Source organism: Ictidomys tridecemlineatus, chromosome 3 (assembly GCF_052094955.1).
Source record: "Ictidomys tridecemlineatus isolate mIctTri1 chromosome 3, mIctTri1.hap1, whole genome shotgun sequence".
Lineage (NCBI taxonomy): Eukaryota > Metazoa > Chordata > Mammalia > Rodentia > Sciuridae > Ictidomys > Ictidomys tridecemlineatus.
In genome coordinates this window covers 214,731,386-214,851,176 of record NC_135479.1, presented here as the reverse complement: position 1 = coordinate 214,851,176, position 119,791 = coordinate 214,731,386, and the positions used below count along the sequence as shown (strand labels likewise).

Here is a 119,791-nt window from a genome sequence, read left to right as displayed (position 1 = left end):
GAGGAGCCGTCCTGGAGCTGGTTAAAGGTCATGAGAGTCTGTCTCTTTGATTTAACTCACTAGCAGTTTCTCAGGATTCCAACCTTCTCTCATGAAGCCAGCGCGGGTCGCGGGCTAAAAGGAGGACCCTGGCAGGACGTGGAGGCGCCCCACAGTGTCCCCACCCCAGCCAGGCCCTCTGCAGCCCCGGCACCCTGGACCTGCACATCCCTGCTATGGCCACCCTGCGGCCTGGCCCTGGGCCTAGCTCCCTTCCACGTGGGCCACTCCCCATGCTGCTTCGGCTGTACCAAGAGTGGTCATCGGAAATCCAATGTCATTGTCAGACAGCCCTGCTGCCCGACAGGGGTGGAGGGCAAGCCACACCTCTTTGGGTCGGCCTGGGGTTTCTGATTTTAACTGGGCCTCAGGCAGGCCTGGATGGCCAACAGTGTTGAGAGCCACAGCCACGTCAGGATGGCGCCTGGCATTTTGCCAAAAGGGGTGGTTGAGGGGTAGCGCCAGCGAGCCATTAGGTTGATGATAATTAAGTTAAGCTGTGTCTAATTATTGGGATGGTGGCTGATTGCTGTGACTGGGTGATGCTGGATTGGGGCAAGCCGTGTATTCAGTTGTGTATGTGGACCTCTGCTGTCCGGCAGTGGGGCTCCTGCTGCCTCGGGTGCCCCCTACTTTTGAGTTCTCGCGGAGTTCCCGTTGAGTGCCCATGGAGTTCCCATTGTAACTTCTCCCCTGATAGCCCTTCCTTCTCTAAACTTTCTTCCCTGTCTAACTCGAGAGACTCCCTCTTTTACTTGATATAGGATGTCTTCTCCTAGACTAAGCAAACAAGATTGTACCAACGTCCACAATGGTAATGTGCCAGCTGGCAGAGTTCCTGGGCTTTCCTTTTCTACCCTTTTTAAATCTTCACCATGACGGTCCATTGTGATATATTTAACAGTCCTCTTTAATGAACCATGGGCTACACTTTGTACCGTCTTATCGTCTGCCCTGACTGTTCTTGACTTTACTGAGATGCCTCCTTCCTCTAGCAATTTACTTAACACCCTTTCGGTTTGGTTTCACTAATTTTTAGTTCCATATTTCTGCTATAAAGATAACGAAACCCAACAAGATAACACAAAACAAACCGAAACAAAACGAAACAAAAACGGAACAAAAATTCCTTGTATCAGTTTTCCTATTTTCTTGACGTGTGTGTCCGTGGTCTATCTCTGTCTCTTCCTCAGGGCCCAACAACTTCAAACCCTGAGCCAACCACTTTCCCCAGTTTGCCCGAGGAAGTTCTAGGGACAGGCAGCTTGAAACTAAAACAAGAACACACTGTTTTCTGAAATGGTCACCCATTCTCTCGCCTTCCCTCAGGGGCAAGCAATTTCACTTCCCCAAGCTTCAGGCGTTACCCTGCAGGGACCACCAAATGCCGCAGTCTGGCTGGGCACGAATAACCAGGAGGTCACGGGCCACTTGTAGATTCAAGCAGGAACGAACTTTATTCCAGAACCCACAGGAATTCCACGGGAACTCAGGGAACTCTGCGGGAACTCCGCGAGAACTCAAAAGTAGTGGGCACCGAGGCAGCAGGAGCCGCCTTATTGCTGGACAGCAGAGGTTTATATACTCAACTGAATACACAGCTTGCCCCAATCCAGCATCACCCAGTCACAGCAATCAGTCACCATCCCAGTAATTAGACACAGCTTAACGTAACCATCATCACCCCAATGGCTCGCTGGCGCTACCCCTCAACCACTCCTGGCAAAATGCCAGGCGCCATCCTGACGTGGCTGTGGCTCTCAACACAACAGGAGAGGGACAAGAGGAGGAAGAGCAGAGGAGGTGGGGCTGTGAGGCAGGCGGGCTTGGGGCAGGGAGCAGACTGAAGGGCAGGGGTCAGTCCTCTTGGGGCTGAAACTCAGAAATGCCTTCAGAGGTGGGGCTGCCACACAGAGAGCAGGGGAGTTCCCCAGCACCCCCAGAACCTACCTCCACACCTGTGATGGTGGATTCATGTGCCACTTGGAGGGTACTGGTGAGTACGGTTAATTTGTAAATCTGTGCACTTTGTAAGTAGATGGGTGGGCCTCGCCCAATCAGCTGAAGGCTTGACTGGAACAAGAAGGGGGTTCTCCAGCCAACAGCCTCCGCACATCTGTGCCGTCCCCTCTCCTGGTCTCCTGCTGCCAGTCCACACGACAGTTGGCTCCCAGCGGCCTCCATGACCACGAGGGCCGATTGCTTGATAAATCTCTCCACATAGCCAGTGGCTGTTCCTTGAGAGTTCGGCTGTGATGGGTTCAAGACCCAAACAGGCAAAAGTGCCCGGGCTGGAATCAGGACGGTGGCGTCCAGCTCCACCTGCCACTTCCCGACCCGAGCCTGTGCCATCGTGACCTCTGCCCTGTCACCCTGTGCTGAGCCAAGTGGCACTGGAAGGGCACCACAGCCTGCCGCGCCCTGGACCAGGCTGGCGCCCACAGCTGCCCAGCCGGCCACCGTGCTGCAGCGGCTCCCAGGAGGGCCCTCCTCCCGGGGCGCCCACGGCTGAGCCAGCACACGGGGCACAGGCTTCAACGGGAACCGGGGACACAATCCAGTCCGTGGCGGTGCCCGAGGAGGGGCTTGCTCAGAGAAGGTGGCTCAGCCTCAGGAGAACCCTGCAGCCACCAGGCAGGGCTGGGGGGAGCCCCCATCGGCGGCTAGGCCCTCGGGCTGCGATCCTGTGATCTCAAGTTCATTTCTGGTTTTCCCAGGCCCTTTTCTTTGCACCTTCGATCTTATTGACTTATGAACAGGATTCTGTACTGCGCGGCTCTTAGGTGTGCACAGCCAGCACGGTCCCCAGGCGAGGTGCCCTGTGTCCCACCCCCTGGCACCCACTCCTGCCAGTCCCCCCACCCCGCCGCTCCAACCTGGCCTCCGACTCCCGCAGGCTGCAGCCGGGCAGGTGTCTGCAGGCGGACCTCTCCTTGCTGTGGACTGTCACAAACACCCGGTTTGTCCCCACCCTCCTGCTTCCTGGGCAGCTGGAGTGTGCTGAGACGTTTCTGTGCGGACGCAGGTTTCCTTTCCTGGTGACCATCTCCGGCAGGAGAGCTGGCCGCAGGCGGGCGCTCAGCCTGGTTGGGAGCCGCAGGCCGCGGAGCCAGGGCCACCTCACAGTCAGCTCTCAAAACGAAGGTCCAGCCATTGCTGCCCTGGGCTGCTCCAGGGGGCAACAGGAGCAGCTCTGGGGGTCACAGGAAGGGTGAAGGGGGGAGCAGAGTGAGGGGGCTGAAGGCCCGGCCGTCGGGAGGAGCCAGCGCCCTCGGGGCATTACCCAGGCCTGCTCGGCCCGCCTGCTCTCCGTGAGGACCACAGGCCACAGGCAGCAGGCGTCCAGCCTTGGTGGCAACCCCTGCGGTGCTGCAGCTGAGGGCCACACAGCCGTGCCACCTGAGAGCTCCGGAGGGCAGCACGGGGCCAAATCCCCTGTCCTCGGCTGTCCCTTCTCCAGGGAGACCGTCCCTGCCCCCTCTGGCTTCTGGGGCCACCGTCAGGGTCAGGCCGTTCACCACGCTGCACGTCCCTGGCCCACCCCTGCCTCCCTCCTCCCTGGGCATCGGCCTGGCCATGGCGCTGGGCTTCCGGATGCCCAGGACACCCCATGCCCCAGTCAGTCACGGGCCATGTGAGGAGACACTGTGCAGGTTCTGGGTGTCCGAATGTGGACGTCTTTGGGGTCCACCATCCTGCTGATGCACCCAGGGCTCTGGGCGCCTTCCCCCCCCTTCACGTGGGACAGCCGAGCCCCTTGTCACATCCCCAACTCGAGTCGACACCCAGGCCCAGCGGGACGCAGTTGGAGGCGCACCTTAAGGAGGCGAGTCAGGCTCAGGGGTCATGGGACGGGCCCTGACCCAGCACAGGTGTCTTCCAAGAGGAGGAAGAGACCCAGATCCCCTCCCTACGTCCAGTTCCTGTGACTTCCAGACCAGCTGGCTCTGAGTCACAGTGACGGCCCAGGCACCCCGAGGGCAGGACCTGGATTGCGTACCATCCTGAGCAGCGGGTCCAGCCCCCTGGCCCGTGGCCGCAGTGAGACCCACGAGCACCAGGGAGCCTGCAGAAGCTGTCTGGCTGACCAGAGAGCCATCCTCTGGCCAGCACCTGGCCCTGGACAGCCTGACCCACGTGCCCTGGAGTGTGGACGCCCTGGGGCTGGAGCCGCCCCCACAGCTGAGCATGCGCGTGGGGTGCCAAGGGCTCCAGGTGCGAGAGGGAGAGCTCCTGTCCCCGGGGGGCCGGTCCAGCTTTCCCTGGCAGAGAGGGGAGCCCTGGTGGGGGTGGCTGTGCACAGACCACAGGGCCCCTGGGGCGGGTCCAGTAAGAAGGTGAGCCCTGCCCAGAGACAGGGGCCAGGCCCCTCACCAGCCACCTCCAAGTCTGAGTGTGAAAGTGGCCTGCAGGTGGGGCAGCCACCCCGCCTCGGGGCTGCCCGGGGCCGTGCTCAGCCTCCCTCCATCAGGGTTGGCCGCCCACGTGGCCTCCGGATCAGAGTCCCTCCCTGGCTGGCCCGTGGGCACCACCAGCCACGCTGTCCCATCCTGGCTGCTTCTCTGTCCCCTGCCTTGGTGGCCCTTCCCTCGAATGCCCGGCCTCTCCACGGGCAGCTGGCTCTGGGTGGGCTTCTGGCTCCAGCACTTCTGCGCAGAATCCAGGGAGGGGGCCTCAGCCTGCGGACCTCAGCTGGGCCCTGAAGCCTCACATGTACAGTCCAGTGGCCAGCAGCACCCAGCAGTGCCCAGGTGTCCACTCCCTTTCCAGCTAGCATCGTTGCCATGGTTACAGATGCAGACACCGGCACTGGACTGTGAATGTGAGGCAGCCCTGCCTCTGGCCCTTGTGGTCTGGATGGGCGGAGGCCCTGGTCTGCTGGGCCTGGGAGCCGGCCTCGGGCTGTTCCTCCATCTGGTTCCTTTTTGTTTTGACAACACCCCAAGGCCCAGGCCCCCGAGTGAGAAAGTCCAGGCCCAGTGTCAGAGACGCGGACTCCAGCCCAGCGCTGCCCTAAACAGGCTGCCTCCTGAGCCGGTCATTCCTCGGTGCAGGCCCCAGAACCCTGGTGTGCTCTGGAGATAGGTGGTGGCCGCTGGTGCCAGCTCCCCAGCAAGCCGACCAAGACGCCCTGGAGAGCAGGCCGGTCCACGGGACCCGCGGGGGCTGCGAGTCCCAACAGGGCTGCGAGGGTTTGCCTGCACCTTCCAGAGAAGCTCAGCGTCCTGCCAACGCTAGCCAGCTCTGCCCTGGGCTCCCACCCAGAGGCCTTCCCCAAGGTGCCAGCCTGGCCCTCAGGGAGCCTCAGGCCCAGACGACGTCTCCCACCTGTGCTGGGCACCGCAGGGGGGCCCAGAGAAGCTCGGAGCACCAGCACCGGCCGCAGGCAGCCCCGGAAGTCAGACAGGCAGGAAGCCGATTCTGAGGGCAGGGCAGGGGTCCAGACTGGGCAGCGGCCTGAGGGACGGAGGAAGCTCTGCGGTGGCAGCTGCTGGGCGTTCAGGGAAGGGAGCAGAGCACACGCCATGGAGGGTGTGCTGTGCGGGGACAGTCAGGGTCCACGTGAGTGTGCGTGTGAGCACGTGTGCACATGCGTGCAGAGTGTCACGTGTGACCACGCGTGTAGAGTGCTATGTGTGACCACATGTCGGTGTGCTTGTTTGGAGCACATATAGGGGAAGTGCATGTGTGTGTCTGGTGGCTGAAGATCCTGGAAGCCACGGGCCCTGCTCCTCCCACACCACGGACCTCGGGGGTCAGTCTGGCTGACGGCAGTGACACGAACCCCCAAAGTCAGAGGGACATGCATTCCCTGGCGCTGACCCCAAGAGCTGAGCTTCAGCTGCAGTGTCCAGGCGGCTGCAGAGCAGCGTGGGTCCAAGCCGGCCGCGCGGGCAGAGCCCCCAGGCGGAGGCTGCGGTGGCCTGCTGTGCTGCCCAGCAATGCCCCACCAGCTCAGTGGCCCAGGCCAGGCAGATTCGGTGTCTTAGAGCCCCGGGGTCAGGGCCAGGCCCACCTCCCCCACTCAGCACCAAGGCCTCAGCAGGGCTGGCTCCTGGCGGCTCCAGGGAGAATCTGCCTGCCGTCCCAGGGTCCAGGGGCAGGCAGAGCTGGCTGACGGCCTGGGCTCCATCTCCAAGGACAGCCACGGCTGCGCCCATGTCAGGGTAAGGAGAGTCACCCTGCACTGGTGTCTGGTGGCCCCATGGCCCTGTCCTGCTCTGGGTCACTGCAGCCTGGTGGCTCCATGGCCCTGCCCCAACCCTGCTCTTGACTACTGCCCAAGGGCCTGAGCGGTGGTGATGCAGGAGACGCTCGACCCAGACTGGGAGGTGGCCACACAGACAGGCCCCGCAGCCTGGGTGGCGAACACGGCCAACCTCCCGGGCAGGAGGGTTTACAGCATCTGACGGTCTCCATGGTCAGCATCCAAATACCCGATGAGGTCAACTGGCTCACAGAATTCCTACAAGTTTGACGATGGTGGTCAGGAGCCATATTTAACAATCAGCTGTCACGAGCTGGTTGGAGGTGACACCAGCCTGCTCTGCCCCAGGTCTGCCAGCTCCCGGTGCCGCAGTGACCGAGAGGCCCGGCACGGGGCAGAGCCCAGACAGCAGGACCCACACCAGCCGCCGTGAGCAGAGGGCCTTCTGAGGGTCCCTAGGAAGCCCGCAGCCAGGACCCCACTTTAGACTTAGCTCCAGGAGCCACCCAGACCCCGCCTGGCCAGGACACCCCACCTCCGCCTCCGTCGGCACCCTGACCCCTCCCAGGTAGCCCTCAGTGTCCGGCAGGGCCAGCCAAGGGCAGGACAGAAAGCGGCGAGGGCCCAGCTGAGGGGCCTGGGAGGTGGCTTACCCTGCCAGCCCTGCGCCACATGGGCAGAGCCGCCCACTGCCTCCAGCCAGGTGTGCACCCAGAGCACACCTGTGCCCGTGGTGGGCCTCCCTGACCTCGCTGGGCAGGAGAAGTCAGAGAGGGTGGGGAGGAAGCGCTGCTCACGCAGTGAGTGGACGAACCCCTGTGGCCTGTCACCTCAAGGGCACCCATGTCCCCCCAAGTCTGCGCCACAGACTCTAGGCCCCACAGGTGAGAGGGTCCCAGGAGGGGAGGGGGCAGGGGAGGCAGAGAGAAGCGTGGGGGCTGTGGTGAGCAGGGGGTCTTCTGTGCAGGACCGCTGGGGTCTTCCTCCGAGAAGCCTTGCTCTCTGGGCCCGTGAGAGGGGGGAACCCACAGGCCAGGAAGGTGGGACTCTGTAGGGACCCGGCTCTGGGCTCCTGCACAGAGGAGGGGCCTGCGCCCAGCTGCCTTGCGCTGGGGCTTGCAGGAGCTCGGCCCTGCAGCAAGGGGAACAGGCCCTAGACGGGTGCCCGGCAGTCGGGCAGGGAGAGAAGGAGCCCCGCCGTGCACCTCCTGGAGGGCAAGAAGGCGCTGGGCAGGGAGGAGCAGAGACGAGCAGTCCTGCAGGACCCTGGCTCCGCCGGCCGCCTGGGGCCACACCTACCCCGGCCACGGCCATGCCTGTGGGGCAGCAAGCCCTGGCCCAGTGGCCTCTCCCACTGTGTGTGCCCTGGAGGGGGAAGTGGGGGCTGCTGCCCGCAGGCTGCCCAGCACTGCCACGCAGGCCCCGCTACAGACAGCCGCGTTCACTGCCCAGCCCTGACGGCTTCACTCTGCACCCCACAGGTGGCTGCCACGATGCCCCACCCCTCACCCACCCTCCCTGGTGCTCTCCAGCCCTGTTTCCCGGGACAGAGGCTCCCAGGCCCAGGTCCCTCTGCCACAGAGCAGATGACAGGTCACACGGCTGGGCACACCGCGGCTCCAAAACAAGGTGGCTGAGCTGCGTGGACGCGGTGGCGCGGATCCCAGGCCACCTCAGAGGCTCATGCCCCACTGCGGGCCACAGGGTGCCTGCCAAATAAAGTCCCCCCAACTTGTCGTTGCTTCTAAACTTTTTCTTGATGAGACCTCTACACTTGAAAGAATAATGAATTCACACTTATTTGCTCAACCCTGAAGTAGCTTAAAATCCAAACACTCATACAAAAAGGCGATAAAAAGTAAACTGTAATTAGAGTCATAGGTGGAGGAAACACGGACCCTGAACGTGAAACCGTGTCAGTAAGAAAACTGAGAAATCACTGAGCTCCAAGACCCCTGGCAGCAAAGGTGAAAAGAGAAAGTTCCCATTTCAGGGAAAAAGAAGTGTCCCACTGACGGGCCTCCAACACGGAACTTCCCTCTGCGTCCCTGGAAAACTGTTTAGACATCAGTGACTAGAAAAGCAAGGCACAGTAGTGACCTGAGTTGACAGGCCCCTGCCAACCCGGCACAGGCGGAGAGGCAGGAAGCAGGGTAGGGCCGTGTGGGTTGGCTGCCCCTTGAGAATCTAGGCTGGGCCTTTCTCAGGCTTCCCTCTGCGTCTGCCCCTCGGGATGGGTGGGAATTCTGGCACAAGAGTTCTCCGACCCTCTGAGCACAAGTTAGTGTGAGCTGTGCATCCCACTGACCTGCCTACAACAGCCTGGCCTCCAGGACGGGGCTCTGCTGGAACGTGCCCAGGGCCCTAGTTCAACAGAGGCAACTGGCCGGGCAGTGGGGACCTGGGCGCCCTGGTACCCTCGAGAGCTGAACTGCACCCCCTCCCAGCCAGAACCGCCCTCCCCTGTGGACCCACGTGTGCCTCCTGAGCCCACGTGAGAAAGGCTGGCGGAGTGGAAGGAATGTGGAATGTCACCTCGGGCAGCTGGGGCTCGGGTCCCAAGGGAGCAAGCCTGGCCGTGTGGCCACAGGAAGTCATTCACACCAAACCTCAGTGTCCTTGCCATCAAGTGGTCCACTGCTGACCCAAGGCTCTGCGATGACAGGTACACACAGACGCTCTCTCCAGACGGATGCACTGCACGCGAGTGCCGTGACACCCCCTCACTGGGGACACCAGAAGCACACGTGGTCTCCACCTGCTACAAAAACCACTGAGGGTGGGCCTGCCTAGGGTGGGCGCTAGGGGGCAGAGCCAACGGGGTCCTTGGAAACGGGGGCACTGGGCAGGGACTTGAGGTACTCGAGGTGCCTCCGGGCGTCCTCCTGGTTGTGACGCACGTAGTACACAATGTACGTGATCACCATGGCAAACCAGCCAAACATGGTGACCAGCATGGCCACGTCGGTGGTCTTGTGGTGGGTGCTGCAGAAGCTGACGCCCGAGTCCAGCACCTGGATGAGAGGCCTCCCCACGAACTCGTCCTGAGCGGAGGTGTGGCAGGAGATCTCATCCACCGAGTCGGGGTCCAGCTTCAGCTCCCACAGGGCCTCCTGCAGAGCACACTCACAGTGCAGGGGGTTGTGAGACAGGCGGATCTTGGCGCTCAGCTTGCCCAGGGCATCCTTCGGAATCCTCCGGATGCCATTGTGGGACAGGTCCAGCAGCCGCAGGCCCCCGGCCAGGCCAGAGAAGGCCGTGGGGCCGATGGTCTCGATGGCATTGTGGGACAGGTCCAGCTCTCTCAGCTGCTGCAAGTGCTGGAAGGCTCCGTTGGGGATTCGCGAGATTTTGTTGGCATCCAGCTTCAGGAGCACGGCCTCGGTTGGGATGTCCCTGGGGATCTCCTGCAGGCCCCTGGCACTGCAGTGGACAGCCACAGCCCCTGCATGGTCAGGGCACTGGCAGGCTGGTGGGCAGGAGGCACCCAAGTGCAGGCAGAAGAGGAGGAAGAGGCAGGACCCAGGGGAGGGGGCCAGCAGACACCAGGGGCTCCATCTGCTCCTAGGGCCCATCCTGCCACAGCCTGGGACAAGTAGCTCCTCTGCTTTTGGCCTGAGGACCCCTGCCCTTTCCACTGTGCCAGAATCACCAGCGCACAAACTCTTCTTCCTCTCCAGGAAGAGCAGTGGCACCAGGAATTCTGAAAAATAACAAGAGAAATGGGTGAGAGAAGGGACAGCCATCAGCCCTGTCCACTAGGGACCAGCTGGGAATGGGCCACACCCTGAGGGAGAGACTGGCCCAGAAAAAGGAGGCAACTGGGGCCCACCACACCCCCTTAAACACACCTGGTCTATAATTTTCTTCTGAAGTCTTCCAGTACCACCCAGAGGGGCGTCTCAGGCCAAGAAGGTGGCTAGTGCTGACCATTGGCTGACAGCAGACCCCAGGGCCAAGTGGTCAGAGAACCCTGCGGGCATGCAGCCCTGGCCACCCGCCCACTGCTGGGGACCTGAGCTGGGGCAGTCACCCGGAATCCACACCGCCTTCCCCTGCCGGCTGGTCACCTCGAGCTGGGCGAGCTGGACGAGCTGGACGAGCTGGGCGGAGGGCTTCCTTCCGGATCAGCAGCACCAGGTCAGGCCCGGTGGATGGCGGCGGGTGAGCGCGCCTGGCAGAGGGGGCCAACGCCTGTCGCCGACACCTGCTGTGACACCTTAAAGGCGGCGATCCCGGAGCTTCTCCCGCCAGCCCTGAAGGGGCGGCTGCCCGCTCCCGCGCAGGGGAGAGGAGGGGAAGCCGCCCGGCCGCGCGGCGGGAGTGGCGGGCGGCGGCGGGCGGCGGGCGCGGGCGCGGACCCGGCGGGACGCAGGACGGGGCCGTGCGGGGCGGCGGGCTTTACCTGGGGGCCGCGGGCAGCCGCGCTGTCACGCCGCTGCGGCCGCTCGAGCCGACCAGGCGCCACGCCCCGCGCCGCGGCGACCCCACTCGGGTGCCCACGCCGCCCGCGGCTGGCAGGGGAGGCGGGGCCTGCGCGGGGCGGGGCGGGGCCTGCGCGGGGCGGGGCGGGGCCTGATGGCAGGGGCGGGGCCGGGGAGGGCTGGGTGACGGAAGGGCGGGGCTGGGCGGGGTCTGGCCATGAGGGCGGGGCCTGCGAGGCACCGCGTTAGTGGGCGGGTGGGGGCGGGGCCTGGGCTATGGGCGTGGCTCTGGGCTGTCCTGGGGCGGGGCTTCCGACAAAGCGGGCCAGCAGTTCAGGGACCAAGCCTCTGCAGGTGGGGGCGTGGCCTGTCGGTAGGGCGGGGCTTCAGAGGTTAGGCCCCGCCCCTAAGCAGGTCCACCAGGCTGGGCTCTGGTGGGTCTCCCCCTGGCTGACCCTGCTCCCGCTGGATCCGGGCGAGCCTCCCGCAGTGTCCCTGTCCTGCGTGGACATCGGAGGGTTAGATCTTTGCCCATTTAGGTCCCGCAGACCCCAGGGCCCGGCTCCCTTCCCAGGGCTTAGGAGGAGGGCCTGGAGGTGGGGGAGCGCCAGCTCAGGGCCTGGGCCACCAGGGTTTTAAGGCATCTTCATTGGGGCGTCAGTGACACACAGCGAACAGCGTACTAAGATGTGATTCGTCATCTCTGCACACCCGTGAACCATCACCCCGCCACGCAGACACCCTAAAGTTTCTGTCACTCTCCAGCTGTGCCCCGCCACCAGGCCAGCACCATCTGCTTTCCCTGCAGAGGAGCCTGCGTGCGCCACGACTCTCCTCAGTGCCATCAGGGGGCCTGCACCTCTGCCGGGCTTTCCTCCCTCCGTAATTGTGATCTGTGCCGTGGGGCTTACCAATCCACATTCCTCCCAGGCGACGGTCCTACCCCATCCGTGGCCCGAACGTGCATGTCAACTTCCTTGGCCAGCCCTTGGGGTGTGTCTGCTTTGGGGCTCTTAGAGAAAAGTGCTGTGAGCGTTGAGTCCGCGTCTTCGGACAGATGCTTGTGTTTCTCTTGGGTGAAGCCTAGGAGCGAGTGGCCTGGTCATGTGTACGCTTAACTCTTTAAGACACTGCCAAAGCCACCTGTGGTTTGCAGTCCCACAACAGCGTCTGTCCCCATCCTCCCCAACACTCGGTAGAGACGGTCTATTTTCTGCACTCTAACAGGGGCCTGGGGAATTATCCAGTTGTGGTTTTGATTTGTATTCCCCGTGGCTAGCGATATGCATGGTTAAATCTGTCTTTTTCTTTTTGTCCATCTTCTTTAGGGAATTGAGCTGCTCAAGTTGTTGACCCGCTTTTCACTGGGCTGTTTGGTTCCTTACTGTTGAGTCACCAGGGTTCTTTACCCTTCTAGGATAAAGGCATTTTCAATATGGTCTCTAAACATTTTTCCTAAGTCTATGTGCATATTTAAATACTTTTAACAGTTTTCCAAAGAGCACACTTTTTAATTTTGATTTAGCAATGGTTTTTCTTTTGTGGATTATGTTTCCAGTGTCATACATGAGAAACTTTGCCTAACCCAAAGTCACAGGATTGTTTAGTTCTCCTGCTTGGCATCTGGTCTGTTACCCATATCCAGTCAACTTGGATACATGGCAAGAGGGTGACTTCAGTCTATTTTTGTGTGCATGAGTAATCAGTTTTTTATGACTGTTTTCTGGATCTTGGCTTTTTTTTCCCCCATCAGTTAAGACTTTCCTTTTTCAGTCTGTTGACACGATGAATATATTGATTGATTTTCAAGTGTTGAATCAGCCTATGTTCTTGGGGCAGGCAGATCCTACCTAGTCACGACGTACTATCACTTTTGTTTGTGGTTGAATTGTTTAATAAAATGACAGCAGTCCATTTTTCTTGAACAAATGTTTACAGTTCATGTTATTTGAGGAATTGCCTGTTTCCTCTAAGTTGTTGAATTCACCAGCATAGAGTGAAGGAAGTGCCTTTGTGATCTTTCTGTGTCTATGAGCAGGGGTAAAGCCACTTCTTCTTCCTGACCTTGGCAGGTGCCAGTGGCCAGGCTGCTGCTTCCTCCCCCTCCCCTTCTGCCCCCTCCTCCTCCCCTCCCTCTCTGTAAGTCAGGATAGAAAATTATGAATGTTGTTAATTTTTTCAAAGAACGAATTTTTTAATTGTTGTTTTACTCTTTCATTGATCTCCATTCTGATCTGTGTTCTTTTTTTGCTTACATTAGTTTAACTCTCTCTTCTTTCTCTGTTTCGGAAGCTAGGCTCCAAGGCCACCCATTTGCAACACTTTTCTTTTCTACTGAAGGCATCTAGTGCTATGAATTTCCCTCTGAGTGCTGCCTTGGCTGCTCCCAGGAATTTGGACATTTGTTATCAGTAAGTTCACAACACTCTGTAATCACCTTTTGATTCCTTTATCTGCCCCTGAGTTTAGAAGTGTTGACTTCCCACACCTTTGGGGACTTCCCACATCTTTCTGTTACTGATTATTAATTTAAATCCATGTTGTCAAAGAACATTGTCTGGATGTTTGGGGTCCTTTAGATTTGGTGGAGGCTCGTCTGGAGGCCCAGAGGAGGCTGGGCGTGCCCTGGGTGCTTGTTCCCAGGCACAGGACAAGGTCGAGGCTGCTGGTCGCCTGCTGTCACGGACTTCTTGTCACTGAGGTGTTGGGATCAGACCCATCCGTCTTTGGTACCTCTGAAAGGCTGCTGTCATTCAGCTCTTGATTGTTGACCCCGTTGTCATTGTGAAATGCTGCTCTAGGCCCTTTCTTCCCGTGAAGCCTGCTTGGCTTGTGTTGGTGCCACCCAGCCTCCTTCCCCTGGGTCCGGGAGGGGTAGCTTCCAGCCCTGCGCTCTGACCTCATGGGTCTTGAGGCCTAAAGTAGTTTCCCTCAGGGTTTCCATGGTGTCAAGGGACCTCCCTCGAAATATTTATAACTCCAAAGGGAAAGTGTCACTTCTCAGTGGGAAAATGCTATATTTATGTGACGAGGATGGGGTCGTCAGTGACCAGGCAGGTTGACGCAGGGACCCTCCATGGAAGGAGCTGCCAAGGGTGCAGCCTCGCCCTGTGGCACCCGCCCTGTGTCCCCTCATTCCAGCCCAAAGCTGGCATCATACGCACCGAACCGTGGGACAGTGCACAGCGGCCTGGTCCTTCAAAAGCAAAGGGGCCACTGAAGGCAGGAGACCAAGTGGCCGTCTCAGACTGGGAAGGCTGTGGGGTACCAGCTCAGGGCCATGCAGGTCCTGGAGCTGACAAAGGACACTCCTGGGAAATCGGCAGGACTGAGCGCAGCCCGTAGTCCGGCTGTCGCCCGGGCAGTGTCCTGGCCCGGGCACCTGGCACTCCGAGGGGCAAGTGCTCACTGGCCTGTCTCCTTACTGTTCTTTCCTGCTTGTCTCACCTGACCTCTGTCCTGTGTCCTTTCCTCCTTTGTTTGGACAGGTCTTTGTTGGGTACATAATCTGAATGTCCCCCGGGTTCCACTCAGCCTGAGGGTGACACTAGTGGAGGGAGTGGAACCTTCCGGAGCCGGCCCAGTGCAGGTCTGGAGGTCTTTGGGGCCGTGTCTGTGTGGGGACTGAGGAGCGCTGGCCCCCACGCTCCCTGCCACTGGGGCCTCCCGTGAAGCGAGGCCGAGGCCCCTCACCAAGCCTGCGCCTCCCCGGACTCTGAAGCTCCAACGCTGCGGGCCCAGTGAGCCGTTTCTCTGTGGCCTGAGTGGCCTCGGGGACATGGTGCCGTGCGGAAGCTGATACACTGCTCTGCACCCTTCCACCTCCCCCTCTGCCCCCTGTGCATGTGACCTCGGTGGCTGCTGTGCGATTCAGGGCGCAGCAGGGGCCTGCCAGTCCTCCCTCAAGTCTGGCCAGAGCACTGCTGCCTGTCACATCGCCACCCACCTGTTTGCCGTTGTCACATGCTTTACTTCCACATTGTGACAAGGCTGCGGTACGTTGTTATTACTGTTTTTAAAATATTTTTTAGTTGTCCATGGACCTTTATTTTATTCATCTCTATGCAGTGCTGAGGATCGAAGCCAGTGCCTCACACATGCCAGGCAAGTGCTCCACCACGGAGCCCCAGCCCCGGCCCCATTGTTATTACTTTTAAAGAGACTAAAAGCATCCAAGCTGTGAGGCTGACGTGTCAGATTTTGGAGACGTGGGGTGAGCCCATGTCATGGAAGACTTTTAGTATTTAAATTCAGCAAGTTAATGCAGTTACCTCCAAGGCCCGCAAGGCAGAGCCGGATGATCCACAGACATCACGGGCGTCAGAGGTGCCAGACACACACAGCACACTCCGTGTGGCCCCATCTGGGACGTCCTAGGACCCCTGCCTGGGAGGGCGGGTGGCAGGGAGCTAGAGTCTTGACCGGGATGCTATTGGTCAACACCCGCTGCTACACTCAGGTTCCTGGCGTGCAGAACCACGGGGGTCAGGACAAACCATGGTGGGCTGGTGGGCTGGTGGGCGCGGGGGCTGGGGAGTTGGGCAGGGCAGGTGCACACCCTCGGGGAACCCTTCCCTCTGGGTCCTCCTGCCTCCGTGGGATGACATCCAGGCCCCCAAGGACCCTGTGGAGGCTGCGCCTGAGCTTTCAGAACAGCAGAAATCCTCTAATGAGATCCTGGCCACGTGGTCTGGCCGCTGGAACCTCCCTCGTGACTGTAAGTGGGCTCAGGGCTGACCATCTGCCCACTCTCTGCCCGGAATCCAGGCCTTGTGGTCTCGGGGACGAAACGCAGCACCAGTTAATTGCTGTCCGCGTCAGCAGGCGCGGGCTGAAGGCCTGTCCCCCGGGATCAGTGCAGGAGCCAGGCTACGGCGTCCAGAAGGGCTGCGATGGAGTCGGACAGCTGAATTAGACTCCATGAGGCCAGCACTGCCCTCCCGCACTGGGAAGACCACACAGTGGCCTTGCATGGCCCCTTCCCAGGCCGCGGCCCAGCCGCCCCTCCCCGGCTGCCGGCTCCTTCCTCGCAGGGCCTGCGCAGCAAGCCCCCTGCGCCCAGCCCATCCGCGCCCCGCAGAGCTGCCAGCAGAAGAGGCCGAGGGACCCCCACCCCCACCCTGGCTCCAGCTCCTTACCCCCACCCAGGGACCCAGGCTGCCCCTGCCGGCCCAGTCCCTCCCTGGTGTCAGCACAGTGGTCTCTGGAGTTGTCCCACCACCACTTTCTTTGGCTCCAGCCAGGCCAAGGGGCGGGCTGGGTCTTCCAGGGCTGATTCTGAGAAGGTTTGCTCCCAGCTCTCAGGGCTGGTGGGCCCTGCCTCAGCCTCTGGCCATTCTGCAGCTCTGAGCCTCCCGAGTCATAGGCTCAACCCTCTGTTTCCGCCTCTTTGTTTTCAGATGCCTGCACTGAAGGCTCCAAATGCCCCTTGGGAGACTCCAGCCATCCCCGCTCCTCCTGGTCTTCTCCTTCTAGCACATTCCACGGACAAGACGGTGCCTGGCTTGGCTGCTGGGGCTGCAGCCGGGGCCCTTCCAGGGGGAGCCTGGTTCCTTGTGGGCAGCCTCCGCCCCCCTCAGTGCCCTCGCTGCCTCCCCAGGGCGGGTGGCTGAGTGCTGGACAGGGTCCAGGGATGGTGTCTCCTCCCGACAGAGGCCCAGCCTCCCCATCGTCTCCCTGCCTGGGGAACAGGAGGCCACACCTGTGCCCCGTGGAGGACGGAGAGCCGAGAGGGTAGCCCTGGAGCAGACCTCACACAGCAGTGGACGCTGTCGGCCAGGGCCGCGGCGGAAGAAGACGTGGGGCCATGGCTCCCCGTGTGTCCTAGTGTGGCGCTGTGGCACAGTGGCCCACAGGGTGGGGGTGCCCCAGGACACCCTGAGACCCCTCCATGGAGTGACGCCGTCAATGGCGAGGACAGTGTCCTCAGGAGGGCCTGTGGGCGGGTCTCCAGGGGAGGCAGAGCCAACCCCCGGCACAGCGATTGTCCTGCTGCTCGCACACGCAACGTGCGCTCACACGTGCTGGCATGTTAGAAGACACGTAACTCGTGTGTGACGTGTGATGACCCAGTGAGCATGGGATAGCGCCTGCAGGCACACTCACACCCGCCGCTCGCTCACCCACGGCTCGCTCACACCCGTGGCTCGCTCACACCCATGGCTCGCTCACACCCATGGCTTGCTCACACCCATGGCTCGCTCACACCCATGGTTCATTCACACCTGTGGCTCGCTCACACCCATGGCTCGCTCACACCCGTGGTTCATTCACACCCGTGGCTCGCTCACACCCATGGCTCGCTCACACCCATGTCTCGCTCACACCCATGGTTCATTCACACCCGTGGCTCGCTCACACCCACGGCTTGCTCACACCCATGGCTCGCTCACACCCATGGTTCATTCACACCCGTGGCTCGCTCACACCCACGGCTCGCTCACACCCGTGGTTCATTCACACCCGTGGCTCGCTCACACCCATGGCTCGCTCACACCCATGGTTCATTCACACCCGTGGCTCGCTCACACCCACGGCTCGCTCACACCTGTGGTTCATTCACACCCGTGGCTCGCTCACACCCATGGCTCGCTCACCCACGGCTCGCTCACACCCGTGGCTCATTCACACCCGTGGCTCGCTCACACCCACGGCTCGCTCACACCCACGGCTCGCTCACACCCGTGGTTCACTCACACCCATGGCTCGCTCACACCCACGGCTCGCTCACACCCACGGCTCGCTCACACCCGTGGTTCATTCACACCTGTGGCTCGCTCACACCCACGGCTCGCTCACACCCACGGCTCGCTCACACCCACGGCTCGCTCACACCCGTGGTTCATTCACACCTGTGGCTCGCTCACACCCACGGCTCGCTCACACCCACGGCTCGCTCACACCCACGGCTCGCTCACACCCGTGGTTCATTCACACCCGTGGCTCGCTCACACCCATGGCTCGCTCACACCCACGGCTCGCTCACACCCACGGCTCGCTCACACCCATGGTTCATTCACACCTGTGGCTCGCTCACACCCACGGCTCGCTCACACCCGTGGTTCATTCACACCCGTGGCTCACTCACACCCATGGCTCGCTCACACCCACGGCTCGCTCACACCTGCGGCTCGCTCACACCCGTGGTTCATTCACACCCATGTCTCGCTCACACCCACGGCTTGCTCACACCCGTGATTCATTCACACCTGTGGCTTGCTCACACCTGCAGCTCGCTCACACCCATCTCTCGCTCACACCCGTGGCTCGCTCACACCCACGGCTTGCTCACACCCGTGATTCATTCACACCTGTGGCTTGCTCACACCTGCAGCTCGCTCACACCCATCTCTCGCTCACACCCGTGGCTCGCTCACACCCATGGCTTGCTCACACCCGTGTGCTCAGCCGCCTGCTCTGCTGTGCCATGCAGGTTCTGCCCGGCTCTGCCCCTGCTCCTGGCTCTCAGCCTCGGGCGGTGGGACCCGGAGCTCGGCCCAGCCCCCCTTGCACCCCCACCATCTCCCGTCACCCACTCGTAGGCTCTGGGTCCTGTCGGGTGGCCTCCAGGAAGGAGGCCACGTCCCTCCACCTGGGCCCCGTCCTCTGGCTCCGGCTGAGCCTGGGGTCTCCTTCACACCCTCTTCCGGGGAACGCTGCCTGGGTCACAGGTCACCACGTCACACCCTGCCTGTGCCTTGCAGTTCAGAGTCTCGTCCCGTGCTCCGGGGGTGGCCTGTGCCCCAGGAGGACAGCTCTGCTGGCCTCCCATCCTGCCCCGCAGGGGGCCAGGGCCTGGCTTTGGTGGTTTTCTGTGTTACCTTTTAAGGTTTTCTTGGCCCTTGCTCTGAACCTCGTGAGGACGTGTCTGGGTCCCACCTCATCGGCCCGCACAGGAGCCGCCCCTCGGTGGTCCTGGAGGGCTGTCCTGAGACAGGAACCCGGGCAGGCGGCCCCCGTCTCTTCCCTCTCAGCAACGCTCTTCTCCAGGACCTAGGGGCCCCGGGGCCTCTGGCCTCCCGTCTCGGGCTGCCCAGGGTTTTCTGCTGTGCACAGAGAAGACCGTGGGGTCTCCAAATTCACCTACGAGGACACAACAAAGCCCTCCCGCGAGGCAGCGCTGCCTGGGCCTCTGGCGCCGACGGCTCTGGGCTCTGCCCCCGCCCCCCACTGAGCGCGTCCCCACTTCTGGACGTCCGTGTGTCTCCTGTGCCCGGCTCTGCGGCCTCCTGACTGCGTCCTCTCCAACACGGTGGCAGCTTCTCCACAGAGAGCCGCCCACTCTGCTCCCTCAAGGCCAGTTCCGTTTTCTGACTTTGATGCTTCTTTTCGTTAATCTTGGTTTTCTTCAAATACCTTATGGTTCTAGATCGCCAGTGATTCAGTTAGAATTGGTTGGCTGCGTGTTTAACTGATTTTAGGTTAAAATCAGTAGCTTTAACACAGCCATGTTTTCCTTCCCAGAGGTGAGACTCAAGAGGGCCCTGTGACCATCCCTGATGTCCCTCTTGCCTCCCCTCCACCACACCAGGCGTGTTCCTCATCTTTGTGGCTTCACATGGCTGCTGGGGCTCCAGCCATCTGGTCTGCATTCAGTCAGCTTCCTCCTGCCCTCTCATCAGCCCTCCCCCAGATTCAGCTTGCTGTGAGTTCTGCCCTGGAGGAAACTGTCCCTACTCGTGACACTCTCACTTCCCTTGATGCCACACAGTACCCTGGGTGCTACTCACTGCCCACAACAGGTTTGTCCACATCTGCCTGTCTCCTGTTCACTATCTGCTCTGACCTTCAAGTCCCAAGCCTTGTGTCACCTCATCCCGGGAGCCTCCTGATGACTACACTCAAATGCCCTTTCATCTCCCAGCGCTGACCCTGCTCTGACCCTGCTCTCAGCTGGCCGACTGCTGTGGGTGTACTTCTCTGTCCCCCTTCCCGGACCCAGGGAGACAGCATTCAGCTGCTCCTCGCTGAGATTGAGTGAATAAGCAGACTCATGGCCGGCCCTCAAGGACACGCCGTCCGTCCGTAAGGAACACGGCGTCCCCAAGGAACACCACGTCCCGTGCAGCTCTGCGGCAGCTCACCTGGGTGCCCGGGGCCGCCCAGCAGACAAGGGCGGGCTCCAGGCTTGGCTCCTCCAGCTGCTGCCGAGGGGCCCAAGCCCCCGCCCCAGCAGGACCAGCTTCCTTGTGCAGGGGGGCTGCTGGCCGACAGTGGGCAGAGCAATGCCTGAGGTGGGCTCAGTCCTGCGGCCCAACCCAGCGCCCCGCCCACAGTCCCGCCCAGCGCCCAGCCTGCTGCCTGCCCAGGGGAGCAGCCCCTTGGTCCAGAGCTGCGTCTGCAGGAGCGCAGGGTGGGCAGGGTGGACAGGGCGGGCGCGCGGCGGCCTCCAGCTGTGCGTTTAAAACCATCGCCCGGGAGTGCAGTGGGCAGAGTGGGCGTCTCTGGTCACCACCCTCTGGCTGAATTCCCAGCACGGCCCCTGCCGGTCCCTGGACGCCTCCGCCAGCACGGATGTCTCTGGGCCCCACGGACTGGAGGGGTGCCCGCCCCTGGCCAGCAGGAGCCAGAGCGCAGGGTGCCCGGCACCCAGCAATGGCAGGGCTCAGACCCAGAAGCCGCGGACGGGGCAGCGCGACCAGAGAGTGGGCTGAGCAGGCCCCTCCCACTGACACACGAGGACCCTGGGGCAGGGCACATGGGGACAAGCTTGGGACCAAGGCACAGGCCTGTCTCAGATGCTGCTCAGAGCCCTGGGCTGATGGCAGACAAGCCCCAGGCCCGTGCTGCCCCTGATGGGAGGCAGGCCTGGAGGTGGAGTGTGTCAGGGCCTGTGACGGGTGTGACAGGCGGGATCCCGTGGCTCTGGGAGTGGGGATGGGCGGACGCGGCTGGAAAGTCCCGCCCAGGTGGAGGACAGAGGCCTGGCCCAGGTGGAGGACAGAGGCCTGGCCCAGGTGGAGGACAGAGGACTGGCCCAGGTGGAGGACAGAGGCCTGGCCCAGGTGGAGGACAGAGGACTGGCCCAGGTGGAGGACAGAGGCCTGGCCCAGGTGGAGGACAGAGGACTGGCCCAGGTGGAGGACAGAGGCCTGGCCCAGGGTGTCTGGGCACCACCTGCGGGCAGGCGGGGAGACCAGGCCAGACCTGGGCTCTGAAGCCAGGGCGGGCGCTGCCCAGAGACCCTGCATGATCAGCCCCGGCAGGGGCCTGGGCTCCTACGAGGGGAAGCCGGTGGGAGGCGTGGGGTGCTGGCCCCGGCTGGGGCTCAGGGAGACGCTGCACCGGGGCCTGGGAATGAAAGAGGGAGGAGGAGTCAGCAGAGAAAGCCAGGTGTGGGCCCCGGGGCCTGTGGGCCTCTATGGAGGGGCCAGGGGAGACCTGTGGACAGCAGGAAGCGCTCTGTGAGCCAGGAGAGAGGTTCCCCAGCCACGGCCCCACCACGGGAGGTGTCGGGGACTTTATTGGGAAAGGCGCTGGCCAGGCCGCCCGCGGCGCCACAGGACTGAATGCCCGGGTTCCACACCGCTCCCCTCCGAGGGCGCCTGACGATTTCTTATTCAGTGACCAAACCAGGGCCCACAGCTCCTTCCTGCCAGAGCCGGTCCTCGGCTCCCAGGGGGGTGGACGCAGTTCTGGGTCTTCTGTGCTTCTGCGGGCCCCGGGCTCCACGTGTCCACATCCCGGAGGACTCCTGGCTTGTCGGCTCACACGCGGTCCCTGCCTCTGTCCAGCTGGGGGTCTGGGTCAGGGCCGTCTCAGCATGAGAGGCCATCTGGGGCTGGCTGCCCTCCCTGAGTCCTCACAGGCATTGGCAGGAGGAGGCTCAGGGACCCCACATCTTCAGGAAGCTCAGCTGGGCTGATGCCCTGCAGGGTGGACGTGCCCTCGTGGTGATGTGGCCAGGGAGGGCCTGTGTCCCAGCTGCCGGCAGCCCAGGAGAGGCAACCATGGCCGACAGGGTGCAGGGGCTCCTGGACCCCGAGTCCACCTCGCTGCTCTCGGGCCTGGGGCCGCCAGCTCAGGAGCTCCCCTGGCTGCCACTCACAGTGGCCTCGGGGGGTCGACCCCACTGGAGCCCTGCCCCCCACCCTGAGGTCCAGGGCTGTGTGTGCCTCAGACAGCAGGTGTTGACCCGCACAGGCCACCAAGAGACGGGCCATCCACGGACCAGCCCCGCCTGCGGCCGGTCAGTAGTGAGCTCCAAACAGAGCGGCCGCCTTCTGGAGGATGGTCTTGTGGTTCGCATACAGCGGGATGCGCCTGTCCACCACCTGCCAGCGGATGGACACCCCGGGGTCGCGGGCGTGCAGGTACTGGAAAGACAGACACGCCGTCAGTCCCTCCCCAGCTGGCCAGGGGCACCAGCACCCCACACCCGGCTGCAGGGTCTCTCGACCATCGCGTGGCCACTCGCTTTGCAAAGAGGGAGTGGGAACACCTGCCACAGGTGGGCGGCCCCTGCCAGGCCTGGGGACTCTGCGTGAGGGGTCACCACGCCGCCCACGGGCAGGAATCTCATCCTGTCAGGCATATGCAGGACTAGGCCAAGTGCAGGGGACAGTGACCCCACAGGAGGGCTCTTCGCCAGCCTCACCCCAGACACGATCCTCAAGCGTCACTGGGCTCCTGCCACCAAAAGACTCAGGTCCCAAGATGGGACTCTGTGGCCACCTGTCCAGCCCCTCAGCTCTGGCCATCTGCTGAGGCTCTCTGGCCTCCCTGGTGCCCCTTGGTTCCTTCCAGACAAGACTCTGACCCCCGCAGCCTCCACTCTGGCCCTGGGCCTGGGCAGACCCCTCCCCTGGAAGTCCTGGGGGCACTCTGGGGCACACCCTGGCCAGGACCCCCCACGCTGCAGGAGCCCAGCCTCGTACAGAATTCAGCCTCTTCAGCTCTACGTCATTGTGGTCCTGGAAGTGGACGCTGATGGCCACTGTCTCGATCCAGGCGTTGTCCGTGTTCCTCGGGTCGTCCACGTACCCTTTGTACACCTGGGGCACGGCAGAGAAGCTGGGTGAGTGGACCCCAGGCACCCCAGCCCACCACTGTGGGGCTCAGATCTAGGGAGAGGGGCCTCCCGGGACAGGCGCTGGGCACCGCCGTCCACCCTGAGCAACCCCTGCCTGGCTGGCCTGCCCGTGCTGCCTACTCAGGGCCGCCCGCAGGGTTGCCCAGCACAGGTGTCCTCCTTGACCACCATCTTGGGGTTCACTGTTCCCTAGCCCACCCCCAGCCTCGAGCACTGAGGCCCCCGGACATCAGTCCCCTGCCTGAGCTGGGCCTCCAGAGGCCTAGGAAGAATTCAAGGCTGGAAAGTCAGGAAAACACTCTGCTCAGAGAGAGGCCAGACCCCAGGGCCACAGGCCGCAGCGCCCACCCATAACACATGTCCAGAGCAGGCAGCCAGAGGCAGAGGTGGCCGCAGTGGTCAGGGCTGGGCCCTGGGCTGCCAGCAAGAGGGCGTGGGGTTCCATTTGGGGTGGTGGACTGTTGTGGAACTAGATGATGGTGATGCCACCAGCACTGAGTGTGCTAAGTGCCAGGGCGTTGCATAGTTAGTGTTCCAACAGTCACGTGGATGTCACTTCAGTGACAATAAATTCTTTTTAAATAGTAAAAAAAATAAAGGAGGCAGGCCCCGCCTCCCAGGCACTGTGTGCAAAGCCACGCGGAGCTGCCAGTGTCCTCTGCCCAGGAGCACTGCTCTAGCGAGTGGCGACAGACAGAAAATGCTCCCGGGTGTCCCCTGCCCAGGAGCACTGCTCTAGCGAGTGGCGACAGACAGAAAATGCTCCCGGGTGCTCGAAGGGTGAGGTCGGGGCAGGACCGTCGCGGGTCACGGGGAGAGCGAGCCTTAGAGGCCACGGGCCGTGTTTTCAGAAGTGTGCACACATCTGCACACGGGGAGAGCCGGAGGGGGAAGAGGGACCGAGGCTTCTGAGGAATGGACACAGTGGCCTGCCATGGGATGGGAGTGGAGCCGCCTGTCACCCAGCAGGGCTGGGCAGGTCCCCAGCGTCCCGTGTGCCTCTTCTGCACCCTTGAAACCACATGGAGCACAGGGGCCAGCATGCACACAGGCGGCGGGCAGCAGGGCCAGCCTGACCTCCACCCCCTGCTGCAGCAGGTCCTCAACGGCCGGCCAGGACTCTCGCCGGAGAATCTGCTTCAGCTTCTGCGGCAGCTTCTCCCCTGGCTCCCGGGACCCCTGGGAGGGAGGGAGGCGAAGACTGGTCAGCAGGACATCCAAGCAGGATGCCAGGCCCTGGGGCCCATCTCCACTGGCCACCTGCCCAGTCTAGGCAGCCGGCCAGCCCCCCAGGAGCCAAAGCAGCCAAGTGCCTGGCGGTCTGGAGTCAGCTGTCTCCGGGATGAAGTGACACTGCCCAGAACCACCGTCCACGTCAGCACTGGAGCCCTGGTAGCCTGAGCAGGGCTGCGCTGGGCGGGGCCACAACCTCTGGGAGCAGGGACAGGCCTGGGGATCCTGTGCGTGGGCCTCTGGCTCCCCATGAGGGCAGCTGAATGCCATGGCCTCCCACATCCTGGCCACCAGAGCAGGGGCAGGCCAGCCGGTCCTTGGTATTCCCTAGAGTTCCCCAGTCCACCTCGCCCTGGGCTGCCACAGGCTGGGCTCTCGGCACTCAGAAAGCTCAGGTGCTGCCGCTGGGCCCTGGCCCGGGAGTGTATGTCCCAGCCTGAAGACCTGGGCAGCACCGCTGCCCTGGGCATGCGCCTGGACATGCCTCCTGCAAACAGCTGCTGGGCGGGGGATAAGATCAGGCTCAGAGAACTCAATGATTTCTTGCTCAGGTGGATCGATCACAGCCTCCCCAGGAAATGGGGCAGCGGGGGTCCTGCAGGACAGGGCTGCATCCCAGACACCATGTGCCTTGGCCAGGGCCTGAGCACGCTCAGTCCTCCCGGCAGGACGTGCCCCTCTGAGCCCTGCAATAACGAGGGACTTGGTGGAGGGCCGGTGGCTGGTCTGGGAGAGAACTGGAGCACTCTGGAGCCGCTTGGACAGGAAAGTCCTGGCCTCTGTTGGCCATCCCCACGAGGCCTCTGGGTGCCCTCCAGCCTTCAGCCCTACAACCAAGAACCGCCCCCGAGCTGGGAGGCCACGTCCCTCCTGCCCCTGCGCAGCACCGCCCTATCTCTGGGGCTCAGCTCAGGTGCTAGATGGTGAGGGCCGATCTTGCCTGTGACAGCCGTCTCCCCATGCCTTGAGCACTGCAAGGGGCCCCCAGCCAGCCAGGGACCTGGGCCTGGGACACCATGGCACTCAGAGGCCCAGCTGCAGAACGAGGCGGTGGGAGGCAGCCGAGAGCACAGGGGCTTTGCCACAGCCAGAGCCCGGCTGTCCCTGCTGGGGACCACGGGAGACTGGTGCTCCGTCAGGGGGACCAGTGACAAGACAGAAAGGCCACGGAGCAGCCGCTGCTGTGACCTGCCCAGCTTACCCCTGGCAAGGCCCAGAGCTCTGGGAGAGGACGCTTCACCACCAGCACCTCCAGCATCTTCTTGATGCTCTTCCTGCAGATGGCTCCGTCCTGGTTCCTCCGCCACCTGCAAGGGAGCTGGCTGGCACCTGTGGACGTGGGCGGCACCCACCCTCCTGCTGCGGGGGCAGCCTTCGGGGCTGGGGCAGCGTGCGGCCCCCCTCCTGTCTTCTTTCCTAAGCACCAGGTCCCAGGGGAAGCCCTGAGCCTGTAGCTACTGAGGGAATGTCCTCCCCCAGCTCCGTAAGCAATAAAGAGAGCCTGCCCAGCTCCCCAGCCCCACGACAGTCTGCAAATTCTGCCCAGAGCCCAGTGCAGCCTGGGCCAGGGTCCTGGGGGTCTCCGAGGTCACGGCCAGCCTGCACCTGCCCTGGAAGTTGGCCCAGGACCGGGGTCACCAGCAGCGGGCAGTTACAGGAGTCTGAGGCTGTGAGCCATCCAGGGTGTGTGTCCCTGCAGCTGAGTGGGGGTGGTCCTTCCAAGGTGTCGGCGCCAGCAGGAGCCGGTCATGTGCGTTTTCACTGTCTTTCCCCCAGTTTCTGTGACCTTTGCTCCTGGGTGGGGGTTCCTGACCGTGGTTTCTGCCTGCCTCCCAGGGGGGGGGGCTCTCTAAACAGGGGACTCCCAGAGTGAGGGCAGCCTCTAGGGGAGAAGGGGTCAGCTTGGGCTGGTGTGGAGGGTGGTGGCTGGGACGTTCCTGCCCCATTTCAGGTGTGTCCATGTTGAACCACGACCCCTCCCACACGCCCCAAGTGCCTGGTCCCAAGTGTCCTCCTGGCTCTGCAGTACACAGGGAGTGTCGTGTCGGCCCCTCCCATGGGCACGTGGGTGACCACGTCCCTGGGGTGCCAATGTCTGGCCAGGCCTGGTACTCACCGGGTGACCACGGGGTGCAGCGCATGGTTGGGTCCAAAGCAGCTGAGGCTCCCGCGTCCACGCAGCCCTGTGCGGCCCATGGGGTTCCTGGGTGGACGGGGGGGGGGGGGGGGGCTCAGCCTGCCACCCCCTGCTGGGAGAGTCAGCCGAGGCAGGGGCCAACTGGGCAGCTTGTGGGGGGGGCAGCTTACAGCGGGTGGAGCCAGCAGGGACCACGTGCCAGCTCCTGCCCCCACCTGCCTGGCCCAGAGAGATCCCACAGGCACCTCCAAGGGGTGAGGCAGGGACTTCCCATTCACAGGTGGCCACTTGGCAAGGGGGGATCTGACCACAGAGAGTGGGTCTCCCCACTTGGAGCCTCAAAAGCCACGGACATGGCTGGTCCTATGCTCTGAGCACAGGGCACCAACCTGGGCAGCAGAGGGCACCAGGCACTTCCCCTTCTGGCCAGGGTCCCTCTGCTCTCACACACCAGTTCCTATCCCAGGTAACTCCCCAGAAGGGCCACCTACCAGGAGGGACACATGCACCAGAGCCGCCAAGCCATGGCACCACCTCACATCTGCCACCCAGCCCTGGTCCCGCTCTCAAGCAGCCCACTGACCCCTCCCTGGCTGGCCTCCCCCCACACAGCCTGGCGCTGCAGCTGCTCACCTGGCTAAACTGCCCAGGGCCCAGCCCAGCCTCCTCGGAACAGGGTCACCCACGAGCTCCCAGCAGCCCCCCGCATTAGCCCCACCTCCCCACCCAGCCCTCAGCTGAGGTCCCCGAGCGCCCACCCCACCCACTGCCTGGCCCCTAACGCGGCACTGGTGGAGCCCAGGGGCTCTCGGGTCATGGGGTGAGCCCTGGACAGGCCAGAGGTCAGGCCCTTCCCCTCCCCCCTTCCCTGTCCCCGGAGAGCAGCTGAACTCACGCACACTGCCCCCTGGGCACTGCCTCGCACGGGCCCACGGCCGAGCGCCAGCCGGCATGGTGGACCCTCTGGCACCACCAGCCCCAACCAGCCTCCTCTTCCTAAGTGGACGGCCTCGGGGGCTGCTCATGGCCAGAGCTGATGGACACAGGCCAGCCCCCACTCCTGGGGAACCCCCCACCGCACCAAGGGCTCGGAGGAAGAAACTCATTGTAAAACTTATTAGAAGAAAATGGGCAGGTGTACCTTTACGGTTGGCACAATTTGAATATGTTTCCTTCCCTCCAAATACGCCAAGATTTAGTCCCATGTGGGATTTCAGGATTGGGACCAGGCAGGGCCGCTAAGAGGTGACGAGCGCCCATCCCTCTTGGTGGTTGGTGGGTGAGGGCTGACCGGCTGTCTTGAGAGTGGCCTGGCCTCTCTTGCTCCCTGCCTCTGGCCACCGGGTGTCCTGCACTGCCTCAGGAAGAAGCCCAACAGTGCGGGCCCTGACCTTGGGCCAGAACCTCAAGCTGAAATGAACCTCTTTTCTTTATAACCTCGCCTAGTCTGCTGTGTCCTATCACCACCAACACAAACGGACTGGAACACACCATCACAGAGAGAAGGCATCTCCGGGAAAGTATATGAACTACACTCCACAGTGAGCTGTGAACCGTGAACCGTGAGCCTGGGGTGCGAGTCTCATTGCCCGTGCTCTCCACATGGCCCTGTGCACAGCTGCCCGCCTCTGCTACCTCTGCTAGCCACCTACCTGCTCTCTCCTGTCACCTTCCCACAACAGCACCTGCTCCTTCCTGTCCCACTCTGCCCCGTCTCTGTGGCCTGTCCCCAGAGTGGAACACTGGTGTGGAAGCCCTGGCCACATCTCTGTTCTGTGCCCTCCTGTCCCCTGCCACCTCCCCTGGCTCCCAGTGCAAAAACCTGCCCTGTTCCAGAATGTCCCCCACGGTCTTGCCCTGCCTCCTGCTGTCCAGGGCCCCTGCTCCCCTGCTGCCCACCTCCCAGAGACCCTGTCCCTCCAGGTCTGCTCGTCCCTCGGGGTCTGCCCGCCCCTTGCCAGGGCAGAAAGAGCTCCCCGCCCTGGCCTGGCACGTGGTGTGCACAGACTACCGGGCACCTTCTGCTGGGCCCCCTCTGCTGCACAAGGGGACGTGCCAACCTCGGACACTGGGAAAGGCACCCTCCTGCACGTGAGTCCTCAGCCACCACCCTGGGGCACAGCGCTATCTTCTCACATGTGACATTTGTCATCCCCACTTTACCACCATAAATCCAAGTCCCCAGAGGTCACATCAGGGACCCAGGGACAAGCCCAGCTGGGCCCTCCCCATGGAACTTCCCCGGGAGGGCACCAAGGAGGTCTCCAGACTGCAGCTCAGGGGCTCTGAACGTCCAGGACTGTCTCCACCAGAAAGTGCCCCATCTGCCAATGGCAGGCCCTGCCCCAGACGTGGACCCCAAGGGCGGTGGACCGAGGGCAGCGGGGCAGGGCACACTCACAGGGGGAGCCCGTCCCGCACTGCGTAGGCCCCGTGGAAGCTGCGGCGGTCCCTTGGTCCATCCAGGGTGTTGAAACTGATCCTGGACAGAGGCTCCGGGGCACTGGGAGCAAAACAAGGGCCCACGTCCCCGTGAGAGGAGGGTGGGGGCAGAGGGCCTGGGCTCAGCCTCCACCTGAGCCCGCGGGGTGACCAGGCCCTGGGTGGCAGAGGGGCCTCTGGCCATAGGCCATGCCCCATGCCAAGAGGCGCTGGGGGGTGAGCAAGGAGACCCTCCAGGTGGCCCCGGGTGGATTCTTGGGGTCCTCTGTGGAGGTCCTCTAGGGAGGATGAGCAGGGGCCACTCACTCTCCCACGGGATCCACGAGGGCTGTGTCCTTCCTCTCGGCCGTGTAAAAGGGAGGGTCATAGATCGCAAACTCCACCTGCACAGAACAGGGAGATTCTCAGGGTTTCGCCTGAAAGAAGTGGGCCCCAGGCACCAGGGCAGGCCTGGGGGCGCCCACAGTGAGAACCAGGGTGGGCCTGGGGCACCCACAGCAAGGCTCAGGGTGGGCCTGGGGCACCCACAGCAAGGCTCAGGGTGGGCCTGGGGCACCCACAGCAAGAACCAGGGTGGGCCTGGGGCGCCCACAGCAAGAACCAGGGTGGGCCTGGGGGCACCCACAGCAAGACCCAGGGTGGGCCTGGGGCGCCCACAGCAAGAACCAGGGCAGGCCTGAGGGTGCCCACAGCAAGAACCAGGGTGGGCCTGGGGCACCCACAGCAAGAACCAGGGTGGGTCTGGGGCACCCACAGCAAGAACCAGGGCGGGCCTGGGCACCCACAGCAAGAACCAAGGTGGGACTGGGGGTGCCCACAGCAAGGTCCAGGGTGGGCCTGGGGCACCCACAGCAAGAACCAGGGTGGGCCTGGGGGGACCCACAGCAAGGCCAGGGTGGGCCTGGGGGCGCCCACAGCAAGAACCAGGGTGGGTCTGGGGCACCCACAGCAAGAACCAAGGTGGGACTGGGGGTGCCCACAGCAAGGTCCAGGGTGGGCCTGGGGCACCCACAGCAAGAACCAGGGTGGGCCTGGGGGCGCCCACAGCAAGGCCAGGGTGGGCCTGGGGGCACCCACAGCAAGGCCCAGGGTGGGCCTGGGACACCCACAGCAAGAACCAGGGTGGGCCTGGGGCACCCACAGCAAGAACCAGGGCGGGCCTGGGGTGCCCACAGCAAGGCCAGGGTGGGCCTGGGATGCCCACAGCAAGGCCCAGGGCAGGCCTGGGGGCGCCCACAGCAAGAACCAGGGTGGGCCTGGGGCACCCACAGCAAGAACCAGGGCGGGCCTGGGGTGCCCACAGCAAGGCCCAGGGTGGGCCTGGGGTGCCCACAGCAAGAACCAGGGTGGGCCTGGGGCACCCACAGCAAGAACCAGGGTGGGCCTGGGGTGCCCACAGCAAGGCCCAGGGTGGGCCTGGGGTGCCCACAGCAAGGCCGTGCCCAGGCAGGACCAATACCACCCTGTGTGCCCAGCAGGTATGATGTGTGGGGCTGGGGAGGGTCCCAGGGGACAGCGGCACTGGGGACCCCAGCACTGCCACTGACATGCCAGCCCAGGAGGGGTCTTCCCAGGGTGAGGCGTGGGCCCATCAGGACCCTGGGGGTGAGAGGGACTCCTCACAGCAGAATGGGGAGCAGGTAGCCGCCTGGAATGTTCCAGAAGGGCGAGGGCCTGTGGGAGAGGGCAGGGTGGCTCTCCAGTGCCAGGGTCACCTGTCTATTGCGTGTCTCTCTCTCATGCCTGACCCTGAGGAGGGGGAGCTGCTGCTCACTGGGGAGAGCGGGTCGGGGGAAGGGGAGGCGGGGGTCATGGGGACAGGACAGCTGGGGGTGATGACAAGCTGCAGCAGCACCTGGGCCACCGGCTCTGTGAGGGACCGGAGCACCTGTCAGGCCCTCTGTGCCCCACCTGACCTTCACGCCTCAGTCAGGGCCACCAGATGTCCAGAGCCCTTGAGGCCGCCTGCTGGGGAGGTGGCAGAGCAGGACACCTCCCCTTCCAGAGCCTGGCCCCTCCTGCCTTGGGCTCGCAGGCGGGCACTCACCTGCCAGGGCACCTTCTCGTTGGGCACAGGGAAGCGTGTGACGGGGGAGTTGGGGTAGAGGAGGTGCCGGGCATTCACGTGATAGCCATCTCCTGCTTCCTCTGCCTGCCTCCGGCTGCCCAGCTCAGCATCCGGCTCGTCGGTGGCCCTCTGGGGTGCTGGGAGCAGCACACAAGTCACAACAGAAAGCCCAGCTCAGGTTCAGACACCAGCGCCGTGGGCTCCCTCTCCTGGGCCCTGTGCTGGGAGGGCAGCCTGCTCATGGCCACGTCCCCAGCTGACACCTGTCTCCCTGCAGCTGCACAGAGCTCTCAGAGGTGCGCTGACCTCACAGCCCGCTACAAAGGCCTGTCCGGTCAGTGGTGACAAACTCGCTCTCTGAGGGCCAGCCACATCCAAGGAAAACCACTCACTCTTGTCCATTTTGGGGTCAGCTGCAAATTTAGGAAAACGATTTTGCTTTCTGTTACTTGGGCCATGGGACAGTCTGACATCCAGATAACTTGCCCGCTCTCACCCCAACTTTGTAGCCAGGTGTTAGGAGACGGTCAGAATCAGCTTGCCAGGCTGCCCCGTCCATTCATGAGGACAGGCTGGGCCTGGGTGCTTGTGTGGTGGACGGGCTCTGCTCCCATGGGGGCTGGCCTTGCAGGGCTCAGAGGCAGACCCCTGCAGCTGCCCCTCCTCCTGACGGATCCCAGATCCAGATGTACCCAGGCTGGCGCAGACCAGCTGTGAGCGTGGCCACGCACTCACACTCACCCAGAGTGGGCACACCTGCTTCTGAGCCAAAGCCGCTGTCCTTCAGGGTCGTCACGATCCACTGCAAGGCTCTGGTCGTCTGGGCCACCTGGAAGGCATGCCCCAAGCAAATCTGGTTGGCACCTGCTGCCACCAGCAGCACCCTCCTGCCCTCCACCCACCTTGGTGGTGAGGCTGGCGGCTGGCTCCTGGTCTCACTCCCCAGGCGGCTCCAGCACCCGCCAAAGCCCTGTCCCCTCAGCAGACTGAGCCTCTTAGCACCTTGAGCAGTTTGCAAGTTAAAAGCCCAGGGAGGTGTGCCAGGGTCCCGCGCCCAGGCAGCTGGCCAACCTCAGGTGTGCCAGGGCCTGGAGTCCCCGCTGCCCCGGGGGGCTGGCTGCTGACCCCAGCTCAGACCGCGCTGCTTGGCCAAGAGAGACAGTGACCACGGGACTGGACACACAGAGGCAAGGGGACCCACCTGCAGCCCCCAGAGGGACAAATCAGAACTAAGGGGGTGGGGAGGGGGCACCATGAACAGAAGTAAGAAGCAGACCCAGCGCTGCCCCAGGAACTTCTGTAGAGACCGGGCACAGGGGTCGCCATGCACTTTCTGTGAAACAGAGCATCCCCAGATCGGGGGTGTTGGCAAGGCCAGGACCCCTGGAGAGGCCTGGGAGTCAGCAGCCTGGTCAGGGCTGGCCAAAGTTGGACACCCAGCAGCATGTCCCTGGCTGGAGGGGAGCAGCAGCCTGAGCCTGGAGCAGGGCTCCACTGACTGGCGGGCAGCTGTGGCTGCAGGTCTCTGTCAGAAGCTCCAGCCTGGGGCCTGGCCTGCGGACATTGACCAGGGGTGGTGGAGGCTGAAGTACAGGAGGTGTCGGGGGGACAACGTGGGCCATGACCCTTTATGGTAAGGCAAGAACACACACAAAACTCTGGTGATGTCCATGCCAGGCGCCAAGTTGCTGTGGACCCCAGAACTGCCCTGCCGAGTCCCCTGGATCTCAGACAGAAACGAGGGAGCCAGGTCTCCCCACATAGCCCCCCTGCTTGTGCCCTGGGTGCCAGCACTGCCCAGGACGTCCCCTGCACTGCTTGGTCAGCAGGACCCTGACACACCTCCCTCACCCACTCCACGCTCACCACACCCCCAGGCCAGGACACATGGGGAGCAAGCACCCATCTCGTGGGTTGAAGTGCCCCCAAACACTCATGTCCCCCCAGAACCCAGAGTACCATTTAGTGTAGAAATAATCTTTGCAGATGCGATTAGTTAAGCACCCTAACCCACTGTGGATCAGGGTGGACCCTGCGTCCAGTGACTGGTGTCTCTGTAAGAACAGGAGCCCAGCATCCACCAGGAATGAGGCCGTGTGAGGCAGGATGCAGAGACTGGAGCGAGGGGACACAAGCCAAGGGACACCTGGGACCACCGGAAGCCAGAAGAGGCAGGGAGGACCCCTCTGGAGTCTCCAGAGGGGATGGAGCCAGGTCGAAGCTGCCCAGTCTGGGGTCATCTGTCACAGCAGCTCCAGGAGCTGGCACCACAGGCAGGAACAGGCCAGCCACCCCCCATGGCCCTGCTGCTCTTCCTCCCACTCTCCCGAGCACGCCCTCCAAGGCCGGGGCCCCACCCCAGCTAAGGGCACCTGTTCCTTCCCAACGCTGCTTTGCACCATCTCTGCACAGCCCCCAAGGCCCTCCCTCCCTCCCCAGCTTGGCCTCCGTGGGCTGGAGTCTTCAGGTCCTCCCGCTCAGGGAGCCTGCCGCGGCTGGAGCAGGGGACAAGCAGTCTGTTCCTGGGACCCAGCGGGAGCACGAGGCCCCCAGGGGAGCACCTCACCCACAGGCAGGGCTCGCCGCAGAGCGCAGAGCGTCTGGGCAGGAGGGGGCTCTTCCCTCCGCTCCCGATCTTCCCTGCCTCGTTTCCAGTCGCGATGACCCACCTGTTCCTCCAGGGAGGCCAGTCTCTGCTCCATGGAGCTCGATCTCTTCACACGGTCCATGTCCAGCAGCTCCACCATGGCGTCCACCCTGAAGGAAGACGCAGCTGAGCCACCGCCAGGTGCAGGGCCCTGGTACATGGGGGAGACACGGTGCCCCTTGCTGGGCCCCACCAGAGCCAGCAGCCCGGGCTCTCGCTGACCTGCTTGGCCACCGTCCTCTCCTGATTAGAGAGCATTTCTAACAGGTGTTTCTGTGTAGGATGAACTGCTAGAGCCCCGGAGGGGACGGCCTCTGCAGACGCATGGCCAGGGCCACAGGGCGGGTCTGAGAGCAGCAGGGAGCTGGGCAGATGCAGGTGAGGGGGTGCACACACCTGAGCTGGACACCTGGGTCTGCCCCCAGCGGCCCCCCTCTCTGAGCCCTGGGTCATGAGCGACTGGGAACAGCTGGGTTGGTTTTGGGGGGCAGGTAGTGCTGAGTTAGGGGATTGTTTGGGTTTTCCTACTTTGCTAAAACACAGGCCCCTCTGCCTACCTTGGCCTCCGTGTTCATAGTGAAAATGACCGCGGCCAGCCTATCCCCAGAGCTCTGCCTGGGCCTGGGGTGGCTTCTGCTGCCTGTGGTGACAGCGGCAAGCAATGTACTTTCTTAACATTTATCTTTTAGGTGTAGATGGACACTACACAATGCCTTTATTTTTATGTGGTGCTGAGGATGGAACCCGGGTCCTGCCCATGCTAGGGGAGCGCTACCGCTGAGCCACAGTCCCAGCCCCAGGCAATGTATTTTTGTAATAAAATGAGTAGCCATTTCAACCAGGGACCAGTGACACTGAGGTGTGGCCCACTTCCAGGCATCTGGGAAGGGGAGGAGGCTCTCTGCCTCTGGGGTGAGTCTGCTTTTGCCCACACAGTTGCTCTGCCTTAGGTGGGTGGCACCTTATCCCCTCCCCCTTCACTTAATGAGAAACCTGGGGCCAGCCAGGAGCAGGGCTTGGCCACAGAGACACACTGAAAGCCGAGCCCTGAGGCCAGGTCTCCCTGCAAGCTGCCGTGGGCACTCAGGACCCGCTGGCTGCTACAGGGCTGAGGGGCTGTGGCAGAAAGGTCTTTCACTGGTGTCGCACCCTGGAAAGAAGCAGGGAGGACGGAATTGGGAGAGGGTGACGGTGCAGTTGTACAAGTGTCCCCAGGTTGGGCTCCGGGCCCTGCAGAGCTGCAGCGAGGAGGTACACCAACAGTCTCCTCCCTGGCCTCCTCCTCCAGCCCACCAGGTCTTCCTTCCATCACCCAGCTGCCCTAGGACCCCCAGGGCCCGGGCAGCAAGGGTCCTGGTGATGTGAGCTGACGGCCAAAGCCCCTTCCACCTTCTGCGCTGGGCGAGCTGGGCACAGATGCCCCACTTGCTCGAGTCTGGGCACAGTGACACCCAGTTCTCCCTCCATGGCACGGGCCTGGGCCTGCCCAGGTGAGATGGCCCTTGGTCCCTGTGGATGGCAGTGGCTCCCCTGGCCACCAGGCCTCCGTACTTGCTGCTGATGTCCTGGATCCTCTGCTCCGGCTGCTGCTGGAGCTGGCACTGCCGGTTCTGCAGGTAGTTCTCCTTCAGGTACATCTCCCAGGACAGGAGGGCCGCCTCCTCGTTCTTCTCCAGCTTGTTCTCTGTCGGGACAGGGCTGGGTCAGACAGAGGGGACTTGAGCCCACCTGAGGCCCGGCCCTGGGGCCCTGGGTCTGTCACCCCCTCTGCCCCACTGCCCCCATGGGTCTGAGCGGTCAGTGTGCCTGCTGAGTCTCCGGTCTTCTTAGGAACCAGAAAATTGGAGCTGCCCCCCCCACCCCCAGGTCCCCGCCTGTGCCCAGGGTGGCTGCACGTGTGCCCGGCAGGAGGGCACTCACTGAGCTGCTTGTGCCTCTTGGCTGGGATCTTCAGCACCACCCTCTTGACCAGGAGCTGCAGGTGGCTGAGGAGGATGAAGGGGGGCGGCGCAGGTGGCCGGCCGTGGTACTCCTCTATCAGGTCATGGCGCTGGAACTTCCAGATCTGGTCCGTGTGCTCCTGGACCTGCTGGAACGTGTAGCTGGCAGGGAGGTGAGGGGGACGGGCAGGTCAGTATGTCTGCAGGAGACAGACGCAGGTGTCCTGTGGGTGCCCGTGGACAGCAGAAGCAGCCGGCACAGGGGGACAGCGTGGGACATGACAAGAGGTGGACCAGCCTCCTGAGAGCCCGGTGAGAAAGCAGACAAGCCACGGGGCTCTCAGATGCCAAAAGCCTTCTTACATGGCAGAAGGGGGCACAGACACCAATTGCCATCGACCTCTGGGAGGGATGATCTGTTGATCTGACACCAGCTGGTGTCACCCCGAGCTGTGTGGAGACACCGCCATCTAGGTGTCTCGGGCTGGCCTGGCAGAGGATGTCCCAGACAGACGACGGGCCCCCTGCCAGCCTGGCCTCTGGTTCTCAGTTCAAGTGGGGAGGACTCTTGACGTCAACACAGGGGGCCATCCCAGGACTCAGCTGATGACAGGGGAGATGGGCACCTGACGCGCTAGGAGGGGAAGGACTTCCAGAGGTGGGCAGGGCAGGGGGCCCAAAGGGCTTTCTGAATTTCGGGGAGTGCCACTGGTGGGCTGGGCTCTCCTTGGGGGGCTGGTCACTGTTAGGCCAGCAGTGGATCAGGGAGCCGAGACGCCCTGGGTTCTGGGACCCGGCCCCAGCACCAGGTTTTCATTCTTAGTGTCTCCTGCTTTCCGACTCCTCCTAAGCCATCCCAGCATTCCCTGAGCTCCAGGCTTAAGACCCGCAGAAGCCTGTGGGCCCCCACACCCGGGCTAGCAGCTGCTACACTGACCAGAGATCTACAGTAGAGGGAGGTCCTGGGGCCGAGATGAGGCGTCCACCCAGGTCCGCAGGACAGGTCACCTGTTTTGTATCTTTTGTTTCACCAACAAAACAGCAAAGTTCTAATAAGATGGAATGTTTCAAAACACCAAGTATTTTTTTTAACTCCTAGATATTTTCAAAGAGAAGGAAGAGCTACTGTATCGGCTTCCTATGGCTGCTGTAACAAGTCGCCACAAACTTGGTGTCTGGAAACAATCCCATAGTGCTCCTGGGCTTCCGGAGGGCAGAGACTCCCTAGCCCACTCCAGGCGACACAGGGCTGTTCCTCCTGCAGCTCCGGAGGTCTGTCCCTTGCCGTTCCCATGGTCCAGAGGCCCCTGGACCTGCTATGTTGGACCACCCAGGTGACCCGGGGTCATCTCTCATCTCAGAACCCTGGACGTCATCCCGTCTGTGAAGGCCCCACACCCATGGCCACAGCTTCTTCGGGTTAAATGGGGACACCCTGGGGTGGGGTTACTCAAGCCCCTCCCTAGGGAGCTGCAGGTCACCTCTGCTCTGTGGGTCCCGAGGATGCCACCCACAAGGAGCTGACCCATGACTGTGGGTGACACACAAGACCACTGTGAAATGGGGGATGTGTGGGGTCAGCTGCACAGGTGGACAGGCAGGCCGCACAGGGCCTCAGTGCCGGAACGGGTCTCAAGGAAGCCTCAGCACACACCATCAAAGGGGTCAGCAGGGCCCACAGGAGCACGCCCAGGAGGTGAGGACACAGCAGGACACTCAGGGGACAGGGGGCAGCCCTGAGCAGCCAGTGGCCACCACATGTTCCCAGGTGGAGCTACGGGCTTGAGTTGGCACGGTCAGCATGGTCAGCATCCCAGGATGAGCAGGACATGTGTGTGCTCTGGGTGCCCCAGGAGCAGCGACATGGACAGGCCAGTATTGCTGTGACCAGGGAGCTGTGGCCATGCGTGTGGCCCTGGGATGTTAGAGGTGCCTCCTTGGGACAGGCATCCTGGGTGGCCCTCTGGGAGGACACAGGCCGGTGTGGGGCCCAGCAGGGCCCTGGCACTCACTTGAACATGGCGATGAGGAGGTTGAGCAGCAGGATGTTGGTGAAGAGCAGGTAGAGGCACAGCAGGAGGACCGTCAGCCACTCGGGGAAGGCCGGCGCCTGCCCCGCTGCGTCGCTCTCGGGGCACTTGGGCTTGTAGGGGTCTGTGCCATTGGGGCTGCACTGGTCCATGTTGAAGTTCACGCCTGGCATTGGGAGGGGGTGGGAAAGCCAGGGACAACACAGAGTCACAGGTGTGGCTGGAAAGCACCCAGCAGCCAGGCGCGGCCAAGGACCCCAAGGCCCGGCACCGAACACCCAGGGAGCGCAGCGCCAGCTCAGGCCTGGACGAGTCCAATGAGCGCTCCACATGCAAGCATCGTCCTCAGGGAGGACACGTGAATGCCAAGGTTAGCCCAGGGCCAGAGACGCCCCAGGTTGGCAGGCGTCAGGATCCAGCCCCCCACCTGGCACTTCTGAGGCCACAGTCATGGTGAGACAGGGTCCCGGCCCTGGGGGAATTCAATTGGGTGGAAAAGGATTTTAAAAGAAAAAAATTAACAACAGCATGAGAAAATCAAATACTTAGAAATAAATTTAACAGAAGGAGCATAAGACTTGTACACTGAAACCGCAGATTGTTGTTGCAATCAACTAAAAATCTCAATAAGTGAAAAGACATCCTGTGTAACAAGCCAAATTCCAGATTTTTTTTTTAGAGAAATGGATGAGCTGGTCCAAAAATTCATGTGGACCCCAGGGGTCCAGAGGCCAAAGCAATCTGTAAAAGGAGGAACAAAGTTGGGGTACTGGCCCCCGATGTCAAACTTACTACAAAGCTACAGTAAGCAGGACAGTGAGGGGCTGCTGAGGGACTGGCGTGCTGACCAACAGGGCAGAGCCGAGCATCCAGAAGTCAGCTCTGGCCTTCAGTCGACAGGCCCTCACCAAGGATGCAGACAATTCGGTGAGAAAGGACAGCCTGTGAGCAGGCAATCCCTGACCGCTGAACACCCACACGCTAAAGAACGGCTCCACGCCACCCACCAAGGTCATTTAAATGGTCAAAGGACTGAAGAAGGAGCCAAAACTATAAAAGTCTTAGAAGAAAAGCAGACAAAAATCTCCGTGGCCGTGGGTCAGACAATGGTTTCATAGACGGGACCACAAAGCACAAATGGTTAAAAAAAAAGATTGCTCAGTTGATCTTCATCCAAATCAAAGATCTGCATGCTTCAAAGAGAGTGTTTTCCTAAAGAAAGTGAAAGACGCGGTGACAGAATGCAAATCCTCTATGAGCTGAGGGTCTGGTGTCACAATTCTCACTTCTCAACAAGAGAAAAACAATAAAGAACCAGGGAAAGTGGGCGAAGGGCGGGCCTAGCCATTCTCCAAGGAAGGGGTGCTCGCTCGGCACCCAGCCCAAGGGAAAGCCAGTCAAGACCCCCTGAGCTGCCACGGCCACCCACTGTGACCATGATGAGCAAGGACAGTCCTGGGTGCTGGCGAGAGATGGGGGCCTGGCCCCCTCAGACCTCGCGGGGGCACGTAGGAGTGCGGCCACAGGGACCCCCATCAGTGTTCACGGCCACATCGTTCATGGGAGCCAGGTGGCGGCAGCAACCCCGTGTTCACCAGGCTACGGGTGAGCAGCCACGTGTAAAGCCGTGTACAATGCACTACGATGAAAGGAAGCGCCACGCCGCGTCCCGCGGAGGGAGCCAGACGCCACATCCAGACCCACTTCCCTATTTACAGAAACCTCAGGGAGGCAGACGCAGGTCCACAGGAAGCAGACCACAGTGCCCCACGCTGCAGGGAGGGGAGGGGGGCCCTGCCGATGGGGAGGGGCGTCTCTGGGGTGACGTGAAGGCTCTAAAAACGCTCAGAGCCGTTGGCACGGACGCGGTGCAGGTGGCTGGCACGCGGCTCACGCGAAAGGACGCTGTCTAAAAAGAGCAGCCACTCTACAGACAGGCTCCCTGTCAGGTGGGAGGACTTCTGCCTGGGTGGGGGACAGAGCAGCAGGTGGCATTTAACACTGGGGCTGGGGCTGACGCCCACACCCTGGCTCCCTGGTGTCACCTTGTGCCTCTACTGGGCCATGGTGCTGCTGACGGAGCGGTGGCCCCAGCCCTCCCCGTCCCTCCCGGGTCCTGGCCCAGCCGCGCCCAGCGCCTACCGTCAATGTAGGCCGGGATCTGGCCGAAGATGGTGAGGTAGGAGTGGTAGACGACCCCTCGGAAGATCCAGTCCACCCGGCTCTCGTTGTGGATGAGGATGGCCTGCTTGGCCACCCCGAAGGACACCACCCACACGGCCAGCAGGAAGAGGAAGAAGAAGACGTCCTTCATCTGCAGAGACAGGCACCGGCTGCCATGCGCCCCGTGCTCCTCGACCTGCCCGGGAGCTTCCCGCAGTGCCCAGCCGTGGCGGGAGACCACCTCCACCACACGTGGACACGGGAGGCCAGGTTCCCCGGGCAGCAGCTCTGGGCCACCTTATCCCCATAGAGCTCACCACCCCCCCGGAGCCCCCGGGGCCAGGGGGGTCAACAACCCAGACGGGGGGATGCACCGCAGGGGAACAGGGTGGGAGCCAATGCAGAGGTGGGAAGAGCAGCCGAGACGAGGAGGTGGCGCAGGGGCAGATACGAGAGGTTTGGGAGCCCAGGGCGCAAGGCCAGGCCGGGCGGCCCCTCCCTTACCATCCGCTTCACGATGATGATCTTGGGCCCCAGAGTCTTGCTGACAGTAAAAATGTGCATCAGGCGGAGGCAGAACATGATGAAGGCCAGAGAGAGGACGATGCGTCCCGGGTACAGTGTGGACGGGATGAGCCTGGCAGCCGGGCAGGGCAGGGACACTGGCCTCAGGCTCTGCTCCCCAGACCCCTGTGCTCCAGAGCCTGCCCCTAGCCCCCGTCCAGCACTGGGGGCTCTGGGAGCCTCGAGGGCGAGGTCAAGACAGAGCCTTGGGACTCTCCAGAAGGGTCCAGACGCCCAGCCTCAGCAGGGCAGCCAGGGGGTCGTCCTGGGAAACAGGATGCTTGTCAGGACAGAGGGTGCCGCCGCCTCCCAGACCAGGGCCACAGGGGCTAAGGGTGACCCAGCAGGAGGGGTGGGGAGCAGAGGGTCTGGGAGGGGCACTCCTGGCTGCAGTTGGTGGCCCTGCCCGTGGGTGCCATCCAAGGTGGGCAGACACAGCAGGACCGTCACATCACCCAGGGACGATGGCAGTCTGGGGCTCAGAGCAGAGCCAAGCCCTGGGCGGAGGCTGAGCTGCCGGGGACGACGGCGCCACACAGGGAGGGGCAGAGGGCCTGGGGCGGCTCACCGGCAGGTCAGCCCCGCTATGAAGAGCAGGATGGCAGCCACGTCCAGCTTGTTCCAGAAGTCGCTGAAGTACAAGGAGGCCATCTTCCTCAGACCGCACTCGTCGGGGTCGTAGAAGAGCTACGGGAGACGGCGGCCAGGGGCCGAGAGGCCGTCACCACGTCACACGGGCACCTCACACTCCCTTCCTCAGGGGGCGGTGAGGGGGCGGGGAGCGGGTCAGGGCAGAGCGGGCAGCATGGGGCAGCGGGCTCTCACCAGGCTCTGCTGCCAGCAGAAGCCCTCCCTCCAACCCGTGACCTGCCCGGCGAGACGCGTGCCTGTGCACACGTGTGTGCGTGTGTGCGTGCGTGCCTGTGCACACGTGTGTGCGTGTGTGCGTGCGTGCCTGTGCACACGTGTGTGCGTGTGTGCGTGCGTGCCTGTGCACACGTGTGTGTGTGCATGTGTGCCTGTGCACACGTGTGTGTGTGCATGTGTGCGTGCCTGTGCACACGTGTGTGCGTGCGTGCCTGTGCACATGTGTTTGTGTGTGCGCATGCGTGCCTGTGCACACGTGTGTGCGTGTGTGTGTGTGTCGTGCCAGCAGCTCCCCGGGATCTGAGGCAGCCCAGAGTGGAGGGGGCCGGAAGGGACCTGGAGCCCTGTGGCTGCCCAGGAGGAGCATCCCCCCCTGCCCCCCGTGGCAGAGCCCTTCCGGGTCTGAGGGGAGCCTCGGGAGAAGAGCACGTTCCTCGTCTGAGGCTCCCCCTGCAAGGCTGGGCTGGGGGAGCACGGAGACCTCCGGCCCCTCGAGGAGAGATTCCGACTGCAGAGGAGGCACTGGGAGAAACCGCTGGCCAAGCAGGACCCGGCACTCTCCCGACCTGCCCAGTCCAGCCCTGTGCTTCCTTCCTGGGGCTGGCTCCCCCGCAGGGACCCCCAATAGGCAGGATGTCAACCCAGGGTGAGCAGGACTTCTCTCCAAGGCCTGCAAGGTCAGCAACCAGAGGCCACGCTGACCAGAACCTTCTCCCATAGGGCCTAGCCCAGCCCTGAGGGACACGTCAGCCTAGCCCGTCGACCTGCTGCCGCTAGGTGCTGGCATCTTGGATCTGCAGTGGGGGTCTCCACGCTGACCAGACCCAAGGCCCTCAGGAAGTCCTGGAAGGTGAGCCCAGAGCGCAGAGCTGGGCACGTGCTGCCCGGCAAGCACGTCTCCGTTTACCTGGGCTGGGGCCACTCCAGGTGGTCCCACAGTGAGACGGGGCGAGGGGCAGGTGGGCTGTGCAGGGTCACTTGACCTCTGGAGGGGCCAAGGTCAGCCAAAGGGTGCTCAACCAGTCTATGTGACAGGACCCAGTAAAGCCCGGGCACTGAGGCCCCAGGGAGGGTCCCTGGTGACACTGTCCCATGAGAATGAAGTGCTGCACAGCCGTACAGGGAGGACCCAGGAGGTCTGGTGCAGGACTTCCCTCCACGGGCTCAAATCTGCACTGAGGCTGGGAAGAAGGGGGGTGGGGACTCAGCCAGCCCAGCTCCCGCAGCCTGAGTGGCCCAGGACCCCACGCCCGGCCACGCCCTTCTCAGGGCTGAGAGCCAAACACCCACCCAAAGCCCCTCTGGTGCCAGGAAGGAGGCTGACTGTGGGGTGCCCCCTGCCAGGCCCCCTGGGCAACCAGGGTGCCTCCTCTGCCCAGGGCCCCACTGGCTCCTCAGGGATGGGCCAAGGGTCCACTGTGAGAAAGCGGCCAGGCTGGCTCTCCCAGGCAGGGAGTGCCACCGTGGGGAGGGGTCCAAGGACTGAGAGTGCAGGGCAGGCCCACCTGCCGCGTCTCCTCGCACACCAGGGAGAAGAGCCACAGGTAGATGAGGCACTCGCACCAGGAGGGCGTGGGCTGGAAGTCCACCATGAGCACGTAGGCCAGGAGGCAGAGGAAGGCAAAGTAGGACAGGATGTTCAGGTGGAAGATGACCACGGGCGCGTTGAAGAAGGCCCGGGCGCGGGCGGGGCCGCCCAGGGCCTGCAGCCTCTTCTCCCTGCAGGTGCGGCAGCAGACACCAGAGGGCGCACGTGAGGGGCCGAGGGTGCCACAGTCCCACGCATCACCACCAGAGGGCCCCATTCCCCCGAGATGTGACCCAGGAGTGGAAGGTGTTGGGGAGTATCTCCGGGCATCAGAGGTCACCTGGTGGTTCTGGAGAGACCCTCACAATCAGCCGGGTCTTTCTGGCCCTCTGGACCCAGGACCCACCCCCACAGGAGAAGGGGTTGGACCCTCAGCCCAACACAGTGAGGACCCAAAGGTCAACCCCTCCACCTCTGCCCAGGGTCATGGACACGGTGACTCCCACTGGGGGTGGGAGTGGAGGGGGCCGGAGGAGCCCAGCCTGGTGTGGAGCCCACCTGAGTCTCCTGGTGCTGGGTGGACACTCAACCTCAGGTGCCCCCATAAGGGGGGACCAGATGGCCACTCGGGCTGGGGCCCCAGCTCTGTCCCTGGGCTCCCGTCCAGTTCCCAGTAAAACAGGCTGAGAGCTCAAGTGGACGCCGTGCCTCTGGGGAGGCCCAGGGGGTGCTGGGCCAGGCCTGCACCTGCAGCCACCATCGGCCACCACTGTCCCCTCCTGATTGAAGACTACTCCTCCCAAACAGGTGTGTACCCACAGGACAGGAAGCTCTCGACCTGGGGCACGGTGGCCCACCTGGACTGGCTCAGGTCGGTGCCAGGGGCCTGGATCTGCTCCACCTCCCCGTCCCCAGGAAGCTCAGCTGTGGGAGGGCTGGCCAGCACTCCACCTGGCAGGTGGGTGGCACTCGGGGGTGTCGGGGGCGTGGGGGGGTCCGTGGGGGTGGAGGTCCATGGGGATGGGGCCTGTGGGTACAGAGCTGTGGGTGCGGGGTCCGTGGGTGCAGGGGCCCATGGGTGCGGGGGCCCATGAGTGTGGAGGTCCATGGATGTGGGGGGCCATGGGTGTGGGGGGCCATAGGTGTGGGGGGGCCATGGGTGTGGGGGCCCAGGGATATGGGGGGTCCGTGGGTGTGGGGATCCATGGGTGTGGAGGTCCATGAGTGTGGGGGGTCTGTGGGTGTGGGGGTCTGTGGGTATGGGGGGCGTGGGTGTGGAGGTCCATGAGTGTGGGGGGTCCGTGGGTGTGGGGGGTCCGTGGGTGTGGGGGTCTGTGGGTGTGGGGGGTCCGTGGGTGTGGGGGGTCTGTGGGTGTGGGGAGTCTGTGGGTGTGGGGGGCGTGGGTGTGGAGGTCCATGAGTGTGGGGGGTCTGCGGGTGTGGGGGCCCATGAGTGTGGGGGTCCGTGGGTATGGGGGACATGGGTGTGGAGGTCCATGAGTGTGGGGGGTCTGTGGGTGTGGGGGTCTGTGGGTATGGGGGGCGTGGGTGTGGGGGCCCATGAGTGTGGGGGTCTGTGGGTGTGGGGATCCATGAGTGTGGAGGGCCATGGGTGTGGGGGGTCTGTGGGTGTGGGGGGCGTGGGTGTGGAGGTCCATGGGTGTGGGGGGTCTGCGGGTGTGGGGGGGCCCGTGAGTGTGGGGGTCCGTGGGTATGGGGGACATGAGTGCGGGGGCCCATGAGTGTGGAGGTCCATGAGTGTGGGGGGGGGGTTTGTGGGTGTGGGGGGCCCGTGAGTGTGGGGGGTGGGTTGTGGGGGGCGTGGGTGCTGGGGCCCGTGGGTGTGGGGCCCGTGGGTCCTCCCTCCACCGTGGGTCCTCCCTCCTGCCCACGTGCATCCCAACCACGCTGGGGCCCTGGCACAGCGGCAGGACACAGGCCCCTTGCTCCCAGGGCCCCCAGGACCACCCACAGCCCGAGGCCCGCAGCCCTGCTGCACCTGAAGGACACGAGGCCAGTGAAGAGCAGCGGGCAGGCCAGCATGCACAGGATCACCCGCCACAGCCCGTTGTCCACGCAGAGCTGGCCCCACCACACCTTGGTCAGGAAGGCCTGTGGACAGCGGGGTCTTGGGATGGTGGCACCTCAGCCTGCCCTGGTCCCACCTCTCATCCCACCCAAGGGTGACCCCACACCCTCGGTGACCACCGGAGTGCGCCCTGAGCCCCCGCTGCAGGTGGCCAGCACAGGACAGGTGCCCTTGCAGGACGGGCTCCAGAGGGGCAGAGCTGGGCGGTGGTCCACAGTGGTAAGGGGTGGACAGTGGGTCTCACACCAGTGGGGGTCCACCTGTGACTCCCATCCGTCTGTCCTCCCTTCTTGAGCTGAGGGTGCCATCCCCGCAGGCCCCCAGGCCCCACAGTCACAGGCTCTCACTGGGACTCAGCTGGCCCTCTAAGCCCCTGGGGGTGGGGCCAGGACTCCTCCTCCCCAGGTCACAGGGAGCCGCCTGGACACGGTGACAGCCTGACACTGTGCTGGGAGGAGCCCCCAGAGTTGGGGACAGGCCTTGTGCCAGGCTGTGGTGGCCCCTGCCCTGCTCTGCAGCAGCAGTGAGCTGCCCCGTCCCTCCTGAAGCCTAGAGGCCCACAGGCTGACCAGCTGCTGGGCCACCTGGGGACCTCCTGCTGCTCCCAGGCAGGAGCCCCACTTTGGAGTGAACCCCGGCCTCCACGGCCGACCACCAGCCACTGGCTCTTTCTTTCCTCTCATTCTTTGCGGGTCCTGGGGATGGGACCCAGAGGCGCTTTACCCTGGAGTGACGTCTCCAGCCCTTGTGCTTGGGACAGGGTTTTGCTAAATTGCTGGGAGTCTCACTGAGTCCTCGGGGCCGGCCCTGAGTCTACCCTCCTGCCTCAGCCTCCAGCTGCTGGGGCCGCGGGGTGGCTAGGGCGCCTGGCCACGCCGCTGCTTGTTCTGGGCACCGGTCTCCTCATCTACGGGCTGGGAGGCGGCGTCCCAGGAGGGGGGCGTGTGGCCATGTCAGGGGTCCCTGTCACCAGGTGTGAACGCCTATGCCGTCTGCATGAACTGGAGGCTGTGGCCGTCCCCGAGCACCCAGGCACTGCCGGCGGCCCTCAGCGGTCACCTGGATGCCGCCGTGAGACACGAACTTCATGTCCTTGGCCTCCAGGGCCAGCTGCAGACAGGTGGTCTTCCCCCAGGCCTCCGACACGCGGATGAGCAGCTTCTGGGCTCTCTCTTCATCCTTCCGGTAGCACTCGGTGAAGACCCCTGGGCAGAGGACGATCTGAGTCAGAACAGCAGGTGACAGTCACCACGCCTTGGGGACAGTCAGAAAGCGAGCCCTCCAGAGGGCACCCTGGACTGAGATTTTGCACATGGGGCAAAACAGGCAGGTGGAGCTCATGCCCCCAGACACCCAGGGCGACAGCAGGTGTGTGAGCCAGGGTCTGGGCCCAGTGTCCCTCAGCGCTCACCGATGGCTCTGTGTTCAAACTCGTCCGCCAGCGCCAGCATCTCCTCCGAGCTGTCTGTGTCCTCCTCCTCCTTGGACAGCTCCTTGAGGATCTTGCTGCACGCCAGGGCTGCGGCAATGCAGTCCTGGCTCTGGGGACACCAGGGGAGCAGTGAGGCCTGGAGCCAGCCAGGGCCACCCCCGCCCAGGACCAGGCACAGCCAGGCACAGTGTGGGCTGTTACAATGGCCTGCAGCCACTGCTGATGGCCACCTGCTGCAACGACCTTGGAGATATCTGCTTGCCCCGTACTATCCTAGTGGACAGATGACATGGCCTACGAGGACCTGGAGGGGCCACAAAGGACAGTCTTCCCACAGGCCTTGGCCCTGGACATGACAAGTTTGGCCCTGGACATGACAAGTTTGCTTGGCAGGCCTTTTTTAAATCATTTGTTTATTCTAGTTTGTTATATATGAGGGCAGAATGCAGCTCACTTCACATGGCACACACAGAGCACAGTTTTCCACGTCTCTGGTTGTACACAGAGTATTTTCACACCATTCGTGTCTTCATACATGGACTTGGGGTAAGGATGTCTGACTCACTCCACCGTCTTTCCTACCCCCACGCCCCCTCCCATCCCGTCCGTTCCCTTTGCCCAATCTAGAGTCCCTCCGTTCCTCCCATGCCCCCCCATCGCCATTATGAGTCAGCATCCTCATATCAAAGAAAACACTCGGCCTTGGGTTTTGGGGGTTTGGCTTCTTCACTTAGCCTGATACTCTCCAACTCACCCATTTACCTGCAAGTGCCATGATTTTATTCTCTTTTATTGCTGAGTAATGTTCCACTGTGTATATATGCCACAGTCTCCCTATCCATTCATCTACCAAAGGCCATCTGGGTTGCTCCACAGTTTAGCTACTGTGATTTGTGCTGCTATAAACATTGATGTGGCTGTGTCCCTTAGTTTTGGCAGGATTTAAAAAATAAAATAAAATAAAAAGATTTCCTTCCTAGAGCAAAGTTCTTATTTCTGCAACACAGGGCACTAAGTCCTGCTGTGACCAGACCCCACTGCCCTCCCTCCAAGCTGTGGGGACCCCACTTGCCGTGGGCACTGGGCTTCCTTCCATTGGTCAATAGCCTATAGTTGTGCTCCAAGAAGGAAGTCTTACTACCTGTGCCCAGATGATGCCCGCTAGCTCCCGGCGGTTCTGGACGATGGCCCAAATGAGAAGGTCCCGAACCGGGTCCATGGTGAAGGTGACATGGCCCGATGAGCGCTTGTAGAGGGACCGGAGGCTCACTCCCTGCACCTGGGGGCAGCAGATAGCCCAGGTCCCACCGAGGCCCACTGGCATCAGAACCCGTCCTGCCCTTGCCCGGCCTCAGGGCCACTGTCCCAGGAGACTGAGACCATAGCCTGTATTTTCAGCAGCCCAGGTCATTCTTACACACACCACTGTTCCAGAGACATGGAGAAACTTCTGGAACGGGGGTACCCATCTGTCTCCTTTACGGACACTCCGAGACCCGTGTAACGTGCCATGCGCTCAAAGCCCATCTGACGGCACCCTAGCTCTTTCAGTGAGTGAATCCTGCAGTCATCGAGCAGGACTGTGGCCGTGAGCTCTGCGAGGGGACCCCACACGGTGTCTCCTGCTGAGAGGAACTCAGGACAGGCAGGGACAGCGAGGGTCCCATCTGAGCAGCACGTGACAGCACAGACACTGAGCCCACTTAGCAGCACCAGAACCCACTCCCAGCCCCACGGTCATGTTCTCAGATGGCCAGGAAACAGTTCCCAGAGGCGGAGAGCAATCCCCACATCAAGAAGGGCAGAGCTGGGTCTGTGCGACCAAGCAGCCGCCCCGTCTCCCCAGGTCAGGCGTGGCTCGCCAGGGCCAGCGGTGGGTGGCCAAGCCTGGAGGAGGCAGAAAATCGCCTAGTGGACAGAAGACAAAGCCAGGTGCCATCTTAGAAGAGATAGAGCATCCAGACCAAGACACAGCCAGAGGAAACCGAGAGAGTCGTGAGACCTGCTCACAAAGGACTCTGGGCCACAGGCACTCGTGGGAGGCTTCCACGCCCAGAGGAAGACCTCGTTCCAGCCACGTAGGCACCTCTAGAGCCGAGAAAGAAAACCCGTGGCTTCCACAGAGCCACCATGAGCCAATGTCAGGACACAGCAAACACAGCCCCAAGACAAAGCTGCAGCCCAAGGCTCGTGCCCTGTGCGGCAGGAGCCCGAGGAAACGGGCACAGAGCACCACGTAGCACAGCTCGGCTTCACCTGGGCCGAGGCTCAAAACAGGAATCGAAGCACATTCTACTCTCAGGAAAATGACTACACCATCCACCCGACTCAGGAGTCAAAGATCATTCCTTCCAAAGGCACCTGGCAAAGCTCAGGGCTGTCAGGAGTGGACGCTGCCCAGGCACACGCATGTGCAGAGAACACGATCCCCCAACTCAGGAGTCAAGGGTCATTCCTTCAAAGGCACCTGGCAAAGCTCAGGGCTGTCAGGAGTGGACGCTGCCCAGGCACACGCACATGCAGAGAACACAATCCCAGTGCTGGACGAGACCCCCCTCCTAGGTCCACGTGCATGGCCACGTGTCACAGACGCAGTGGGATGTTCCTGACCCAGCTGCAGGAAATCCAAGAGCACCTGGGGAGCAGGCCGGCTCCGGCAGGGTTGGCCCCTCTCCCTGACCAACCTTCTCTACCGCTTGGAACTTCAAGGAAGGCGGCGTTAAGAGCATTGCTGGGCCCCCTAAGATTCTCTGTGGAAGTCCTCACCTGGGGTGCGACCCGACCCTGGGATTGGACACAAGGCCTTTAAGAAGGCAATGACATAAAGCGAGATTACCCAGGGGCCTACTCAACAGAACCGGCTTCCTTATAAGATAAAGAGACCAGAGATGGTGTCTCCCTCCCAACCCCCTGTCTCCACCTGAAGCCACCTGCAGCAGGAAGGACACCCAGCCCCTTGGGCACTGTGACCTGGCACTCCTGGCCTCAGGACTGTAAGAACATTAATTTCTGAGGTTCGCGCACACCCCCCCAGCCCCCACCCCCCCGCTGGCCGCCCGTGTAGCCACTGCATACACCCAGAGCTCTGGGGACCAGCAGAGCCTGGCGCAGCGTCAGCGGTACGCACGTTGAGCTTGATGTGAGGCACGGGCAGCGAGAGCCGCGGCCGGTCGCTGTGCCGGGGCCTGGGGTACAGCGGCTGAGTGGAGTCCCCCAGGAGCTCCCGCAGCACCTGGGCCACGTGGTGCATGTGCAGCCGGGCGGCGGGCGCGCAGGCCAGGCGCTCCTCGGCCAGGACCTTGTGCAGCTTGCACTGGAACAGGCAGGAGGGCTCCAGGTTCTCGTACAGGTAGAGCAGCGTGTCCCAGGTGACGAACTCCTTCAGCCGCACCCCGTTCTCCAGGAACAGCTTCACGAACTCAGGCTTGTTGGAGATGAGAGCGGCCGTCATCGTAGGGTGCAGATCTGAGGGCTGAGAGTGAGCCCGTGGGTGGCCGTCACACGGGTCGCTGCCTGGCGGAGCCGACCCCAGTGACCTGACGGGCTGCCCTGGCCTCCAGTCTGGAGAGGACGGAGCCGGCCTAGGCCACCCGCCCCGGGGATTGGTCCCTCCACAGGACTCACCTTCCATTGCCACTGGTCAGTGAAGATCTCACTGCGGGCGATGTCCACGCGGTTCCAGGCCACGGCCAGCTTCAGCTGATGGTCCCAGTTCTCATGGCCAAAATGGTCTTGGCTCTGAGAGGCTGCGGGTGAGGGGCAGGGGTCAGTCCTCCACCTGGGGCTCGGGGGGGAGCTGGGGACGGGGTGGTGGACTGCCTCTCAGTGACTCAGAGGTAAACTCAGCCGCCTGGACCCCCCACGCCCCGGGAAGCTCTCTTCACTCCAGGCTGGAGCCAGAGAACGCTGGGCCCTGGGCCTCGCGCACCCACCTCAGTCCCTCACGCCCCTCACCACAGGTGGCAGGGACGGAAGAGCTCACGGTGCACAGAGCGCGAGGGCCTCCAGAGGGTGGCCCTTCACTGAATGCCCAGACTCAGCGCTGCCAGCCCGGACCAGCGCCCACCCAGCTCTCTCTGCTCTGTCCTGCTTCACTCTCGAAGCGTGGGTCATTATTCACAGGAGAAGGGAGTTTGAGCCTCGCCTCGCCCCACACGCCACCCCTGCGTCTGTCAGTAAAAACACTGTGACGACGGGTCCCTCTCCTGGCCCCTCTGCCCAGGGAAGCGAAAACCAACAGCCCCAAACTGGAGACCACCTGAATATCCACCCACCAATGAGTGGGAAAAGCAACCGTGGTGTAGTCACAACCCCCGGAAAAGCCCTGTTCCTGCGCCGCAGGGAAAGGAGCCAGTCGCCCACACGGCAGCCCGCAGGAACGGCGCTCGGAGCAGAGCGAGAGACAGGACAGAAGCGTCACCCAGCTGCCCGAGCTCTCCTTGTGGCTGAACACACAAGACAGCGCCTGGCATCCTAGTGCTGCGAGTGTGCGGCTCAGTGGTGCCCAACTCACCCACGATGCCGGGCACCCGCACACACCCCCTCAGACCCTCTGATCCTGGAAGCTGGAGCTCCGTCCCCTCCCTGCCCCCCTCCGGGTGGCACCCATTCCGCTGACCCCGGATTTGAGACTCCAGCTCCCTCGTGGACCTGGACGCACGTGGCATTTGTACTTTTATGACTGCCATCCCTCGGTAGCCTGCCCTGAGGTCCCCGCGTGTGGTAGAAGGTGCCAGAAACGCCTTCCTTTTTGAGGCTGAATACTGTTCCATTGGGTGGACTGGCCACATACTGCTTATCTTTCCACTTGTGAGTGGACACTGGGCTGTCTCTGCCCCCTAGCTCCCTCCTGAAGGCCTCCTGTGGTCCTCTGAGTGTGCCCCCAGTCGCTGGAGGGCTTGGAATTGCACCTGGTACCTTTTGAGGACCTGCTGTATTGCTCTCCATGGCGGCTACATCCTCTGCACCCGCCTGCAGGGCACAGGGCTCCATCTCCACAGCCTCACCAACGCTGGTTTCTGCTTTGTTGGTTTTTTTTAAACTTTATTTTATTTATTTAGTTAGTTTTATGTGGTGCAGGGCCTCGCACGTGCAAGGCAAGCGCTCTACCACTGAGCCTCAACCCCAGCCCCTTCTGCTTTGTTTTTAACAGCCACCATCCTAAAGCATGCAAGATGGTCTCTTGCAGAAATTTGGAGTGTGCACGTCCCTAGTGGCCCGAGATGCCAAGTGCCATGTCACATATTTATCGACCACACTCATGCCTTCTGTGGAGACAGTCGCTCTAGTCTAGTGTCTTTATTTTTTATTTATTTTTTGGTACTAGGGATTAAACCCAAGTGTGCTCTACCACTGAGCCACACCCCCAGCCCTCTGTATTTTTTATTTTGAGCTGGGTCAGTAATGTCCCACCTGCGTCTGTGACACGCAGCCATGCACGTGGACGTGGTCTCGTCCAGTGCTGGGAACACGCCCTCTGTACATGTGTGTGCCTGGGCAGTGTCCACTCCTGACTCAGCCCTGAGCTTTGCCGGGTGCCTTTGGAAGGAGTGATCTTTGACTCTGAATTGGGTGGATCGTGTAGTCATTTTCCTGAGAGTAAGAGTTATTGAGACTGGCTTGAAACTTGTGGTCCTCCTGCCTCAGCCTCCTAAGCTGCTGGGATTACAGGTGTGTGCCACCGTGCCCTGTTCTGGTGTCTCTTTTTTTAACTGGATTTTTTAATTGTTGAGTTGTACGAGTTCTCTCTGTAACCTGCCATCAGTCCCTCATTGACGTAGGATGTGAGAATTTTTCCTGATGTGTGGACCACCTTCTCACTGTGGGGAGTGACCTTTGACGCACCAGGTTTCTCGTTTTCATGAGTTAGGTTCGTCTGTTCTTCTTTTGTTTCCTAAGCCGTTGGGATCATTTCCGAGAAATCACTGCCAAATCTGATGTCGTGACACTTTTGCTCTGATTTCCTCCAGGAGCCTCACAGTTGGGGTCTTCCATGACGAGGTCTGTCCATGACAAGAGTGGATCCCAGCACCCTGGCTGAAGACTGTTGTTGTGTGCTTTTCTTTCTCACAGCATCTTTGTCTGGAGTTGGATCGAGGTAATGCTGACCTCACAGAATGAGTTTGGATGTCTTCCCTCCTCTTTAATTTTTTTGGAAAAGTTTAGGAGGGATTGGTGTCCGTTTTTCTTTAAATGTTTGGCTAACTCACCAGCGAGACCACCAAATCCAGGGATTTTCTTCCCGGGGAGACCTCTGTCACTGGCCCAGTCTCCTTTCTGGTGACAGGTCCACTCGGGCCTTGTATTTACTCGTGGTCTAGTGTTGGTAGGTTTCGTGTTTTCGGGGCTGTGTCCACTTCATCTAGGTCACCGATCAGTTGGTGTATGTCTGCTCATACCAACGCGACCCTTCGTCTTGGTGATAGTGTCCTCACTTTCATTTCGATTTCAGCGATTTGAGTCTTCTTTCTTTTCCTTAGTCCACCTAACTACAGGAGCATTGGTTTTGTTGTTCTTTTTGATCTCCTTGTTCTCTGTGACGTTGATCTCTGTTCTCGTTTTTACGATTGCCTGCCTTCTGCAAACCTTGGGTGGGTTTTAGTTTGTCCTATTTTTCCTAGTTGCTTAAGTTTTAAAGTTAGGTTGTTGGCTGGAGAGGTCTCTTATTTAAAGATGACTATTCGGTCCTGAGGATCGAGCCCAGGATTCTGCATACGCTAGGCAGGCGCTCTACCACTGAGCACATCCCCTTAATTTTTTAATGTAACATTCACAGACGAAGATCTCCCCTTTAGCACTGTTTTTCCATGAATTTCAGTATGTTGTGTTTTCATTTCCAGTGGTCTCTAAGTATTTTGTAATGTCCCTTTGATTTCTCTTTCAATTCACTGGTTGTTTGAAAGTGTGTGGATTAATTTCCACAGATTTGTGAATTTCCCAGTGTTACTTCTGCCACTGATTTCTAACTTTGTCACTGAAGTTATGAGCCATTATTACAATAACGCTAGCTTTTATAATCGTCCGTGTATTGACCTTTATTGGAATCTTTGTTTCTTCAGATGGCTGTGAGGCCCCGTCCAGTGTCCTTTCATGCCATTCTGCGGGTCTCTCCGAGCATTTCTGACACCACAGATCTAGTGGTGACAAACACCCTCAGCTTGTATGTATCTGGGAACATCTTAGTTTCTTCTTCCCTGTGAAGGACGGTTTTCTGGGTATAGGATTCTTGGCTGACACGTTATCTTTAGTACTTTGACTAGATCCCTCCACTTCCTTCTGGTTCTGTAGCTCCTGATAAGAAATCTGTTTTTTGGTTTTGTTTTTGTTTTGTGCTGGGCTAGAACCCAGGCCTTGTGCATGCACAGCAAGCCCTCCACCAACTGAGCCACGCCCCAGCCCCTGATGAGTGATCCGCACACTCCTCCTGAGGAGCCCTGTATGTGACAAGTTGCTGCTCTCTTGATGACTTCAAGATTCTGTCCTGTCTTCTGGCAGTGTGACTGCAAAGTGTCTCAGTGTAAGTCTCTTTGAGTCACCTCACCAGGAGTTTGCCGAGTCTCCCGATGGCAGGAGTGTGAGGTGGCATGGCTCACGGCCAGCGGTTCCCTGGCCCATGCCTCTGACTGAGGAGGAGCATCATGGCAACTTGGGACTGGGGTCCCTCATCCCAAGCACCTGCCATCTGGACTCTCCCCCATTTCCCACTTTCCCTGGCCCTCACCTTTCAGCAAAGCCTGCAGGATGGCCACATCCACATCCTGCTGACCATCCTTGCCTTCCCGGAAGATGGTCAGCAGCTGCCGCTTGCGGACAATGTCTTGGATCTGCAAAAAAAAAAAAAAAAAATTGTCCAAGTGAGATACAAAGTAATGAGTGAATGTCCTATCTCCTTTAAGGACACTTGAATTGTGTCCCCAACAGGGAGCCTGAATCCTGAGCACAAGCCCTGCCTGTCCTGTGTGAGCTGGGCCACCATTCGCCTCCTGTCACCTTAGATGGTGATGGTGAAGATGCCTAAGGACCAGAGACATTGCGGTGTGGTGGCCATTGGGTGGAAAACGTGGCTCAAGCGTGAAGCATCTTCATCTCAATGACACAGAGTCTTCCAGAAGATAGCATGCTGTGCAAGGCTTCTCCTCCTGGTCCTGTCTGAGCCCCAGCCATTCCCTGCCCTGTCTCTTCAACCATCCATCCTGCCTACTGCCCATCCACCTGTCTGTTTATCTGCCCATCTATCCACACATCCAGGTATCAATCCATCTATCCATGTCTCTGTCTTGCTAGGTAGCTCTCCAGACATGTGTCTATCCACCAACTTGTGTGCCTATCTATGTGTGGCCAACCATCTATGTCATGTCTGCCTGTCCATGTGTCCATCCATCCATCCATCCACACACCCAGCCACCAACCAGCATCTTTATCTTTCGTCTGCCCAACATCTCCTAGATGCCACACCTACTACCAGCTGCTCCTCAAAGCCCCTCCACCCTGCAGCCAGGTGGGCACTCCACATCTGACCGCAGGTCCCCATGGCCCTGAGGTCCCTCTCCTCTCCCCAGGACTGCCACACCAGCCGTGCCTGCCGGCCCTCCCCGCTCAGCCTGGCCACACTGCCTGGCCACACCTGTGCACAGACTCTGCCCACTCCAGGTCCCCTCACACGCCCAACCTCCTTCTCTAAGGCCCCAGTGTGTCCCCATCCTTCACTGTCCAGCCTTCATGCAGATTCAAAACCCTCCACTCCCCCTCCATCAGCCCCAGCGATGTTCCCTGAACAAAACCAGCCTTGCTGCCCAGTCCTGTGGGCCGGCCCGGCACTCGGCACACACAGGGTGAGCCCCACCGTCCCTCTGTCACACAGGAGACAGGCAGGGCAGAAGGCAAGCCCTCCTGGCCCCCAGCTGTGACGGTGCTCCCCCTGCAGAGAGAGCCCCAGACGCAGACTGTCGGTGCCACGTCCCCTCGTCCTGTCAGCCACCCGCAGCACAGACCCCCATGCCGAGGCCCTGAACTGAGTCTGTCAACGGGGACCCCATGGCCAGGCCTGAGGCAGGTTTGTGCAAAACACCACTCTCGGGCTTGAGTCAGCGACGGAAAGTGGAGTTAAAGAACAGGCACTTCTGGGGGCTGGGGATGTGGCTCAAGCGGTAGCACGCTCGCCTGGCATGCATGCGGCCTGGGGTTGGATCCTCAGCACCACATACAAACAAAGATGTTGTGTCCACCGAGAACTAAAAAATAGATATTAAAATTCTCTCTCTCTCTCTCTCTCTTAAAAAAAAAAAAAAAAGAATAGGCACTTCTGGCCGCAGCAAATTTGATTCAGTTCCGAGAGTTGCCTGAATAATTTATGGTCCAGCTGGGAAGAGGCCCCAGGTCCTGCCCGACAGTTCCCAGTGGCCGTGGGGAGAGAAGCGGAGGAGCCCGAGGTCTGGGAGCCTGCGGCTTCGCCACTCCCTGACCTCATGACTTCCTCTGTGGGACAGACAGTCTCACAGAACGCCGCCCGGAACCAGGTCACTGTGAGCTAAAGCTAAACCAAGGTCACCCACCAGCAGCCCAGAGCCCCAGTCCTGGAACGCGTCCTCCCTGACCCCCACTCAACAGGTCAGGGCCCGGCATGGTCAACTCAGTGTGTCCCGTGGTCTGTGGCCTGTGGCCCTCCTGCCCACAGAAGCCAAAGGAAGCATGGTGCAGCCGAGGTGCCCCACGGAGGGCCCTGGAGAGCCACCTGTCCCTGAGTGGCCCGGCACCCTCCCTGCCCGGCTCACTAGGGTACATGAGGGTGTGCACGGCTTGGCCCTCACGGTATTGGGGGGAGCTGAGACGCACCCTCCACCCCCTACCAAGAATCCCACCAGGAAGCAGAGGACAGGTGACCATCGATCACCTGAGGCCCCGGCCCTGGAGTTCTCATGTGGGACCCAGCTGGTCAGGGGCTTCCTGGGTAGGGAGGGGTGACCAGCCAGGATCTGTCTCACATACCCTCTGTGGAGGACAGAGCGTGGCCATGGACCAAGGCATACCTAGAGCTCATCAGGGTCCACCCAAGGCCCAGCTTCTGGCCTGGGGATTTGGATGCTTCTGAGACTCACTCCATTCACTCACCTCCGTGGCCAAGAGACCGGACCCCTCAGCCACCCACTCCTGTCACCTGGGAGGTCCTCAGCGGAGGCCCACCCTGTGCCTGGCAGCCCTCTGTCTCCGTCTCCAGTCACCCAGCACAGCGCGGCAGGCTCGTGGGCCGCCAGGGCGCTCTGGAGCCCTGCGGAGACCTGCCCGCCCACACTCTCTCTGCCAAGACTCAGCCCTGTCCTCCTTCGGCCCGGCGTCCCACGGTCTGATCTCCCTCTCTAGCCTTCACCCACCGGACCCTCCGCACTCTGTTCTGGGTCCCTTGCCGCCTGGTCCCTCCAGGCCAACAGCCTCTCGGGGCCAGCCTGGGGACTGCCTGCCTGCCGCCCCACCTTCTTGGTCCACTCGACGACTCTGCTCTCCGTGAAGGTCTCAAACATCTCCTGGAAGAAGAGGCTGAGCTTCTGCTGGATCAGGCAGATGGTGATCTCGGAGACCGGCAGGCTGGCCACCTGGGCGATGACGTCGGCCACGCGGCCCGAGCCCTCCACGATCACGCAGGGCGTGCCGTTGGTGATGGCGTTGTAGATGGTCTGCAAGGCCCAGGCCCACACGAGTGGGCAAGGTCCTCGTCAGCCCCGGTGCCTTCTGATGGGCCCTGGCTGAGGCTGGGCTCGCCTGCTGCTGGGAGGACTTCGGGGCTGGAATCTACTGGAAGCATTTAGTACCTAGAGGGTCCCCAGGCTCGAGGGACAGGCTCCTCCTGAGCAGTGGGGGTGCACCCCTCCCCAGGGAGGCCTCTAGCCCACATCTTAATCAGAGGGCTTCACAACTTTCCCACGGAGACTCGGACATGAAGCCACAGAGGAAGCTGCATGCGCCCTGGTTACAAAAGCCCAGGGGAGGCCAGCACACATGGAGACCCTGAGGCCCAGGGTGAGCGCAGCTGCAGGCAGGGCCTGACGCAGGCTGCTCCCAGAAGCATGCCTTCTGCACTCGGGCTGCCCTGGGTGAAGAAGCACAGGGTGGCCCTGACGGCAGAGAGCCAGAAAGGGGACTCGGTCTGGGTAGGGCTGGGGACCGCCGGCTCTGAGGAACCTGTCCAGCCAGGAGCCCAGGGTTCTGTTCTCACCTGGGGTCCTAAGTGGAAACTGGCATCTTCCATGATGCCATGAACAGATCCCCCCTGGTCTTGCCCCAAATCCAGACCTTTCTACCACAGATGGAGTGGGCTAGCGTCCATGGAGGAGGCCAAGCGCACACCATGGAGTGGCTCTGGAAGGAAGGTCCAGGAGCAGCTGTTAAGGCCACCTAACAAATGCGCTTTACCCTGCTGCTGCCCAGGATCCGGGGTGGCAGCGAGGACTTGGAAACACTCCGGGCGTCTGGGCGCAGCTTGCAGACCCCTGGCCTCCTAGAGGAGTCCGGGGAGCAGAGAGCCAGCAGGCCCCCTCCTTGCTCCAGGCCCCTTTGGAGCATCTGTTGCTGCCCAGGCCACCAAGTCACACTCCCACCCAGGATCCTCCCTGGATGACCCCTGTTCCACCTGGAAATGGCCCTGCCCCTGGTGAACTCCCCCTTTCTGTCTCCCAGGGACAGCTCATGGCCCTGTCCCACCAATGACCCCACCAGGAGGCAGCGAAGACTCCTCAGCCAGTCCTCCCAGGCAGCAGGACTTGGCCCGCAGCCCGCCCTGTGGCCAGTACTCACATGCAGTGTGCCGGGGCCGCCCTCTAGCACCACGCAGACGATGGGGATCTTGATGGCCACACCTAGGCAGAGCATGGAGCCCACATGAGGGAACCTGTGGGCATGACCTTCTGTTGAGGTCACTCTTCCCCACCAGCTCACGTCACCAGCCAACCCATGGGGAGCTCACCATGTTGGCTTTCTCGGGTGGGCGGGCAGGGCCAGGCTGGGGGCCACCAGAGCTGGTGCCTTGGGCTGCCCTGTCCTCTCTACCCAGCAGGCCACTGTGACTGCCTGCTTTCCTCTGCAGCCCGGCCATGTGCCTGGAAGTCCAGGCCCATCCTGCAGAGGGCACACCCGGCAGGCCCTCGTCCTCCTGCACGGGCAGGGCCAGGGCAGGGAGCTCTGTCCACAGCCCTCTGTCCAGGCCCTGTGCTCTCCAGCACTCACAGCCAGGGGACTGGGTCAACGACAGGGATCCCTTTCCCTGGCAGCAAGTCCTATCCATCCACCTGCCACCACACGCCCACCCGGGCTTCTCTTATTGAAGTGGGGTTCTCAATGGGTGTCCCAGACCAGCAGCCTCAGAATCACCTGGGAAATCATGAGGAGCACGTTCTCTTCCCACCAGACCTGGGAGGTCAGAGGCCCTGCGCGGGGCCAGCACACTGGGTGCACCAGGAAGCTCGAGAGCCACTGCTCCAAGCACCCCACACACCTGGGTACCCGCCCGAGACCTCCCCATTACCTTCTGCACCTCCTCGACTCTCACACGAAACCCCACACGGGCGTCCCAAGGTCCTGGAGCCCACCCTTCCCACCCCCGAGAGCTCCGAGCCAAGCTCTGAATCTTGACCGTTGCCCCTTCTGAACTCTGAACCTGAGATTGTCAGAGGGTCGCAGGGTGGACGTTCTGCCCGAGAGCACACAGACAAGATCCCCGCCCGGGGGGAGGGGGCAGGAGAAGAGCAGGCAGCCTGCTGGAGCAGGGAAGGGGCTGGGGAAGGAATGCAGGCCACGTGATCACACCTCCAAGCACCTGCAGGCCAACGGCCAGCGAGGCCAGCTGCGTCCCTGGCATTGCCCAGCCGGCGCTCTCTGCCACTCACCTCCTCTCTCCTTGGTCTGCTCCGATATGAACTTCTCCAGCTTGGTCCTCAGAGGGATCTCCACCCCGTACTGGCCGTGGGTCCCGTCATCCACAAGGATGAAGTGGGAGTGGTTGCTGTCCAGGCAGGTCAGGTTCCCTTGACCTTCCTCGTCCAGGACATACTCGGCCGGGAAGCCGCCCTGCGGGTGGCCAGGGAAGCATCAGGTGGACTGGCAGAAGTCCCACGCCATGATAGCTGGGGTGGGGGCAGCAGGCTGCATGACGCACCCCCAGGGAAATCAAGCCCCCATCCCGGGAGCCTGTGGACGCTGCCTAATTTGGAGAAAGGGCCTGGCAGATGGGGCTCAGGACGTAACCCAGGAAGAGGGACCTGTGTTGTGGGTGCGCCCAGAGGGCCATCTCTAGCACTCCTCAAAGGCAGGGCAGAGGGAGACCCACAGGGACCAGGAGGGAGCCATGTGGCCACAGAGGCCAAGGGCAGAGGTGCAGCCACAGCCAGAGAAGGCCTGGCGCTGCCAGAGATAAGGAACCAGTTCTCCCTGAGCCTGGGGGGTCCCCGCCACACGCTGCTTCTGGCCAAACGGCACGGACTTCAGAGTTCTACCCTTTCTGCTGCTCTAAGGTTTGTGGTGACTTGTTCTAGCATCACACGAAACAAATACTGACTTTGGGACCAGGAGGTGAGGCGCTGCTACAAAAAATACCCCAAAGGTGCACGTGGCTCTGGAGTGGGGTGGGGGGCGGAGGAAGGAAGGGTCCAGGCACAGGAGGAAAGGCCTCACTTCCTTGCATAGTCTATCGGTAAGGACGTGGGTGCTGAGGAGGCACGCGGCCAGCGCTCAGGAGGGAGCAGGAGCGTGGCCCGAGTCTTCCTTGTCTCAGGGAACACATACGTCGCACACTCTGAACTTTCATAGAAGGACAAACATTAAAGCGTGGAGCCTCCAAAGGAAACGAGAGCTTTTTATCAGAACTGGGGGGAAGAGAGTCAGCAGCACCTGCGCTGGGGGTCTGTGGGAGGCAGAATTGTGCACGATGCCCTCGGGTGGCTCAGGAATTCCCCAAGCCAAGTGTCAAAGGTGTGGCCTGGTTTCTTTTTGCTGCTTCTCATAAAATGCACAGAAAAGGGGATAAATTGAAGGGAAAACTGACAGGCAGAAAACCAGGACTTGACGATTCAGGACATGCTGGGTCTATCTCCATTTCATACAGAGCTCAAGGATTAAGAGAGTCCCTGTTAGGAGAGGGTGGGGGAGCCACCAGCCTTCTACATGGGTGCAGGGGCCAGGAGTGTGACTGTGGGCACGCGACCATGCAGCACAAGCCAGGAGTAGAGAAGCCATCACCAGGAACCATCTGAGGCCGAATCTCGAGACATGAGCAGGAGACCCCCAGGCTTTTGCAAATGTGCATCAGTAAAAACCTGTCCTGGGGCTGGGGATGTGGCTCAAGCGGTAGCGCGCTCGCCTGGCATGCGTGCGGCCCGGGTTCGATCCTCAGCACCACATACAAACAAAGATGTTGTGTCCGCCGAGAACTAAAAAGTGAATATTAAAATTCTCTCTCTCTCTCTCTCTCTCTCTCTCTCTCTCTCTCTCTCTCTCTCTCTCTCTCTATCTCTTTAAAAATAAATAAATAAATAAACCTGTCCTGAAAGGAAGAGGGCAGGACAACATGAAGAAGGTGGTCAGACTCCCAAAACCCTCCAGAAAGCAGGCTGATGACCCTGAAGGAGAAATGAAGGCCTTGAGGGCAGGAAGCTGTCCAGGGCCTGGGCTTGTGGCTCAGGGGTGCAGCCCTGGCCTTGCATGTGTGGGCACTGGGTTCCAACCTCAGCACCGCACACAAATACACAGTAGGTTTATTGTGTCCATCTCCAACTAAATGATATTTAAGAAGAAGAGAAGGAGAAGAGGAAGAGGAAGAGGAAAGAGGGAGGAGGAGGAGGAGGAGGAGGAGGGGAGAAAATGGTGAGGCTCTGGGCAGAGCCTCCAGGCATGGAGGATTCCCCGGGTTTCATAACCTAGCACGCTTTCCATGCTGGATTTTGGAATTGATTGGGATCTATGGTCCCTTTGTTCCCTCCATGGCCCCCTTAGAATAAGCCCATGATGGCCCCAATGCCTGTCCCCCGCTGTGTCTGGAAGCCGTGGCTGTTTAGCCACACAGGCGCTCACAGGAAGAAGAACTCTGCCCAGGACCAATCCCACAGTGTCACCACACCTGAGAGGGACATGGAGATTTGGGACCGACACAGTCAGGGACCCTGAGGACCGAGCCAGGCACATGTCTGGGGGAACAAGACAGCCAGGCTGGCCCCTGGACGCGGGGCGTTAGCAGCCACCCTGGAATATTAGGGTCAGAGGGTGCACCGTCCTCAAGGCTGAGGAGCAAGTCAGCAGCCAGGACGGGGCTGGGACGTCGCTCAGCCCTCTGAGCCTCGTGTGGGCAGAAATGCCAGCTGCAGCCAGACGGAGCAGGTCCACTCTGCCCAGAGGAGGGCTCCAGGTGGTGGGGGAGGCCATCGCAGAGTCCCCCCACCCTGTCAGCAGGGAAAAGAACACTCTGGGTGGAGACGGAGGCTATGAGACAGGAGAGCACAGAGGGCGGGAGCAGGGAAGCAGGTCACAGCGTCCTGGACGGAGAGGACACCAGCAGCATCCCTGCCTCCACCCACGAGGCTGCAGGAGCTGTGCCCTTGTCCCCTGCTGGAGCCAGCTGGACACCCAGGGAGACTCCCCCCTGGCTCTGGCAGCAGTCCCTGGGGAAAGGCCTCGCCGGCACCCAACTTCTCTGGGTCCAGGTTCATGTCTACAATGGACCCCAGGAGCCGAGGCCAGTGACGGGATTCGTGAGCCGCCGACATTGGGACGGGGCTCTGAATTCTGAGTGGATGCTAAAAGGGGTTGGTAATTTGGGGCCCAACCACAGGGTGAATCTATTTGGCGTGGGGGGTGGACATAAAGGCTACATAAAGGCACCAAGCTCTCGTCCCTGGAAAAGGGATCTTCAGTCGTGAGCCCAGATTGTCTCGGTGGAGCCCAAAGGCCAGCGCAAGTGTCCTTGCAGAGAACACAGAGAACCACGACACAAGCCACCAGAGCTGGGAGCGGCAGGAAGGACCTCCCCGGCGCTGCCCCGTGCCCCTGGCTGTGGCCACGGGACCTGACTGCAGGGCGTGACTGTGGGCGCTAGGTTTCTGTTCTTCAGTCCCAGCCCCAGGGGAGGGATCTAGGGGTGGCCTGGGGCACAGGCACACCCTCCCACACCACAGACAAGGGGCAGCCTGAGCTCAGCACCACAGAGAGGTGGCCGACGTCCTCCAGCCAGGAGCCCATGTCCAGTGACTTGGGCTTGGGTTTCCCCCTGGAGAGCAGGTGCAGGCAGAGCAGGACGGCACCTGGCCAGGTCCACACGCAGAGAGTCCGCACGGGGTCTGAGCGGCCTCCTGCCTCCCGTCCCGTCTCTGCCCTCCCGCCACACTGTCCCTGCTGCCCAGCTGGTGGCCTGCTCCCTGCAGAGTCTGGGGAGATCTCGCCCAGCCCCTCCCTCCCACCGAGCCGGCCACCTCAGGAGCAGGAGCTCACCGTGGGATGGACCAGCCCCTCCCGGTTGTGGATGGTGCCCCACGTGGCCACTCCAATGGTGATCACTTCTCCCTCCTTGTAGCTGCTGCTCAGGCTGAAGTCCCGCACCGCCTCGCCCACCTGCTTCATCACGCCAGTGTGCGAGCCCCCCGTGATAATCCAGGCTCCTGTGGAAGGAGACAGCGTGGGCAGGCCCCGTAAGGCCTGAGGCCTACCCCACCACCCACAAACTGACCCCCAGGGTGCTCTCCTCAGCACTCAGGGGCCCCCAACTCATCAGCAGACCAAGCCTCCAGGCAGGGACAGGGGTGGGGCTGCTCCTGATCCCCCACCCGGTTCCCTGGGAGGACCACACATGCTGCCTACTGCCACGCGGCTCACGGCGGCACCTACAGGGGACATTCTTCCTGCCCACTGTCCATCTGACAGGTAGAAGGACACCAGGGTGAGCATCCTGAGCACACACTGGCTGTGCCTCAAAAGCCGCAGTTCCCAGGCGGGGTCTAGAGACAGCCTGGGTGGACCAGTGCTGACCGTGAGCCAGGACCCATCTGCTGCAGGCGGGGTGACGTGCTGACCAGAGCCTCAGAAGTCAGTGCTGAGAAGCCGGGTGTGGTGTTGCCGCACACCACCCACCCAGACACCCCCACACACATACACACTCAGACATACCCACACCCCCCACACACAGACACACTCAGACATACAACACCCACACACACAGACACACACACACACACACAGACACACCCACAATCCCCCCACACACACATACACACTCAGACATACCCACACCCCCACACACACATACACACTCAGGCATACAACACCCACACACACAGACATACACACACCCACACAGACACACACCCACACACACTTACACACAGACACACACTCACAAACACCCAGACACACACATTCACACCCACACACTCCCAGACACACACACATACACACTCAGACATACACACACACCCAGACACACACACAATCTCACACACCCACACATACACCCACACACCCACACACCCACACACACTCATCCCCCCCACACACCACACACCACACACACTTACACACACAGACACACACTCACAAACACCCAGACACACACACACATTCATACCCACACACACCCAGACACACACATACCCATATACACACACACAAACACACACACACCCACATACACCCACACCCACACAAACACACACACACCCCCACATACACTCATCCCCACACACACCCTACACACACACACCCATCCCCCCCACACACCCATCCCCTCACACACACACCCACTTACCCCCCCACACACACACAGACACACACACACACCCAGACACACACACACACACACACTCACACACACATCCAGACACACACACAAACCCAAACCCACACACACACTGACACACATACACACACATACACACACCCAGACATACACACACATACAAACCCACACCACACACACACACACTCACACACAATCCCACACACCCACACACACATACACCCATCCCCCCCATACACACCAACACACACCCATACACCCACACACACTTTCTCACACACACCCACACACACACCCACACACACACACAAACCCACACACACCCAGACACACATACACACACACCCATACACACACACTCACACACACAATCCCACACACCTCCACACACACATGCACCCATCCCATACACACACACACCAACACACACCCATACACCCACACACACTTAAACACACACACACCCAGACACACACACCAACACACACCCATACACCCACACACACTTACACACATACTCACACACACCCAGACACACACACACCCACACACACCCAGGCACACACACACAAACCCACACACCCAGACTCACACATACACATACACCCATACATCCACACCCATATACACACACCCAGACATACACACCCACACACACACACATAAACCCACACACCCAGAAACACACACACACATACACCCACACATCCACACCCATATACACACATACCCAAACACACACACACTCATACACACACACAAACACACCTACACCCCCACACACACCCATCCCCCCACACACCCACATACACCCACACCCACCCACACACAAACACACACACATACACACATACCCATATACACTCATCCCCCCCTCACACACACCCATACACACACATCCATACACACACACACACACCCCTAAAATGTGTCTATGGGTCTGGGGCTGTGCCCAGTGGTGGAGCACCTGCCTCACACGCGTAAGGCCCTGGGTGCCATCCCCAGCACCACATAAAAATAAACAAATAAAAATAAAGATACCGAGTCCATCTACAACTAAAGAAGATATTTTCAGAACGTGGCTGTGGCTCTGGGGCCGGAAGCCGGCGACAAGGAAGCCGTGGTGAGAGCTAAAGAGCAGGCATGGACGAGGCGAGCCGTGCAGGGCCTGGGGCGGGCTGAAAGAGCCTGTCCAGGTGGAGGTGCCCGCAGAGGCTGGAGAGCCTGGTGCCCTGAACACCCCACCCCCTGGCCAGTCCCCCGTGAACACTGCCGTGGCCAAGACGGGCCAGGCCTGGCCCTCCGCCCGCCACTAAAGCAGAGCCAGGAAGAGCCGCGGCGCCCAGCTCTGGGGGCACAGCTGTGTCCCTCACCCAGGGCACCAGGGAGCCTCGAGGACCCATGGCCCGCCCGCCCATGAGCTCTGGGTGTGGCAGGGCACCGTGTGTCTCGCACCCTCAAGTGGTGCTGGCCCTGCTCGGCTGGCACTCAGGGGTACTCTTGGGAGGTGATTGGGCTCCGGGAACAAAGGCAGGGGAAGCCCCTTGTCCCCGACACTGCAGGGAGCCTGGGTGACAGCCCGGCTAACACAGGGTCTCGCCAACACTCCCACGGCAGCCCACCTGCTCTGGCCTCGTCCGGCCCCTCCGGGTCACTAAGGATACTCATGACCCCAAGGCCTTGATCGCTGGCAGCTTATGACCCGGAGCCAGCCCTGGCCCCAAGGCAAGCCCAGAGGCAGCTGGACACGAGGGAGGAGATATGGACAACTGAGGCTTGGGGGAGTTGACCTGACCTGGGATGGGGACTCAGCCACCTGGAGCTCTTCTGGTCCCGGGGCCCCGGCCCTCCAGCACAGCCCTGTCGACCTGCCCACCCCCAGTGCCTGCAGACGGGGCCTCAGTGCCCACCTGTGGTCTGGGCCACCTTGACCAGGCCTCTCCGGAAGATGCTCTTCAGCCTCAGCTTCATGTTGAAGTTCTTGGCTCCGCCAGTCACCGAGATGAGAAGGTTGGGGACATCCAGACCCCAGTGCTGGGTCATGAGATGGTAGATCACGCTTGATGGTGTGTCCTGGGAGACCCGGACGTACTGCAGGGGAGCAGAGGACGGGAGGGGCCTGCTGCAGGGGTGGCAGCCTCCCACTGGACACGGCATGGGACTGCCCTGGCCGCCCGACCTCGCCCCAGGGCCCAACAGCACAGCCAGAGGGGAAGGAGCACCCGTGGGCACAGGCAGTGCCTGAGAGGCCCCACTGGGCAGGGACACCGTGCACCTTGGTCCAGACCCAGCAAGAAAAGTGGTCAGTGGGGCTGGGGCTGGGGCTCAGTGGTTGGGGACTCAGACCGTTGCCAAGGGTGTCCCCAAAACAAACAGGTCACACATTGCAACTGAAGCTCCAGCGGACACCACAGTGGTCGCTGCTTGCCACCCCTCAGGGCAGCTGGCCCACAGAGTAGAGCAGGCCCAGGGCAGGCCATGGCCACTCACTCCTGGAACTTGAACCACACGGCCCCAGAGGACTGTGGAGCCACTCTCTGGATACTCAGTCCAGGTCCCCTGTACCTCCAGGCTTCTCACTCACTGCCCCAAGCAGCATTTCCTACCACTGACTGTCCCTGGCTGGTGACTGTCCCTGTTAGAGGCTGCCAGGAGGAGCCTGGAGCCAGGAGGGTGTGGGGTTAGGACACTGGCTCCGGCTCAGCTGAGCTCAGATCCACCCTGTCGCTGCTGCCCTCCGTGGCTGTGAGTGACAGGTGGGCCTCTCCAGGCCTCTGGTCCTCCTAGAAGCCAGACGTCAGGACTGCCTTCCCCGTGACGTAAGGACAGACGAGCAGGGGACTGGGAATACCCACATGTGACACTGGGATGCAGGGTGGCTCAGGAGCTGGCGGCTGCCCAGGAAGCCCAGGCTGCAGGGTCCCCGGCCTGGAACCCCCCTGCTCAACATCTTCAGCCAAGCGGACATCACCATGAGGAACACTCGGGGTATTCAAGGGGAAAGACCCACCCAACCGTGAAGAAACCATGGGGTTCCAGAACCCCAGCAAAATAACAAATGGCACCAGCATCCATCTCAGCAGGGCAGGGCGGTGACTGCTACCTCAGAAGCTTCCGGAAGCCTTGCTGGAATGCAAATGGCTGAGCCTGGATTCAGTGGGCACCACACTGAGGTGGAGGTCTTGCAGAACCTGGCCTGGGCAGGGCTGCCCCCAGCAGTCCTTCCTGGTCTGTGCAGGCCCCAAGGCTCAGCTAGACTCCGCTCTGCCCTGCCCAGGGCCTCTGCTTCCAACGCCGGGCCTTCCGAGTCCCAGCCTCCCCTGCCCTCCCCTGCCCTCACCACCATTCACTAGCACACCCCAAGTTTGCCCGCATCCTGGGTTCCCCTCCTTACTCCACACAGCCTCCAGACCCTGACGAAAACACCGTTCAGGGTCACCCAGCCGTAACTCCGCCACACCACTCCAGCTGCGCCTCCTGGCCCGTCCCGTCCCTCACCCGCTGTCACCTGCTCCGCCCAGGGAGGTGCACCAGAGTGGCCAAACCAACCTTCCCCACTTTCTGGCCCAGGCCCGTGAAGACGATGTCACCAAAGGCGTCGGTTGGCATCTCCTGCACGTGCTTCTTTGGGTCCCACTCCTTGCCCTGGAAGACGTGGGGCTTGGTGGCCTCCTCCACGTGCTGCTCCCGAGTGTAGCCGCACTCACATACCACCTTTCTGCAAAGACAGCCACCAGCAGGAGTGAGGCGCCTGCTCCCAGGGGACAGAGGGCCCAGGGAGGGCCAGGACTTACGTGGCCAGCAGCTAGGAGGCTCCCTGCCTCCAGCCAGACAGCATCAGCAGGGCCAGGCAGGGAGGGAACTGCACCCTTCCTGCCAGCTGCCAGGAGCCGCAAACACCACCCCCCCCCCCAGGCCAGGATCCTCCCTCAGGAGAGCTTCAGGTTAAGACGGAATCTTTTTACTCCTTTCCTGCTATTCATTAGGGTTTCCGGAGCAAGGAGAGATCGACTCACTGCTCTTTATCTCATTAAATTGAGAATCAACATATATTTTAGATTTCTGCTTTTGCTGCTAACAAATGACCTAGTTAACTAAATACAGAGTTCAAAGGAAAAACCTCACCCAGATGAAACCGGACCCACGTAGCGCAGGGCGAGCCGACTAAACCAACTAAACCGGGGAAACAGGACCAGGTCCTGCCCCTGTCCACTCTGGGGTCCTGGGCGCTTCTGACTCTCAATTCCCCATCATTACAATTAAAGTTAATACACTCCTGGCCCCCACCCTGCAAAATGTAGAGACCAAGGTAGACGGGGCAGGTTTAGGCTGGCGAGGATCTTGGCCCACACCCACAGGACCTCATTCTACGGATGGTGTCCTGGTCAAGGCAGGAACAAGTCCCTGGGATGAGGACCCAGAGGCTCTTGGCCTCTGAGGTTAGAGCTCATCCCTGGGGTTCCCCAGGGGGCTAGGGCAGGGAGCTGCACCACGACTGTTGACCAAATTAAGTGGTCAGAGACCCTCCAGAGCCCCACCTCGGCCTCTGTGTTTGCTGGTGTCAGGAGGCATGACCAAGGTCAGAGGCAACTGTGACAAACAGGAAGGAGAGATGCAGACGAGGGGCAGAGGTGCAGAAGGACAGGAGACACACGGTGCCCAGCTGAGCGCCGTCAGAAGGGGCGGAAACATTCCAGGCACATTGGTAGACGCGTCCCCCAGCTGTGTGCTGGGAAGGACGGGCACAGCTCCTCCGCTCCTGTCTGTCTGCAGAACAGAGGGAGCTCTGATCCACTCCTAGGGCAGGACAGTGCAGAGCACCTGGCCCCCTGACCCAGAGGGCAGAGAGACTGCAGGAGAGAGCTCAGGCAGCAGGCCTTGGGCCATCTCTAGGGGGCCTGCCCCCCAGCCCCCGTGTTCATGGGGCCCAGCCTGCCCCCACAGCCCACGTGGCTCATGCGGAACACCTGTTTCCTTCCGGGAGCCGGCAATTTGGGTGGTTGCTGGCAAGAGCTACATGACCAGCCCAGTGCCCACCTGGGCTGCGGCCAACTGTCAACAAGTTGCTCCTACTCACCTCTGGAGCAGGGAGCTTTGCTGATACGAACCTCAGCCCTGACCACCACCACAGAGGCCCTCGAGTCTCAGTGGGTCACTGAACATGTGGTATGGCCTAGGGGACCCAGAAGCAAGTGTACACTGCCTTCCTTGCCCCAATCCACAGCCCCTTTCTCTCTGGGACCCGCCTGTCCCGAGGATGGGGGCTTCTCTTGCTCCACCTCTGAGCAGAGCCAGCTTTTGGGAGCAGCCGTGCATCCTCACTGGGTTTGTCGGGACGCTGCCTGTGGGACCCCTTACCCTCTCCTACAGAGTGGCCCCCGTATCCATGGGGGGGCGGGTTCCCGGACTCCCATAAAACCAGAGACACTCAAGTCCCTTTGACAAAATGGGCAGCATTTGCATAGCACCTCACCATCCCCGTGTGCTTAAGTCAGCTGGGTTATTTATGACACTGATACAATGCGAACGCTACATAAATAGTCGTTACACTGTGCGGTTAAGACATGCAGACAAGAACAAATCTGCAGTGTTCAGGACAGGTGGAATGTCTTTTTTCAAATGTTTTCCGTCTGAGGTTGGTTGAATGGATGAGAGACCTGGGACCGTGGAAAGCCACCCTGCACCATCAGACCCAGCGGCGGTGAACTGGACACGCCTGTGAAGCGCCAGGAGTACTCAGGGAACTGGCCACAAAGCTATGAGGTGAGCTTGGTGGCAAATTTCTCACCCTCAAGGACCTGTCCCTGTCACCACCTGGGGAGAATTGTGGCTCTTATCTGGAGAGGAGCCAGGCTGGAGCAAGGTTGGTGTACAGGCACTCACAGTGACCACACCTGGGCGAACCACAGAGCCTGGGGTGACATTATTGTGTCACGTTTGATTCTGCACCCTGCTCCTCCTCTTTCCCACCACAGGACATGGCTCCTTCTGAGTCAGCTTATAAGTGGCAGCCAGACACCTGGCATAGAAAGTGACACTGCTTTAGTCCCAGTCTCAACAGAGCTTGCAACTAGCAGGACTGACACCTGCCGAGCCCCAGCCACAGGGCAGTGGCCACAGAGATAAGAGCAGAGGACACATGTGCAGGGCCTACTACTTCCCGGCTCGTGGTCTAGGGGACCACATGGCAGAACTGGCATATGCAACCAACCTCCGAGGACTAGTGGGATTCCCCAGGGAGGAGGGAGAGGAGCACACAGCAGGGCAGGGCTGGAGGGAGGCACCCCAAGTGGGCAGTGCTGCCGGGTGCTCTGCAGTCCTGGGCACAGGAATGGACCTGCTGTTTGCCTCACAATGCCCTTTGCTCACCAACTCATGGGCAGCCCCTGCTGGGGAGTTGTCCACCCAGCAGTGCACTGGACATGGGGTAGCAGCCCCACCCAAGCAGTGGGCTCCAGCAGGGAGAGGGGAAGGTAGCAGGGGCCCTTGTGACAGCTGGGACTCTCTAGACTTTGGCCCCTCCACCTCCAAGGGGGACTTGGACTGTGGACGTCCCCCAGGACCCTTTCCCATTCCTGGACGCCACAGCTCTCTCTTCCAAGGAAACAAGATGCTCTGGGGCAAGAGCTGGAGCCCCAACCTGGGCCTCAGTCCAGGGCAGCCACATCACCACCCTGGACAAGTCACCCAAACCCTCTACCCTGGGGTCTCCCCATCTGCCAAGCAGGATGAGGCTCAGCCTGTTCCCCCAAAAGGCTCCGGGGGTGAAATGGAGATGCTTCAGGGTTTCTCAGCCTGGCCTGGACACAGGGTCCTTCCACGGGACCAGAGGAAGGAGAGGGAGGCCTCAGTCCCAAAGCACAGCACTCACCCGGCATCGGACAGTTTGGAGCTTTCCACGAAATACAGGCATTCTTTCTTCTTGATGTTTTCAGGGATCCATGAACTGAGATTTTCTTGCTGGGGGTAAAGAGGACCCTTTGAGATCCAGAGCCCACCCACCACTCACCCCCACGGGTGCACATCCTCGACCATGGCTCTGCTGCCTGAGGGCTTGTGAGGACTCAGGGCCACACTGAAGGTTAGGAGTGCCCTGGCCCAGGGCTTCCGGGCGTGGGTTCAGGAGAGAGGAATGAACATCCGAGTAGGCACAGCACCGCCCAGCGCACAGGCCAGCGTCACCTGGGAACCCCGCATGAGGCGGGAGGGTGAGAGCCTGGGCACCTGACTTGGGCCCCATGCAGCCTGCCTGACGTGGCAACTGCCCAACTCCAGCAGTGCTTCAACACAGTGCACACATGGAGCTGCCTGGGACCCGAGGGCCCTGCCCCAGGCCACCTGGTAAGGGGTATGAAATCACTGGGGTGGGTAAGGAGAGGCAGGGGCTCCACCGTGCCAGTCGGGAGCTCAGCCTTCTCCCAGTGGCCTCGGAGCAGACAAGGGGAAATGGTTGTGTGATCGCAGAGGGTGAGTAAGCCCAGCCACCTCTCCCTCTCCCTGACTCTCCTCTCCCAAAGCACGTTTCTGGGCTGACCCCACGGTCAGCAGACCCCGGTCCAGGAAAGAAACGGGCCATCTCCGTGGTCACGTGAGGCTTGGCTGACCCGGCTGGTGGTGCATTGGCTGCTGCTGTGGTCACACGGGCTGGCTGCAGGTGGCCAGGCAGAAGCCTACCTTTTCACTGCTGCTGAGGGGACACTGCAGTCTTCTGCTCTTGCAAAGGCTGCTGTGGCTTCGCCGGAGATGGGGGAGCATACCCAGATCAGCGACCCTCCTGGGTGGCACCCCGAAGCCCTCCTCCTGCTCAGAGCCAGCTCTCCTTGGGGCCAAAGGTTCCATCCTGGTCCCCGACTCTGGCTTAACCCTGCTGCCTCCTCCCTAAGGAGGTTTGCAAGGCTGGGGTTTCTGCAAACACTCCACGGGAGGCTGTTGAAATAGATCAGAAAGAGGAAGAGGAGACGGATGTTCTGAAAGGACCCAGCCGCATGTTTCTTCACAGGGAAGCCTCATCCGCTTCTCCCCCACTGGGTCCCACGTTTTCCCAGCCCGATGATGCTGGGGCGCCGCCAGGTCCCGGGGAGGCCTGGAAGGGCACACACAACGGGACTCCCCAGGCCCATTCACAGGGGCCTTCATGATGACTGCAACCTCAGACCCCTGTCCAGCTCCATCCCCCTGCTCCCTGTGTGAACTCAGGGGGTGCAGAAGATGGCGGGCGGGGGAAGTTGGAGCCTCTGCCCCGGGGTGCACCCTGCATCTCGTGTTCCAGACATCCCTCTTTCGTTTTCTAAAAGGAAAGCCCCTGCTGCCCCAGGTCAGATTCGGGAAGCACTGCAGAGGCCACGCTGGGGACAGGGGCACTGGCTAGGACAGGTCTCCTTTTCTTGAGGCCTTTCTCCCTGGCTGGGGTCTCCATTGCTAAAGCTCCAGAAGGCCACTGGGTCCTCATTTCCCACCACAGATGTGCCCACACCTGGGCCAGGCTGTCCCCAGGCATCCTCTCAAGGCCTTCTGTGAAGACAGCCCTACCCTCAGGAGGGAGGGCTGGCTACAAGTCTTGTCCCCCCGTCCCAGAACCCTTCTGGCCACATCACTTTCAGCACACATGGTGACCTGGGCAGGCTGACCCCTACTCGTCCCTACTCCCTGAGTCCCTCACTCTCCAGGCCCACAGTTCAGGGTCAGGTCTGGGGGTTCCGCCACTGGTTGCTGACCGTGGCAGAGGCTCCTGGGCCGTGGCTCTGCCTCCTCCTCCCCATGTACCCGGGGGCCCCTGCACTCCCAGCCCTGGCCCCGGGAAGGCAGCCAGCCACCAGGTCCAGCTCTGAGGTCAAGGAGCCACCTGTTCCCCGGTGGCCTTTTCAGAGCCCCTGCTCCCCTGCAGAGCAGCCAGCTGCCTCCCACCCACTGCTGAGGGAGGCAGGACAAAGAGGGAAAGCCGCCCATCCACACTAGCCCCTAGGGCCCGGACTAGTGGGAAGAGCGCAGGACGGAGGACCCTGGAGGGCCTGCGTTCACAGTCCCACTCCGCAGACCGCTGGCCACCCCTGCACATCTGTGGGGTCCTTTCCTCCAACCCCGCTGCCATTGACCCAGGGGCACGTCCAGCCTCACTGCCCCGACAGCAGTCCAGGTCAGAAGCCACACTGTGACCACCAGCAGCGCACCTCTCCCGCTGCCCAACAGGAACCAGGGCAGCAGGGTGGGCTGGGAGAGCCCTGGACCCAGGGCTGGTGACAACCATGTGAAGGCCCTTCTCCCTTCTCAGGGTTCTTCTGTCCTCGGAGTCACAGGCTTTCTTCATGGACCACCTGAAAGCAGCCCCCGCCACCCTGGTTGATAGCTAGCTTCTCCGGAGGCACCTGGACAGATGTCTGTGTGGAGAGCACCGGGGGCAAACGTGTAGACCGGGGATTCAACAGCACGCCTGCTTGGTCTCAGGACCTTCCACAAACAGCAGTAAATGCACCCGGCCAGGGCCTGACAGGAGCTGGAAGCTGCTCTACTAGAGTAGGGAGGCATGGGTCACGGCCCATGTGCTGGCGGACCCCCAGGAAAGAGCCCAGCTGCTGGGGGGCAGGGCACTGCCACATCCTCCCCTAGTAGCCACAGAGCAGCAGCTCCCCAGCCCAGCCTGGCCTTCAAGACCACCCCATCAGGGACCGCAGACCTCATACAAACCCAGGGCTTCCTACCCCACCCCCAAAACAGACACCAGGACATACAAGGGGCACTGACTGGCCCCTTCACTGTAAACTCTGTGGCCTCTTGCCCTCTCTGGGAGGTCTCTGGGCATCCTCAACACCTGGCTGTAGAAGCACTGGGGGGACAGGGAATAGCTGAGCACAGGTGGAGGGCACAGGACGCGGGGATCCAGAGCAGGAATCCAGATTAACTGAGCCCTTCATCCTCCCACCAACCCCCTGCCAGGGCTGCACAGGGTCTGCAGACAGATGGCCTTGGAGGGCACTGAGACCACGGCGCGGGGTCCGCACCGCAGCGGGTGCCTCGGACCCCCGCCCGCCAGCCCCTGAACTCACCCGCCCTGCGTCTCTGAAGGGTGCACCCTCCCCCACCCAGGCCCGCGCCCCTGCACCAGCGCCCAGACTGCGCCGCCCGAGCATCATTCCCGGCACCCTCTGCCCTACCCGCGCCTCCCGCTCCCTTGCACCCTGACAACCCCTCCCCGGCCCGCGCCGCCACCCGCCCCACACTCCCTACCCCTGGCTCGCGCCCCTGCACCTGCCGCGCTGAGTCCCAGGGCACACGCACACCTGCCGGGAGGCTCCGCGTCCCGGCCTCACTCGCACCGCGGCGCAGGACCGCTGCCCCGGCTCTGCCGCGCCACCCGCATCTCCCCGCCGAGCGTGCGTGCGCCCTGTATCCGACGCAGTCGGAGTCACCCGCAGCGCACTCTGCGTCACTCAGACGGGAAGAGTAAAGTCGTGAACAGTTCTCCCCAACCGCCCCACTTGCGGTTGGTCTCCCTTTCACCCTGGGACCTGGCACTCAAGCCTTCCCGGGGTCAGTGGCAAATGTCGCTGGAAGGATACATGTGGACTGCAATGATGGCCTCCAAACCCTGAACCGCTCGGGGGAGGGGAGAGACAGGGCCGTCCCAGGAGCACATGGGCAAGGGTGAGTGGCCCCACTATGGCCTCAGGAAGCCCTGCCCAAAATCCTTGGCAGCAGCCTCACACAGGTGGTGACCTGAAGCCAGAGACCATTCCCAGGGATTGAGACTGGGACCCCAAGAGAGGGGCTGCCTCGGGTCCTGCTTTCCAGGTCTGTCATACCGGGGACGGGCAGAAAAAGCCAGCAAGATCACGCTTACCGACCATCAGCCTCTGGCCATGGGGCTGCACTGCTGGGCTCCTGTGCTAGCTGGGGGAATATCAGGGACTGCGTTGTCACAGTGGCTTTCAAAGCAGCCAGGCCACCCAGACACCAATGTTTCACCCCACAGACCCGTTCTGCCTTCTTCCCCAACATCAGCGGGAAATGCCCTGCTGGCATTCCTGAGCCCTGGTGGTCTCACAGTTAGGGAATGTAGAGGGTCCTGGAGTGTCTGATCCAGTGGTGGGGGTGCGGGTCTGTCCACAGATTTCTGCCTGACTAGCCCCTCCTCTCCTTCCCTGGGAACACTGCCCACCTTCCAGACTCCTGCCCACAACCTACTCCTTGGCCTGTTCCTGCCCTCTGCAGGGGGCCACTCAGCAGTGCCAGGCACCGGAGGCTCAGGGAGGTCCCCAAACTTGCCACTTTCTATGACGCTGTGGGAAAGGTGTCACCCCTTGCATAGTGCAGCACTTTATTGTGTTTTCAGAACACTGTGACATACTCGCAAACGTAACTGGGACCTCTCCTCCAGAGCAGCTGGCACCGTGGACCGTTGCACTAGTGAGTCTCCATGCGGTGGCTTTTTCTGAGGGCTGCACACTGTGAGAGCTCAGACCTCCAGCCCCTGCACCCCTGTCTTCCCAGAGCCTGGCCAGTAGGAAGTGCTCCATGAGAGCCAGCTACCACAGAGAATCCTGACACCCGCCATGCCCCAGAGGGGAGTCTTAGACAGGAAGAAGATGGAGTCCGCCATGTCAGTAAGCTGCATCCAGTGCTCCTTCCCCAGGTAGCTGCTGGCCCGAGAGCCATCCACTAACTGAAACTCTGTGGGTAGTTAATATTTCATAAGGCAGTCATAACTACAGAGCCATCGAATGGACAACCTGGACTTTGGTTTCCAAGTATCCCAGGGCCTCTACGGGAGAGTCATTTAAGGTGAAGTGGTTAATCAACTGAGCATCTCTGATGAAACCTCTGTGCCTGTGTTGCCCCAGAGAGTCTCCTTCATTTCTAGAGAAAAATCACATGCTTTACAAGAAGGCCATACAATCTTCCAGAAGCCACTGCAATGGCAATTATGAAACATTCTTCCCATAAAAACAAAAGGGGCACCAACCATAAAGCAGGAAGGCAGCATGTTCTGATCTGCGTGGAGAGCTGCCTCAGGTTCCGATGCAGGAAATGTTCAGCACAAGGAGTTTTTCATGGCATGGACATTATGCCCAAGATAAAAAGCCCCCTGCTCTGGCAGCAAGGAGAAAAACCACAACTGGTGGGAAAAAAAAAATGTGATCTAACACACTTTGGTCACGTGGCTGCACAGGAGCAAGGAAAAGCAGGCTGCTGGGTCCTGAGACCAGAGCAGAGGGAAAAGGCGGTGGGGTCTGAGGACAAAGGAGCACCAGCAAACTTTTCCTGTGTCGGGATAGGTAATAACTACTGCAAACTTTGCAAGCAGATCTTACGATCTCTGTGCAGCTGCACCCCTCTGCCTCTGCTGCAGTAAAGCAACCATAGGCACTGCAAAAAATGGATTGGTGCCTCTGTGTGTCAATAAAACTTTATTTACAAATACAGGAGGAGAACCACATTGGGGTTGGATCCATGGTCTAAAGAAGTGGACTTCAGTCTGGAACATCTTTATTTTCCTTCATCTCTGTGATCAGCAAGTCAACTTCATTCCAGAAACATCTCAGCAAAGAGAACTGCTCTTGCAATGTGAAGTGGCAAAGAAGAGCACCCCACAAGGGTTCAAAGTCAGCTCATGGCATGTTTTCTGGACTTCAATAACAGGTGGAACCTCTTTATAACTACAGTGACAGCAGATCTGGGAGTGACCCAAGGCCAGAAAGATCTCTGAGGACACTCTGAATATAAATCAACAAATCTGAGCTGCTCTTCTCTCCCACCACAACTAGGATTTGCCCTGGAGGTCTAAAACACTGCTGTTCCTTCCTGACTCTGGCCAGCGGTGTAGGTCTTCTGGCAGCAGAGGGCAGGCAGGCCCATAGCTGGTTGAGCATACCCTCCCTGCAGGGCTCTCCAGGTGCACTTGTGGTTCTCACCACCACACGTGGCGAGAAGGAACCTCATCCCTCGTGATGAACGATGGTGTGTGTGTGCCTCCCCATTCCCCATGTGATGGCATTGAGTCCCTTTTGGAAGATATTAGGTCATGAGAGTGGGGCCCTCAACGTGGGATTAACATCCTAATAAGAGGAGACACAGATGGCCTGCTAGTCTTTCTCTCCTGTCCATGAGGACAGAGATAGCAGGTGGACCAGACACCAGCTCTACTGGCACCTTGACTTTGACTCCACCCTCCAGAACCTTGAGTAATAACAGTCTGTCACTTCAGCCCACAGTCCATGGCACTCTGTTAAAGTGAACTGAACAAACTGACATCCCCCACCCATTGAGGAGGGGCTGGGGCTCAGAGAAATGGAAAACTTGCCCAAGGCTCCTAGCTGGGAACTGTCAGGTGACCCATCCAGCTTGCACCTGAAGGCAGCTGTGGACCCTGCATTGTCAGTGGGTCAGTGGGAGAGCAGTTCCTGGAAGCCTCAGCCCTGTGCCAACTCAGGAAGGAGACAGGCTGCTGCCATCATGGCCTGCAGCCCACAGGAGACACCGAGAACAGAACACAAGCGGGAGAATCATCTCCAGTTGCAACAGATATCATAAAGAATCCAGAGGAGCTGGAGAGCAGCAGGCATGGTCCCAGGCCTGGCCGGAGGCCTTTCTGAGCAGTGACCTGGAGGAAGTGATGGCATGGCCACAGAACTGCCTGAGTATCTCTGGACACAGGCCAAAGCAAGCGCACAGGCTAGGGGTGGCACACTTCTGCACTTGGGGAACAACAGGAAGGCCAGGGTGGTGACAAGAGCCAGAGGTGGTGGCAAGAGAGAGTGGGAGGTAGGGCCAGCAATGCACGGAGTCCCTCCATCTGATGAGACCACTGCCCAGGCATACTTAGGAGAGGTCCAAGCCAGGCCACCCCAGTCTGCTGCCCCAGAGTCCTTAACCCTCAGAACTGGGAGAAAACAAATGCACCTAGCCATGAGTGTCAGAACCCCATCCAGTGGCAAGGGGAGTCCAGGCAGCCTAACTGGTGAGGAAAGAGGGGGCCTTCCATTCAGGCAGCCCTCATTCCCTGGGAAGCAGGCATTTTACCCTGGGAGGTTACTGGGCAGGGGGAAGAGTACTCACGGTCACCACCAGAACAGGACACAGGAGCAGGGGCAATGTCCCATGACATAAGTGTGGCTATGGCCCCTCTGAGGCCAGGAGCCTTTATAGCTGTGCCACCCTGACACCTGGAGTCTGACCCAGGGACCCTCCCATTATCACCCAGTGATTAGTGGGAAGGGTGTGACCCAGGGCCAGCATCCTAGAAATAAGACAGGTCCAGGGAAGACATCAGCTCTGAGCTGCCAGGAGCTTCCTGGGCAGGGAGGTAGGTGACACACTGGGCCTGAAGCAGTTCAGCTGGCACACAGCTGTGCACACTGACACCTGCTTCCTGTTCATGTTCCAAGCCTCACGCTCCAAGTCGGGCATGGCCCGTTCAGAGCAGCCCATGACTCAGATAGGACCAATCCCCAAACCTGGAGTACAGGAGTTGGGAAAAGAATTCTTTCTGCTGTACCCAAAGCAGTCAGGATGCACGCCTGGATCTGGAGGGTGGGGAGCATCAGAATGGGACTAACATAGGGGTGGGCATGGCTCCTGGATGGAGCCATGCTTGAAGCCACAACCCTGGACATCTCAGACATGGGAGTCTGTGTTTCATTTTTGGTTTAGGCAAGTTTGGGTCACTTTTCTGCCTATTTCAGAGAGACAAATCCCTTTTAAGCACTCTGACATTAGACATTTATTACAGGAATTGGACATCATGAGGGTGGCAGGATAGGAAAACAGGAAGCTAGAAGTTGGAGAATGTGGGGCCAGTCCCTAAGCAGCCCTCCTGAAGCAGGAAGCAGGTTGGAAGCAATTGCAGGGACACAGGGATTGGGGCATGTTCAACTCTGGAGGAAAGACCATCACGGGGCCTGGTGAGGACATCTGTGCCTGTCTGAGTTTGCAGTAAAGGATGCTGGTGGCCACACTGCTAGTGGACAGCGGGACCACAGAGAGGGGAGAGGTGGCTGCAGATCAAGGAGCACACAACATATTCTATGTCTCTCCCTATCTCTAACCATGATGGCCTTCCTGTGTGACCACGGCTGCTGCTCCTGCGCCCTCCAAATATGACGCAACCTGTAATCCCAGCAATTCAGGAGGCTGAGGCAGGAGGATGGCAAGTTCAAAACCAGTCTCAGCAACTCAGTGAGGCCCTTGGCAACTTAAAATAATACATATCTCAAAATAATACATTCATACAAAGGGCTGGAGATGTGGTTCAATGGTTAAGCGCCCCTCTGTTCAGTCTCTGGTTTAAAAAAAAAATCACGTCTCATGCAACCTTTCGGGGTCAAGTCTAGCCTGGAGCTGTATAGGGAAGGGGTTCGGCAAAACGCAGCGGATCCCCAGCTACAGTACCCAAAGCGTGTTCTATTCAACACGCTAAGAGTCCACTCTAACAGAACCTGAATTCACCAGGACTTCCTCCCACTAATCCCACGCCCTCAAGCAGCCACCTAGACGCCGCAGGGCGGTACCCCCACGGCCCAGGTGACGCTGTTTAAGTTGTCATCCTAAAAAGAACCGAGACAGGCTTTCCAGAATAAACGAGTTTGCGGTAGCCTGACTGGAGGCGCGCCGGACAGCTGCTAGGCACATCCCAGGGGCTGGCCGAGGAAAGGCTTCTCAACACCAGAACCCAGGCGAACTGTTCGCAGCAAACCCCCCGGTTACAGAGGGTGAGCGGGGCCCGGCGGGAGCGCGCCGGAGCCGACGCCCTAGCAGGGCACCTGCGCCTCCGCGGGGCTTCGGCACCTTTCCTGAAAGGGGAGGAAACCTGCGCAAGGCGCGCGCTGCTCCGGCCTCGTTTCACAGTTAAAGTCGCGTAGGTCAGAGCAGCGAGGGGACCGCCCCCTCCATGCCCGGCCGCGGTTCTGCAACCGGAAAGCACCCCGCCGAGCGCCGCCCACCGCGCGCACTCGTACCGCGTCAGAACACGTCAGAACCCAGCGCCACGCACACACGCCGGATCCTCAAGTGACCAGGGGGCGGGGCGAACGAGGGGGGGCGGAGCCACGCGCTCCGCGGGAGCCCAGGGGCCCTCACTGCGCCGACGCGGGACCGCCCACTTGCCCGTCGCCAATGGGCTCGCAGCATCCGCCCCTGACGACGCAAGCTCCGCCCCCTAGAGACGCGCCGCCACGGAGCCGTCTTCGGCGGCCGCGAGGAACTGGGGGCGGGGGACTAGGAGCTACCCGAGGAAGGGTGAGGGGTGAGGGGCGACGGCCGGGACCTGGTCCGCGCCGCGCGGCCGCCATGAAACTGACCCGGAAGATGGTCCTGTCCCGGGCCAAGGCCTCGGAGCTGCACAGCGTGCGGAAGCTCAACTGCTGGTGAGGCTGGGGCCGCAGGCGCTGCCCGCGTGCGGCGTGTCCACCGGGGCGGGGGGCGGGAAGTCTGGCCGTCAGCGACATCCTCCCGGAGTATCCGCCGCAGCCTGTCCTGCCGTGGCGGCGCAAGCCCTGGTGATCAGGGACAAAGGTCACCCCAGAGCTTTCACCCGCTCCCCACCCCTGTACCCCCTGGAGCAGGTCTGCGTCGCCCCCCACTCCCCACACGCTGCCCTAGCCTGACACCGCCACAATTGCCCTTTGGACTAGCTGAGTAGCTTTCAGGTGGCTTTAGGGGCACATGGCCTCTCTGTAGATGTGTTGATATTGGAAGGTGCCACCAGTCATTGAGTACCAGATCTGCTGATGAGGTGGAAGGCCAAGATGATTGCTACCTCTTCTAGAGGGAGGGAGAGAACTGAGCTTGTAAAGTCACTGAGCACCTTGGTTACTAGATACTGGGGGAATGCTGTGCCCAAGCGACCGTCTCTGGGGGTGGCAGCAAGGGGGGGACACAGATGCGATGGGATTCATGTGGACTTAAAGGCAGGCAGCTGAGTCTGGCTTGGCCAAGGAAGACCAGAGCTTCCAGAGCAGGAGCCTGCACTTGGATCATGAGAGAACTACAGGTGTTCCCCGGGGACTCAGTAGACTCCTCCACCCAATGCAGACTCCACCCCAATGAGGGGGCTACGCAAGGGCAGACCCTTGCTCCTGGTGGTGTCAGCAAACCAACTGGAGTGGTTCAGCTCTGCTGTGTTAATTAAAGTCTTGCTCTCTGCCAGGCACATCTGGTGCTTTGGCCACAGTTTCCCTTCTGCCCTTGGCTCTCAGCAATGCCCTTCTTTGTTTGGCACGTGGTGGTCAATGCTTTCTCTTTGTGGGAGAAACAACAGTCCCATTGCAGGCCTTTGATGCTGGCTTCATAAGTTGCATGTTTAGCCTTTAGATGTGGCCTTTCATGAAGATTCCCTTGTGTACACCAGTGAGGGACATTAACCTTCTGCTGTTCAGCCACTAGAACACTAAGCAAATCTTTTTGTGTCTTATAATGGGTGCAACTCCTGCTTCTTAGTCTGAAAAACATTCCCTAGCACCAACCTCATCGTTTTGACACATTTTTCCAGTTATCTAGGTAAACTTTATTTTTTACTGTGCCATTAAAATTATAGAATCTTAAGGCTAGTGGTCATCAATTTTTGGATTTTTTAAAAATATGTAGGTTATTTTAGCTGTAGCAACCCATGAATAGGCTATGAAGGTTCCTGGTACTAACTGTTCGCCTCTAAGGAGCAGAATACAGATTTTATTTTATTTATATTTTTAGTTGTCAATGGACCTTTATTTTTTACATGAGGTGCTGAGAGTTGAACCCAGGGCCTCACACATGCTAGGCAAGCATTATACCAGGGAGCCATAACCCCAGCCTGAAATTCTTGTTTTTTCAACTCCAATAAGATTAAAGTATGTCTTTTCTTTCCCCAGGGGCAGCCGTCTCACTGATGTGAGTATTGCTTTGATGGTCTCCAAATGGTCCCCTCCCCAGAGCTGTAAACTCTCCACTAGAGAATTGTTAAAGCAGCAGAGCTAAGGCTGTCCTTCTGTCCCATCCCTTGCTGGTCCTATCAGAGGAGCGGTCACAGTGTACTTTGGGAAGCAGTCCTGGGAGGACTGGTTTTCCTCTGAGGAGACGTATGGCCATCAGGGGCTCTATGCATGGCTTCCTCTTGGTCAGGCCCCCAGCCTACTCCACAGCAGGCCGAGAGCAGCCAGGGGTGGGGAGCTGGAGCCTGTGGGTCTATGAAGACCTGAACGTCGCAACTGGCATACAGCCGAGCAGCAGCTGCCCAGTTCCCTGGGGTGGATGGTGCTGCTATGGTCTGAGACCCAGATTCGGGGCTGGCTCTGGGGACAGGAGGGGCTCGTTCCTTTCTTTTACCCCAGGGACAGTCAGTAGAAAGGTCCTCAGACCCAGGAAGGTATCTTGAGGTCCCCTGGCCTGATGACCTTTGAGGCACGTAAATGAGTAGTGTTCTGTCTCTACAGCCATTAGCATTTGATGTCAATGACATTGTTCTAAAATGTCACAGCACAAGTTTCCCCTTTAGTGAGGGAAGGTCTGGGCAGCACAGGACAGCATGACACTGAGCCCAGAATGCCCCATAAAGTCCTTTTGAGAGCTTGGCTGGGCCCGGTCATGCACCCTGGGTTCCACAGTGCAGTAGACCAAGGCTCTGACAGGTTTCTCCTCTGGCCTGGGAGAAGTGACATCAGGCACCAGTGCCAAGTGATATTCGCCAGCCGTGTTCATTTCCTCCCTAGATTTCCATATGCCGGGAGATGCCCAGCCTGGAGGTGATCACGCTCAGGTACCTGGCCCTGCGTTGCTCTAGTCCCTGGGGTGTGGAAGCTGGGGATGGCTTCATGTGCCTCCTGTGGGACCAAGTGATGAGGGACAACCTGGAAACTCAGCACAGTCTGGGAGGGTGGCTTCTGGAGGGCAGGGTGCCAGATTCCCCATGTACCCCCAGCGCCTCCTGATAATGAGCCCTGCCTGCCCTGGCCTGCCCTCACCGTGGCCAGGTATACCCCCAGGGACCTAGTGTCCCAATTTTTCTGCCTTCCTGGTTGAATCACCTCCAGGAGCTCACCAGTTTCCCTGCATCCCAGGGCCTCTCCCTGGCAAGAGTTCCCTCTTCCCAGGCACTGGATTCCAGCCGAGTAAGGAAACCTTGACTATCACAACCTTGAAGCCAAATGTCATTGCTGGCATTTCAGGCAGTCGGGGAGGGGAGTGCTTGAGGGGAAGGACAGAGCTCCTCGTGGCCCCTGACTCCCTCCTGCCCACTCGGGTACTTTAGAGGGGCTGCCTGCAGACACTGGGTGTGTTCTGTGGTTGGCGTGTCGCCACTGCCCTTTCCTGGGGTGTGCCCCACACAGGGCAGCCCCCAGGAAGGAGTGCTGCAGGTAGGACTGGTACATCAGGCTGGGCCCCTGGGATGCAGGAGGATCGCGGCCACCCTTAGCTGAGCACCTGGGCGCGAAGGCACTGTTAATTGTAGAGGTGGGGTGGACACCTTCAGGGGTCTGCTCTGTTCTCTGCTTCTCTGATGTGTCCATTCCAGAGGGAATGGACATTACGCTCACGCCTTTGTTCCCTTTAATCCGGGGTTCGTTGCTGAGCTTTGGGTGGCTCAGAGCCCATGTGTAGGTTTTGCCAGGAGCTCTGGCCACTGCTGGCTTTGGGACTAAGTGATGGATCCCTTGGGGGACTTAGTGTCCTCACCTGTAGAGGAAGGCGAAGCACTTCTCCTCCCACAGGAGTGCAGAGGAGGGGCGGCGGGAGCAGGTCCTGCGTGGCCAGCCACCACTGTGCCTCCACGAAGGGGCCTTGTACCTAAAGCTTTCTCCCCTGCTGGGGTCTTCACTGACCTTGACTCGAGGGTAAGCAGAAAAGAGAAGCCACCCCAGGAGGTGCTCATGAACGAGGCGGGACCCATGGCCACAGAGGCCCCTTCCTGCCTGGAAGCCAGCCCACTCAGGGCACTGCCTGTCCTGGTCCTCAGCGTCAACAGCGTTTCCACCCTGGAGCCTGTGAGCCGCTGCCGGCGCCTGAGCGAGCTGTACGTGAGGCGGAACCGCATCCCCAGCCTGGACGAGCTCTTCTACCTGAAGGGCCTGCCGCACCTCAGGGTGCTGTGGCTGGCCGAGAACCCGTGCTGCGGCTCCAGCCCCCACCTCTACCGGATGACCGTGCTGCGCAACCTTCCTGGCCTGCAGAAGCTGGACAACCAAGGTGAGTGTCCCGCCCTGTGGCCGCCACACAGCATGAGGAAGCAGACCCTGGGGGAGGTCTGCCTGCCTCCTCCTGTCTTCTGTGACCCCGGTACTCTGGTCTCCTCCGTCACACAGCAGCTCTTACACTGCTTGGCCCCTCTCAGGGGTCAGTGTCACCTGCCTGGATGCAGTACAGGTGCCCATCTGAGAACTGGGGTGCGTCACCACTGAGCCACACCACCGTCCATTTTTATTTTTTGTTTTGGGACAGTTTTGCTAAGTTGCCCGGGCTGGCCTTGAACTTCTGCTCGTCCTGCCTCAGTCTCCCAGGCAGCTGGGGTCACAGGTGTACACACTGTGCCCAGCCCAGTCTGTTCTTTCTTAAGGCCTGCCTTTTGGGCTGGGGGCCAGCTCTGACAAAGCCCCTGCTCAGCACATGCAAAGCTCCCAGCACCACACACGCAAAAAGAATGAAAGAAAAACTCTTGTCTTGATAGGGGTTTCTGCTCCCAGCAGATGCTGGAATTGACACAAGCAGTCCCTGGCCACTGACTGAGGTGCGGAGGGCAAGGCTGACCGTCAGTGGACAGAGCCTGCCTGCATCAGAAGCAGGCTGTGCTGGAGGCCCCAGTGGGCCCAGGGCCTGCAGTGTGTGTCACTGGGGGGAGGCTGTCTGATGCCCTGGCTTCCCTGTCCTTCATCCCGCAGCCGTGACTGAAGAAGAGCTGGCCCGGGCGCTGACGGAGGGAGACGAGATCACCGCTGCCCCAGACAGAGAGGGCATGGACAATGGCCACCCGGAGCCACCCTGCACGCTGAGCTCCATCAGCTCCAGCCAGGAGACCAGCCAGGACCTGCTGAGCTACGTCGAGGAGGCAGAGTGAGGCTGGAGGGGAGTGGGCCTCCTCCCGGGTCCTCGGGAGTCCCAGGGGCTTGCTGTGGTTCCTGTCTGGAAAGTGAGGGGGCGTTTTCTGGGTGGCTTCTCTTTTCTCTGGAGTGACTCCCAGTCACTTCCAGTGCTGACTCAGAACTCACACATGCCAGGAGCAGGAGGGGAAGCACCCGCCCGGCAGGAGGCCACTGTCCCTGGGAGGCCTGCTGGCCTACGGCTCTCCTGACCTACGGCACTTAGGGGCTCCGGGGGGCAGCCTGCTGCTCTTGTGGTCCTAGGAGGGTGGCCCAGGCTGAGCTCCACTCAGCAGGCCAGGCCCCTGCCCGCACTGTGTGAGTACGTTTGGAATGAGCTCTGTGGTGGACGGCTGCAGGCCAGCACTGGTGCCTTGACCCCTGGTCAGGGTCATAGTGGGCTTGGGTTCTCGGCCCTGGGCCCTGGCAGTTTGGAGACCAGGTGCAGTAATGAGGCTGCCTCAGAGCCACCTCAGGAGCTGCACAGGAGCCACCTGGAAAGTCCCCGGACTGGGGTTGGCCTTCCTTCCACTTCCTGCTATGGCGGAGGGACTCCCACTCCTGCGTTCAGTCTCCTGGACTGTTTGCCAAGGTGACAGATGCCACCCCCTCAGGCCCTCCCCTCCCCTCTCACCAGCAGCAGCCAGGGCCACCTCAGCCTGAAGCCATCTGCCAAGGACCAGTTTCCTTCCTTCTCACAGAGGGACACTTCCAGCAGCCACAAGAACAGGGTGAGTGACACAGGCCATCCTGGCCAGGTAGCTGCTGCCCCCTCAGAATGCAGGCATTGTGGGGAGAGCGGCTGGCAACAAGGTGGGACAGGCACACCCAGCCCCAGGGCCAGGGCGGGGGGCCTGGTTCAGATCTGAGCCTGTTGACGCTCCAAGCCTGTCCCCACAGACCTCCCTGCAATGTAGGCCAGTGACAGAAGTGTTGTCCACAAGTGCATGGCAAGGTCCTTGGGTCACACACTTGCCCCTGAGAGGAAGTGGGTGGCCTCATCCTCTCCAGCCTGCCTCAGGTGGCCCTGCCCCTGCAAGCATGTCCAGCAAGGACACAGATGGCCCCAGGTCCCCATGGGGTGGTGCAGGTGTCAGGGTCAGCGCAGGTCCTTCATCCAGGATGTGCCTGCAGGCCCCAAGCAGCCCTGTGTGCAGACACCTCCCTCCTCTGTTGTCAGAGCGGCCCTGTCCCCTCTTGGGAATGCAGACAGCTGTGGGTGGGTCAGTGGGTACCCTCAGCCTCTGTGCCTTGGTCCCCTGCTGAAGCAAGGGCACAGACCGAGGGCTGGTAGGCCAGGGTGCAGCAGCACGTTGGTGTCCTCTGTGGACTCTCCCCACCGTGCTCTGTGCGGTTGGCCGCCTGGAGGGAGCTGCCCCAAGCTGCTGAGCCGTGAGGGGTACCGCTGGCCAGGCCCCAGGTCAGCAACTCTCCTGCCCCCAGAATGTGCTGACGGCCATCCTGTTGCTGCTGCGGGAGCTGGACACAGAGGGGCTGGAGACCATCCAACAGGCTGTGGGCATCCGACTCCAGGCCCCTCACCAGCAGGAGCTGCGAGAGGATACAGAGTGACCACCAGCACGGCCACAGCTCGGGCCCTCCATGCACTCCACCCCTGGATCCTGCTGCGTCCTCAAGCTTGGCCCCACCGGGAAAGTCTTCTCTGCTCGCCACACCAGGCGAGGTCAGGCAGGCCGACCCGGCTGCACCAGACTGTCCAGGACTTGCTCTGGGGCCTCAGGGTCTGGAGGCCTCTGCGGGCTGTGCTCACCAATAAAGCTTGTTCCCAGCTGCCCTGGAAGCGGCATCCCCTGAGCGGCAGGTGCGACCTCGACCTCAGAGGTAAGTGCGTCTCTGCAGCTGAGGGAGTGATCTGGGGCCTTTCCCACTGCAGTCGTCAGTCGCTGGGCAGGTCCTGCCACCCAGGGAGACTTCCAGAGTGACGGCCCCTAGACAGCTGCCCCGCACCTCGCCACACCACAGCCACCGCTGCCAGCCAGAGGCGGTTCCCACAGCAGGACGGGCAGGACAGCCTTCGCTTTTCTTTCTCTGACCCCTTTTAAGCACCCTGCAGCAGGAGGCAGCAGGTGCTGAGCCAGAGTGAGGGACATGGCCTCAGGCCAGTGTGGCCACAGGCAGGTGGGTGCAGGTTGCACCCACGCCTCCCTCTGGAAGGGTCCCAGGCCTTACAGGGTGCTGGGGGCCCAGTGGGAGTGCCACAGCCTGGGGCCAGCCCAGTGTCCCCAGGACCAGGATGCATCCCACATATAAAGAGCTGCGGGGTAGAAAGCCATCCCAGATAACAGGGCAGCGGCTGGGTGGAGAGCAAGTGTGCCCTCTCCCTCCTGGGGCTGCAGCCACAGCCGTGAGGCAGCCGTCCCTGCACAACCGAGAGCACCTGGGCTCATGGGCCAGCAATGGCCAGCATCCTGAAGGCTGGGGACTTGCAGATGGCCATACCATGACTTGGAAACTCATAGAGGCCCTTGTGCTGGACTCATGGAGGGCCAGGGCGGAGGCAGGGACCTTTGTGGGTGGGTGACCTGGTACGTTTTTCAGAACGGATGTGACCTCTGAGGGTGGAAACCAAGGAGTCGCTGTGTGGGGACGTCTGGTGTGGACACGTGACTTCCCAAGGTGCCAGAGGCTCTCAATAAAGCACCATCTTTAGAACAGAGGGTCGTGTGAACTGAAGGAGGCCCTCCCCACCCCCGCACGCCTGGCCACCCGGGGGCCTTGTGGGGTGGGCCTGCCCTAGCCTCCTCCTGCCCCACGTCCTTGCACACCGCTGCCAGCTCGCCCTCCCCTCTGCTACCCCTTGAGACCCTCGCCATTGCCTGGCCCCAGGCTGCAGTGGGACTTACGTCTCTCTAGATGACCCCAAAGCAGGAACTGACCTCACAGTGTTCTGTGCAGGTGAGGGCTATGACCCAGGAGGCACCATTCACTGAGAATCTGTATGCAGCACAGCCAGAGGTGGCCACTGCTCTCCTAGAGCGCTGTCTGGGGAGGAGACAGGCTCCACATCTGGCATCACCCAAGGCCCTGGCAGGTCACCAAGATTTTGTACAGTTGGGCAGGTTCTACACTGCATCTGGCAGGATAAGCTAAGGGGTCCACTCTGAGAATGGAGTCCTGACCCCAGAGTGTGGCGTGCACTAATGGAACCAAGCCACCATAATGCTCTGACCACATCTGACTGACCTGAACAAGTGTCCAGTGCTCCCACCAGAGCCTTGCAGATTCAGTGTCTGGACATGAAACCCCCACCTCCAGGCAGGACGCCACACCTGAGCAGGGGAGGACAGGACTCTGGTGCTCTTGCTGTTCTCACAGGGAGCTCTCCAGAGAAGCAGGAAGCAGAAAGGATTCCCGGATGGTGGGGCATGTCCCACTTTGTCCCCAAACCTCAGGCTGCCCTTGGTGAGGGTGCGTGCTTGTTCCCTGACAGCCATCCTCCACGAAGACACGGGGGATCTGTGGGGCTCTGGAGCCCATCACCTGGGACGCTGCAGTGAGGGCTGCCACGTGCTCAGGACATGGCCCCCCCGGGCTGCAGAACTGCCTTCAGCTCCGAAGTCGCCAGCTGGGCATGCAGACCTGCTGAATCCCCTTCACCAGCCTGGGAGGGGGCAGAGGCTCACAGTGGCCTTGCCATGGGGCACTCAGGGCTGGCCTTCATGGTCTTGGCTGTGCGCCTGCCTCCCACCTGCACCCTGCACAGGACCCTTGAGCCTGTGGGTGCTGCTCCTGAAATGCTTCCTGCTGTGGAACCGGGTCTCCGTGTGTCCACTGCCCCGGTGGCAGGCCTGCTTTCAGAGGTTCCCTGGGAAGTCACCTCACTCTGTGCCTGTGGGGCACTTCTAAAACCAGCTGCTACTCCCCTGCGAAGGAGGGTGGTCCTCTGTGAGGAGCAAAGTGGGCCCGTGGGTGGCCCTGGTGGAGCCTCAAAGTCACATCCAGTGCTGTCCATCCGCAGGCCCTGTTTTCAGCTTCAGCCCCTGCCGAGTCCCCTCTATGGATGTCCCCTCAGCTGTGCCAGCACAGGGAGAAGGCCATGCTCCGAGTGGCAAGGCCAAGGCGGTCCTGGGAACCTGGGAGCCAGGGCCAGGCATTTCTGGCTGCTCCTGATGTCAAGAGCACAAGTGTGCAGGGGCCTGGGGAGTTAGAATGTCCCCAGAGGCACCCGTGTGGGAGTCCTGGTCTCCAGAGCCGCAGAGTGCCCAGTGTACTTGGTGCCCCGGTGGGCTCTCGGGAAGCAACAGGTCCGTGAGCTTCTGACCTCAGCTGTGGTTAATGATTGGATGGCATTACTGGGAGGTGGGACCTAGCTGAAGGGACCTGGTCCTTGGAGGTGTGGCCTTGGGGACTCTGTCCCTGGCCCCTTCCTCTGCTTCCTGGCTGCCACCAGCTGAGTGGCTTTCCTCCCCCTCACCTGGAGCCATGGAGCCAGCTGCCTAGACGGGACCCTCTAGAACCCTGAGCCAGCCATCTGTCCCCTGAGTGGTTGTCTCAGGTACTTTGCCCCAGCCATGAAGAGCTGCTGCACACAGACGGAGGTCTGCCAGGAAGGCTCTGCAGCACGCCACCTAGCACTGTCCCCAGCCAGTGGGGACCCCTGCCTTGTGCACCCTTCGGGCACCAGGCCTTGTGTTGGCCGGCTGCTGCTCAAGTTCCAGGACCACCCTGAGGTCTCCTCGGAGATTTCAGGACCAGGGAGACTCACAGAAGAGTCAGCATTTCCCCAAAACCAATCTTGGAGTGCTGAGAGGACGCAGCCGGACGCAGCAGAGAAGCGCCAGGCTCTCCCCACCCCTGCACCTGCGCAGGCCACCCTGCCCTCCAGGGCCCCTCCGAGAGCGGCTCTGCTGAGAAGCATCTTGGGCCTCAGGCCCTCCCAGGCCCGGCCGCTGTCCCTGTCTGCGCCCCTACAGGGGAGTGTGGGAGCTGCACAGCTGTGGCATGTGGTCTGCTCTCGGGCCCTGATGTGGGCACGTCACGAGGTGAAGTGTGGCCAACTGCCAGAGGCAGGACAGAGGAATGGAGGACACCTGGGGACTGGGAAGCTGTGGTGCTGGGTGAGCAGCCTGGGCCGGCACAGAGGCGGGTCTGGGTGTGGATGCCAGGCAAGCGCTCTCTATCTGGGTGGCCCCTGCCGCAGCTCCCAGCCACTCCCCCAGGGTAATAGCCAGGGTTTCTTCCAAGGGGCTCGGGCACCCCACAGCATTCACTGAGGCTCCCAGACTCAGCTCAGGCCCAGGGTCAGGCAAATGTCCTCTCCCCAGCCTGACCCTGAATTACCCACTTCCAACAGTCAGAAGACCAGAGGCCCAGCATGGCTTCTCCAGCAGAGGTCCAGGAGTGAGCAGCCAGGAGGCCTGGGCCCTTAAGACCAGCCACCACGTGGCTGGCCAACTGGAGCCCAGCATGGGGCCAGCTCACCAGGCATTCTGCCCTGTGGGAGGAACTGGCCAAGGCTCCTGCCAAGGGCAGCCTGAGGGAAGGTCCAGCACCCTCACCTGGCCCTGGGGCTGCCCCACAGGCCCTGTCCACTCGGACCCTCCAAAGGGAAGCCACAGCCTGAGCCTCCACGCACTCCAGAGTGGCCCTGCTCTGTGGCTTGGTGTCTGTCATCACAGGGCACTGAAATGTGGCTTGTGCAGTGAGCTGGGCTCTGGAACAGCCCTGTGCACGGCTAGCAGGTGACCCCAAGTGCAGTGTGTCTCCCCCACAGCCTCCATGAGGGGCAGGGCTGCAGCCGCCTCCCAGACTCCTGGTGGGATTACTGAGCCCCCCGTGGTGAGGCACCCCAGCCCCCAGCAGCTGCAGGGCTGGACCTCAGCATAGGCCGAGTCTAGGGGACCATTTAAGGTCAGGGGTGGGGGCTACATGGGTCAGAAACTGCTGACCAGGGTATGGCTGCAGCCCCTTCTGTCCCCGGGGCAGGGCTAGGGAGGAACTCGGATGGGGATGGTGGCCCTGGGGACAGTCACTCTCCAGCTGATTGGAGAAAACTGTGGGTGGGGCCCTTGTTCTGGGTCCGGGTTCAGCCCTGGGGCTATGGGGCCCCATGACCTTGGGGGCCTATCCAGGTCCTGCCCACCCCCTCAGACATTCCGTGGGACATGCTCTCCAGGGGCTGATCAGACTCCACAGTGGGTGACTTTATTTTTAGAAAAGGTGGCAGTGTTGCTCAGCCACACTGGTGGCATAGGCAGGTGCAGGCCAGTGAGGTACACGGGAGCAGGGAGATGGTGTCAGTGACCAGCCCGCTGGCGAGGGTGAGGGCTGGCTGTGCACACTTGGCACGGGTGAGGAGGCGGGCGCCAGGGTGCTGCGTCCTGGAGGCAGCCTGCCCCAAGGCCTGACCGGGTGCTGGAGAGGCCAAGAGGGCCCCAGAGCCAGCAGAGCAGACCCACTGGGCCCGACTGTGTGGGCACAGCAGGTGGCAGGCAGGCCTCAGAAGCCCTTGTCGATGCTCAGGGTGCGGCGGGTGACGTGCTCCAGCTCCCCAGACACGTAGGAGGCCATGTTGATGCGGTAGTGCGCCAGCATCTTCAGCATCAGCCGCAGGCTCAGCCACCACTGTTCCCGCGGCATGCGGTGCCTGGGTCAGAGGCCAGGGTTGACCAGGGAGCTGGGCCCACCCCCCTGCCCTCCTCTCAAAGGCCACTGCCCCACGTGACATCTGGGGCTGGCACATGCAGAGGACGGGTGCCAAGGCCTCAGCCTGACCAGCCTGCCCTCTCCCCCTCCCCACTCTGCTCTGTGCTGGACGTGAGGCCTGTACTCAGGACCTGGGTGGGAATGAGGCAGCTCACAGGGTCAGGGTTTGCAGGGGCCAGGCTGGCACACCTGCCCTAGGAAGGTCTGGCCCCAGTTCACCCTTCTCCACGTGGTTCTGGGGGACTCACTCGAAGTCAGTGTCTTTCTTGAGCTCGGTGACTGGGCTGAAGGCCACTGCCTTCTTCCGCAGGCCAATCACACAGGCCGAGTCTGGGGCATTGGCAAACACCCGTCCTGTGGACAAAGGCATGTGCTGGCCGCAGGCTGGGTGCAGCCGGGGCCTCTCCGAGGGCAGAGCCGGGCCTCAGGGCCCCCCACCTACCCTTGCGGTAAACAGCGCGCAGCTTCTCTGACATCCAGAGCATGGCCTTCACCCCCAGCTTGGTCCCATAGTTCCGGTCAAAGGGGGTTGGGGCACCACCCTGGAAACAGACAAGGTGCTGGCCAGGCCGGAGAAGAGACCCCATGCAGATGGGTTCCCAGGTGGCACACGCCTCCACACATCCAGGCCACCATGCCCCGCTGAGCCTGACCACCCCAGCCTCCTGCCTCTGCATTGCCCACACCTGTGCCCACTGCCTGGAGGGCCTCAAAGTCCAGCCTAGGAGCTGGAGTGGGTGGCTCCCAAGCCTCACATCCACAGGCCTGAGGGCCACCGTGAAGTGGAGGGGATGCCAGTGTCCCCTGGGAGCCCCAGCCCTGCACAGAGCAGTTGCAGGAATGGGGTTCCCCACACCTGAGCCCTGTGGGGGCAGGTCCTCCCAGGCCCCCACCCACACTGCACAGACCTGCTGCAGGTGGCCCAGGACGTTGGTCCTGCAGTCGAAGACGCCCTTGCCCTCGGAGGAGTAGAGGTTGTAGAGGAACTCCGTGGTGTAGTGCTCATGGCACTTCTCATTCCTGGAGGGGCACAGGGCGGCCGTTGGTCCTGCCAGCCCCACCCTGTCCACAGCCCCCCAGGCGGGTGCCCAGACCCTTGGGGCAGCTCACCGTAGCACCAGGCCCCTCTGGATGTCCGTCTTCATCTTCTCTGTCATGTGTTCCACGTTGGCCTGGGGAGGAGGACAGGGATGGGCTCAGGGTGGGGTGGAGATATTGCAGACCAGCCCGTGGGCAGGGGTCAACAGGGCCTGGGTGCCCCCGGTGGAAAGTGAGGCCCCTCCTGGGGCCGGCATCTCAGAGGGCCTGGGTGGACCCCAGCACTCTGCAGCCGCAGTGGGCAGGCTCACCTTCAGGTCGTGGATGTTGAAAGGGTCTTCGAAGACGTAGGCAGCATCAGCGCCCACAGCAATGCCCGTCACGGTGGCCAGGTAGCCACAGTAGCCCCCCATGGTCTCCACAATGAACACACGGCGCTTGGTCCCTGAGGCCGACTGTTTGATGCGATCACAGCTCTGGGGGATCAAAGGGATTGTTGGGGTCTGTGTCCCCACCCTCCCTGGTGGGCCACAGGCTGCCACCCTGCAGGGACCCTAGGGACAGGGACCAGGAGGCAGCAGCTCTGCAGCTCATGCTCAGGGTGTCCATAGCACCTCACCACAGCCAGGCGGGGGCAGGCTGGGCGGCCTGCCACCTGGTCTGCACAGAATCAGGGACTGGCAGCTGGGACGAGTCGACACTCAAGGGACAGTGGACAGTGGCCTGGGGACATTTCTGGTTGTGCCAGGAAGGCAGTGTCACCAGCATCCCGTGGGTGGGGTTGGGGATGTGGCATCAGACTCCCAGGGTTGGGCCAGGGTCACAATCTGCCACTCGGGGTCACACTAGAAAAAGGTGGGATAGTGATATGTGATGCTTAATGCCAACCACGAGGAGTTCGGAAAGGGGATTGGTCAGGCGCTGGGCCGCAGGCCTGATCCTCAGTGACTTGGGAGGCTGAGGCAGGAGGATGGAAAGTTCAAAGCCTCAGCAACTTAGTGAGACCCTAAGCAACTCAGCAAGACAAAGGGCTGAGAACATGGCTCAGTGGGTAAGTGCTCCTGGGTTCAATCCCTGGTATCAAAAAAGAAAGGAAGGGAAAATTCAAGGAAAAAAAATGTTTAAAGGGAGACAGGACAATACAGGAAGTTTCTTGGGGTCTGGGCCAAGGTGAAGCCCAGGTGTGCATCAAGAGCCAATGGGAGGTGCCCTGTGCAGGGCCTGAGGGCGAAGTGCCACCCCCAGGGGCGCGGGGGGAGCTGGGGCTGGGCAGCAGAGCACTGGCGCGCATGCCCAGCGCCCGGCAGCCCACACCATGAGGGCGGTGAGGAGGGCCAGGGAAGGTCCCCAGTGGAGGGGCGTCACCCTAGGAGGGGCACAGTGGGCAGGACCCCGGGACCCTGCCCCCGCACCTCCATGGCGGCGTTGACGGCAGTGTCGGAGCCCAGGCTGAAGTCCGTGCCGGGCACGTTGTTGCTGATGGTGGCGGGGATGACGCACATGACGATGCACAGCTCCTCGTAGCGCCCGCGCGCCTCCACCAGCTGCAGCACCCCCTCATAGGCCTGCGGGCGAGGCGGGAGGGGCAGAGGGGCGCTCTGCGTGCGGGCTCACCCTTCTCCCTGACTTGCGTGACCTGCGTGACCTGCGTGCGGCTGGGCGCGGAGGCCAGGAAGGCCGGGCCTCTGCAGTCTGCCATTGCCTGGCCTCATCCTGCGGCAGCTTCCAGGGGAGCCGCGTTCCGCTGAGGACCAGAGGTCTCCGTGGAGCTGCCGAGCCCACATCCACCCGCTGCTGGCTTATCATTCAGGGACGGCTGAGGCCACCTCGCCTGCTCCCCAGGCTCCCCTCTCCTCCTCGCCAGCCAGGGCCGTCTCAACTGTGGAAGCCCCAGCCCCGACCCCACAGTGAGCACCCTGACCCTCCCACCACCAGCGCGGTCACTTCCACCAGGTGTGTGGGCAGGGCTGCTCAAGTGGCCTGAAACAGGGGAGCCCTTACCTCAAAGCCCCCGATGACCAGCAGGGCATGGATGTTGTAGGTGCGGAGATTCTCCACAATGGCCTCCAGGTGGGCCTTGGGCAGGGTCCTGCAGCAGATGCCATGTGGACATGTGCGTCCAAGGACTCATGTCCACACTGTCTGACCCCAGAAAGCTCATGCCTCGGCCATCCCAGAGTCCATGATCAGTCACTGAGACAGTGAGCTCCGTGCAGGCACAGAGATGTGGAAGGTGGCCACGAGTGGCCTGGGCACCCGTTTATCATCCTGAGACCACCAGATCCTGGGATGGAGACCACAGCCACAGCTGGCAGGCCTGGTGATAAGGCCAGGAGAGGCCAGACCCCAGAAAGAGGCACAGGCGCCCCTGCTCCAGCCCACTCCCACACAGCGCCCACTGCAGCTCCTCTGCACAGCCAGCCGTGGCTGAGCTCAGGCCAGGAGGCCCCGGCCTGGTCAGCTCGGCTGACCCAGAGCTGCCAACGGGCCTGGCTCCTAAGACTGCAGGGCTGGTGTCCTCTGTGACCCTGGAGACTGTCCCTGGCTCTCCCCTCCCACTGCCCAGTGCTGGCAGCTCACCTCTTGGTCCCCAGCATAGAGCCACCACGTCCCAGCCAGCCAGCCACATCATGCCAGCCCACTTCTTGCACCTGGCAGGTGGGGGGGTGGGGTACAGGTTCAGGGGAGTGGAGTCTCCCAGCTCCTTCTCAGCAAGGCAGGCCTGAGCCCAGGAACAAAGGCCATGCCACGCTGACCACTGCCACACAGCCAGGGTGGGATCTCCAGGCCTGGCTGGCAAGGCTAAGTGGACGCAGTCCCTCAGCTTCAACCCGACAGCTGGCCCCTGTACTGGGCCACTCTGAGGTTTGCATGTCAAGAGCCCCCCAAGTCCGTCTAAGTAATTGAGGGGTGGGCCACAAAGGGCAAACAAGACCCACTACAGCAGGTGCAGTGCTGGGCCCCAGCCCCCGCCCTCAGCAACACACCCACCTGGCCCTTGGCCAGGCCTTCAAAGCCGTCATGCACCACGTACACCGTGTGGCCATGGGAAATGCCAGTCCGCACCGCAGAGCGCACAGCTGCGTTCATGCCGGCTGCCGGGGCCCCCACATTCAGGATGGCCAGGGAGAAGTTGGTCTGCAGAGAGAGGGGACAGGACCGGAGCATGAGACACAAAGCTGGACAGGGAGTGAGCGAAGGCAAAGCGCTGTCCACTCTGCCAGCTCCCCTGGAGCAGCACACATCTGTCCTAATTCTAAAAGACGCTGAGAAAGACCCCAGGAGACACGGTACAACCAGCACATACTGCAGTCCCAGCAAGGGGAGTGGCCGCTGGCACCCATCAGGGCTCCTGGGGCAGCATCGGGGCGTGAGCAGAGGTAAGGTTGCAGGCAACGGCCCATTCTCAGGGCAGGGCCAAGGGGTGTGGGGAAGGGGGCTGCAGCCGTCCTGCCCCCCAGCAGCCACTCTGAGTGAGTGACCAGCTCCACTGGCTGCTGCAGTCAACCCTGCACACCCGAAATGCAAGTAGGGGGTCAGTGTTACACACAGCACGCCTGCACCGCCCTCCCACGCCACCTCTGCACCCAGCGTGCACCTAGCACCTCAGTATACCTGGCTCTGCAGCAGCCAACTCCTAAGGGCAGCATGGCCCGACTGTGGTTCCTGCCACGGAGCCAGCCTGCTGCCCCCAGAGGGGGTCACGCACCAGCCAGGTCCCGGGAGGGGCAGAGAGACCACATGGCTCCACCAGACATGCTGTGGGCACCAGGAGGCTGCAGGAGCACTGGAGGATGGCTGAGGTGGGACAGTGGGCTCCCTGGCCAGGCTGCACAGCCTCCGGAGCTCACCCAGCCTCTGGCACCAATGTGGCCACCTCCAAGAGGCCTATGAGCCAGAACCCACTGTGAAGTGTGTGGGTGGCCCCTTCTTGATCCTGGGACAAAGAAATTAGCCCTTTGTCACCCTGAGTCTGTAACACCCCTTAACCTGAGGCTCTCTGCCTGCTGGTACTGTCCTCTCAGTGTTCCATAATGGGCCACTTCGTGCCCTGTGCCGAGTGACAAGAACCAGCCCACTCTGCAGTGGGGTCCTTGGACTCTGCACTGTGGCCCAGGCTTGGCTGTGGGACCTGCTGGTCCAACTGGCACCTGTGCCCACAAGCAGAGCCAAACCTAAGACCCCTTGCTGCTCAGACCCCAGGCAGGGGAGAAGGGCTCCACAGGTCAGCTTGGCCAGCCCCAGCTCGAGGACCCCAGGCTGCAGGGCGGGGAGGCACGCAGCAGGTGGGCTGAGGGCCTCTGAAGCAACATGGCCGGCTCTGCTCCCTCGCCTCACCTTCTCCTTGGAGAGCTTCTGGTGGGCGAGCAGTTTGTAAATGTTCCAATTGTTCTCGAAGCTCCTGGAAGGAAGCGGGTCATGCAGCTCAGCCCCAGCCATGCCACCACGCAGTGCAGGCCACGGCTCCGCCCAGCAAAACTAGTCAGGCACACGCTCTGGGGCTCTGCGGGGACCCTGGCACAGCCACAAGGCAGCCAGACTGCACAGCGTGGCTTCCCGGGTGTCACACTCCGGCTGGTGCCTTCGACAGCAGGCTCAGTCCCCAGCACACACAGGGTTGTGACCAGCAAAGCATCCAGCCTGTGCAGCCCCGGCAGGAGCAGGAGCGCAGCAAGGGGCCGTCAGAGCTGCCCAGGCAGAGTGGCCGGGATGCCTGCAGGAGGGGGGCATTCACACCGCCAAGGACCAGAGTCCACACAGCTGCTGGCCTTCGCTGTCCCATCAGCCCACCCGCCATGATGTACTAAAGCAGCTGGAACCTCTCTGCATTGGGTGCTACCCACTCCAGGTCTGCCCTGCAGCAATGCTACGCATGTCCAACAGGTTCTGTCCTGGCCACCGAGGCCCACGTCCACCCCAGCCAGCTTCTTCACTGCAGACCCAGTGCCCCCAAGCTCCCCCAGCTAGGCTCCCTGAAGAATGCTGAGGGGACCCCAGGTGAGCGCCCGCAGAGCCCACCTCTGCAGCTGAGCGCAGCCCACGCCGGCCCCAACCGCGGGCCGAGCGGGCAGCGCCCTCACCTGCCACGGAGCTGGATGGCCTCGTCAAACCTCCGGTCATCCATGGCTTTCTGCACTTCCTTTGTCTTAAAGAAGCACAAGCACAGGCTGTCGGAGGCCCTGCACGCCCTCACGGCCACAGCCCACCCCGTGGCTCCCGCAGGGGAGATCCACCCACCACCCTCTCCCAGCCCTAGTCCAGCAGGTCCCTCAGCAGGGGCCAAAATCGCAGCCATGGGAACTCCCCTGGTGCCTGACCCGGCCACCTCTCCCCCACCGCACAGGGGCAGCCCAGGCCTTGCACGGCCTCAGACCCCAGGGTCCTGGGCCAAAGCCCTGGGAACAGAGCCCCAGACCCATGACCACCTGCGGCCCTGCCTTCCCTGCAGGTCCCAGGGCAGAGCCGGTCTCAATCCTGACCTCACAGCCCCTCAGCCTCACCTCCCACCCCCTCCTGGATCCCTGCTCCAGCCACAGCAGTGTCCCCCGTTGGACCTGCACCCACCATTCCACTGCCTCCCTGCTCCTCCTCGTCCCTCCCTGCTCCTCCTCGTCCCTCCCTGCTCTCCTCGTCCCTCCCTGCTCCTCCTCAGTCCCTGTCCCTCCCATTCTAAACCAAACACACATCCACTGGGCTTCTAAGGTCAGCCCAAGGCCACTGAGAGACTTTGGCTCCTCACGACCCCCAGGTCCCCTGCAGCTGACGCCCCTCTTGGGCTGTCTCACCTGGGCTGTGCCCACACCCCTCCCCCACCACCGTGGCCCTCCCTCATGAGGCCCGTGCTGCACTGGGGGGTCAGCATGGCAGAGCCACCCCACCCGACACACCAGCAATGTCGGAGGAGGGCAGGGCAGTGCAGGGCAGGGCGGGTGGCACCGGCCTGAGGGCGGCGTTATGCAGGGAGGGACTGGTACTCACCACCTGCACACACTCCATGAGGGGCAGCCGCACGGGCTGGTTCCCCGAGAGGCTGACCACGCAGGCTGGCGTGTCGGGCGTGGCCTCCAGCAGCGCCATCACAGCCTCCACGCCCATCTTGCTGCTCTGTGCAGAGAGGGGTGCTCAGGCTGGCACAGCCCACCTTCACGGCAGCTCCCCTGCCCATCTGCTCTGCCCAGCCCGCACGGCTGCCCTCTGCAGACGCACACACCTCAGCTTCAGCCCCACTCGGCCAGCATCCACAACAGCTGTCGGCCACCACTTCACAGGCCTCCCACAGTCCTGCCAGGAGGGCCTGGCCTCGCCCCCAGGGCAGCAGGGGAGGGCTGGAGGCATCTCCAGGTGCCTCCCCCACAGAACTCCTTGAGCCCACTGTCCTGCTGCAGTGCAGGTGGTGGTGAGCATGGGGATACAATGTCCAGAACTGCCCGCTGGGGCCAGCCCCGTGTGCAGGTCCTGGCACAGCCAAGGAGCGCCAGCCAGGCGAGGCAGGGCCCAAGCAGGCACCACCTGCTCCATGACCACAGGTGGCAGGTCCCCCTGGGCAGTTACAGGCACTGGGAGGCGGCCAGTTAGCCTCCTGGGTTCCTGTGCTTGTTGCCAGCAAGGCCCACCTGTCATTACTCTGGACTGTCTTTCCCAGGACATTAGGGGACTGTCCCAGAAAAGCAATGGTGGCTGCCTCAGGAGCAGCTGGCAGGCCACGGCTGAGATTCAGGTTCCCACTACATGGAGGTGTCACCTGGTGCTCCTCATGTTACCCGGTGGGGACACAGGCTCAGGACCAGCCCAGAAGCATGGAGACTCTGGGGGTGGCCACAGATGTGAGTGATGCACTGTCCTTTGTCTGACCCAGTGTCTTCCACCAGTGTCCACACACTGGCCAGCCAGTCTGTGACCTCCAGATAGGGAGGGACCCCTGCATCTCCCTATTCTTGGTGCTGCACCCCCCCACCCAGCTGGGTGGTGGCTGGCTTGGCCCAGTCCCAGGCCCCTTGTGGGGTCTTGGATGTGCACCTGATGCATTGTGTAGGGGGCAGCGGAGGCCTGGCCAGGTCAGCGAGACCCCTCCAAGGGTCAGTGAGTGCCATCCAGGTCTTTGGCAGGCCCAGGCAGAGCCCACACACAGACATTCCTCTGGGAAGGCTCAGAGCAGCACTGGGCCAGGCCACAGCACCATGCCATCTCGAACCAGCCTAGGTCTCGTCTGCCTGGTCCCCTGCCAGGGTGACCAGCCCTCACGTGCAGGCTCTTTGCCACCCATGGGCCTTCCTGGCCCCAGGCCTGGCTCCACTCGACTCCAGCATGACTCCTGAGGAGGAGCTGAGACCCGGCTGTAATCAGCACCACTGATAGCAAACTCAGAGAGCCCAGAACTGCCAGGAGGCCACCAGTCAGGCCCCTCTCTGCTCACCCCCTGCTCCCCCCACCCCCAGGAACCTGCCCACAGCCACCAAGGGGGTCTGCAGCCCCGACTACCAACGTGTGCAGTGCAGAGGGCACTGGCAAGGAGACACAGGCAGGGTGGGATCTCGTGGACCCCAGGCCCAAGTTCTGCAGAGACAGGGAGCTGAGCCTTCACCTCAGGGAGGACCGGCAGCAGAGAGACGCTGACCGCACACCCAGCACGTCACCATCACATGCACACCACTCACCCCACACCTGGGCAACTGCTCACCCAGCCAGGGCGACGCCCACCTACCAGGACACGGTCGAAGGCTGAGGGCGTCCCTCCTCGCTGCACATGGCCCAGCACGGTCACTCGTGTGTCAAAGCCCAGCCTCTGGACCACCAGCTGGTTGTGGGGAGAGATGGGGGGCCATGGGCTCCTGTGCCACCCGCTGCCCTCCGCTCCACCGGCCTGGCCCGGAGCTCACCCCTGCCCAGCCTCAGAGCCTGCAGGGCAGCCAGGAGGCTTGCGTCTGAGCTGGGTGGGGGTCATGTGAGTGTGCACAGGTGAGATTTCCCAGGTGTGCGTGTGGGTGTGTACAGAAGTTCGAGTGCACTTTCATGGGACGTGCTTGCACACCGCAGCCCTGGACTTGTGGCCCTGGGCATGGGGACAGAGGAATCCACAGCAGGTGGGCCCCTGGTACAGTGCAAGGGGACACGGTCACCCAGTAGGAGCCCAAGGAGGGGGCACAAGGGCCAGGACCATGCTCCAACAAGGGGAGCCCAGGGCAGGGGTCACAGGAAGGCTCCTCCTCATGGGGCAGGGGTGTCCAGCTGCGGATCCAGCGTGGGGCAAGGGGCACCCTGTCCCTGAGGTGGAGCTGGGCTGTCCCTGGGGTGCTGGGGGCCCAGCCCTGAAGAGAGCTCGTCCTGGATGACGACTGGAACCCAGAGAACGGGGGCTTCCAACACGGAGAGGGACAGTGGCCAGGGTCAGGCCAGGGCTTCCCGGGGAGAGCCCAGGCTGCCATCCTGACCTGGCATCGCCAGGGACGAGGATGCCTAGGAGGAAGCCAGTCCAGGCCCAGACAGCTGTCCCCACAGAGCGAGGGCGGGGACCCAATGAGAGCCCTGGAGGAGTGCAGACGCAGGAGCACTCTGCCCCGTGACCCGTCCCCACCCTCCCCTCCCCATGGCCAGGCCCACCCAGGGCGTCCGCATACTCACGTCCTTCACATAGCTGGACGAGATGGGCTTCCCGTTGCGGTCGATGGCGCCCTCCGCAATGATGATGATGTTCAGCCGGGACCCCCGGCTCCGAGTCTGAGTCAGAGACACCCCAGGCTTCACCCACTGGCAAAGCCACCGAACACGGCCCTGGCCCTGGAGCCGCCCTGGGGTCTAGGTCCTGGACCAGGACACGGTACCCTCAACCCCTGTGAGCCAGGCAGACCCTCCCCCAGCTCTGCAGGACCTGAAAGGAGGCCCAGGGTGCAGAGGGAAAGCTGAGTCAGGGCCCAGGACCCCAGCACCTCCTGGGGGGAGGGACATGGGTCAGGAGGCGGGGCGGGGGAGGGGGACCCCAGCACCTCCTGGGGGGAGGGACATGGGGCGGAGGTGGGGTGGGGAAGGGGGACCCCAGCACCTCCTGGGGGGAAGGACATGGGGCAGGAGGTGGGGTGGGGAAGGGGGACCCCAGCACCTCCTGGGGGGAGGGACATGGGGCAGAGGTGGGGTGGGGAAGGGGGACCCCAGCACCTCCTGGGGGGAGGGACATGGGGCGGAGATGGGGTGGGGAAGGGGGACCCCAGCACCTCCTGGGGGGAGGGACATGGGGCGGAGGTGGGGTGGGGAAGGGGGACCCCAGCACCTCCTGGGGGGAGGGACATGGGGCGGAGATGGGGTGGGGAAGGGGGACCCCAGCACCTCCTGGGGGGAGGGACATGGGGCAGGAGGCGGGGCGGGGGAGGGGGACCCCAGCACCTCCTGGGGGGAGGGACATGGGGTGGAGGTGGGGTGAGGAAGGGGGACCCCAGCACCTCCTGGGGGGAGGGACATGGGGCGGAGGTGGGGTGGGGAAGGACCTGGGGCCAGGGCCACAGCACATGCCTCAGGTGAGGCCTTCTAGTCCCAGGGCCTGGGCAGGGCCATCTGCAAGGAGGGCAGAGGAACCCATAGGAACAGTGCCCTCCCCAGTCCCTGAGCCAGATCCCCGGTGGCTAGCCTGGGACACTCAGGTCCCCTCTAAGCCTGTGTTCTCATCCTTAGATGGGTGACCTCATAGAGCTGACCACCAGACAGGGCTCCCTGGACACTGCACCCTGAAGCCACTGGGCAGGCCAAAGATGGCACACGGGGCCCGCGATGCCCCTAACACCTCACACCAAGCCTTGCTCCATGGGACAGTGACAGCGCTTATGGTCACACAGCTCCCTGACAAGTTCAAAGTGCTCTGCACCCCTTCTCTCCTCAGTGATGTCCTGTGGTTTGCTCTGACCTGTGAACCCCCAGGTCCACAGGGGCCCCCAGAGCCCCAGACATGGAGACAGGTCGGAGCAGCTCCTGTGTGGCCTGGGTGCAGTCAGCTGGGGTCGCAGGTGGGAGGGCTGCCCGGAGGAGGCAGTGCTGGTACAGGGGGCTCAGAGGGGACAGGGATGCGGGCAGATCCAAGAGCCGGGGCCTCCCTCTCTCTCCCTTAAGGCTCGGGTGGTGGGCAAGGCGAGAAACACCTGCACTCGGGGAAGCAGGTGCCCACAAGAGGCCCAGGTGCCTCCTACCAGGCAGGAGGCTGCAGAGCCCAGATCCAGGCCACTGAGCCAAGTGAGCAGAGGAGCTGTGGGCACAAGGGCCAGCTCTGTCCTCACTGCAGCCAGCCTGGAGGGCTCCACCCAGGGGGGCACGGCCTCACCCACGGGCTCTGCCTCCACCGGGGAAGGTTCGAGAAGCCAGACCATGACCTTCAGCGGCTGCAGTCGGAGGGAGGAGGAGCCACAGTGAACGGGGGTGAAGCCGCCACACTCACGGGGGGACTGGACCTGTGCCAGCCCCAGGCCAGCCAGCTGCTCCTGAGCTGTGAGCCTGCCCCCGGCCCCCCGCAGAACACAGACCCTCTGGACCCCGAAACCAGAGCCAAAGCCAGAACCTCCGTGCCCCTGGGCCCACCTGCTCCACCAGGCCTGGGCAGAAGCTGCAGGAGGGGCTCCGTGGCCTTTCACCCACCATGCGCCCCAGCCTGACTAGAGTCAGCCGTCCCAGTGGGGGGCCTTGAGGGTCTGCAGGACAGAGTCACCCCTGATATCCAGAACCCCCTCCAGCAGGAGCTCAGGGCTGATGCCTGGCACCCTGCTCCAGCCCTCCCAGGAGGCCTCGCCTCCCTGCCCTCTCCTGCTCCCACTCTGGCCATGGGCACTCCTGGCCATTCATCCCCCTGGCTCAGAACCCACCGACAGGGGCCCGGCTGCCCTCAGCAGGGAGAACAGGCCTGGGATGAGGGGTCAGCCCCAGCCCCTCGCCACCCTGAGCCTGCCACCTGGGTGACTGTGCTGCAGCCTGCACCCGCATCCTCAGCTCCAGTGGCTCAGACCCATGATCACTGTCCAGGAAGCCAGGTCACCACGTTCCCTGCTGACCACACAGAGCCGAGCCCAGGACAGCGGCCAGGGTGCCCCTCTCTGCAGCCCTTGCCCACCAGGGGCAGGACCACAGGTGCACGCAGGTGACCACATGCCAGAGGGGCCGACAGCTGCTGTTGAACCAGTAGGACATGATGGACAGCCACAGAATCAGAGGACACTCCCCAGGGTCCCCTGAGGACACGCTCCTCAGAGCCATCGAGGGCTGCAGCGGGGCCTCAGCCGCTCACCTCGCCCAGCCTCTCGCACATGAAGTTCTCCCAGCCATCCTCAGGGGGCGACTCGGGGATGAACAGCCAGTCGGCCCCCGAGGCCAGCGCCGACACCAGAGCCAGGTACCTGCGGGAGTAGGTCCAGCCGTCTTCTCCTGTCCCCCCTTCCCCAGCGCTCGTAGCTCACAGCCTTCCATGAGCACTATGGCATGCCAGACGCCACGGAAGGTGCTGCGCCCACCCCCGCTGTCCCGCCCCACCCAGCTGGCCAGGACAGCCCTCCTCACCCGCAGTGCCGCCCCATCACCTCCAGCACAAAGGTCCTCTGGTGGCTGTGGAGACGGAAGGGGCAGTGTGTCAGGGCCGCAGAGCTGTGCCAGGCTGACTGGCCCACGTACAGGGGCACAGGCAAAGGAGACTGCCCTGCCCCCATCCCCAGGGCTAGAGACACCCCGGGCTCCCCAACAGCCTCCGTCCGGTTGTCCGATGTGCACTAAGGTCAAAGGCCACTTGCCAAGCCAGGGTCTGGCTGTCCCCGACATGACTCCAGGGAGCCCCTGCAGGTGCCACAACCCCCAAGGGCAACAGCCACCGGGGCTGGGCCACATTGCTGAGGCCCCAGATCCACCTGGCAGGGTAGGAACCCGACCCCCAGCTCCTCTGCTGACCCCTGCCGACTCCTGCTGTCTCCAGGAGGCCAGCCTTACCCGGAGGGGCCGGGAGGCCGGGAGCCGACTAGCTGGTGGGGCTCGCTCACCTCTGAGCGGTGGTGGTGATGGCGTCGATGACCTCCATGATGCGGTGCAGGGCTGAGTCTGTGCCGATGGTCATGTCCGTGCCGCAGAAGTCGTTGTCGATGGAGCCGACCAGCCCGGCGATGTTCAGGTGCGAGTAGGTCTGGGCCGTGTGCTCCGAGATCTTACCTGGGCCAGGAGTAGCGGGAAGACCTGACTGAGTCTGTACGGGTATAGCCGGTTCCCCGGGCCACCATGAGGGGTGACGGGGCTGTCTGCACCGGGTGGTGCCCACCACACTCCACCCAACACCCTGTGGTAAGGAGCGGCCATGCCCACGCTCCAGGGCCCCCAAGGGGCACAGGCGAGGCCCCAAGAGGCTACTTTCTAGGCAGCAACCTGGGACACTGCGTCTAATGTCACCCTAATTCTAACCGCATTTCTGCCAACTGTGGCAGCCTGTCACCATGGCCAGAACCTCTCGGGAGCCGATCACACACTGCCATGAAGCCCAGGCCGTGCTGGAGCGCCAGCCAGCACTGCCCGGCTCCTGGATGCCAGGTCACCTCAGGTCACTCTGACCCCTCACCACCAGCCGCCGCGGCCCTACATCTGGAACCGCCTGGGGTCGTCCTGCCTTGGTGGCAGCCAGGCCACCGGCTCCTGCGCAGACCCACCTTCCCCCACCAGCTCCTCCAGCAGGCTGCCCCACTCGCTGCGGAAGATGTTGGCGCCCGTGAGGCTGCCGTCCCCCCCGATGACGCACAGGTTGGTGATGCCCCGCTGGACCAGGTTGTAGGCTGCCGCCAGGCGTCCCTCCCGCGTGGTGAAGGCCTTGCAGCGGGCGCTGCCGATGACCGTGCCGCCCTGCAGAGGAGAGCAGCGCCTCAGGTGGGCTGGCAGGTGGTGGAGGTCCCCGGGGGCACCAGAGGGACCAGAGTACTGGGCAGCAAGTCCAGGGACATCTCCAGGCCTGGACAGGGTCCCCACATCCCAGGCCTTTCTCAAGCAGGAGGGGACAGAGCATGATGGGTCTGGACACTGGAAGCACTGCACACGCTCGCACACACTCACACACGCTCGCACACACTCGCACACACGCTCGCACACACTCGCACACACACACAGTGCATTGCTGCAGGGAGCCCACGAGGAACAGACCTCGGCAGCCCCCGCTGGCAGCTTTGGCCTGTCCCCCACCTCAGGGCTCCAGCCCTGGCACACAGCTGCGGTGCACGGCACTCCGGGGCCAGGTGCCCCTGCCCACGTGGCCATGGGGACCCCACACCCATCCCCCTCTGCGTTACTCCTGAGGCCTTCCGGGCTGCGTCCATGCCCTGCAGCAGCACCCGCCAGTCTGCACCAGAGCCTCCTGTCCAGACCCCTGTCGTGGGCCTGGACTCCAGCCAGACTCCTGGCAGCACCACACAACCAGGAGGCCTGGGCAGCCTGGAGTGGGCACCTGCAGGATGGGGTGAGTGCACCCACATGCTCACGGGGCAGGAAAGGCCGCCCGGCCACAAGCCTCACCAGCTGGATGATGTTGGAGACACTGAGCCAGTTGGCGGGCTTGATGTTCTCACCTCCTTCCACGAGGCCCTCGTAGCCCTAAAACCAGAGTAGGACGGGCATGAGACCAGGGTGGCACAGCAGCCAACAGCACCCTCATCTGGGAGACGGGAGCTGGTCATGGCCAAAACCTCACCAGCAGGAAGCAGGCCTAAGGGTCCCCACCTCAAGGCCCAGCCACCCCAAGGCCTCGGGTAATGAAGGTGGGACTATGTGCATGGGGCTTCAAACCCCATCTACACAGCCAGGGAGTCGGTTCAGTGCAGAGAACATTCACTTGGCAAAGGCTCATGGAGCAGGAGCCCACCTGGTGCACATTCCCAACGCCAAGCACTCGTCACTGCACCCAGAGGGGCACAGAGGAGACCAGCACCCAGAGGTCCCGGGGAACCCACCGCCCCACCCCCTGGGGGCACAGGTTAGACCTGCCAGGAGTGGACGTGGTAGGAAGGCCCTGCGGAGGGCCTCTGACTGCTGCCCCGCCCCGTCCTCCCCTCCTAGTGGGCCAGCCCCTGTGTGAAGACCCCCCCAGGAACAGCGGGAGCGCTGCAGTAGGGGTGGTGGAGACCAGGCTGCTGAGGAGTCCCAGAGATGTGCTCCAGGGGTCTGAGAAGGTCCTCGTGAGTCTGGGAACGTGTGGGCAGACGTGGGGCATGTTCCGTGGTGCCCCAAGTGAGTGTCCCTTGCCCCCCAGTGAGGACGACTCGGGCTCCAGCTCCCCACAGCACTAGGGGCACTAGTCCTGCACCCGCTGGCCGAGGACCAGCCCTCAGAGGAGATCCAACTTGCATTTCCCTGACGACGTCTGCCACTGGCCATCTGGACAGACGAGTGCCAAGCACAGTCTGCCCACGGCCACCCTTCTCTGTCTGCAGGAGTCCCGCGTACGGGCTGGATGCAGCGTGTAGGCTTCACAATGTACGGGGTGAGAGGGCAGGCCTCCCCGCAGCCCCTAGGCCCTCCAGGGCCACCACTGACCCCTGACCCAGGGTGACGCAGCCCCCCGCAGCCCCGCCTCGGGTGCCCAGCTCAGCCGTGGCTTCTGCTCCTCCTGGCTTTTCCAGACGGGTGACGAGGCCAAGGGGTGGGAGGTAGTGCTCCCTGGGGAGCAGTTCACACCCAGGGCACAGTGATGGTTCAGCTCGAGACACAGAGGTCACCACGGCAAGAGCAGAGGGCTGGCGCCAGCCCTGAAGTCCACGTGGGCCAGGCCGGCCAGCGGGCACTTGCCCACCCTGCCATGGCCTGACACACATGGTTCTCGGGGGCCCACAGCAACCTTCCTGGCTCAGGCCAGGCGGTCCAGCCACGTGCGTGAAAAGCAAGGCCAGGCCCTGCCCAGGACGCTGCTGCAGGCACAGACCTGCTGAGCCGGGTCAGGCAGAGCCAGTGCAGGGCCACAGCTGGCCCCTGCCCTCCAGATGTCTCTGCACAGAGAGGGCGCCCCTTCTCAGGCCCCCTCACTCCCCACTCCCCAGCCCTCCCCTGCCCTGCAGGTCCGGCCCCAAGCAGCCTCTGAATTAGCTCCTGTCCCTAAACCCTGGAGAGGAAGGAGTCAGACCTCTCACTTAATAGAAGAAACTGAGGGTCCAGGAGGTGAAGGGACTTGCACACAGACTGAACCCAGCCTCCCTGCCTGGAGCCCTGTGTCCTCAGGGTATGGGCCACAGCGCCCAGCTTCTTGGATTCCTAGGACTCAGATCTGCTTCTGAAGCCACTGCAGGACATGCAGGCTCCAGGCCCCATGTTGGCCTGCCCCTCACTGTCCTTCCTCCCACTCACTGTGTGTTCATTCATCAGACACCCTGTGGAGCAGAGGGGTGGGCCTGCCACAGCTGGGGCCAGGAGCAAGGGCACAGTGGCACACGCCTGTGATCTCATGGCTTGGGAGGCTGAGACAGGAGGATCAGGAGTTCAAAGCCAGCCTCAGCAACTCAGTGAGACCCTGTCTCTACATAAAATACAAAAAAGGGATGAGGATGTGGCTCCAAGGTGAAGCACCCCTGGGTTCAATTCCCAGTACAAAAAAAAAAAAAAAAAAAAGGGCAGAGAGAGGGGCCGGGCGGAGGCCCTGGGAGAGGGCAGGCTGGAGTTGGCTACATTGTGTGTAAACAGTGAAAACAAAATAACCACAAGACAAGCAGGGAATTCCAGAGATCTGTAAGAAGAGCAGGGAGGGAGGGAGGGAGGGAGGGACAGGGGCCGTGTGTGTGTGTGTGTGTGTGTGTGTGTGTGTGTGTGTGTGTGTGTGTGTGTGTGTCCCCATCCCTGCACCAGAGCACCCGCTGCAGGATCAGCCCCAAACCCAGGACAGGGCTGGGAGGTGAGACACAGGAACATCCCACAGTCAGTGACAGAACAAGGACGTTGCTTGCTTTCACCCTCCAGGGCCTGTCTGTGCTGGTCACTGGGCAGGGTCACAGGGCCTCAGAAGGGGACTGAGGCAGCCTCACAGCAGGAAAGCACTCCCCTGGGCAGGGCCAGGCCTACAGGCTGAACAAAGACCAACAATACCATCTCCCTGCCCCTCCAGATCCCCGGGAGGACCCTGGCAGCCCCCTGGCAGCCGCTGAGCCTTGGAGTGGGCTGGTTCCTGGGTACCAGGAAGCCACCAACCTCGGGCAGGTCTCCTTCCTGCAGATGCCTTGACCAGGCCCCTACTTCCTGCCTCACACTGCCCTCACCCTGTACCAGGGGCAGCCCCCACCACCACAGCCCAGTCCACCTGAGGGCTTCCAAGGTGACCACATACAGCAGGCCACAGTCCACACCGCAGAGGCCCTGCTTCCCCAGGCCACACCTGGCCACCCTGCTTCCCCGGGCACACCTGGGCCACCCTGCTTCCCCGGGCACACCTGGCCACCCTGCTTCCCCAGGGCACACCTGGCCACCCTGCTTCCCCGGGCACACCTGGCCACCCTGCTTCCCCGGGCACACCTGGGCCACCCTGCTTCCCTGGTCACACCTGGCCACCCTGCTTCCCCGGGCACACCTGGCCACCCTGCTTCCCCAGGGCACACCTGGGCCACCCTGCTTCCCCGGGCACACCTGGCCACCCTGCTTCCCCAGGGCACACCTGGGCCACCCTGCTTCCCTGGTCACACCTGGCCACCCTGCTTCCCCGGGGACACCTGGCCGCCCTGCTTCCCCGGGGACACCTGGCCACCCTGCTTCCCCAGGGCACACCTGGCCACCCTGCTTCCCCGGGCACACCTGGGCCACCCTGCTTCCCCGGGCACACCTGGGCCGCCCTGCTTCCCCGGGCACACCTGGCCGCCCTGCACCCATGCACACGCCCTACCTCGTAGATGAGGAAGACTTTGGCGCCCACGTAGATGCCCATGCGCGTCACGGCCCTGACGGCAGCATTCATACCTGTGAGGGAGTCGGGGCGAAGCGCATCAGCCCAGCCTCCAGGACACTGCAGACCCTGGCCCACGAAATGAGACCAGCCTGGGGCGGGCTTCAGAGCCCTGGAGTGACACAAGGGAAACCCCCACGGAGCAGTAGGCCGGGGACAGCTGCTCCAGGGTCGCTGGCCTCCGTCCACCTGCTGTGTCCCCAACCTCTGCAGTCCTAACCTTGGCGACAAGATTGGCCCACATATCCAGGAGCTGACCACGAGGACCCAAGGATGAAAGGGCAGGGTCCCCTGCTGTACAGTCTCAGGCCAGGACATGGGCGGAATGCCCTCAGAAGCACCCATGGATGCACCCCTCCTTCCTATCCAGGACTGCCTCCACGTTCCCTCTGCTCTGCAGGAGTCCCTCTGGGGAGGTGGCCTGGGCCAGGTGGAGCACGCAGCACACAGGAGGCCTCTGCGGTTCGCCTCAAGGAGGCCCAGACCCACAGCACAGCGGGGCAGGCGAGACCACCCGGCCCCAGAGGGCGGCGAGCTGCAGCCGCACAGCTGGATGGCACTGCTCTCCCCCAAGGAGCCTCTGCCCCTCTCCTTACCAGCCGGGCACACATGCACACCCAGACGCCCGTCCCAGGCCTCAGGAAAGCTGTGCCGGGGGAGCCATGCCCCCAGCCTCTAGAGGCCTGAGGTTCTTCTCTGCTGGGTGCCCTTCTAAAGCTCCAGGAGGTCCCCCGAATGGAGTGGGTCTGCACCGAGCCCAGGAGGACCCATGGCCCTACCCCGGGGCCCCAGAGGTCCCAGCTTGGCCTGAGGGCTTGGAGGACTGAGTAGTTCTGAGACGATGCCCCCCAGGCCTCGAGGAAGCCCCCTGGGCAGAGCCTCACACCGCCTGCTCCCTGTCCATGGCCCCCCGCGGCACACTGGCCACCATCCTGGGTGAGCTGAGAAACCCATTCCTGGGGGAGAGCCAGCCCCTGGCCAGCAGACTCACCTGGACACCCCACTCACATACCCAGGGCACAGCAAGCAGCCCTCTCCAGACCCAGCAGACACCAGTGCCAGGGCTGCTGGTGGACGGGCACCCAGACATCAGGGTGGGCAGAGCCCAGGGGCCAGCGGGCACTCCCAGCTTCCACACTTGCCAGACACATCAACTGTCTCACAGCCCACGATGACAGAAGTGGGGTCGCCAAGGTTAAAGAGGGGGTACAGCAAGCACCCCAAAACCCAGAAAGCCATGCACCCCAGCAGACGTGAGCACTGTCTGAGGAGATCAATGCCTGGAGTCAGGGCCAAGGCTGGGCAGGGGGCTGCAGGTTCCCCCTGCCCTCTGCCCTCACTGAGCAGGGGACACAGGGAGAGGAGGTCAGCGAGCCCTCACCAGCCCCAGAGAGAGGTCCAGACCCTCCTCTGCTCAGACAGGACGAGGGGCTGGAGCGGGGCAGTGGCCAGTCCCGCTGCCCAGTGCAGATCTCTCTCAGGTAACCCCAGCTCCAGGGGGACCCGTGCACTCTGGCCAGGCCAGCCTGGGGTCAGCAGCTCATTGGTCAGCCTAGTGGGCTCCCAAGAAGCCCACTGGGGACAGGTAAAGTGTGACCGTACCCCTGGCTTGCAGGGACTTCCCAGAGGCAACAGCAGCCAAAACCAGACTGTGTTCCCCACTCGGGAGAGGAGCAGGCAGCCACGCGGTGTGCGGCTCATCTCAGCCTGGGCCAGGGCTGCTGCCGTGGAGCCGGCCACCTGAGGGCGAGGGATCCCTAACCCTCACAGAAGCTGGCTCTTCAAAAGGCCTACTGAGCCAGGAGTGGAGGCACACGACCATAATCCCAGTGGCTCAGGAGGCTGAGGCAGGAGGATGGCAACTTCAAGGCCAACCTCAGCTATTTAGCAAGGCCCTAAGCAACTTAGCGGGACCCTATCTCAAAATAAAAGAGAGAGCTGGGGATGTGGTCTGTGGTTAAGCCCCCTGGGTTCAACCCACGGAGGGGGATAAAAGACACGCGTATTTAACTCCCTTCAACCTGCTTTTGGGCAGCAGACCGCCCCCCACCCCCCACCCCGGTCAGAAGGGCAGGCAGGAGCCGCCTCAGCCGACAAGCAGCCCCTCTCTGCTCCAAGGACTGAGCTTGCATTTGCTCCTAAAGCGGCTTCACCACGGCTATGTCCAGGGAAAACAAGGTCCCCTACAAGGTAGGGATCCTGGGATGAGGCCACGGAGTCCCGGTTGGTCAGCATGCCAGCCAGAGCAGGTTGCCCAAACTCTAGGCACAGCACGTGAAGAGAGACGAGCAGGGCAGGACACTCAATCCGCACTGACCAACCGGGAAGGCAGCGCCCCAGCACTGGGCATGGGCTAGAAGGGCCTGGGAAGGAGAGGTGCCAGGGCAAAGCGGCAGTGGGGTCGATTGGGCGGGCCGGGTGTGCCTGCTCCAAGTCTTCCCCTACTCTGCACAGACAGACACCCTGGGCAACCGCCGTCCCGAGGCTGCCGCCTCCCGGCCCACAGGAAGGGAGAGACCCAGAGCTGCCGAGGACAGGACTTCCTGGCTGGCTGGAAGAAGCCTGGCAGGCCCCTTCCCCTTTAAAATAAGGAAAACCCTCGGCTGGAGGGAAGTGCTGGGTCAGGTCACAGAGCCACTGAGCTCAGAGCGGCCAGGACTCAGGCCCTGCCCCGGCGAGGCACTCACTGCTGGCACATCCCGCACACCCAGATGGCTCTGGGTCCCATTCTCCAGCAGCCGAGAGCCCAGCGCTGACACAGGGCACACTGGGAACGTGGAGCCTGGCCACATTCTAGGGCAGGTCACAGGAGCAGTGCTGAGCGGGGGGTGGGGGCCTCAGGACAGATGGCTTTTCAGGATTTACAAAGCAAAAGGCGCTGCTCTGCCCAGATGCCAGCTGTTGCCCCTCATCCAGTGATCTCTGTCCACTACCCTGCATTAGCCCCAAGCTCTGAACCGGGGGAGCCTGCAGCAGAGGCCCCTCACTGCCAGCCCAACCAGAAAGACAGGTCCCCAGGCTGTAAGTCAGAGCCCACCTAAGAGGAGCAAGGCTTCCGGGGCTGGGGAACACACTTCCCGGGAAACTGGCAGGGTCAGCTTGCAGGGGCTCTGACGGGTGCGCTGCCCTACGTCCAAGAGCACTGCCCACTCCAGGTGAGGCACCGAGCAGCACGCGCAGGGCAGCGGACGTGTGCACACGGCTTTGCCCTACCCCTGCTGGGCCGCGGGACCTTGGTCTCAGGGTCCTTCACCAGCATCACAAACCCCATGTCTGCACTCAGCCCTGAGGATGGCCCAGCCCATCAGGTCCCTCCTGAGGAAAGGTGCAGGGATGGGCACCCCCAGGGGCCCTGACGCCCACCAGCTGGCCTTCCTGCAGACCAGCTCCATGGAGACCTCCTGGGCTTGAGGGACCCTGAGGCTCCAGGGAGGACTGGGGCTTCACCAGGCTCAGGGAGAAAGTGCCTCTCTGACAGGTAGGTAAGTCCAGCCGTCCCACAGTGCGTCTGTCCACCGCCCTCTGGGCTTTCCCACTGCTGACCTTCACGGGATGATGCTTCTCCAGGGCCCCTCCAAGCTCACGGTCTCCTCACCCAGGAAGCCACCACTGCCCAGGAGCAAACACCCTCATGTCACAGGTAGAAGGGCACACTGACCGGCAGCCTGGGCCAGGCCCAAGCTCCACCTGAACCCCCAGTCTGTCTCATCAGCAAGACTTCCACCTTCCTGGACCATGTCCTGATAGAATCTGTTTTCTCCCCTCTTCCCCAGCTCCTGGTGGGGGATCAGCCATGGGGACTGTGCATCAGGGCGGGCGTGTGGGTCCCACTGCAGCCCCTCGCAGCCCACCACCTCCTTAAGGCCTCTCCTCTCTCCTGAGGACTAGGGTGGGTGGTGTTGCCAAGTGGCCGAGTTCCACAGGGGACACACTGGCCACTTAGACAACTGGAAACCAGAAGTCAGAGCAGGACCAGTCCACCAGGAGAGGGACTGAGGGACACAGACATCCCCCTCTACCCCAGGCCAAGAGTAGGGTGCACGTACCGAGCCCTCCCAGGCCAGGCGGACCCTACAGACCCTGGGCACCATCTGGGGCCTGTCTGAAACCCAGCAGGTGAGAAGAGGACTTGGATAAGAAGCATCCCAAAGCCCCCAAAGCTCCCCTCGGCTCCGGACAGCTGCCCTCTTCCCCAGCCAGGCCCCAAGTCAAAGGGCACGGGGAGGAGCGGGGAGGAACCAGGAGGTGGAGGTGCTGTCAGGGTGGCAGCCCGCGAAGGCAGCTGGGGGCGGCTGGGGAACACTGGTTCCTGCTCCTTTCAGGCTCCAGGCTGGGCTGGTCCCACTGCCCACTCAAAGACCACCGCTCCACGTGGCTTCTGGGAGACAGAGGTCCTGACACGTGTTGCTCAGAAGAGGCGCTGAGGGCCAGTGGCTACCGGGGGCCAAGGCCACTGCTCTGCGATCCACGCATGGGTCCCGGCCCGCCCGGCTGCGCGGACACACCCCCGGGGCCAGAGTGGACCGGGGCGGGCGAGGGCGGGGCGCCAGGAGGCCCGTGGCCCGCGGCACGTACGCGGGCGACCCAGAGCGCGTCGGGGCGGAGTCCAGGGACTGGGACCCAGAGGCAGGCGCCCGGAGTGGAGGCCAAGCTGGCCCAGTGTCCCCACACCCCAGGGCGAGGGGGGGGCGCTCTGGGGGAGCCCGGAGAGGGTGGGCACCCCGCTTCCCCCCGCCACAGGCCCTCGCTCCGCCGCCCACCTTGCGCGTCGCCGCCGCTGGTCAGCACACCGATGGCCTTGCCGGCCCCCGACATCCGCAACTTCTCCAGGTCCACGGTGGCCATGGCGGCGGCCGAGACGCAGGACCCGCGCTCCGCTCCCGCCTGGCTCTGCGTGCCCGGTCGCTGTAGCCGGGTCCCCGCCCCGCGCCGCCCGCGCCAGTGTGCCCGCCCCGCCCCGGCCCCGCCCCCAGCGCCACGTCTGAGTGACAGGCGCGGGGACGCGGCCGCCCACTTTCTGCAGGTGGGGCGACGGGACTGGGCCCGGAGCGCGGCAACCGGGGAACCGGCCCGCGCAGGGACCCAGCGCGCCGCTCTCCGGAAGTGCCTGTCCGATCCCGGAGTCCCTGGGGTGCTCTGGCGCGCCCTCGGTGCCTGACCACACAGCGGCTGGGGTCAGGGTCCCACCATGGCCCGATGGGCCGCCTGTTTCCAAACCGGTGCCCTTTAACAAACGCTCGCGCTTTTAAGCGCTCCCTGCGTTGCTGTGCCGGTGCCTTAAAACCCGCGGCAAAGGCTTCGGGGTCTTACAGAGGCTTGGCCGCACGCGCTGGACCTGAGTGGGGCCAAAGGCTTCCCTGCCCAGCCTGATTCCGGGGCTCCACTTGCCGCACCGGGCAGGACAGGAGTGTGTTTTTTCAGATTCTTTGGGGTGGCCATGATCTGCCCGCCCCCATGAGGTGGGCTCAGAGAGGCCCTCCTGCTGTGGCTGAGCTGGCCGCTGGGGTCGCAGTGGCAGAATGGAATTGAAAGAAAACCAGCAGCCTTCAGGACCTCAGGGCGTCTGCGGGACCCTGGAGCACTCTTGCCCACCAGGCAGCCCCTGGGGAGCTCCTGGCTGAGGTCTGGCCCTGCTGGGAAGGTCAGTCATGGAGCAGGGGGTCTTCTAGCCACCGGCAGAGCAGACAGGCCCCTGCCCTCAGGGCCTTCAGAGTTGTGAACTGCAGCCAAACCCAGGGTGCTAAGAAAAGGTGGCCATGACACCAGAGTCCCTGCTCAGGGCCAGCAGGCGAGTCGGCCAGACACCACTGGAGTCCCTGGGGACGGTGGGTTGCCTCTGGGTGATGATTACATGCAGCGTTAATGAGAACTGTTGGCTGACCTAGGATGGATGTGTGCAGTGCATGTTTCTGTTTATTATGTATTTATTTACTGCCTGGTGCGTGCGGGGCAATGACTCACCACGGAGCTGCATTCCCAGCCCTTTTCTTTTCTTTTTTAAATAAGGCATCATAAGTTGCTGAGTCTAGCCTCAAACTTCAATCCCCTTTCCTCAGCCTCCTAAATTGCTAGGATCACAGGCCTGCCCAGTTGGTCAGCACATTCTTTTACTTAACATTCTGCCTTGACCCACCTAAAGACTGGAGACACAGGAAGTGGCCAGCTTCCCTCTCCATGTCCTTCGTTACCGTCATGAAGAACTGGACACACATAAGCCATTTTGTTTTGTGTTTTTCCTTTTCCAGTGTTTTTTTGAAGATAGCATTCACTTTTAAAATTTGTTCTTTTTAACTATACATGACAATAGAGTATGTTTTTTTAAAATATCTATTTTTTTAGTTGTAATTGGAGACAGTACCTTTGTTTTCTTTATTTATTTTTATGTGGTGCTGAAGCTCAAACCCAGGGCCTCACACGCGCTGGGTGAGTGCTCTACCACTCAGCCCCAGCCCCAGCCTGACAATAGAGTATATTTTGACACATTTTTTTACAAACATGGAATATGTTTTATTAGGATCCCAGTCTTGTTGTGCACGACATGAAGAGTCACTGTGGTACATTCACATACGTACGTAGAAAACTTATGTCACATTCATTCCACTGTCTTCCTATTCCTGTCCCCCTCCGTAACAGGGGTCTATTTTTAGGCTTTGAATTAGCCCTTGCTGTTTGGCCACTGCAACTTTTTTTCTTTTTCTTTTGTGAGAGAAAGAGAGAATTTTAATATTTATTTTTTAGTTTTCAGCGGACACAGCATCTTTGTTTGTATGTGGTGCTGAGGATCGAACCCCGGCCACACGCATGCCAGGGGAGCGCACTACCGCCTGAGCCAATCCCCAGCCCAACTGCAACTGATTTTTAAAATGGTCATTTCTTCCTCTTCCTCTCTCCCTGCTCCTCCCTGATCTCAGTGGAAACAGGGTGACCCCCCCCCACCCTAGGCAGAATACCTGTCCCTGAGCACACACCCCCATGAGATTGAAGCCATCCAGGTTTGGGGATGGCACCCAAGTTAAGGAGTGAGTCACACTCCAGCAGAGAGCGCGTGGAAGGTAGCCTGAGTCACCTCCCTAACAGCCCCTGCTCCTGCTGAGGGGCAGAATCCCACCTATGGGTCAGGGGTCCCCTGTGCTTCTCCTTTGCTAGCAAAGCAATAAAGACTTCTTTCTCACTTTTCTCAACACTGTGTCCTCCTTGTTATTGGGTCGGCATCAGGGACAAGGACGAGCTTTCAGTAACACAACCCCTCCCTTCCCTTCATTCCCCTCGGTCTAATTCACTGAACTTCCATCTCCCCTCCCACCACGGTTGTGTGTTAGCAGCCCCCATCCGAGAGAACGTTCGGCCTTTGGTCTGGGGGGATTGGCTTATTTCCTTAACACAGTTGTCTCCAGATCCATCTATTTACCAGCAAAAGTCACAGTCATCATCACTGAGTGACATGCCATCACGTGGGTACACCGCATGTTCTTCACCCGTCCATCTGTCGAAGGGCACCTGGGTCGGTTCCACAGTTTAACTACTGTGAGCTGAGCTGCTGTGAACATGGATGTGGCTGCGTCACTGCAGTGTGCTGATTTTAAGTCGTTTATGTATAAATTGAAGAGTGGGAAAACTGGGTCAAATGGTGGTTCCATTCCAAGCTTTCTGAGGACTCTCCATACTGCTTTCCAGAGTGGTTGCACCAATTTGCAGTGCCAACAGCAGAGTCTGTGTGAATCTTTTCCGCACATCCTCACCAGCATTTATTGTTACTTGTATGCGTGATTGTTGCCATCCTGACTGGGGTGAGATGGAATCTCAGTGTGGTTTTAATTTGCATTTTTCTGATTGCTGGAGATGTTGAACACTTTTCATATATCACAGTGACTGAGCCGGGCCTAAACCCCGAGACCAAGTGAAGAGGGCTCAGCCTCGTGGGCCCTGGGAGGCACTTTAGTGCTGTAGACCTGTGCTCCTGCTGAGCTGTCTCCCTCCTTGGGTCCTTCCCTGCAGTCACCCTGTCTTCAGAGCCTGTGAGCCAGCCTTCCTCGGGTCCAACCCCACAGACGCAGGCCACGCCGAGGCCCTTGTAGTGCCCCTGGTATCGGGTGGGCTCACCTGGGAGCCGCTGTCCTGCACCACCTGCTTCCTAGCAGCTAAGGCCCACCCAGCTCCAGGAGGTGGCCAGAGCCCAGCTGTCCTCACCACACAGCAGGACAGGTAGGAAAGGAACTTCAGTCAGAGTCAGATAAGAATCTGGGCCACTCCCAACCTCAGGTGTAGAAGCAGAACAAAGGCTGGAATGTGGAAGAGCCAAGGACCTCAGTGCCCTGAGGCTTGCTGCCCGGGGTGGACCTGGCCCTGCCCTGTGCGTGCACAGCCTCTCTGTGGAACCCCAGCACCACCCTTTCCTCCCTGCAGCTCACAGTCAGGTCTCCGGGTTTGGGCCGCATTTTTTAAAGACCCTGCGTGACTGCACCCTGATGCTTGCTCGCAGACCTTGGGCCTGTTGGCCTGCAGAGAGGTGAGGGCTCCGTCCCCCTCCCCTTGCTTGCAATCTTGCTGTTGAGAGTCATCCCCAGGCTTTGGCACACAACGTGATGTTCCTTTCCAAAAGAGGCAGAACCTCTGGGTGTAGTGGTGCACACCCGTAATCCCAGCAGCTCAGGAGGCTGAGGCAGGAGGATTCCAAGGTCAAGGCTAGCCTCAGCAATTTAGCAAATCCTTAAGCAACCTCCTGAAACCTGGTCTCTAAGTAAAACATAAAAAGGGCTGAGGATGTGCCTTAGTGCTTTAGCGCTCCTGGGTGCCATCCCTAGTATCAAAAAAAAATTTTTTAATAAGTGGCAGAACCAAGTTTTCAGAATGTGTGAACCCCACAACCAAGTGCCATGTCGGGGTCCACCTCCCAGTGCTGACTGGGCACCTTGGCCTTCTACCCAGCTTGGCCTGCGTCTGGGACATGTCCTGTGTACCACTTCTCATCCACCAGGAACGCCCTCTCGGGGCCCATGATAGCCTGCCCTCATGCCCCTGGCTCGTGGTCTGGTGGGGACACTGGAGGACAGGCAGAGTCGGGCAGGGCAGGGCTCTGCTGAGGGGAGGAGCCGGAGGGGCTGTGAGCGCCTGGGGATTCTGCCCTTCCCCCTGCAACATGGAAACGCCCACATGGGGTTTGTTTTTGTTCTTGGCTGTCTTTCCTTTTGCTCTGGAGAATGTCACGTGTGTGCCCAAGTAGAGCAGGATCCAAGAGGGCTCAGGGCCCCTCCCCACCCAGTACCTGTGAAGGTCCCTGCAGGACCCCACAACAAGCAGTGGGGAACAAGATGAAAGATGGCGGGACTGGGGTCACCTGGGAGTGCTGCCTCAGGCCAGCGTCCAGAGAATGGGCGTCCCCTGTTGGGGACTTCCTCAGGGTAGGGCCAAGGATGACCTTCACCTGGGCCGCCTCGCTGTGGACCAGTGGCTCTGCCCACCCTGCAGCTCAGAGCCAGGGTGCGGGTGGGCAGATGTAGGGAAAACTCAGATGGACAGGAGAACCTGAGGCTCAGTCTGCATACAGAGAGCCCTGCCCCTGGGGGCCCTGGTCCTGAGAGGCCTCTTTCAAAACAGCCTTAAGGTTAACAGACTGGGGATCTGGGGCTCAGTTACAGGGCGGGGCTGACAGGTGTGCTTTCAGTCCAGCCAACCTTCTCAGCCAAGAGTCCAGCCCTGCTTTGCCATCTGGACTCTAATGATCTCCAGAAATAACTGAGTTTCCTTGAGCCCCATGGAGCTCGCTGACCCAGAACCTGACCGTCCCACACGGTGTCCTGGGCAGAATGACAATTGACACATCGGGGCTGAGACAGCTGAGGGCCTGTGGCCTAGCCCACAGCGGTCTCCTGGGGTGAGAGGAGTCCTGTAGGCCTCGTGGGCTGAACTGTGTCCACTGCTACAGAAGCACTCACAGTGCTGGACCAGGCAGACTTTTTCCTAGAGGGATACTATGGTCTGGAAGGTCCCCAAAGGCCGGTGTGTCGAAAGCTGGTCCCCATGGCAGCAGCGGGCAGAGGGGGCTCTTGGGAAGTGTGGGTCTTGAGGGCTCCGACCTCATGGATGGAGTGATCCATTGATGGATGATAATTTGATGGCATCTGGGGAGGGAGTGGAAACTGTGTGGAGGTGAGACCTGGAGGTAGCTCACCTCTGCCTCCTCCCCCCACCCCCTTCAGGCCACAGTGAGCTGCTTCCTTCTGCACCTTCCACCCTGAAGCTCTGCCTCCCCTCAAAGCCATGCACCAGCCAGCCATGAACTGAACCTTGACCCCAATCAGATCTTTCCTCTTCTACGCTGCTCTGATCAGGCATTTCTCCTGTGATGAGGGCTGCAAGCCCGGACTACTGCAGTGGTGTCTGCAACAGGGGCAGGAGAGGACCCTCAGCTCCAAACACCAAGGACCAGCAAGGACTCGCCGCCCAGGAGCAGGAGCGTGGCGGGAGCTCGAGCAGACTCAAGGGCAGGGTTCTGACCACGCTCACTTGACAGCCCCTGAGAAGGCAGCTGGGTGATCAGCCGTGGACGAGG

The 119,791-nt window shown here is 61.6% G+C and overlaps 4 protein-coding genes, 2 long non-coding RNA genes and 2 other non-coding genes across 17 annotated transcripts; 3 read left to right on the top strand and 5 right to left on the bottom strand.

Moving 5' to 3' along the window:
- Positions 1-8,094: 8,094 nt before the first annotated feature.
- Positions 8,095-10,768, bottom strand: Lrrc3 (leucine rich repeat containing 3). Of its 2 annotated transcripts, none has more exons than XM_021725351.3 (2): positions 10,318-10,768; positions 8,095-9,950 (listed from the first exon to the last, which is right to left on the bottom strand). In XM_021725351.3, exon 2 carries the CDS (start codon positions 9,820-9,822, stop codon positions 9,049-9,051), a length of 774 nt encoding a protein of 257 aa, XP_021581026.2. In that variant the 5' UTR covers positions 9,823-9,950; positions 10,318-10,768; the 3' UTR covers positions 8,095-9,048. The 2 variants fall into 2 exon arrangements, with proteins under 2 accessions (XP_021581026.2, XP_040143053.2); XM_040287119.2 differs by lacking the exon at positions 10,318-10,768 and adding an exon at positions 10,099-10,310.
- A 10,312-nt stretch (positions 10,769-21,080) lies between these two features.
- Trpm2 (transient receptor potential cation channel subfamily M member 2) lies at positions 21,081-74,199 on the bottom strand. 5 transcript variants are annotated; one of them, XM_040287114.2, is made up of 33 exons: positions 73,825-74,199; positions 71,278-71,529; positions 70,475-70,563; positions 67,153-67,321; positions 65,514-65,694; positions 62,304-62,470; positions 58,715-58,895; positions 57,627-57,688; positions 56,309-56,509; positions 53,563-53,665; positions 49,467-49,588; positions 48,970-49,314; positions 46,984-47,121; positions 45,822-45,951; positions 45,470-45,615; positions 44,321-44,433; positions 42,299-42,512; positions 40,495-40,613; positions 39,867-39,999; positions 39,342-39,513; positions 37,182-37,365; positions 35,150-35,331; positions 34,781-34,913; positions 33,252-33,339; positions 31,324-31,411; positions 30,562-30,719; positions 28,821-28,897; positions 28,474-28,575; positions 26,052-26,138; positions 25,137-25,242; positions 23,780-23,881; positions 22,548-22,664; positions 21,081-21,986 (listed from the first exon to the last, which is right to left on the bottom strand). In XM_040287114.2, the coding sequence occupies exons 2-33, from the start codon at positions 71,440-71,442 to the stop codon at positions 21,861-21,863; spliced, it is 4,500 nt and encodes a 1,499-aa protein (XP_040143048.2). In that variant the 5' UTR covers positions 71,443-71,529; positions 73,825-74,199; the 3' UTR covers positions 21,081-21,860. The 5 variants fall into 5 exon arrangements, with proteins under 5 accessions (XP_040143048.2, XP_021580939.2, XP_040143049.2 ...); XM_021725264.3 differs by having other exon boundaries at positions 73,846-74,199; XM_040287115.2 differs by having other exon boundaries at positions 73,878-74,199.
- On the bottom strand, positions 23,838-23,913 carry LOC120890480 (Z6 small nucleolar RNA). Its single transcript, XR_005734693.1, has one exon. It is a non-coding gene; the product is annotated as a Z6 small nucleolar RNA (small nucleolar RNA).
- On the bottom strand, positions 25,115-25,183 carry LOC120890479 (Z6 small nucleolar RNA). Its single transcript, XR_005734692.2, has one exon. It is a non-coding gene; the product is annotated as a Z6 small nucleolar RNA (small nucleolar RNA).
- On the top strand, positions 33,200-34,249 carry LOC144376538 (uncharacterized). Its single transcript, XR_013437119.1, has 3 exons — positions 33,200-33,370; positions 33,511-33,607; positions 33,919-34,249. It is a non-coding gene; the product is annotated as an uncharacterized LOC144376538 (long non-coding RNA).
- A 5,529-nt stretch (positions 74,200-79,728) lies between the features above and the next one.
- On the top strand, positions 79,729-87,311 carry Cfap410 (cilia and flagella associated protein 410). Of its 5 annotated transcripts, XR_005734638.2 has the most exons (9): positions 79,729-79,958; positions 81,441-81,459; positions 82,278-82,324; positions 83,277-83,399; positions 83,522-83,751; positions 84,441-84,612; positions 85,276-85,369; positions 86,082-86,480; positions 87,198-87,311. XR_005734638.2 is itself a non-coding variant. In XM_040287109.2 (8 exons), the coding sequence occupies exons 1-8, from the start codon at positions 79,882-79,884 to the stop codon at positions 86,208-86,210; spliced, it is 888 nt and encodes a 295-aa protein (XP_040143043.2). In that variant the 5' UTR covers positions 79,729-79,881; the 3' UTR covers positions 86,211-87,311. The 5 variants fall into 5 exon arrangements, 4 of the variants coding, with proteins under 4 accessions (XP_040143043.2, XP_040143042.2, XP_005323493.1 ...); XM_040287109.2 differs by having other exon boundaries at positions 85,279-85,369; positions 86,082-87,311; XM_040287108.2 differs by having other exon boundaries at positions 86,082-87,311.
- A 3,470-nt stretch (positions 87,312-90,781) lies between these two features.
- Pfkl (phosphofructokinase, liver type) lies at positions 90,782-114,194 on the bottom strand. Its single transcript, XM_005323439.5, has 22 exons — positions 114,003-114,194; positions 109,183-109,256; positions 105,843-105,920; positions 104,990-105,179; positions 104,336-104,501; positions 103,866-103,910; positions 103,597-103,705; positions 100,962-101,057; positions 100,045-100,137; positions 98,322-98,447; positions 97,424-97,488; positions 96,681-96,744; positions 95,334-95,480; positions 94,923-94,993; positions 94,344-94,431; positions 93,755-93,907; positions 92,654-92,818; positions 92,415-92,476; positions 92,213-92,324; positions 91,747-91,846; positions 91,553-91,658; positions 90,782-91,245 (listed from the first exon to the last, which is right to left on the bottom strand). The coding sequence occupies exons 1-22, from the start codon at positions 114,085-114,087 to the stop codon at positions 91,098-91,100; spliced, it is 2,343 nt and encodes a 780-aa protein (XP_005323496.1). The 5' UTR covers positions 114,088-114,194; the 3' UTR covers positions 90,782-91,097.
- On the top strand, positions 114,172-116,423 carry LOC144376539 (uncharacterized). The gene is made up of 2 exons (XR_013437120.1): positions 114,172-114,883; positions 115,981-116,423. It is a non-coding gene; the product is annotated as an uncharacterized LOC144376539 (long non-coding RNA).
- Positions 116,424-119,791: the final 3,368 nt, after the last annotated feature.

What these genes read in the sequence shown, in the direction of transcription:
- Lrrc3 (XM_040287119.2), bottom strand. Translation starts at nt 10,180, where the DNA reads ATGGTCAGCACTAGCCACCTTCTTGGCCTGAGACGCCCCTCTGGGTGG. An exon ending in AGAAGAAAATTATAGACCAG is followed by an intron (nt 9,951 to 10,098) that starts GTGTGTTTAAGG and finishes GTTATTTTTCAG; the next exon opens with AATTCCTGGTGCCACTGCTC.
- Trpm2 (XM_040287114.2), bottom strand. Translation starts at nt 71,442, where the DNA reads ATGGAACCTTTGGCCCCAAGGAGAGCTGGCTCTGAGCAGGAGGAGGGC. An exon ending in TGTCTCACGGCGGCATCCAG is followed by an intron (nt 44,434 to 45,469) that starts GTGACCGCTGAG and finishes CGCTGTCCACAG; the next exon opens with GCCTTCCTGACCAAGGTGTG. An exon ending in CTCCTCATCGCCATGTTCAA is followed by an intron (nt 35,332 to 37,181) that starts GTGAGTGCCAGG and finishes CCTCCCTGCCAG; the next exon opens with CTACACGTTCCAGCAGGTCC.
- Cfap410 (XM_040287108.2), top strand. Translation starts at nt 79,882, where the DNA reads ATGAAACTGACCCGGAAGATGGTCCTGTCCCGGGCCAAGGCCTCGGAG. An exon ending in CTGGAGGTGATCACGCTCAG is followed by an intron (nt 82,325 to 83,276) that starts GTACCTGGCCCT and finishes CTCCTCCCACAG; the next exon opens with GAGTGCAGAGGAGGGGCGGC. An exon ending in GCAGAAGCTGGACAACCAAG is followed by an intron (nt 83,752 to 84,440) that starts GTGAGTGTCCCG and finishes TTCATCCCGCAG; the next exon opens with CCGTGACTGAAGAAGAGCTG.
- Pfkl (XM_005323439.5), bottom strand. Translation starts at nt 114,087, where the DNA reads ATGGCCACCGTGGACCTGGAGAAGTTGCGGATGTCGGGGGCCGGCAAG. An exon ending in TCTCCAACATCATCCAGCTG is followed by an intron (nt 105,180 to 105,842) that starts GTGAGGCTTGTG and finishes TCTCCTCTGCAG; the next exon opens with GGCGGCACGGTCATCGGCAG. An exon ending in GCCATCCAGCTCCGTGGCAG is followed by an intron (nt 96,745 to 97,423) that starts GTGAGGGCGCTG and finishes GCTTCCTTCCAG; the next exon opens with GAGCTTCGAGAACAATTGGA.